This window comes from Xenopus laevis, chromosome 1L (genome assembly GCF_017654675.1).
Source record: "Xenopus laevis strain J_2021 chromosome 1L, Xenopus_laevis_v10.1, whole genome shotgun sequence".
Taxonomy (NCBI): domain Eukaryota; kingdom Metazoa; phylum Chordata; class Amphibia; order Anura; family Pipidae; genus Xenopus; species Xenopus laevis.
In genome coordinates this window covers 217,654,913-217,796,990 of record NC_054371.1, presented here as the reverse complement: position 1 = coordinate 217,796,990, position 142,078 = coordinate 217,654,913, and the positions used below count along the sequence as shown (strand labels likewise).

General features: G+C 38.4%; 1 protein-coding gene across 4 annotated transcripts; it reads right to left on the bottom strand.

Moving 5' to 3' along the window:
- Positions 1 to 63,932: 63,932 nt before the first annotated feature.
- npr3.L (natriuretic peptide receptor 3 L homeolog) lies at positions 63,933 to 122,846 on the bottom strand. 4 transcript variants are annotated; one of them, XM_018243315.2, is made up of 8 exons: positions 120,980 to 122,846; positions 109,704 to 109,826; positions 99,615 to 99,781; positions 78,473 to 78,608; positions 72,337 to 72,431; positions 70,613 to 70,745; positions 67,011 to 67,098; positions 63,933 to 65,523 (listed from the first exon to the last, which is right to left on the bottom strand). In XM_018243315.2, exons 1-8 carry the CDS (start codon positions 121,650 to 121,652, stop codon positions 65,412 to 65,414), a joined length of 1,527 nt encoding a protein of 508 aa, XP_018098804.1. In that variant the 5' UTR covers positions 121,653 to 122,846; the 3' UTR covers positions 63,933 to 65,411.
- Positions 122,847 to 142,078: the final 19,232 nt, after the last annotated feature.

Below are 142,078 nucleotides of genomic sequence, written 5' to 3'. Positions count from 1 at the left end.
TTTAAAAAAAACTTCGACCCCCTACTTCGGCAGCTAAAAGCTACCGAAGTCAATGTTAGCTTATAGGGAAGGTCCCCATAGGCTTGCCTGTGATTTTTTGATCGAAGGATTTTCCTTCGATCGTTGGATTAAAATCCTTCGAATCGTTCGATTCGAAGGATTTAATCGTTCGATCGAACGGAAAATCCTTCGATCGATCGATCGCAGGATTAGCGCTAAATCCTTCGACTTCGATATTCGAAGTCGAAGGATTTCAATCCGAGGGTCGAATTTCGAAGTATTTTTAACTTCGAAATTCGACCCTTAGTGAATCGGCCCCTTAATATATTTCCCCCATTATATATTACAAGACTCTGTCCTTTGAAGGATCAACCTGCAGTTCTTCATCTGTTGGTAATGTTAGATGCATCTTCCAATCAAGCAGTTGTAATATACAGGTTAGACTTCCCAGGACTATGAAGATGGGCTTCTTTTCTACAAGGCTCATTTTAGCGTTTTGAAATCACGAATAAACTCATCTTCCTCTAAAACCACAATTGCGATGTAATTTAATAAGAGATCCTAATACATAAATAAAAGTACGAAAAAATGAAATGCTGAAAAATGCGCTGTCATCTTGGCGTTCCATGACCTGTATAAAACACATAGGGGTGTATTTATAACTCTCCATTAATTTCTATGGGATTTTGAAAGGCATATTTATCAAAAACTTTCACCCAGTGATAAATACTCTTTAAAAAAATCGAATTGAAATGAATGGAGAGTGGCGGAATCTCATTCTAGAACACTATGTCGAACTTTTTGATAAATATACCCCTTAGTCTTTGGCCTAGTGATTTTATATGGTCATGGAACTCCTTGGTAACTTATAATATCCTTATATTTTTCAAGAGGGGGTACATTATTCAATATATATATCTATCTATATATCTATATATATATATATATAGATAGATAGATAGATAGATAGATAGATAGATAGATATAGATATATATATATATATTTTTTTTAAATGTATTTATTTTTTCAAGAAGAACCAGCAACACCGGATTATTTTTAGTAGTGAAAAAATATATTTAGTAAGGCATGCATTGCCTTATTAAATATATTTTTTCACTACTAAATATAACTCGGTGTTGCTGATTCTTCTTGAAATGATACTAAATATGAACTGTGCAACTGGGTGAAGTCTAGAAGCAGAGTGACACCCATTTCACAATATATATATATATATATTTCAATACTTGTTAAACCAGCAATGCAAATAAACTACAAAAGGTTAACTAGTACCAGCACTGCTGACAGATCATCTGAACTGAGATAACTTCCAGATGTGACACTGAGAGCCTGAATATGTTGCCAAAAAGTAAATAAATCTGCAATGCAAATTGTGTGTGCTTAGAGATGGCGTAACAGTGGCAATAAACCCCCTGCTTTATTCACTCCCATACTTCTCAATTTGACATTTATTTACTTTACTTTGCTTACTCTACCTACAAGCAGAGCTCTTATTTGGACAAGTGAGGGATCTCATGGGAAGAGCAATGACTGCACATAACTTTAAAGCATGGAAGGTCTCCATATTTCCACTCATTGTCAAACCCCACACAGGATCCCGTGTAGCCATAACGTCTATGCTTTTACATTCTAAAGCAGGACATACCTGATCCAATATTGGCACCTCTAGACCAAGTCAGCAGCTTATTGGCTCATGTACCAGACATCTGATGCCATGTGTGGTCAATATCTAGCCAAAAATTGGATAGTTATTTTTTTGCAGTTTGACAAGGACAAGATTTGCTCATATCTGTAGAAATAAGTTAAATCAACTGGACTTGCTGTGGTTTTCTTGAAGATGTTTCACCAGTCATCCAAATGGGTTTCTCAATTCTGAAATTAAGAAAGACAGTTGGATGACTGGTGAAACGTCTTTAAGAAAAACACAGCAAGTCCAGTTGATTTGACTTATTTCTATAGATATACCATGACCTGGATGAATGAGAATCTTCACAAACAACATTTGCTCATCATTGAGGTCCTTGATCAATGGGTCTTCATAAGCTCCTGCACTTCCATATTATGTGCTTGGCATCACTCAGACTCCTTGTCTTCCATTCCGAATTAAACGAAGGAGACACTGCTACCTTCAGACCAGGGATCCCTCAACATTCAGTTGCATGTGCCCTATGATCTTGCCAAACAAGCAGGTCTCATGGCCAGCTTAACTAGTAGTAGAGTGATCAAAACTTGGGGGCAGATTAATTAAGGTTTGAATGGTAAATCCAAATATGAATTTTTGATTTTTTTTTGGTCAAAACTCACTAATTCGAATTTTAAATCACCAATTTGAATTTGATTTAGAATGTGAAATTTATCACACCTCGACCCTGAAAACCGTTCTACTTTGAATATTTGCCACCTAAAAGCTGCTGAGTTAATTTATAGTCAGTGGCAGAGTTCAGTTGAACCATTTGAAGATGTTAATTGCCTTCCTGACATTCGAGTTTTTTTTCGGAGGAAAACTTGATTCGAATTTTCAGGTCGTTCGTATTCAATCGAATATTAGGGGGCCGATTCACTAAGCTCGAGTGAAGGATTCGAATGAAAAAAATTCGAATTTCGAAGTATTTTTTTGGTACTTCGACCATCGAAATGGTTAAATTCGTTCGAATTCGAACGAAATCGAACGAATCGAACGAAAAATCGTTCGACTATTCGACCATTCGATAGTCGAAGTACTTTCCCTTTAAAAAAAACTTCGACCCCCTACTTCGGCAGGTAAAACCTACCGAAGTCAATGTTAGCCTATGGGGAAGGTCCCCATAGGCTTGCCTGTGATTTTTTGATCGAAGGATTTTCCTTCGATCGTTGGATTAAAATCCTTCGAATCGTTCGATTCGAAGGATTTAATCGTTCGATCGAACGGAAAAACCTTCGATCGATCGATCGCAGGATTAGCGCTAAATCCTTCGACTTCGATATTCGAAGTCGAAGGATTTCAATTCGAGGGTCGAATTTCGAAGTATTTTTAACTTCGAAATTCGACCCTTAATGAATCTGCCCCTAGATGTTCGAGTTTTTTCATAAATAACCTGCCATTCGAGTTCAAATTAGAGTTATTACAGTTAAAAAATATTCACATAACTTCAAAATTCGACCTTGGATAAATATGCCCCTAATTGTTGACAGGTTGCTATTGGCAACAGCACTTGTGCAATTTAGCACCTATATTTGTAACTGAGTCCTTGTATCTCATTTGTAAAGGCTTGAGCTCGGGCTTACATTACTCTTGAATTAGTTGCATTTTGGTCTTTTAATTCATTCTCACTAGCCAGTAGCAGGCGGAAGCAGTGGAGTCTGCACTTTAGAAAGTCCGTGTTTTTGGGGTTATGTTGGTAAAAACTGTGTTTTCCTACATGGAAAGAAGATGATGTATTTGCTGGGAAGGCCAGAGGAAAGTCATAGTGAAAAATTATGCCACAACCACTTAAGGTGAGCCTATTTTTATAGACCCACCTTCAAAAGGTTTTAAGAGAAAACAAGACAGCAGGAGCAACATTAGCTCAATATCTAATAACACACAATGAATGGATATTAATTATTTTACCATCAGTAAATTTTAACTTGGATCATTCCATTCAATAAGAGTAGTGGGTCCTGCACCCTATGCACACTAAGAAGTAGTGCAAATACAATACAATCTGACGAAGGGGCACGCCCCCGAAACGCAATAAACACGCAGGGCTTTGCAGACAGTAGATACTGACACCTAAAGCACGTCCTTCAAAAGTGAATCAGTAGGTTCTGGTACCTTTAAGCACTTAATATACAGTGAGAGACAAGTGTTGGACTGGGGCACCAAGGGCCCACCAGAGAAACTGATACCAAGGGGCCACCAGCTGGAGCCCTCAAGCCTTTTTTCTTGCTGAGAAATACCCTGGCAATGAGGCCTAGAAGCCATTGTTATTTGCCCACAAGATGTAAGTTCACTGAAATGTATAAGAAACATTTTATACATAGAAATATCACAGCAACCATAGTGGTTGCTTCCAAGACATTCAGACAAGGCCCCCCCCAGTCACCACTTCCCTTGTGAAACTCACCACCAGTAGTAATGGGCGAATAAATTCACCTGGCACAAATTTGTGGCGAATTCCAACATTTAATAAATTTGTGAATCTCCCGTGAAAATTTGCTGCCGAAAATTTGCCGATGTCAATTTCCGATTTTCACTATTTTTTTGTGAAATCGTTCTAAATGCTCGATTTTTTCGTGAAAAGGTTCGAATTGCTCGATTTTTTTTCATGAAAACATTCAAATTGCTCGATTTTTTTGTGAAAACTTTCGATTTGCTCTATTTTTCCGTGAAAACGTTCCAAATTCACAAATTTTTCGGGAAAACTTTGAATTTCACGATTTTTTTGTGAACTTTCAGATTTCACGATTTTTCGAGAATTTTTCGCTGCGGTACAAATCAGGATCCAGGAGAATAGTCGAAATACAGGCAGGAGTCAGGACAGGCAGCAATCAGGACAAGAATCAGGGTCAGGCAAGGTCACACACGGAACAAACAACTATAATTAGCACCCAGGAACTATCAAAATAGACCTACAATAAATATTTGAATTTTCGCACAATGCACGATGACATCAGACACATGCCACTTCAAAACCCGGAAGTGGTAGATGCATCTAGAGAAGTCGCGCATTGTCACGTGATGAGATCGGCGGGCGTCCCTGCTGGAGGCGCGCTGAGCTTCCCCGACAGCCCCCGCTAGACCTTCAGGGGTGAGTTTGTGCCCAATACAAATTCGACTGCACCCCATTTCATCCAATGCAGGTAACACTGAGGTTACAAAGTTGTGTGATGATGGCCCAAGGGTTGGAAACATGGCACCTGGTTAACATTTTGGAAAATGCTTTTATTTGTGTTGAGTCTTGTCCTCTGCTGAGCCTTCATTGCAGTAAGTAACACAACTGTGAAGTTCACCAAAAGGTTTTCAAGGCAACAGATATTTGTAATCACCCAATATAAATCTTCTAAAACTTACAAGAAGGACAAAATCACAGTAATTTATGATTTGTGCCAATTCTGTGCCGCCATCATTTCACAGATGGTTTAACAATGAAAGCTTGTTCTTGGTTATTTACAGGCTGTACAGCAGAAATGAAAAATGTCCACTTGATTACATTAAAAAAAAAGTGGGATTCTATCTATATGGCATTAGTGAATTGTATAATAGCACCAGCAGTCTATATGCAAATGGAGAAATAAAATATGTTTAGCTTGTTATAAGAGACCTGCTTATTTATTCCTAATAACATGAGGTGCGGGCGATAGTAAAACTATTGATTTCAATTTTTATGTAAATGTTTAATCAGCACAAGTCAGTAGAAGTGTCTCCATAAAACAATATATATACAGGTATGAGACCTGTTATCCAGAATGCTCTGGACCTGGGGTTTTCAAGATAAGGGGTCTTTCCATAATTTGTATCTTCATACCTTAAGGAGTAGAGTAGTTATCAAAATGTGAGTTTAGAGCTTAATAAGTAAAAAGTCATCCATGTTCTATTTATTCCTATGGGATTTTTTGAATTGTATTTATCAATGGGTGCAAGTTAGAATCCATCATTAGTGATGGGCGTATAAATTTGCCAGACGTGAATTTGCTCCAAATTTCCACATTGCGCCGCTGGCTAATAAATTTGCAAAACTGCTGTGGAAAAACTGACGCTGTCTTCATAATTCGCGTTTCGTGAATTTTTCGCCGTTTTGTGAATTTTGTGGGAAATTCACACATTTTTCAGCGAAACGGGACAAATTTGCCCAACACTACTCATTATTTGATAAACGTGGTTCTAAAAATAGGTATGAATAAAATGTGGGTGAGTCTTTATTTATTACTCACGTTTGGATAAATCTGCCTCGGACGCTACTAAAAGATCATTTCAATATGAATTATATCAAATAAGATGGTTTTGCTTCCAATTAGGATTAATTATATCTTAGTTGGGATCAAGTTACTGTTTTATTATTACAGAGAAAAATTGTAAAAAATTTGTTACATTTTCATGTAAATAAATAAATGTGTTTTTGATATATTTCTCCACTGGATTACGTATGAATAATAAAAATGTAGAATTTTATAAATTGTAATTATACATTTTTTAAATAGGGTTTAGTCACGCCATTATAAAAGTGGAATTGCACAAAAAAATGCAGGTACTGCAGAAAACTACAGTCGTCCTACATTTTTCGAAAACTAAAATACAGTTACTGTATATACTCGAGTATAAGCCGAGTTTTTCAGCCCCCAAAATATGCTGAAAAACTCTACCTCGGCTTATATCCGGGTCAAGCGCATAAACCGTCGCTGGCACCTAAGAATAGTCACCGGCACCTAAGAATAGTCGCCGGCGTCCAAGAATAGTTGCCGGCGTCCAAGAATAGTTGCCGGCGTCCAAGAATAGTCTCCAAGAATTTTCGCACAGTCACCTCCAATGGGAGCAGAAACCCTCAATTTTTTGATTGAAACTTACCAGAAGCTGCTGCATTTCTCACCCTCGGCTTATACTCGAGTCAATAAGCTTTCAGTTTTTGGAGGTAAAATTAGGTACCTCGGCTTATACTCGGGACGGCTTATACTCGAGTATATACGGTACAATTTTTTTTTTTGAACATTTGAAATTACAGGGTAGAAACATTTAGGGGCCAATTTACTAACAATCTAATTCCGTTTATTTCCACAAAAATTCATGGTTTTGACAGTTTTCGTTATTTTTTTAAAAGCTCCAAAAATTCAAGATTTATTAAAACCACGAAAACCACTTATACAAAAGCAACTTTGCCAGGTAAAAGTTGTTGAGGTCCTGTAGAAGTCAATGGGAGCTGCGCTGATCCTACTGAACCGTTTTATATCAATTCAGACTTTTAGAGGTTTTCTGATTTTTTATTTGCTAGGAAATGTCTGAGAAACTCTAACTTCACATTTTAGTGTACCTTTCAGCATTATTTTGCACTCATACTTTTTTATTCAGATATTTTCATAAATGTCATGACATTCGTGGTTTTAGAGAAAGTGGGGCTCATTTATTAAAGCAGCGCAGCGCATAAGTGGACGCAAAAGGTTGTCTGCGCCATCACAAGCGTGATCGCTAATATATTTGCGTGATATTGCGCATAACACAGAGCTTTTGCGATGGTTTTGTTTATGCGCATTGCGCAAAAGATTGGGCATTTATGTCGCAAACGATGCTGTGGTTGTTAGGGGCGTGGCTGTGGGCGTGGCTACAATGCGCTTGCACTGCGGCCGTCGCAGATTTGCGTCTGTATATGTGCAAAACTGCACCCGGGCAACAGCACCACAATTTTTACGCCTGCCTCTTCGTGGCGTAATAGTAACGCTCTTCAAAATGCGCATTCCTGCCCAGCTGCGCTAGTATATTCAAGATGAACAACCCTTGTAAAGTGCATATTAACCACGCCTTCCACCCAACATGTTTATATTGACCAAGGTTCCTTTAAGGGTATCAGGTAGGCTAAACACCTTTGCAACCAAACAAATATTAGCACAGAAACAAATGCAGATGCGTCTAAGTGAACGCAATATGCGCAATATGTGACGCAACTAATTAAAGCAGTGCATTCATACATGAGCACAACTAATCCTTACCTTTGCGGTATCTTCCTGTGCGCACAATTTATTATAAGCACTGCGACAGCTGATACGCAGTTTCACACGTCGCACCTGTCTTGTGTCTACATTAGCGCACAAATCGCACTGTTAAGGTATCGTGCGCTACATTATTAAATACTCGCATGCGCTGGGCAAATGTCTGGCCACTGCGCTCTTTTTAGCGCTGCGCTGCGTTAATAAATGAGCCCCAGTGAGTTTAGTCTTAGGGACAGATTTATCAAGGGTCAAAGTGAATTAGAGGGAATTTTCGAAGTAATTTTTTGAATACTTCGACCATCGAATAGGATACTACGACTTCGAATTTACTTTTACTTCGATTTGAAGTACAATTCATTCAACTATTCCACCATTCGATAATCGAAGTATTGTCTCTTTAAAAAAATTTCGACTTCAATACTTCGCCAACTTAAACCTGCCGAAGTGTTATGTTAGAATATGGGGACCTTCCAGAGCAATTTTCTACGTTTTTTATATTAGAAGGAAAATCGTACGATAAAATCGGTTGAATCGTACTATTCGAAGTACGATCGGAGTACGATCGTACTATGAATAAAATCCTCCGATTTCAAATTCGAATGTCGGAGGATTCTATTCGATGGTCGAATTTCAAAGTATTTTCCACTTCGAAATTCGACCCTTGATAAATCTGCACCTATGTTTCAAAAACCTCTAAAATGAGACTGTTGATAAAAAGACATTAAAGTCAATAAAAAATATATAAATTTAAAAATTGCAACATGATTTAATTCTAGGAATATGTAAATATGAATTTGTATAAGATAAATATATGATTAAAGGGGTTGTTCACCTTTATATTAACTTTTAGTATGATGTAGAGAGTGATATTCTGAGACAATTTGCCTTCGGTTTTAATTTTTTATTATTTCTTTTTATTCAACAGCTAGTTTGCTATTACAGCAATCTCGTTGCTAGGGTCTTAATTACCCCAGCAACAATGCGCTGATTTAAAGAAGAGACTGGAATATAAATAGGAGTGGCCTGAATAAAAAGTAGCAATAACAATACATTTGTAGCTTTACAGAGCATTTGTTTTTAGATGGGGTCAGTGACCCCCATTTGAAAGCAAATCATTTAAAAACTATAAAAAATAAATAATGAAGACCAATTGAAAAGTTGCTTAAACGTAACTGAAAGGTGAACCACCCTTTTAAGTCGATCTCTCCACATTTTTAAATACATATTTTACTAATTAGCCTTTATGGCTGACAGTTAAACTGCAGGAAAGTTGTAAAAAGCATATCATGTTTGATGTCTCAAGTCTGGCTATATACTTTATTGGCTATTGGGGAATTGGAAACCCCAGGTTAAAAGAAAAATATAAAGCATTCTGACCCGAGTACATGACACAGCGTGTGCCTACACATGGATTCGATACTGAAACGTATCCTCCCTGCGGTGATCTGAATGGTGTAATTTGCGTTCGCAGATCTTGGATATATTTCAGCTGACTAACGTGTTGCCTTTATCGGTGGGTGGCCTGTTAGAATGCATTCCTAGTACACTATAAAGTCTTCAGGCAACTTTATTGATAAACACAGACACACTATCCGCCAATATATTTTCTTTACAATGTACTACGGCTATTTAGCCTGCCTCCCGATCTCCCTTATAATTGACTTTCTTGTTTTCATCTTGTGAAAGCCTAAAAGAGATCTGCAAGAGATTTATGATTATGACGTTTGTTATGAACCAACAGGAAACCGCTGCTTATAAACCTATTAAATGGTTTCTGAAGCTGAACTATGCGCTCCTGGTAACATTCGCAAAAATATACATCAACAAAAAAAACAACGGTTTCCATGAAATAAGATAAATGTGTTGATTTGTATACAAGGGGGTGGAATTTCACCTGCAACTTTCCCTTAAGTGATCAGTGCAAGAGACAATTACATACCCAATGAGACCTCTCTACTTCTATATTTCACAAAAACGTGCTTTGCTTTTTTGATTCATGTGCTGACAGAGGGCAGAAAAGATGTGACATTTTCCAGAGACCTGCCATTTTGCTGGGCAATATGCTTGTCCATATATTGCAATATATTTAAACTGGCCAACTACGTCAAAGTCATCCCATATCTGGCCAGTCTTACTCTTAGGGACAGATTTATGAAAGGTCGAGACAAATTTTTGAATTAAAAAAATTCAAATTAGAGCTATTTTTGTGTACCTCGAATAGGGAATAGTCCAAATTCGATTTGAATTTGAAAAAAATGTGAATGTACTGTCTCTTAAAAAAATTCGACTTCGACCTTGCGACATCTAAAACCTGCCAAATTGCTGTTCTAGACTTTTGGGGACCTCCTAGAACCTATTTGGAGTCAATTGGGGAACTTTGACATCTCAAAGTTTTTTCCAAACAAATTCAAACTGACCTATTCGGCCAAAAAAACTTCGACTTAATTTCTGTTGGTCTTTTTGAATTAGAATTTCCAAGTTTTTTATATTCGACCCTTGATAAATATGCCCCTTAATTTTCATCTGATTCTTTAAGAATTCTGTTGCTTCATTTACATTTTACAAAGGGACTAAGTTTTACCTGCAACTTACTTGCTGCTTTCAAAGTAAAACTCCCAAACTTGGCTGCCCTTTTATTAGACACCAGTGGGATCACCTGACTATAGCTGGGAAGGGTGGGAGCTACAACATGGAGCTGGTCGCTGCTCCTGTATAAACTATAACAAACAAGGGAAAGTTGTGCTCACAACTATTTTTAAAACATTAAGCAGGGGTGCAATGAGGCTGTGACCACAAAATACATATAGTCAAATACAAGAGTCCTCTGCACTCTGCAAGAGGACCTCTTGTATTTGTCTATATGTATTTAGACTTAATGGTTTTAAAAATTAGTGGTGAGCAGAACTTTCCCTAGTTTGTTATAATCTATATATACATATATTTTTAAAATGCATTCTCTCTCTATGGTTGTATCAGTTGCCCTCATCTCCTATAAGAAAAAAACACCATTTTAGTAACGAACACTCACCCTGATGGTCTAGTGGGCCAGCGGGGACGCCCGAATCACCTCTGACGAGAACGCCCGCCGTGTGGTGCTCCTTCTTCTAATTGCCGGTATAGACGGGCAAATAAATTTGAATTTGCGGCAAATTTCCGCATGTCGCCACCAGCGAATAAATTCACGAATCTCCTGCGAAAATTCACCGGCGAAAATTCGCCTGCGTCAAAGATTTTTGGACACGCCTGTGTCAAAATTGTTGTGCGTCAACATTATTCGGATGACCATTGACTTTAACGCCAGTGTCAAAATTTATGTGAACGACTTTTCGGACAGACGTACAATTTTAGACGTGGGCGTCAATTTCAATTTCCACAGATTTTTCAGGAATTTTTTCGCAGATTCACAAATTTTTGGCGAAATTCTCAAATTTTTCTGTGAAATGGGAGATATTGACGTCATCATGAAGAGTGCCACGAAATTTGAATATTTAAAGGGGCTCTGAGCTCAAACTCATTGCCCGTTGTTAGGTCTAACTTGTTAGTATCCTGGGTGTGATTCCTGTCTGGTTTGATTCCTGTTTTGATCCTTGCCTGCCTGACTATTCTGAATTCTACCGGCAGGGTCGGACTGGGGGGCCCGGGCCCACCGGGACCGCTGTCCAGGGCCCCCCTCTGGTCTCCGTGCCTGCCCCCTGCAGTGATGCGTCGCTCTATGCACACACTTGTAGGAGCACTCAGGGTGCACGCATGAAGGTGCGCTCGGCGCATGCGCAGATGGCGTATCGATGAAAATGGTTTTTTTTTGGTCGAATCCCAATTTGGGGAGAGGGGGCCTGTATAATAAGCTTTGCAGGGGTAACTGGGAATGGGTAAAAAAGGAAAAGGGTCCAGTGTAACAAAAAATGTAGGTAGTAAGGTAAACTTACCAATACTATTAGGGGGTCCAGTTGCTCAAGCCCCAGACCTTCAGCTCGGGGATAGTGATGGACGAATTTATTCACCAGGCGCAAATTCGCCGGCGTCAAAAAAACGGGCGCTGTTTCGCAAATTTTTAGCCGTTTTGCGAATTTCGTGCGAAACGGCGCAAATTCGCCCATCACTACTCGGGGAGGCAGTGTTAGACATGTAGATTTCAATGGTAGACTGGCACAAAAACTGGACTTCACTCCAAAAATAGATGCAAATTAAAAAAAGTTTTATTTATACAAAAAAGAACATCTCAGAGGGGGCCTGGACCGGCGGGGACCCATGAAGGTCGGGGCCCATCGGGTTTTTTCCCGGTTTCCCGCTGGTCCAGTCCGACACTGTCTACTGGTATTGACCCATGCCTGCCTGACTATCCTTGAACTCCGTCTGAACCGACCTCTGTCTGTCTGACACTACTCGAACTCGACCAGACCTGTTTGACTACGCTTTTCGTCTATTCCCTGAACTGTTCAAAGTCAAAGTCTTTGACTTTGAACATGCACCACAGCACAAAAGTATGTAGGGAGCTTCATATGCATGGGACTTATAGGTTCCACAAAATTATATATTAATTAGGATGTATAACCTAAAAAAAAGAACGTGTTGTAATCCGATAACTGCTGAACAAGTGTAAAGAATTTACTGATAGTTTCCTCTTTTATATCGTTATTTTAACAAATATGCTTTGATCCAACAGCTAAAGGAAGAGAATTTTCACCTGGTTAAAATGATACTGAGTTGCAGTTCCACTGATAGGAATAAGAGAAGCCAGGCTAGCGGGTGGTCGATCCTAATCAAATTTGCTTATCATGGGTAAGACACATGGATTCCATTTACACCTAAGACTTTTATACTATTTTTATATCTGCTCTGAATTGTTAGAGGATTCTTCAGCAGTATATACTCAGATTGTCCCTGTTATTTTACCTTCGTCAACCAGGTCAGGTAAAACATTCTGATCATGTCTCCAGATGAAAAAATAGCATCTGTATTCCAACTTCCAGTGATGAGATGGATATAGATGAACAACAGTATTTCATAGCTTCTAGATTCCAAGAGATTGGGTTATATCAAAATATTTAAGTGGTGGATTGAATCACTTGACACACATTTATGGTTCTCATTACTGGAGATGAATATCCCAGGTGGTCCAATAGCAAAGATCAAACTACACATAAAGCAAGATTATTTTAAATAAAGATAAAAAAAAAAGAAACTCACTGGTGTCCAATAGTTTAAAAAATGATGTGGGTCTTTAGAAACAAGTTTAAAGGGACAGGTGTTTTTAAACTTTCAACCGCTCAACTAAAAACATGAAAAGTAAAGCAAAAAGAATGCCAGGTTCTTCTACTTTTCTCCCTCCCACAGAACGGGGACCACAACAAAGTACATTTTGTACACAATTGTGCTTAGAAGAAGTGGAAATGTATAGAAATTTGGGTTTATGGTACCTCTTTGTGTAGTCTATAAAGGTTTCTTACATATAGGGGCAGATTTATTAAGGATCGAAATGAAAATTTTAATTTTCAAATTCAAATTTTCAAGTGGAATTTGACGAGGTTGTAGTTAAAATTCGATTCAAGTTTTTAAAAAAATTCTAATTCGATTTTTGAAATTTTCCATGTACTGGCCCTTTAAGAACTCGACTATTCACCACCTTAAACCTGCAGAATTGCTGTTTTAACCTATGGGGATGTCCTGGGATCATTTTGGAGTTGTTTGCAGCCTTCCTGAAAATTTTGTTTGTTTTTTTAAAAAAAAAACTAGAATCGTATTCATATTCTATTCGAATTTGATTCGAGTTTGTGGCTCGATCCCATTCACCGAGATTAAAAAATTAGAATTTTTTGATACATTTTGATTGGTCATTTTTTTTCTTCAAATCTCAAGTTCATGGGAGTTTATCGGAGTTTTTGCAAACTCCAATAAACTCTAAATTTGACCCTTGATAAATCTGCCCTTTGGTGTCCAAGCCTTCAGTTACATTTTTTCTTTAGCCATCTTCCTTTGCTAGTCTGAGACAAAGGCAACCTATGTAAGACTTATTGGGTTATTTACTAAAACTCGAATTAATCTAAATTTTTTCATCAAAACAAAGTTGGCCAAACTCCCTTCCACAAATTGAACTCATTTATAAATAATCTTTCTCGAAAATGTCAGAGTGAATAAACGTCGCAACAAAATCAAGCATCAATTCATATTGTGCAATTGTTTTTCACAAAAACTCAACTTTATCGAATTGTCACTGCGATTTTTGGATTATCGTACAAATACCCAGTCTTTATCGAATTATCCAGCGCAGATCAAAATGTCAAAAAACAACTGCAGGGACATCTGCCATTCACTTCTACATGACCTCGACAGGATTAAGATGGAGTATCTTCGGATTCAGATTTTTAGCAGCTTTGGGGTATAATAAATCTCTTAAAAAAAAAATTTCCCCACAAAAAATGTGAATTTTCCCCTTAAAAAGCTTGACCAGTTAAACTTGAGGTTTAATAAATTTGTGTTATTTTATTTCTCTAAAACTCCCATAATTCAAACTTTATGAAGTGTAAAAACCACCAAACACTCTAATAGTAAAAGCATTCAAGGTCCTGTAGAAGTCCACTATAGAAGTGGGCGCTGAGCTGATCCTATTGGACTTTTTAACAATTTGGACTGATTTTTTTTTCACTAGTGATTATCCTAATAACTTACATTTTAGAGTTTTTTGTATTTTTTAGTGCATTGTTCAAGTTTCTTTTTTGTTCATGCGTTTTATATTTGAATATTTGAATAAATGACATGGAATTCATGGTTTTAGAGAAAATGAGTTTATTTGTGGTTTATAAAACCTCTAAAACCACTAAAATTAAAATGTTGATGGGCAGATTTATTAAAGGTTGGAAAACACAAGTGTAACTGTAGATCTTGACATCACCATTTCCATAATATCCAAGGCTATACTGATTAGGGATTCACCGAATCCAGGATTTGTTTCGGGATTCAGCTGAATCCAAGCCTTTTTAAGCAGGATTTAGCAAATCCAAGCACTTGGAAAAACCGAATCTGAAAAAGAGAGGAACATTTGCATATTTGGTATACCGTATATACCCGAGTATAAGCCGAGGTACCTAATTTTACCTACGAAAACTGGGAAAACTTATTGACTCTAGTATAAGCCTAGACAGAACTACAGCCCTGTCTCCCAGCAGCGCACATTCTGCCAAAGCGACCCCCCCAGCGATCAACCGGACTTCTATGCAAAGTTGATGGTGACAGAGAATTGCCAAACGGATTACTGTGTGCATTGTCCCACTGTCCCACTACCATGTGCAGAGGGTGCTGTTTGATATTGCCATCACTGTTAATCCTTCATATAACCAACAGAGGGCGCTGTGTGATATTGCAGTCACTGTTATTCTTTCATATAACCAACAGAGGGCACTGTGTGATATTGCAGTCACTGTTATTCTTTCATACAACCAACAGATGGAGCTGTGTGATATTGCAGTTACTGTTAATCTTTCATATAACCAACAGAGGGCGCTGTGATATTGCAGTCACTGTTATTCTTTCATACAACCAACAGATGGCGCTGTGTGATATTGCAGTCACTGTTATTCTTTCATACAACCAACAGATGGCGCTGTGTGATATTGCAGTCACTGTTATTCTTTCATACAACCAACAGATGGCGCTGTGTGATGTTGCAGTGACTGTTATTCTTTCATATAACCAACAGATGGCGCACTGTTATTCTTTCATATAACCAACAGAGGGCATTGTGGGATATTGCAGTCTCTCCCCAAGTGTACTGTTGGTATAGGAATGATTAAAAGTTACTGCAATCTCAGCTACTTGGGTCGGGTACAGCTGACCCGAGTATAAGCCGAGGTAGACTTTTTCAGCACATTTTGGATGCTGAAAAACTCGGCTTATACATGGGTATATACGGTATTCAATAAAAAGTGAAAATTATGCAAGAATATTTAAAATAGAATTTGAGTTTGGTTTGTGATTTTTGATTTGGCTGAATCCTACGTGAAGGATTTGGAATTCGTCTAAATTCCAAAACTATACATTGGTGCTTCCCTAGTCAATATCTGTGGATGGATTATTATAGGTATATATATTTTTATATACAGGTATGGGACCTGTTATCCAGAATTTTCAGGACCTGGGGGTTTCTGGATAATGGATCTTTCCCTAATTTGGATCTTCATACCTTAAGTCTACTAGAAAATCATGTAAACATTAAATAAACCCAAGAGGCTGGTTTTGCCTCCAATAAGGATTAATTATTATTTATTTAAATTTATTATTACAGAGAAAAATAAAATAATTCTTTAAAATTTGGATTAAATGTGAGACAACCTTTCTGTAGTTCAGAGCTTTCTGGATAACAGATCCCATACCTGTATATGAGTGAATTGATAGGTCTGTATAGGTATTGCTGGGATTTGAGCCAGGGACCTTTGGGCTTCTGGCTCGATATCTTAACCATTTGGCCAGGTGAGCAGCCTGTAGGGCTGCTCCCTATATGTTACCTGGCCTCTGCAGCCCCAGCCCAGCTGCCGCTTGATTAGCTGCAATCAGCCAATCAGGGCTGACTCTGCCCTATTTAAGGTCAGCCCTCCAAACACACCTGGCCAGAGCATCGTTTCCTAGACTAGCAGTGAGGCATTGTCCCTAGCTAAGGGTTTTTTAGTAGTGATGGGCGAATTTATTCGCTAGGCGCGAATTTGCTGCGAATTTGCGCGATTCGCGTCCAGCGAATAAATTCGCGAAACGCCTGCGAAAATTCGCCGAAAACGGCGTCAAAAACGGGCGCCGGCGTCGAAAAAACGGGCGCCGGCGTCGAAAAAAACGGGCGCCGGCGTCAAAAACGAGACGCCGGCGCCGTTTTGCGAATTTTTCGCCGTTTCGCAAATTTCGCGCGAAATTCATGAATTTTCCGGCGAAATGAAACTACGCAAATTCGCCCATCACTATTTTTTAGCGTTTGCCTTGTTCTGTCCTACCTTGAACCTTTCCTCCTTATCCTTCCTTGTTCTGTTCCTGTCTAGTCTTTCCCTCCCAGTTCTGCTCCAGTTCTACCATTCACCTTGCCTTAACCTATGTCAGCCTTGACCTGACCCCTGCCTTCCCTGTTCCTGATTTCTGCTTCCTGTTCTACTTTGTACCTTTCCCTGACTTCACCTTGTACTGACCTTGCCTCGCCTGTTCCTGATTCTTGCTTCCTGACCCTGCCTTGTACTTTGTATCCTATCATCTCGCTTTGCATCTTACATAGTTACATAGTTAAATTGGGTTCAAAAAAGTCCATCAAGTTCAACCCCTCCAAATGAAAACCCAGCATCCATACACACACACCCCTCTCTACTTTGACATAAATTCTATATACCCATATCTATACTAACTATAGAGTTTAGTATCACAATAGCTTTTGATATTATGTCTGTCCAAAAAATCATCCAAGCCATTCTTAAAGGCATTAGCTGAATCGGCATCACAACATCACCCGGCAGTGCATTCCACAACCTCACTGTCCTGACTGTGAAGAACCCCATACATCCAGTCCTCTCCTGTTATCCTGCTCTCCAGTCCTTTCCTGCTATCTGCTCTAGTCTCCTTCTGCACTATGTCCCCAGTTTTATCTGATCTACGCCTGCACTATCCCATCCAGTCTGTTCCTGTTCCACTCCTGCTCCATTCAGTCTGTTCCTGTCCTGAGTCATTGCCCTCTTACTCGTGCCTAGTCCAGTCCTGATCTTCACCCTCTTCATCCTGTTCTGCTCTGCACCTGATCCAGTCTGACTCTTCGCCCACATCAACCTGTTCCTGCCTTCCCTTTATGTGTTCCCTAGGCACATACAGTTCCTGCCTCAAGGACTCACCCTTTCCCCATCAGTTTCCAAAGCATCCCCTACCTAATCCTTGACAGTGTGTATTTATGTGCTGGGGGTCATCAAGGTTGAACTTGACTTTTTTCAACCCAAATTTAACTAGGTAAGTGGCCCACATTTGGGTTGTCAAATAATGTTTATGATTTTTTCCATAATGCAAAGATGTTTGCTGGGAAAATATTTACTGGACTTTATCGGCTTACATTGTCATTAATTTCCCATGGTGTAAAAAAACATTTCATGGTCAAAAGAATTAGAGCAAACTTGGAGGTTTTTGGCCTACTATGTAGAGAACAAAAGAGCAGGCACTTCCGAAAACCAATCCTCCAGGCAGACTTGTCAAATCATAAGTAGTTTATTTCAGTACACAAGGATACAGCCTTACGCGTTTCATATCATTCAGAAACGTAATCATAGGCTGAGCCTATGGCTGTGGTCCGTTTCCTCAGCTGAAGGTTCAGGGTGGTGCACCTAGATCTCTTCTCACAATTGGTCTTACTTTCTGAGACCTGAGAACTTTATACAGTATATATTACTACTATCAACTAGTGTTTACTGTTCAATTTGGTTTTTGACCTACGAGAAACATTTTCACGAGAAACATTATTTTTTAATCTGGAGAAAAGTCATACCATTTTTCATCCAGTAACAAAATTGTTCAGAAACGGACAAATTAATATAATGAATAGGTATTTGAACCTCTACATACTGTATAAGCCTTATAATGGTTTGGAGTACATTTGAAAAGTACCTTAAATGTAGAAACACACACAAGGTCAATATCAAGTATTCTCTAACTGTTGTATCAACCCAAAGATGGTGGCAATGGTAAAATCCTATCTATTGAGACAGAAAGGGAATTTCACCAGTTGGAAATGTTTCCATATGGTAACAGCAGTTATGGAATTCCTTAATGTAGGAAGTGGAGATGAGTGATTAAATGTCTGGGTGCATTTTAAGCAGTAAAGGGCGTCTGCAGTTGCCATTATTGAATAAAATACAGAGTGACTGATCCATAGAGTCATCTGAATTCCTAAATAAAATTCATGGAATGCCCCACCCACACACATGGTATGGTGTTGCCGCATATCTTATGTATACCTAAAATAGCAACATCACTTAGATTCTATGTTTAAGAAGGATAGGGAGATATATAATTTTTTAACTAAGAGAATGATTCTGTACTCTGTCTATGAGACTCCAAAAGGGTGGAGTGCATTTTAGCAGTCACTGTGGCTCACTAAGTGATTTACAAGGTTCTTCATTTTGAAGTTTGTTCATTCCACACTTACATTTTTCCAATACCTGAACAAACAAAGAGCAAAGAATCACAAATGCAAGTATTTCTCTGCTTCTTTAACAGCTCAAATTAAAAACAGAATCAAAAACATAATTAATGCCACAGCCGAAACCTAAATACATAAAAATATATCTATGACAAATGGGAAAATCTACACAATCATTTGTTTTTATATGTTCAATATTGTCTACCCTGATACAGCAATAAAGTGGTTATGATCTAGAAAATAAAGATATAAATAAAACCAGGTCCTTTTGTTGTGGATTTAAAGTTCCCATTAGTAACGCTGATAGCTTCAGTAAGCCAAGGGCTTTGTGTATAATAACATCGCTCGTCTTAAACTCCTGCTCTTTGTTACAAGGTGATGATTTCTGGATTAATCCAATAAAAACACATTGGGTTTTGTCAAAGAGCTTCAAAACAACCAAGATTTGTTCTTCAGATGTGCCATTAGCAACTGGAAAACTGTGGTCAATATGAACTCATGTGTCATGAGTGCACTTTATGAACTTACTTGTTTTATCCAACACTTGCACAGCAAGAGCAATGTGCCAAACGATCTATATCCTTCCCTGCCCAAAATGTTTGAAATGTTACATTACTACATAGCAATACATCCATACAATACCTTCCTATGCATGGACATTTAATTTGGATTTAAGGCTTTCTCCTGTTCAAGAAAGCATTCAGCTTGTTTGACAAGCTTGGCAAGTTCTTCTGTAGCTAACATAAACCTTAAGAAGACATTGTGTATGGAGAACACCTGTGTTCGTGAATACAATGCTGCTGAATACAGGGATTTCTGTATTTCTAGGTGAGCACAGGCTCTTCTGCTCCATTTTTGGGAAAAGATCAGAGTCCTATATGACCTCAAGCATGGTGAAGGGTGCAAAGTGTGAAAAACATGGCAGTTTTCACCTGTTTTTGTACTGTGCCTCTGCACTGTGCCTGATAAATGATGTCTAGTAAGTTTTTTGATGGGTTGAAGATATTACAAAAAAAGATCCAACCAATAAAAAAACAGTATCCCAGTATCACAGTACTATCACCTCCTCTTTGAAGCTTTCAATAGTTTGGCTCCGTATCTAACTATTTATTCTGTTGTAAAGCTGATGGTAATGGGAATACCTCCTATAAGCTTGATTTCAATGAGAGAAGATGGGGGGGGATGCAATAGTTTTGTAGCATATTGATTAGCTTAGTACTTTAAGGAGTGGTTCACCTTAAATTTAACTTTTAGTATGTTATAGAATGGTCAATTTTAAGCAACTTTTCCATTGGCTGTCATTATTTATTTTGTACAGTTTTTGAATTATTTGCCTTCTTCTTCTGACTCTTTCCAGCTTTGAAATGGGGGTCACTGACCCCATCTAAAAACAAATGCTCTGTAAGGCTACACATTTATTGTTATTGCTACATTTATTACTCATCTTTCTCTTCATTCCATTAAAGGCATATTGTCATGGGAAAAAAACATTTTTTCAAAATGAATCAGTTAATAGTGCTGCTCCAGCAGAATTCTGCACTGAATCTATTTCTCAAAAGAGCAAACAGGTTTTTTTATATTCAATTTTGAAATCTGACATGGGGCAAGACATATTGTCAATTTCCCAGCTGCCCCAAGTCATGTGACTTGTGCTCTGATAAACTTCAATCACTCTTTACTGCTGTACTGCAAGTTGGAGTGATATCACCCCTCCCTCCCCCCCCCTCAGCAGCCAAACAAAAGAACAATGGGTAGGTGACCAGATAGCAGCTCCCTAACACAAGATAACAGCTGCCTGGCAGAACTAAGAACAACACTCAATAGTATGAGTATGACACATTCAGTTACATTGAGAAGGAAAAACAGCAGCCTGCCAGAAAGCATTTCTCTCCTAAAGTGCAGGCACAAGTCACATGACCAGGGGCAGCTGGGAAATTGACAAAATGTCTAGCCCCATGTCAGATTTCAAAATTGAATATAAAAAAATCTGTTTGCTCTTTTGAGAAATGGATTTCAGTGCAGAAGTCTGCTGGAGTAGCACTATTAACTGGTGCGTTATGAAAAAAACATGTTTTCCATGACAGTATCACTTTAAGTAAACAACCCCGTTAACATTTAAAAAGGATAAAACAACTTATTTTGTGTTGTCCAAAATCCTCAGCAAAATAACAAAATCTAGCAAAATTGGACTCAATTATTCCCAAGTTATATAAGAAAAATAGTTTGGAATGACTGGGGTGGTTCAGTAAATCCTATAATAATAATAAATCTTATTCTACTGAATAGTATATGCCAGTCATGGTAAAAGTCCATAGTATTTAATAATAATGTTAGACAAGAATATAACTTTACTTTCCTAGTTTCTAAACTCTTGAGTGATCCATCACTATGCCAAGCTAAACTGCCAACCAATTGCACCCACAAACGGAAGCAATAAGTACATGAAATGAATAGTCAGAGTTTCTGCTGATCTTTAAGGCCAATGTGAAATAGGTTAATAATAATAATAATAATTAGAAGAAGGGATAATAAAGCAGAAAGTCTGACAGCTATGCAAGTGATGTACAAAGTCAGTCATCATTGCCTTTCTCCTGTTAATATAGCCTTGGAATTGGAGTTATATCTTTCTCTGAGACACCCTCCAGAAAAAGTACTCAAAAGGATTTCTCTTCTATAACTTATGAATAAGCGAGATTTGTTGTCCAAATTGGAGTTTTACATCACACAAGTTGTCCTTTTTTACATTTTAATCCAAGCTTATTTGCTAAGTGTCCTTTTTTTCTACTTTTTGCAACATTAAAATGACATTTATGACACTGGGATCATCAGTGTAATAAACGATGATGTAAAATGAATACATTCAGGTCTGGTATTAAGGTTAAAGATTCCTAAATATATATTGACACATATACAGTATGACAAAGGGCAGACAGTCATTGATCTCTTAATCTGATCAAATCCATTCTGACTTTATCACACATGGGCACTTGCTGGGCAGTGTGGCTGAAACCTAGCTAAATAATAATAATAATAATAATAAATAACTCAAGTCAACCTTTTCTGTCTGGAAATATCATATGAAGAACTCAAGGTCCATAGGTTCCGATAACCGTGATGTTGTAATGTCACTTATCACTTCCACTTAAGAATAAATATAAACAACATTCAGCACCTTGGACAGCCATGAGAATGCACCCACCACTGCCCTCCACTCCTCTCTCAAATCCAAAATCCCATTTCACCCACTCACAAAGCAGAATAGAACAAGAAGAACAAAGCTCTCACTATCATTCCTCTTTAGAACATACAGTAAAGCTATAGGACTGAGCACATTCTAACAGAAATGCCATTATCATATTGAGAAATTGCTAATTCTTCATTTTCAAATGAAATTAACTTGAAACTGGGTTTGCCCCATTGAGTTAAATGATTCAACTGGTTCTAAAATTCTACAAGACAATTAATGTCATTAACTATTACAGTTTTGGGGGGCCAAAAGCTCAATAAAAAGCTTGATCAGACATTATGGACTCATTACACAATCCCATCAGTAGACACATATTTCCACTATGAGCTGCTACCACAGAAAACATAGAGACACGGGTATATACTGTCTACATATCTATGGGCAGAGACCATGGTGATATATTGGAAGGGTTACTCTGCTTTCCTTTCCCCTTTAGAAACAGGGACTGGAATTGGAAGGGAACAGAGACAAGAAGAGAACGTTGGAAGGGTTACTACCCATTATGTTTTAATTTCCTTACATAAAAAGTGATTTGCAGCAAAATATAAGTGCCTACTACAGTATATACTCTCAACAAATATTTATTCATAATAATTGCTGATTCTAGGAAGAATTATAAAGACTATTTATATAGCTGTCCCGTTGGATCTTACAATTCCTATTGTGCATACAACGGCCAATTTTACAATGAGCCATCAAACCCGGAGGAAACCGAGTCAAGCACAGGGAGGACCTAAGACTTCAGCATGGCATGGCAGCAATGCTTAGGTAAATAATGCATGACAGTGACCTCAATTCATTACATACATCCTTTATTTATTGTTTTCTAAATCTCTAATTGGCCAATTTAATGCCCTTAAAGAGACATTTTTGGATGAAGGCAAAATGTGAAGAAAATGTTGGCCAATAACAACATATAGGATGCTTTCTTTATTCAGTGTGTCTTTCTGTGTCAGATTTCTGGCACTCGGTGCAGCAAGTTGGGCAGCTGAAGAGCAGCTGTTGATTCGGCACACAGTTAACACATTTTCTAAAAAAGAAAAAAAATCTGAATTATAACAAACAGGAGACTTTTATTCGTCCATTTCGTGGCTCCCGTTATTGAAATTCAAAGCCCCTGCATACTGCTTTTTGCCTTACGAGCAGCTGATCGGAAACAAAAAGTCAAATTAATTCTCTAAGGAAGCTTTAAGGACATTTCTTCGTTGCATGTTCAATTACCGTTATTGGTCTCAGCGGATTTCAACCTCTCAAAGTCTGAAAGCAAAAAATACATGAAAGAGAAGAAAAATACCACAGTAGGAAGTAGGTGGATCGGAATAGTTATTGCACTCAGAACAACAGGATAACAGCGCACTGGGCACAGACGGCTTTAATGGAATCCTTTTTTTTAAAAAAAATAAATAATGCCGTTTTATGATTTTTCCAGTCAAAGTCGCCACCTGCTAGAAAATGATGTTTGTGAAAAGCTTATGTAATGCTCTTAGAAAAACATTATCATGAGGTTTAAAGAGACAAAGAAAAGATCTTAATCGACTCTCGGATTACCAAAGAATGTTGTTGAAGAAAGAGTTAAAATGTTGAAAAGGAAAGAAACCCCTAAATGAGAATAGGGTTCCCTTTGTCACTACGTATAATTCTAACTCATGGCGAATAAAGTCCATAGTACATAAACATTGGAACATTATGCAAAAAGATGAGGAGTTGGGCAAATTGTTTGATAACACACCACTCTTTTCATATAGGAGATCAAGGAATGTGGGCGATTCTTTAATGAAAGCGGATCTGCTGCAGCCCAAAACCAGACAACTAACATTCTTCTGTAATCTGAGAGTTGGTACCTTCCCATGCTTATCCTGTGTTTGCTGCAATAGCATTATTAAAGGGGATAGCTTTAATCACCCCTCTAAGGGATATAACATCAAATTGCATGGTTTTGCCACATGCACTACCACTGGGGTCATCTACATGTTGAAATGCCCCTGCGGAAACTCATATGTGGGTAAAACTAAGCGTGACGAAGATAGGTGAGCACAAAAGGGAAATCACCAATCGTGAATTGGAGAAGCAGAAATCTGTTACCCCAGTTAGCAGGCATTTTCGGATGCAGGGCCATAACAGCGATCAATTGAGATGGTTAGTTCTACAAATAGTGAGGATACCCCCTAGAGGAGGGGAATATAATCACATATTATTGCAAAAGGAAATAATGTGGATTGATAAATTAAACACCATGGCCCCTATGGGTTTAAATGAACATTTGAACTACTCTTGCTTTTTCTGACTTAGTCTTTAAGTAATTTGGGTTTATAGTGACTTGTATTGACCCCTAGTGGTGATAATTTAGTAAATTCATTTTGTTCCTTCTACTTTTTTTCACAGCAAAAAGAAAAAGTCACGCAAATGCATTGATTTTATGGACAATCCACTTTTATTACTACTGTTTTGTCACGATTGATAAACACTACTTGTCACTACACAGGTATTATAATTATGCAATATTGTACACAGTATCTCTTACTGATATATTTTTGCTTGTATACACACTTTGTGATGTCACTTAATTGGAAAGGAGGAGAATTCCTCCAGAGCAACTTTATATACCTAAGAGAGCACTTGAGAAAGGAGGTTGTACCTCCGAAACGTTGTGTGTGGATCTCAATAAACTACAAGTTTTTTTTGCACATTTGCCAGAGTGTGTGCCATCTGATTTTCTACTACAGGTATAGGATCCCTTATCCGGAAACCCGATATCCAGAAAGCTCCGAATTACGGAATGGCTGTCTCCCATAGACTCCATTTTATCCACATAATCCAAATTTTTAAAAATGATTTCCTTTTTTCTCTGTAATAATAAAACAATACCTTGTACTTGATCCCAACTAAGATATAATTAATCCTTATTGGAAGCAAAACCAGTCTATTGGGTTTATTTAATGTTTAAATGAATTTCTAGTAGACTTAAGGCATGAAGACCCAAATTACAAAAAGATCTGTTATCCGGAAACCCCCAAGCATTGGGATAACAGGTCCCATACCTGTATATAAAGAAAAGAGGTGGTTATGTTGTTTTTTCTAATCCACACCAAATTACCAGCAGACTGCTTGGATTTATTTTGTAACTTGCATTTTTTATTGATTTTAGAACAGAGCAGTGCTTTGGATATGGCCAATTAGTCTCAGTAGTAATACAGGTAGACTGTAATCATAGCACTGAGAAGTGTATCCACTTAGATAATGATAATTCTGCATATAACAAAGATGAAAACAAGAGAAATAGAGGAAAAAAGAAAAAAACTAGGACCAACAAAAGAAAAGAAATATCCTAAACAATACAATTATAGAATGGATGTGAGTGCCCATTCAGGCACAAAACGTGTTAGGCTTATGTATATCCTATTAAAGTCTTAACTTTATAAAACTTGGGCTAATGCTTTACTAGTAATGGGTCTCACCCCATCTTGAATCCTGCATATTGAAAAAGTATTTGGCAACCCTTGCCCTGGGGGGCTGTCCTTGTGAGAGACCATTTTACAATTTACTATTTCCTCTTCTTTTATTTTTCTTTATCTTGGATTTTTCTGTTTAAAGGCCACAGACCATTGCTTATGTGTTTATTTATAGAATAGAATGGATGTGCTTGCAGAAGACCGTGACATTTGGCGGTAAAAAGTATAGATGGGACCTGTTTGACCCACCGTAGGTACATGGCGGAGGCTATTTTGCAGCTGGGTGTCTCATACTGAAGAAGTGGTTGACGGTTTGGTTAGTCCTTGTAGTTCTCATAGGTCCCATATTTTAAGGTAGTGTGGTATATTATTGTGGACAGTTGCAATTCCAAGTTCAAATATCCTGTGGGTATTTACCCGTTCTAATATTCCCGGCAAAGTGGGTGCATTAAGGTTTTTCCATTAAGATGCTATTGCCAACTGGGAAGCTGTGAGTATTTGATTAATTAGCGTTTGGCCACTTTGCACAATCTTGGGAAAGGTTTAAAATGTGTGGGTTTTTAAGACCCGCAGGGCTCATTTACTAATGGCAGGACAGGGAGCAAAAAAACAGGTACAAACAGTATGCAATTTGCTCCCTGCCCTGCAGGTTTTACCCTTAGGAGCAGCTCATTTCACTACCGGATAGACCTGTGCCTTTACTGTGCATACAACACTTGTGGTCAAGATGCATTTATGGTGACAGACTTGGAGTGGTATGTGGGCATCGCCTTGGGCACAAGATTGTGTATAATTCAGACTTGGAAGCACCAATGGGAGCAAGTTGATTGGGACCACCATACTTATCCCTGGTCTATGGCTCTTGCATCCAAGAGGGCAGTGATCTACACCTTGAACCATTAATTGATGGATCCCAATAAGAGCAGTTTCATAACCCTTAGGGTTAATGCACTTGCACAAACCCTCATTTATTAATGCAAGTGCCATGTGCTTAAACCAATGAAAATTGACATTTTTTAATGATAATGCAGCTGCAAGCAGTTTAGAACCCACGTTCATCCAAAATTTAATCTGAAGGTTGTTCAAGTGACTGTTCATGCCCTTAATGAGGTGGGTGCAAAAACCAGAATGTACGGAGGAACTGTATTTCAATATATGGAGCTTTGTTTTGCACTTTAATTTTTCTTTTTGTCTCTCTTGTTGGTTTCCCATGAAGGTACTCTAATTTCAAAGAGATGAATGTTTTTGAATCCATTATCCAGAAAGCTCTGAATTATGAGAAGGATATCCACTTTAACCATATAATTAAATTTATTTTTATTTAATAATAATCTTGTACTTGATCCCAACTAAAATGTAATTAATCCTTATTGGAAGCAAAACCAGCCTATTGGGTTTATTTAATGTTTAAGCCATTTTAAGCAGACTGAAGGTATAGAGACCTAAATTACAGAAAGATCCCATAGCCGTAAAAACCCCAGGTTCCATACATTATGGATAACAGGTCCAATACCTGTATACAATTTTATATCCCTGCAGGAGTTATGTTGCCTCTACATCACTAGTGGGGCCTATCTTTCCACACAAACTACCCTGCAAGGGTCCACCTCATGCTGCTTAAGGGGGAAAATACTGGGAATATATGAAGCAGAGGGAAGGCAAGGTGACTTATAGAATGTGCAGATAATATGTCTTCAACTTGTATATCAATTTGTAGGTATAAGTCGGAGTGTATATGTCCTCCCTCTTTTGAGAATTAAAGGGCAAATCTGCATTCAACTGCCCTTTGGAAAATCCTAGCCACACTACAATACTGGTCCCATAAGCACCCTGCAATAGTGTAAAAATGTTAAATGTTACAATTAAATGTTCACAGTATATGAAACGTGTTAAGGAAGCTTCTCCCTCTGAATGCACTGAATGCAGGAAGAGAGAAGTGAGGAAGATTCTTACACCTTGTCATCTCTAGCCTCTTAAACAAAGGAAAAAAAAGGGGGGAAGAAGAACTTCCATTTTCACTGGCCCTTGTTCCTACCCACAAATTTCCTTGCATCTTGCTATTTACCCTGATAATTTTTTGTTCTGAACACCACTGTACCCTGTTACTACAAGTGTATAATGTCAAAGGCAGGTTATTGAAATCTAGGACAATGTGAGAAATGGACAAACTCATTAAGGCTTTTTTGCATTTTGATTGAAAGCAAATTATAGGGCTTATTTACAAACACAGCAGCAAGTGCAGTGGCACTAAAATACCACTTTAAAGGTACTTGCGTCCCAACATGCACATTGTATTTCCGTATAGTTGCACCATTGCTTGTGACCTGCCTTTTCTACTGAATCATTCTCTGCCTAATGACACTGTGGAACCTGGAGCTACTGCCACCCTGAACATGATGGGAATTCCAGGGTCCCCAAAGAAGCTTTAAACTTGTGCCAAATCAACATAATTTTATAGTTCAGTACTGTTCAACTACATTCATTTTGAAGCATCAGGCACAATTTGCAGGCATCCCCCTGCCTGAACCGCTGCAATTATACTGCAAATATACAAACACATTGCATTATGGGTAAAAAAATATGGTGGTTTGCATCCAAAAATGCACTTCAGTCATAAATGAGTCCTAATAGGTCTCTTTGTCTTTGTCCTTGTCTCTTTATGCATACTGAAAAGTAGATGGTATAATGATATGTAATTTACAATTCAGATCAGATGGGAGCATGGGAGGCAAGGTGCCTCAGGGGCCCACTGTGAGTGTTGTCCAACTCCTGTTGTCCAACCTCACATTGCTCTCCCCCCTTGGCAAGCAAACAGTGGTGTGGACTTCCCTCCTACCCTGTCATTTGGTCCAGCTTGGAGAGAGGAGGGGGGACAGTCCCGGTGGTGGAGCAGGTCTGGGCCGGTGGTGGAGCAGGTCTGGGCCGGGGGTGGAGCAGGTCTGGGCCGGGGGTGGAGCAGGTCTGGGCCGTTGGGCCCTATGATGACTGGGGCCCATCAAGTTTTTTCCGGGTGTGCAGCTGGCCCAGTCCGACACTGATGGGAGGAGAAAATGTGTGAGAAGACTAAAGTAAAAGATCAGAAGTGGAAAGAAGGGAATGGTAAAGGGACTATTTTGAAAAAAAAGAGCCGAGATATAAGGAAGAGCTATATTGCAGAAGGCTTCTTATGTAGAATTTTACATGTAGATCTGGAAGGTGCCAGTGGAGAAGCAGAGCAGTATCAAATTCTACAATCTAAAATAAAAAACATTTTTATGAGTCAGATGAGATATTCACAATCATTAGCTCATGGAACCTGCTATGGCTCCTTTACTTTACTTTCTAAACGTAGCACTATACAGCTAAATAAATGTCCACAAGAGCAGTGACCCACTTGAGTTTATCTCTAAATTGCACCTAAAAGCACATACTGTACAATGCATTCTTTGGATTATTGTGTAGTTGTGCTTTGTGCTGCTCAGCCCTTCTTGTCTGCTTTTCCAAATCAGGCACCCTACATAGACCCCCCCCCCCCCACTGTCCTCACTGTGAGGAACCATCTACGTTGCTTCAAATGAAAGTTCTGTTCCTCTAGTTCAATGCTGTCCAACTTCTGTGGTACCGAGGGCTGGGATTTTTATGGTCTACTTGGTGAAGGGCCGATAATGGAAGCCAGTGTTAACTACTCCTTTTTAAACCACGCCCATGTTACCGCAAGAACTTGAGAAAGAAAGAAAGCACTGGTGAACTGAGCAACACAAAAAGACCTGGAAGTCCACGGAAGACAACAGTGGTGAATGATTGCAGAATCTTTTCATGGTGAAGAGAAACCCCTTCACAACAGCCAAACAAGTGAACAACACTCTACATGAGGTAGGCGTATCGATATTCAAGTGGACCATAAATAGAAGACTGCATGAAAGTAAATACAGAGGGTGCACTGCAAGGTGCGAGCCACTCATAAACATCAAGAATAGAAAGGCTAGATTGGACTTTGCTAAAAAAAACATCCAAAAAAGCCAACTGTTTTTACAGCACAGTTCTGTAAAAACATTCTTTGGACAGATGAAACCAAGATCAACCTCTACTAGATGGATGACAAGAAAAAAAGTATGGAGAAGGTGTGGAACAGCTCATGATCCAAAGCATAGCACATCATTTATAAAACATGCAGTGTGATGGCTTGGGCGTGCATGGCTGCAAGTGGCACTGGGACATTAGTGTTTATCCATCATGTGACACAGGACAGAAGCAGCCAAATGAATTCTGCTCAAATCCAGCTAAATGCAGTCACATTGATTGGGAGGCGTTTCATAATACAGATGGACAATGACCCAAAACATACAGCCAAAGCAACCCAGGAGTTTATTAAAGCAAAGAAGTGGAATATTGTTGAATGGCCAAGTCAGTCACCTGATCTGAACCCAATTGAGCAGCATTTCACTTGTTGAAGACTAAACTTTGGACAGAAAGGCCCACAAACAAACAGCAACTGAAAGCCGCTGCAGTAAAGGCCTGGCAGAGCATTAAAAAGGAGGAATCCCAGAATCTGGTGATGTCCATTAGTTCAAGACTTCAGGCTGTCATTGCCAGCAAAGGTTTTCAACCATTTTTTTTCAGTTTTTTAATTTGTCTAATTACTTTTCAGCCCCTGAAATGAAGTGATTGTGTTAAAAAAAAAAGCTTTAGTTCCTCACATTTATATACAATCTTATTGTTCAACCCACTGAATTAACGCTGAAAGTCTGCAGTTCAACTGCATCTGAGTTGAAAAAAGTTGTCTCTGTTTAAATATTTATGGACCTAACTGTATATACGTCACTTGCACAGTGAACACCAGAAATTACGCCAGGCAAACGTTGAAAATATTTGGTGCAAGGGATTGTGCCCTAATATGGCCAAAAGGAACATCTGCTTGTCAATCATCCCTTTCCAAAAATGAAAAATATTAATATGAAGTTGATCCTCTCAAAAACTTGTATAAAATATTTTTTATTAAAAATGTGAAGAAACAACTCAAATATGGTGAAATCACATTCTACTTTTTGTGGCAGATTTATCAAAAGTTGAGTTTTAGTTTTTTCACAATTCAAGAAAAAATGGGAACGTGAATGTACTGGAGAATATTCTTTGGAACCTCAAATGAATTATAATTATTTATGAATAGATAAAACTACGAAAAGTCACCAGAAAAAGCTCAGCAAGTAAAAGCTGGTGAGATTCAAGAGGAGTCAATGAAAATTCTCATTATATAATTATAAATTTATTTTCACAGTTCATTAAAACCTTTAAGTTTTTTAGCCTCATTGAAAATGAATGGAATAATGTGATTCTTGCTGCTGTGTAACTTTTCTTGAGAAAAAAAAAAACCAGGTGCAGGAATATTCTGGTGCAGTTTTTCTTAAATAAGCTAGAGTTTGAGAAAAAAAAAAGTTGCCTTTTTTGATGCTGTGCTTTTTCCTCTCAAAAATTGGTATATAGGCCCACATTTTTAATAAGTGCAAAATTTCAACTCAAATTTTTAAATAGCTTGAAATTTTCCCATTGACTTGTATGGATACTTGTCAGCTTTTAGATATTTCGGTTTTCAGAAATTCTAATTCAGAAATAGTCAAAAATAATATCCTTACCATGAAAAACTCCAGCGTTGGAGTAAATAAATTAATAACATTTTTGACATTAACATTTTTGCAGTAATTGAATATTTACACACCATAAGCTTATGATAGATGGAAAGAATAACTTTTATATGTCCGTGAATTATTTGCTTGGTTTAGTAACTGGTTCTGCTGGTGAGCAAAAATTAGAACAGAAATTTTCTGCGTCATTTTTTGTAAATTATTTGTATACTAATATAATAGTCTATTTGTTTTTTATTAAAAAATATTAGATAGAACTGTGGCATTCAGTTTATTTCAGGTTATTTTACCAAAAAATAAAAATATTTATACTAAAATTTATATTTTGGGGCCATCTTTAAATATGGAAGAATTTCAAAGTTCCAAAAACAAAAATAAACCCTCTTATATAACTGATGGTTTATGATTTGTAATTTGTATAGTCTTTCTCTTTACAGATTCTTGAAGAAAAATCACAAAATGTCTTTGGTTTAGACTTGGCGCCCTATTGCATTTTATTGGAGTTTGCGGTAAGTTCAATTGGGAAGAATGCCACCAATTTGCGTAAATGGAAGCGTATTTAGCATATTTTACTGAATAACATTACACAGACGAGCCACTTTTACTTTCCAATTTCATTAACAAAAGGTCACAGTTAGGGGAAAAAAACAAGCTAATTTTCTGATGTCCCTGCATTTATTTTCTAAATTAGACTTGAATAATTTAGGTGATTTATAGAAAACGTGGAATAGTCTTTATTTTTACAAGCTATAATGCAATTTCCAAAAAGTACAATTACAATTTATTTTTGAATGAATTACCATAACACTATAAAACGTTTTTTATTATGCCTTAAAATGGTTTAATTTGGCATAGTGATAAACTCTTGGTATGTTTACACAACTGTTTAAGGAAATTCTTTTTGTTTTATTGTTATCGCTTTTACAATTGTGCTAAAAGAGCAAAAATATCTAAATGGCAGACAGAATCCTTACTAAATTAACACTTCACCCATATCCAAACCTAATAAGATATGTTCTGGAAATAGTAGGAACTAAAAGCTTATTTCCATTGATGACAGAAAGCCTGCACATCATCGCAAGTGTAGGCTTCATTACCTTCATTCCATTTGTAGATGTAGTTCTGAGTGTAAGGTTATCGATATAGTACATAATAAAAAAATGAAAAAAAAATCCATTTTGCCATACAGAGGGTTAGGAAAGTCTGAATTTGTGAATTTTAGGGGGCCATTTACTAATAATCAAATTTAGTTTTTTCCCACAAACCTCTAAAAAACTGTGTTTTTTAAAAAACTTTTTAAAAAAAGCTCTAAATATTTGAGATTTATGGAGTGTAGATACCACGAAAACCTCTAATACAAAATTTTGCAGGTAAAAGTTACTGAGGTGCTATAGAAGTCAATGGGAGCTGGATGGCAATAGAACAATTCGGACTTTAGAGGTTTTTGTATTTTTTTCTCGAGGTTTTCCAGATATTCATATTCTTAAGAGCAGAGCTCAGAGTAATTTTCCATTTGTACTTTTTGGATTTTTTAAAATAAATCTCACAATATTTGTAGTTTTAGAGTTTGTGAGTTTAGTTATGGTTTCAAAAACTTCTAAAAAAACACTAAAATTTGACCTTTGAGAAATAGGCCTCCACAAGTTGAATAATCTCTTAATGGGACTGCACTAGGTAAATCCATAATGAAAAATTACCTTGGAGTCCTTGTAGCAAGCAATGCCAGTCAGCAGCATCAAGGGCACATAAGGTCTTGAGCTGTATTAAAAGGGGAATAGAGTCACGGGAGGAGGGGGTCATTCTTCACTTTATAGAGCACTGGTAAGGCCCCATCTAGAATATGCCGAACAGTTTTGGTCTCCATCACTCAAACAGGACATTATTGTATTAGAGAGGGTACAGAGAAGGGCAACTAAGCTGGTAAAAGGTATTGAAAATCTTAGCTATGAGGAAAGACTGGCCAAATTGGGGATGTTCACACTGGAGAAGAGGCGCTTAAGGGGTGATATGATAACTATGTATAAATATATAAGGGGATCATATAATAATCTCTCTAATGCTTTATTTACCAGTAGGTCTTTCCATCTGACACAAGGTCACCCATTCCGATTAGGAGAAAAGAGTTTCCGCCTAAATATTCGGTTGGGGTTTGTTACAGTGAGAGCTGTGAAGGTGTGGAATTGTCTCCCTGAATCAGTGGTACAGGCTGATACATTAGATAGATTTAAGAAGGGGTTGGATGGTGTTTAGCAAGTGAGGGAATACAGGGTTATTGGAGATAGCTCATAGCCAAGTTGATCCAGGGACTGGTCCGATTGCCATTTTGGAGTCAGGAACGAATTTTTTCCCTTTCTGAGGCAAATTGGAGAGGCTTCAAATAGGGTTTTTTGCCTTTCCTCTGGATCAACTAGTAGGTAGGCAGATTAAAATGGAGTTAAAAGGTTGAACTTGATGGACGTGTGTCTTTTTTTTTAACTTAACTATGTTACTTACTATGTTACTATGTTACTATAACCTCATATTTTACCAAATTCATTTTTGTTTATTTAATGTAAAATGTCAAAAAACTTGATCAAATAAAACCATAAAGAAAAAAAAACGTGAATGCATAAAGTTTGTATTATACGCATCATTTTCATTGGGTATATAAACTCAAAAAAGATTGAGAAAGTTTGAAAAATTCAAATTGAAAAAAAAAACCTTACATTTTGCCTAGGACAGCCCCATTGATTTTTACATGAACTTGCAAGCTTTTAGATGCTGAAGATTTACATTTTTACATTTAATATCTTTCTAATTGTTTACATTTAATAAATATCGTATATTTTAATTTTGAAAACCCTAATTCAACTTCATTGTTTTATGAAATATTAAAATTGTAAAAAAAATGTCAACTTGATGAATCAGCCCCTTAATATTATTACGGTAGGTATTTCATGCACATTCCCTTCTGATATTCCTCTTCACAAACACATTCACAAGATTCAAATTTGTTTAGTTTTAGAGGGTTATTTATTAAGTTTGAATTTATCTCAATATTTTCTGCTACAAACCCCGATCAAATCCGCTGGTTTTTTTAAGCTTATTTATTATGACATTTTCCTGAAAATTTGCTTTGCACTAAAAAAAAATGTTCACGATTTTTTCATCCAATTTTCATGATTTTTTCCAGAATTTTCACCCGAAAACTTTGTGGTATTGCACGAAACCCAGGGCACAACAAAAAATCATTGGGACTTCTCCCAGTGACTTACTTGCAACCTCCACAAGTCTGAGATGCCGGATTTTTAGACTCTGACTTTTCCATTCTCAGGGTTTAGTAAATTCCAATATATTAGTGATTTTTTAAAAGTCTGATTTTATAGAAATTAATTTTTCGTGATTTTTGCATTCGCAGTTTAGTAAATAACCACCCAAGAGTTATTTTCAACCATGATTAAACTCACATTTAAAAAAAGCCCAAATGTTTACATATTTATTAAAAGATCTGAATATAAAAATGTGTAATGAATAAGGATACAAAAACCTTGACATGCCCATTTACTACTAATTATTTTGTTTGTTTAAAAGCTAAAAAAACTAAAAAAATATCTAAGGGCGTTATGTATCAAAGTCTGAATTTATCTCAATATTTTCTGCTACAATCTCTTATTTATTATTACATTTTCCTGAAAATTTGCTTTATGGGAAAAAAATCAGATTTTTGTGTTTTTTTTCATCCGATTTTCACGAATGTCCCGATTTTTTCGGAATTTCCACCCGAAAACTCAGGGTATTGCACGAAACCCGGCGCACATCAAAAAATCATTGGGATTTCTCCCATTGACTTATATGCAACTTTGACAGGTCTGAGATGCCGGATTTTCTGACTTTTCCATCCTCAGGGTTTAATAAATTCCAAAAAATTCTGATTTTAAAAAAGTCTTATTTTATATTAAAAAATAAATCACAATTTTTTCGTGATTTTTGCATTCGGAGTTTAGTAAATAACCCCCTAAAACTTTGAAGCAATAAAATATTTAAAAAAATATTGCCTTCAACATGACCTTGGCAGCTTGTAGATGGCATAGTTGTCCATGTTTTTTTACGTTTAATAAATAGCAAATGATTTTTAGCTCTATAAAATTCTAATTGTGAAAAAAAACTAACCTTCATAAATAAGTCCCTTAGGGGATTATTTATTACAATTTGTATTTGTGTAATTCTATAGCTTTTTTCTACCTTCAAATAAACTCATGATTTGCAAACTCTAAAAAATGCGAAAACCTTGAGTTAGAAATAAAAAGATACGAACGTTGATAAACCAGCCCCTTAGCAGGAGATTCATCAAAGTATAAAATTAGAGCTTGTCACAGAAAAACTCACCCACTTTCTATTCATTCCTATGGGATTATTAGAAGCATATTTATCAAGTGCCTCAGAAAAAAAATTATAAAAATCCCACTGGAATGAATAGAGGGTAGCAAAAATGTACTGTGGTGAGTTCTAATCTCACACTAATCTGCCACATAGACTGATTTGCTAATTTTTGAGGTTAATATTCAATTTTGAAATCTGACATGGGGCTAGACATTTTGTCAATTTCCCAGCTGCCCCTGGTCATGTGACTTGTGCTCTGATAAACTTCAATCACTCTTTACTGCCGTACTGCAAGTTGGAGTGATATCACCCCCTCCTTCCCCCCCCCAGAAGCCATACAAAAGAACAATGATAACAGCTCCCTAAACAGCTGCCTGGTAGATCTAAGAACAACACTCAATAGTAAAAACCCATGTCTCACTGAGACACATTCAGTTACATTGAGAAGGAAAAACAGCAGCCTGCCAGAAAGCATTTCTCTCCTAAAGTGCAGGCACAAGTCACATGACCAGGGGCAGCTGGGAAACTGACAATATGTCTAGCCCCATGTCAGATTTCAAAATTGAATATAAAAAAAACTGTTTGGTCTTTTGAGAAATGGATTTCAGTGCCAAATTCTGCAGGAGCAGCACTATTAACTGATGCGTTTTGAAAAAAAAACAAGTTTTCCGATGACAGGATCCCTTTAAGAAATAAACCTGTAAAAAAAGGCAAAACTCGTGTAACTTTTTTTATGCAATCATTTTTTTCCATTGGGTACTGGCTTAAGAAAGAACTAAAAAGAAATAGTCATGCACACCTTTTATCACGAAAAAAAAGTAGCAAGGCATTGAATATGACAGTGCCTCATTCACTTTCGACAAGCCTGGAAATCTAAAAAAAAGACTGGTAAAATAAAAAAAAAAATAGTTTGAGACAGAACCTCTGTAAATTCAGATGTCACCCCTTTGAAGCGTTACAATGTGCCATTGTGATTGGATTAGTGGAAGAGTTTATATGCTGAGAACTTCCCACACCAGTCAGTTGTACTGAAGAAGCCGCTCGGATGAGTAGTGAAACGTCTTCATTGATTACTCAGCAAGTCCAGTTGTTTTTAGATTTACCTATACTAGATATACCATGACCTGGATGAATGAAAATCTTCATAGTCAACATGCCAGCTTTTAGTTGCTGGGGTTTTTCTGGCAACTTTTAAAGGGTTTAATACATCCTGACTATCTGAGATTTCACAAAACACTAACAGATTTACTAAAATTCACATTTATTAGACATTCAAAAGCCAGCTTTAAAGATCTCTAGTTTTTCTCAATTGCCAGCATATTTACAAAAAATAAAACTCGATTATAAAAATTTTTGACATTAAAAGTACTTGAATCCTTTAATTTGTATAGGAGCTCACCAGCTTTTGGTGGCCTGATTTTTACATTTGAGTTTTCAAGATTTTCTCAATTGATAAATCTCAAAAATTTGAAATGTGAAATGGTAGTTGAATAATCTTTTTATACATGATTTGAATATTTGAATTGCATTAAGAACAAATATCCAAGTGTTAATAAAGTTGGGTAAAATATACTGAATTCTACCACAATAAGTAGAAGCTACACCATGGGGGTTATTTATCGTAGTCCGAATTTACTGTATCTCAATATTTTCTGCTACAAACTGCAATCAAATCTGCTCGAATTTTTTTTATTGTTACATTTTCACGAAAATTAGCTTTGTGGGAAAATCAGATTTTCACGATTTTTTTTTCCGGATTTTTCATCCGAAAACTCAGAAAACTTCGGGGTATTGCACGAAACCCAGTGCACATCAAAAAATCATTGGGACTTCTCCCATTGACTTATATGCAACCTCTACAGGTCTGAAATGCCGGATTTTCTGACTCAGACTTTTCCATCCTCAGGGTTTAATAAATTCCGAAAAATTTGTGATTTTTTAAAAGTCAGATTTTATAAAAAAAAAATCACAAATATTTTGTGATTTTTGCTTTCGGAATTTAGTAAATAACCCGCATGTGAACCTACATTTATTTATAAAACTGTGTGATGATTTTATTCATATGTCTAGCCAAATTTAAAATTCTGGCATAAAAGGTGTTAGCTTAATATAAGCTTCGTAAAAGTTAGCTATGAGTGCTGCCTCTTTTTAAACCATAATTCACACCGGAAATTCTTTGCTGCCTGTGCTTGTCCCATTAACTTCAATGAGTTGCACCAGGTCTAAGGTGGTGTATAAATGATGTGCTATAAATGTCTTTATGAATCCCACCATTAGCGAATGGACGATTTCTGTGATCACGATCCATGGTGTTAATTCACCCATAAGGACTGCAATACAGCTTTATAAAGACAGCCTTTATTTTTCATCACTTTTTATGTATGTTTATAGGTTCAGAACATTTTACACAGCATAAATATGTTATTAAATTGCATAACTTTATCCTACACTCTGTGAAATGGCAATTCTAGGAGGGTGAGACCTCCAGGTCTTCATTTGGAACCTCTAATTTTCTACATACCTGAATTATTTGCTTTTGACTACCAAAAATCAATTGCATAATAAAGGGTGAATATTTTTTTATATTGAGGTTTGTCTTAAATATAAGTTCATAATACTCTTTTATATTTTGAGCTTTGCTATGAAAATATATTTCTGCTTTGGAAGAAAGTTTAACGCTAAATATGAAGCGTTTATTATGTACACAACCTTTGTTCTCCTAAAAAGTAGAGAAGCACTGAATCCAGGATTCGGTACGGTATTCAGCCAGGATTCGGCCATTTTCAGCAGGATTCAGATTCGGCCGAATCCTTGCACCTGGCAGAACCGATTCCGAATCCTTAAAACCCTGTGACTTTTCATCACAAAACAAGGAAGTAAAAACATCACAACATTACCCTACTCTGCTTCACATGAAAGTTTCCTCCCCCTCAATAAGGGTTCAGATTCGGTTTGGTATTTGGCCGAATCCAAAATAGTTGGTTCAGTGCATCCTTAATAATAAGGAATCATACTTAAAAGGGTTGTTCACCTTTAAATTAATGTTTAGGGATTTTTGTGAGGTTTTTTTTACCTCGAATAAACTCACAAGTTGAATGTTTGCTTATATATGAAAAAACTTGAATGAATGCAATTGGGGGGAAAACCTTGAATACTCAAATTGATCGAGTTATCAGTGAATTAAAACCCAAATAGTTTGAATTGATCAAGTATTCGAGTACAAACCACCGAAAAACCCCCGAAAAGCATGAAGGTTAAAAACATCTTCAAACGGTTCACGAGACCTCTGCCATTGACTTCTACATGACCTTGACAGGTTTTAGCTGGAGTATTTTCAGATTCAAACAGCTTCATGGCATAATAAACCCGAAAATTCGAGTTTTTACTGAAACTACCCTCGAAAACTACCTACTATAGAAATTTGTAAAAATAAAAACAAAATATATGTATAGTTAAGTCAAACCAACTGAAATGGTTATATTTTCTTTTTTCTTGATTACTAGTAAAGAGCAACAGTTTTTGCTGAATTTCTCCACGAAAATGCCACCCATAGACTCTAGCTTCACAAAAATTGACGCCCATAGATAGGGGCAAATTCACTAAAGCGCAAAGCGCCTAACACCAGCGTGACGTAATTTAGTTACTTTGCCGATTTACTAACGGGTACTGGGGTAAATTCGCTAGCGAAGTTGACCTACTCTAGCCCTTACGCCAGGCGAAGTTGCACTATGGCGAAGGGACGTAACTACGTTAATTCACTAACTTACGCATTTTACTGAACGTTACCTCTTGCGCCAGACTTGCCTTCGCCACCTCAGACCAGGAGAAGTGCAATAAAGTAGATAAGGATTGCTTCAAAAGAAGTTGAAATTTTTTCTAAGTCCCAAAAAACGCTGGCGTCTTTTCCTTTTTTAAGGGTGATAGGCTGAAAAAGATCGTTAATTTTTTTGGGGGTACCCTCCTTCCCCCCTACATTTCCTAACATATGGCACCTAAACTATACAGTGGGCACATGTATAGGGCAATATAACAACTCTATTTTATGAAGCTTTCCCAGGCTTGTGTAGTGTAATGTATTTGCTGCTACATATACGTCCATTATACTTTAACTTGGCGCCGTATGCAAATTAGAAATCACTAGAGTAACTTCACTTTCCTTGACGAATTAACGCTAGCGCAACTTCGCTACCATTCGCCCCCCTGAGCGCAACTTCGGATTTTAGTGAATTAGAGGCGCCCTGGTGAAACTTTGCCTGGCAAAGTGTTGTGAAGGCTGCGCTAGCGCAACTCCACAGGTTAGTGAATTTGCCCCATAGACGGGTATAAAAATATGTTGTGCGGCACAAATGCTTGATTTGTCATGCGTCAAAAAAATATTGTCGGCCATAGACTTCAATGCATTTCGCCAATATTTTTGTCGTTTGGCGCATTTTCGGTGAAGTAAAATGGGTCAGATTCACCCATCGCTATAAATGAAGACCTTTCGCTAGTCATCTGACTTTCTCAATTCAGAATTATGTGTTTAAATATCATGCTTGGTCTCTGACTTACCTCTTCCTTTCTGACTTAACGAAGCTTGTAATAATGTGTCTTTTAGAAAAGAGATTCCCTGACTCTTTTAAAGGCTGATATGAGATAACACATGCTTTAGCACCTGAAATTTCATCTGTCAATACATGAACACAATACCACTTGACTTATACAGTATTTTTTTTTGGATGTTTTTAAATCAGACTCAGAACATATCTGTCCACCCCATCTTTTTAAGTACAATTAGAACCATCTGTTTTAGTAATGTATTAAGAGGATAGGGGAAAAAATATTATTATTATAATATTTACACATACTTTGAGATTTGAAAAAAAAAAAGATGCTGTTTGCTGAGTTTCTGCGGCAACAGACTTCAATTTTCTTGAATTTTCAATTTTCTTTGTCTTAAATTTGAATAAATGTGCCCCTTGTGATATTGTCCTGGAACACAGGCGTTGCAAGAGTAAGGCAAAAGATACAGTCAGTTATAATCATTACTCACAGTGGGCCTTTGGATGGAAATGATAAAACTCTTCACACACACCTTCATCATCAGATGAGACTATTACTGCTAGTAACCCTTAGTAATCAATCAGCAGGTAGCATTTTCTAGTCAGCTGTTTTAAAAAAAAAACCAGCTGATTGGTTGCTACGGGATACTAGACCTGGCCAAGCATTTTATCTTTTTTTTACATTACACTAGTACAGCCAAACTACAGGTATGGGATCTGGAAACTCGTTATCCATAAAGCTCTGAATTACAGGAAGGCCATCTCCCATAGATTTCATTTTATACAAATAATCCAAATTTTTCTCTGTAATAATAAAATGGTACCCGGTACTTGATCCCAACTAAGATATAATTAATCCTTATTGGAAGCAAAACCAGCCTATTGGGTTTATTTATGTTTACATGATTTTATAGTAGGCTTAAGGTATGAAGAGCCAAGTTATGGAAAGATCTGTTATCTGAAAACCCCAGGTTCTAAGCATTCTAAATAACAAGTCCAGGGTCGGTCTGAGGGTCCCGAGGCCCACTGGGGCTGGTGCCTCAGGGCCCCCCTCCCTGTGCCATCCATATGCACGTGCTCATATGTCCAAATGCACTCTGTGTTCTTCATGCCCGATGCCGACCCCGGCAACCGCCTCAGGGCCCCTCTCCGGCCCTCTCGCTCCATCTGTGTGCACGTGTGCGTACTTCAGCACACTAAGGGGCCGATTCACCAAGGGTCGAATATGAACGGTTAATTAACCCTCGATAATCGACTGGGAATTAAAATTCTTCGACTTCGAATATCGAAGTCGAAGGATTTTAGCGCAAATAGTTCTTTTGAACGATCGAAGGAATAATCCTTCGATCGAACGATTAAATCCTTCGTATCGAACGAAGGATTTTAATCCAACGATCGAAGGATTATCCTTCGACCAAAAAAAACTTAGGAAAGCCTATGGGGACCTTCCTTCGGTAGCTTTTAGATGGCGAACTAGGCGGTCGAAGTTTTTTCTTAAAGAGACAGTACTTCGACTATCGAATAGTCGAACGATTTTTAGTTTGAATCCTTCGATTCGAAGTCGAAGTCGTAGTGGAAGGTCAAAGTAACCCATTCGATGGTCGAAGTAGTCCATAAAACACTTCGAAATTCGAAGTTTTTTTACTTCTAATCCTTCACTCGAAGTTAGTGAATCGGCCCCTATGTGTTCTTCGGGCCCTTCTTCCGGCCGGTGGCAGAAATGCAGGGGGGGTAGGGTGCGAATCAGTCCGACCCTGAACAGGTCCCACTCCTGTATTTGTACCAGATGTGGTGGCAATTCCAGTCATCTTCAAACTGCAGTATTCTTGAACCCTTTTGCTTTATGGGATTATTGGTATAACTGCTGTCTGTAATGGTTTTGTAACAGAGCGTGAAGGCTGAATTGATAGGTGTGTAACATTAGTTTGTGCATGCACTTTATAGCCTAACCCAGGATTCCTCTTTTCTGCATCATTTAAATACCCACAAAAATGCTGCGGTTGCCAAATCCCAATCATGTACATTATCTAGTGTGTCCATGCCGTGTAATTATGCCCCCTACTTTGCCAGGGTTTGTATTAGTGGTTAGCTGTCTAGTGAGGAGAGGAAACTGAATGGAAATGTGACGCACTCCAGATGAGCTTTTGGTTGGGGAGGGGGCACTTTCATTCACACAGACTCTTGTTATTTTCATGGAAGAATGATGCAAGGTGGTCAAAAGCTACAAAACCATTCTTGGCACGTAAAGCTTATGCAGGAATGCTGCATGGTCATCAGTATTGAAGAGACAGCGGACAAACAGAGCAGAAAAAGTCCAGATTATTTATGGAAAATAGCAATATCACAAATGAACCCACTTTCATTTTTTTTTAAATACTCCAGTTACTACAACTGAAGGGCTGAACATGGAGAGGTGTTTTATTACAAAAATGAAGCGATACAGACGTCAGAACCTGCAGCTGCCAGTGGGCTCTAGAGTATAGAAGGTGTCAATGGAACTCTGACTCGTGCAATTTCTTTATCGGCTGGCAAAACAAATCAACTTTTTTTAGTGGTGGAATTTTAAGCTTATAAGGTAGTGCAACACAGAATGAAACGGACAAGGCTGTATGTACACAAATGGGAAACTATTTTATGCTTTACTATGCCTGTCTACTTGGATTTCTATGAGTGCCTGCTTATCATCAAAGTTTCTGGTTTACCATCCTTTGCTGAAGGTCTGGGGCATTCACCTGGACTTTTATTTTACATCTGATGAGTATTAAAATACATTGACCATCATAATGCCTCTACTTTCGCGTTTATGTGGAACTTACACAATATAAATAAATATAATATGTATATACTGTGAAGCTTTACTAAAGTGTGTATATGAATATTCTCATTTATCCAGGTCATGATATATAGTAGAATTAAGTCAAAGGCAACTGAACATTATAGAGTTTTTCTTGAAAACGTTTCACCACTCATCCAGGTGGCTCATTCAGTAGAACTGAGTGGTAGGGAATTCCTCTGCATGTGAACCCTTGAGGGTAGTAAAAACACAGACATCCAATCACATGGCTCCATTGAACTTCAGTGAGGTTCAATGGAGCCATATTCTGTTCAGGGATGGTTTCTCCACTTTGGCATTAATGGCCTTTTTCACACCTCTTTCAATTCATCTGTCCTCTCTATCCAAAATGTGCACATTGTTGTCCTCAAAGAAGTGTCTCTTTTCCTTGAGATGTAGATAGACTGCTGAGTCTAGTCCTGAGGGGTTAGCCCTATGTTGATGTGCCTGCTATGCTCTTCCTCTCTGTTATTTGGTTTGGTCTTTTTGCTTGGCTTTGATTTTGTTTTGATAAAGGCCCAGTCTGGGTATCCACAAGTTTTCAGAGCACCTCTTAGTGATTCCTAAACTGTGGGGTCCTGCTAGGAGATTTAGAGCAGTGGGAAAGGGGCATCCTGAATTAAAGTGAGATTCTGACTGCCTATGTACACCTACTGTAGGTTAGGATCAGTAGGATAGATTATAAGATGGTCACATATACACTAAGGGGTAGTGATGGGCGAATTCACTGTGAATTCCCGCGATTTACTGCCGGCGAATGAATTCACGAAACCACCGCGAAAATACGACGGCGTCAAAAAAAGGACGCCGGTGTAAAAGAAATGGACGCTGGCGGCAAAAATGAACGGCGGCATCAAAAATGAGACCCAAATCCGCCCATCACTACTAAGGGGGCATATATATATATATTATTTTCAGATTTCTATTTCCACAAATCATATTTCTAAAAAAAATCTTTCGTTTTTTTTAAATTTCTCTAAAACTGAAGATTTATTAAGTGTAAAATCCAGGAAAAGCTCTAATACAAAACATTGCCAACTAAAAGCAGTTTGAGGTCCATGTAGGTCCGTTGATCCTGTTGGACCTTTTCTAACCATTCAGACTTTTAGAGGTTTTTGGCTTTTTTCACTAATAATTTTCTGAAATACTCAAAATTTTTAGCGGTTTTAGTAATTGTTCAGCTTTTTTTCTGTCCCTACTTTTTATATTCAGATCTTTTAATACCTTTCATGGCTTTCGTGGTTGTAGAAAAGCAGACTTTAATCGTGGTTTCAAAAACCTCTAAAACCATTACAATTTGACCTTTAATAAATAGGCCTCCAACCTATATATAGAGAGATGTGCACAACAAGCAATTTATCCATTTAAAAGATCTGAAGTATTCCATATGTACCCTTAAGGGTACACATGCCACAAACTGACAAAATAGACAGTAGGCAGTAGATGTACTGGCTTGTTTTGAAATTCCAATGAATTTACATGCTGTCATATGCCCTTTGAAGTTGTTGTTCCAGAGGGCATACGTGAGAAATAAAAGCTAGCCGTCACTTTAGAAATTTGAGAAACAAAGACAAAGACTGTTAGAGTTTGATTGACTCTTTAGAAAAGTGGGTTCAATGTCATTGTTAATGCGAGGGGGGATAAAGTAAACCACCAGGGAGGTGAAAGAACAAGATTTGAACATATTTTGAGCTGCTTCTAAATCTATTTGCTCTTTATAGTCACTGGAACAATCCCATTGGGCTAATATTCTTGAAATTAACAAACTCTCTAAGAAGCATTGTCTGTAGCATATCATGGAACCCAAATAATAAGTGAAGAGAATCTGTGGCAAGACAACCTGTTAGTTATCTGATAGCTGTCACGACTGGAGCTTACCCAGACTAAATTAAAACAAGAAAGCTACCAGTTGTCATACTAGAGGAGCAATAGTAGGGTTGGATCCATATCTTGATAGGAACAAGAATAACCATAAAACAGTCAACAATCTAAAAAACACTTCTATGCACATCCTTCATTATTAGGATTAATCAGGTGGTCTAGTGTTTGTAGGTCCTGGGTGTATGTGTTCTGTTTGCATTCTGCCTAACCTTGTCTGTGTGCTGTCTTCACTAACTTTTGCCTGTTCTTGACAAAGCCTTTGCTTGAAGACTCTGTACTTTGATCTAGATAGACCTGCCTTGCTTGACATCAAGTTCTCTCATCCTTCCATCCCAAATTCAGATTCCTAGATTGCCCATTAGCTGCATAATGAGCCTGACACAGTTAGGACCTGGTGTCCCATGGAGTAGCAGATGACGTGTATATCAAATTAGGGGATGGAACTCTTAAATTCAAAGGTGCTTTGGAATTTTCAAAGGATGTATGCTTTTATGGAAAACACAGGTCATACCAATCTCACGGTATAGATAATTACTTTTGGGACAAAACCATAGAGCTACCATAAAATGCCTGTATCCTGTCCATCAATACCACAACACACCAACAACACACCTACCTGTTCAATATTCTCTCTTTTAAAGGAGAACTAAAGTGTAACTAAAGAAGTAGCTAGAAATGTTGTACATTTCAAAACATATGTTTTGGGCTTTTGTACCAGCCCAAGGCAACCAAAGCCCTTTAGCAGTACATCTTCAAATTGGGATAGGGACATCTGCCATTGACTTATACATGACCTCAACAGGTCGGAGATGCCGGATTTTCAGATTTTTGCCTTTTTGCAGTCTCGGGGGTATAATAAATCTTGAAAAATATGAGATTTTATTTTTAAGAAAAATTTGAGTTTTTGTCCCAAAAAGTCTGACCAGATAAATTTTGAGTTTTAGTAAATAACCACCTAAGTCTAGTAAAACATGATTTAAAACTTAAATAAACCCTCTAGGCTGGTTTTGCTTTCAATAAGGATTAATTATATCTTAGTTTGGATCAAGTACAAGCGACTGTTTTATTATTACAGACAAAAAGTAAATAATTTTTAAAAATTTGAATTACTTTACAAAAATGTAGACTATGGGAGATGGCCTTCCTGTAATTCTGAGCTTTCTGGATAACGGGTTTCCAGATAAGGGATCCCATACCTGCATGTGTAAAATTTAAATCTGAGAGTGGAAGAGGTAAGCATTGTAACATACATAAATAAATGAAATCTGAGTGATTATGTGATAACAGTATCCCTTTAAAGCACAGAGAGTTCATTCCCAATGCAATGTATATATAAGTCTAGACTCTGGCTATGGATGTACAGTATGCATGGGATTTTACTCACATTCCTCATGAATCTACAAGATTTATGACATATATGTGGAGAACTAAGAAAACACTCAAAATTGCTCTTATGCACACAGAACATTCAGCAACAGGTAACATATTTAGGAAGTGCCGAACCCAAGTGATATTCTGTATTGGCATGTTAGGTCAATTTGTCTGGCCTGCTATACAAAAATATTTGCTGACGTGTGGGAGGACATAAAAGTCAAGTCTATTTATGTGCGTGAGAATCCATCCAGCGATTCGCTCAAATCCTCCTCATTAACTGCATTAACTCGCAATAGATGGTGGTATGTCAATAGGCGGGTATGGGAACATTTTAAAAAGCCGCCTCTGCAAGAAGGATATGAAAATGTTTCTGAAACAATCTATATATTTATTAAACTGAAATGAAATTGGGGAATTATTTGGATTTGATTTAAATTTAAGGTGAAAAAAAAGTTGCAATTATTAATTACTCTCTCTTAAAGCTGTCACTTTACATTAGGTACAGATTACTTGTTGCTTAACATTATACACAACTACTAAAATGATTTGAAATAACACAGACATACCAGAAAGCACACACATACAAATAGTTACATAGTTAATTTGGGTTGAAATATGACAAATGCCCATCAAGTTCAACCCTTCCATATGACCCCCAAGTAAATATTATCTATCTATCTATCTATCTATCTATCTATCTATCTATCTATCATCTATCTATCTATCTATCTATCTATCTATACATACATAGAAACTATATGTACAACATAGAAACTATATATATATATATATATATATATATATATATATATATATATATATATATATATATATATATATATATATATATATATATATCTATATTTATGTGCAAAGCTTTAATGGTCCTGCACAGAGGACCTTCATCAAGACAGGTCCTCTGTGCAGGACCGAAAGTCGACTTACACCATTAAAGCTTTGCACATAAATTAAGCCCCATGAGTACTTTGTGTTCTTTATACTGATATTACTTTTTGCGGCAGCACCTGGGCTTTTTTGCCTTTTTCTAGGGGTGAGTGCGCTGCTCTACAGACTCTGTATATATATATATATATATATATATATATATATCTATATATATATATATATATAGATATATATAGATATATAGATATATATATATATATCAGGGCCATCAGGGGGCACAGTGGGTACAACTGTACCGGGCCTAAAGGGGGGCTCGGCTGTGCTGCAGTTTTTTAAATAGTCGGGCCAGCCTTGGCAGTGCCGAACTCGTGCCCTATCTTCGGAAGTCCTGAACCGCCGAAAAGCTCCCGAAGCCGTGAAAAGACCCAAAGTGATGAAAAGAGCCAAACTTGAAGTCCTGAAGCCATGAGTTCAATTCTACTGAATCCAATGTGTGTTTTTTTAATCTTTTTAAAGCCCTAGCCACCAATATATTATTTTAATATTTTACAGGCCCCTGTCACCAATGTTTTTTTTTACTCTCTGAGGCCCCAATGTTTTTTTTAACTTGTAAGGGGGGCCCTGGTGCCAACATTTTTTTTAACTCATGGGGGGCCCTGACCACCAATGATTTTAAAAAACTCTTATGGGGGGCCCTGGCACCATAGTTTTTTTCTAACTTAAAAGAGGGCCCTGACCATCAATGACTTTTTATAACTTGTGTGCGGGGTTTACCGTTTTTATCGCTGTGTGGCTTAACTGTGGTGTGGGGTGAGCAGGATCTGGGGGGGGCTTGGGGGCTGGGGCTTGAGGGGGGTTTGTGGCCCTGATATATAGGCCCTGAAACCACAAAAAGATCTGATGGTAGGATCAATTAGCAATTGTGTAAACATTACATTATGTTGAAATAGTCATTACATATATTTTCAATTAACAGGGTGCTTTAAACCTTTAAATGCACATTCATTCCAATTAGACATGGCCAAGTCCCATACCTGTATATGTTTGGTTGGATTGTTCTAGATCAGGAGTCCCCAACCTTTCTAACCCATGAGCCATATTCAAATTTAATATGGGGAGCAACACAATCATGAAAAAGTCCATGGAGATGCCAAATAAGGGCTGTGATTGGCTTTCTGATAGCCCCTATGTGAACTGACAGCCTACAGGAGGCTCTGCTTGGTAGTACATGTGGGTTTTATACAACCAAAGCTTCCAACTCCAAGCCTGGCCTGGAATTCAAAAATAAGCACCTGCTTTGGGGCCACTGGGATCAACATCCAAGGGGTTGGAAAGCAACAAGTTGCTCATAAGCCATTGGTTGGGGATCACTATTGTAGATGATGGATGTTACAAATATATTTGTTTAATAAGTTATTTTGGCACTCAAACATTAAGGGGGCTATTTGCTAAAATCTGAATGTATCTCATAATTGAAATAAAAAAAGATCAATTCCCATCCCTGATTTTGCCTTATTTATTTATAAAATAACTCGAATAAATGGGATCGGGAAAAAAACACGATAAAATTTAGCAAAAAACATGATTTCTTCCAGACTTTTTTCCCAAAATGCTTGATTTTTTAAGTTTTGTACCCCAAAACCCCAAATTTGTTTGGTTATCAGGCTAAACCCAGCAAAAACCACAATATCTTCAAATTGGGATAGGGACATCTCCCATTGACTTATAAATGACCTTGACAGGTCTGAGATGGCGGATTTTTGGATTCTGGCTTTTTGCAGCATTATAGGATAATAAATCTTGAAAAGATTGAGTTTATGCTCCAAAAAGCCTGACCAGTTACATTTGAGTGTTAGTAAATAACCCCCTTAACCTCATTTTGAAATACAAAACACACATAAGAGAAGATGAACACTTACCAAAAATGAAAAATAGATTCTGTTTTGAAGGCTGGTGAAGGTTCTTTTCAGCTGGTTTGGTGTACACTATATATTGATGATATAGAGGATATGCTTTAGAGTGCTAGTTGAAATTTTGAAAATTCCTTCAATTAAATGTGAGGCTGAAGTTGTTTTTTGAACAAAGTTAAGTTAACATTGTCTTGTGGGTTGTTAGAATGCACATGGGTGTATGTTTTTCAAGACCAAACGTACCTGGAATAAGGGACTTGGAGCACACAAGCACCTGCAGCCAACGCAGTCACAGAAAAAATGATATATGATCTCCCTGGAAGGCTGGAGAAGGTCCTTTTCGGCCTGTATGGGGTATACAGTTCTATACTATAGGATGATAGATGATATGATTAAAGGATAAGTAAACCTTAAAAATAAGTGAACATAAAATTGATAAGGGTGCGAGTCTCAGTACTTTTGCAATGTGCATTCATTATTTATTTTTTTTAATTCCAAGATATTAAAGGATACATGTGCTGTTAATATGAATGAATTTTGTTACAACAGCGCCACCTGCTGGTCATTTTCCCACCAGCCTGACCACCAAGTAGTCAAGGAAGTTGTCAGGAGAAACAAAGAGGCTGCTCTGATGTTCTTCTGCTTAGGAAAGATTTGAGAAAGGTTTCTAATTTTTTTTAGCAAAAAAGTTAGTTTATTGGAACAAAAACATCACAGCAAGGGCTCTATGACGAAGTGCCCCATGGCACGAAACGCGTACGGCTCTTGCTGTGATATTTTTGTTCCAATAAACTAACTTTTTTACTACATCTATTCTTGGAGTGTGATCCAGTTTGTGCCAGCCCATCACTATTTTCCTATTTGCAATTTCAGCAGTCTGGTTGGAAGGGTCCAAATTCCCCTAGCAACCATGCACTGATTTGATTAAGAGTCTGGAATATGAATAGAAGAGGCCTGTACAGAAAGAGGAAAAATAAAAAGTAGCAATAACAATACATTTGTAGCCTCAAAGCATATGTTTTTTTAGATGGGGTCAGTGACCCCCATTTGAAAGCTGGGAAGAGTCAGAAGAAGAAGGCAAATAATTCAAAAACAATAAAAAAGAAAAAATGAATGCCAATTGAAAAGTTGCTTAGAATTAGCTTTTCTATAGCAAACTAAAGGTTAACTTAAAGGGATTCTGTCATGATTTTTATGATGTAGTTTTTATTTCAAAATTACACTGTTTACACTGCAAATAATTCACTCTACAATATAAAATGTAATTCCTGAACCAGCAAGTGTATTTTTTTTTAGTTGTAATATTGGTGTGTAGGTGCATCTCAGGTCATTTTGCCTGGTCATGTGTTTTCAGAAAGAGCCAGCACTTTAGGATGGAACTGCTTTCTGGCAGGCTGTTGCGTCTCCTACTCAATGTAACTGAAAGGGAGGGTGTGATATCAAACCAACTTGCAGTACAGTAGTAAAAAGTGACTGAAGTTTATCAGAGCACAAGTCACATGACTGGGGGCAGCTGGAAAACTCACAATATGTCCAGACCCATGTCAGATTTAAAAATTAAATATAAAAAAATCTGTTTGCTCTTTTGAGAAATGGATTTCAGTGCAGAATTCTGCTGGGGAAGCACTATTAACGGATGCCTTTTTAAACAAATTTTTTTTCCCCTTTAAAGGTGAACCACCCCTTGATGATTGCGTAAGTATGTGTGATAATGTGATCAAGTCTGTGCCTTTGTGTGTGTATCTACATGAACAGGTGAATGTGCGCGTGTGAGTATGTAAGTACATGTTTATTTGCACTATATCAAGAGTTTGTATATCTGTACGACTGCCATTAAAACCGACCAAGGCCATAGATTTATTTCCCCAGCCTCTGTATTTATGTGCAGTTGAAATTCTATAGACCCGACGGGACACACTAATTAAACAGAGACTTACTTATCTCTATATTCCTCCATGAAGCACACACCACAAAAAAATAAAAAAAAAACCCCAAACCATTCGGACTTGATATGCTTTTAAATATACAGAGAATGCAGGTTCCTAACACACCTGTTGCAACAAACGTCTCATTCAGTGTAAAGCTAAAGGCTGTTTCTAATCCAAAGTAAATGAAGGAACGTTTTGAGGTGTCAGCGGCATGTGAAAAATGCAGTAAAGCCTAAAGGTCTAAAGAAAGCAGGACTTTTTTTTTTTTTTAGCAATATTCAAAAGCCTTTTTCAGTTTTGAAGAAATGGATAATTCAAAATATAGGTGTCTAGCGAGCAGCGGCCCAACAGCTGAAAGGTCATTCATTTCTTGGACAGCGTTAAGTGTAGGACACCTGCGAAAGGCCAGCATGTGGGAATGCACGATGGCTGCATAAATATATAGGTGTACGCCACAAAATCTGTCAGTTAAAGGTTAGCATAACCTATTAATGTCATTATTTTCCAAGCTGGAATCCTTCTTATATAAGGTGAAATGTCAGGGAAAAAAATTCTCACTGATGAATAAATTCTGCACAAATAACATTTATAGTGAATTTTACATAATACATTCAATTGTGCAAATAAAATTGTGTTTCAGTTTATACATTCGGGGGCTGATTTACTAAAACTCGCATTTATAAAATTTTTGGATGAAAACAAAGTCGACCTAACTCCCTTCCACTCATTTATCAATAATTTATCTAAAAAAAATTGGAGCAACTAGATGTTGCAACAAAATCAAGCATCAATTCGCATCATACGACTGACACTCCAAAAACTAGGTTTTATCCAATTTTAGATGCAAAAACTCGACTTTTTTTGACTATCCAGCGCAGATTATAATATTGAGCTTCATGGACATCTGCCATTGACTTCTACATGACCTCGACAGGTTTGAGATGGAGTATTTTTTAATTTTTAGCAGCTTTGGGGTATGATAAATCTCAAAAAAGTTTTTTTTCCATGAAAAATTTGAGTTTTCCCCCTAAAAATTTTGACCAGAAAAAAATCGAGGTTTAATAAATGGCCACTTAAGCCTAGCACAGTCGAATTAGAAATTAAAATAAGATTAATAAAAAAAATATACAGGTATGGGAACTGTTATCCAGAATGCTTGGGACCTGGGGTTTTCTGAATGAGGACTCTTTTCTGTAATCTGGATTTACCAACCTTAAATCTATTTAAAAAAACCCTTTAAAACACGAGTTAAAACCAATAGGATTGTTTTGCCAATAAGGATTAATTATATCTTAGTTGGGATCAAGTACAAGGAACTGTTTTATTATTACAGAAAAAGGAAATAATTAAAAAAAATTTGAATTATTTCATTAAAATAGAGTCTATGGGAGTTTTTTTTTGTAATGGAAGCTTTCTGGATAACGGGTTTTCATATAATGGATCCCATTCCTGTATATTGCATAGGAATCTTTCTTAAAAATATTACAAAAAAAAATGATTGTATAAGTACCAATTCACAGTAAATTACTGAGATATCAAAATAATATTTACAATCTTTACTAATAATAAAAATATATTGCATAGGGATCAATTCACATCAATTGTTGATTGATCAAAATAATGGTTATCTTTACTGAAATTATAACAAAAACAATTATTGCACAAGAACTAATTCACAATAAATGACAGATATCAAAATAATATTTTTGATATTTACTAATAATATTAAAAAGAATCATGGGAACCAAGTCACAATAAATTGTTGAATGATCAAAATAATGGCTTTCTTTAATGAAATACTGTAAATATTGCATTTGTAGAGATATCAACATCATTTCTATTTTTCCTGAAAATATATATAAAAAAATTTGCATGGTAATAAATTCACAATAAATTGCAGAGATATCAATATAAAAATTATATCTTTCCTTAAAAAAAACAAAGGGGAATTCCTGGCGTATTCTGGCAAATGTTAAACATAGCAGGAATATGTCAGGTATTTGTATTCTTTCTGTTGATTAAGGGCACACGATAAGATTCAGGGAGATTTAGTTACCCGGCGGCAAAGCACCTCTTCTTCGGGTGAATAATCTCCCTGAAAAGCCTTCCCACGGGTTTGAATCTAAATCGACGGTGGGATGGCACACGGAACGATTAGTTTTCCAAAGTCGCCCGAAGGTGCCTCACGAGGAAACTTTGGGCGACTTTGGAAAACAAAGTGCTCTGAGTTCCATCCCGTCGGCGATTTACATTCTAGCCAACGGGAAGACCTTTCAGGGAGATTAGTCGCCCGAAGAAGAGGTGATTTGTCGCTGAGAGACTAAATCTCCCCAAATCTAAGCTGTGTGTCTCTGCCCTTATTGGTTGTGCTACTGCCTAGTGAGTCAGTTCCAGGAGAGTGATTAATACAATGAAAAAATATGTCCTTTATTAATTGGAATTCATATTTTGTATAAAAACTGAGATGCCATGGTTTCAACTCCAACGCCTGCTCAGCAGTATGTGAGATCCTAACCCATTGTTCTACTATCGAAGCAATGAGAGTTTTTTTTAAGCACAGAAGCCCCACCTTCTTCTACCTTTGATCTGTGAACTAGGGTGCAAGATTGTAATTTTAAGTTCTGCAGTTTTGCACCTATCAGATGGCACATTTTATCAATACAAGCAAACAATGTGCAACTTTTTGTAGACAGTGTCATGTGACGTGGGTGGGGTATACTTTTACCCACATTTTATTTAAGCATTAATCTGGTGGGGCAAAAGGGCATGCTTTTCCTGAATTGGTGGGCGAAGAAAATTGTTGAGTACTAGGTTGCCTTAACTCACAATAAGAGACACATTTATTAAAGGTCGAATTTTAGAGGTATTATGGCTTTTTGAAACCACAATTAAACTCTATTTCTCTAAAATCACAGTTGCCATGAAAGTTATTAAAATATACCAACATAACCCAAGTACAAACAGAAAAAAGTGCTGAAAAAATACAAATATCTCTAAAACCTTTAAAAAGACAATTGGGGTCCTATTAACAAAGGTCAGATTGTAGTAGTTTAGAGGTTTTTGAAACCATGACTAAACTCACAAACTGTAAAACTACAAATGTCTTGACATTTATTTAAAAATACAAATAAAAAAATATGAATGGAATTGAACGATGCGCTAAAAAATGAGAATACCTTTAAAACCTCTAAAATGTTGAGTTTTTCAGACAATTCCTAGCAAAATAAATAGGATCAGAACAGCTCCCTTTGACTTCTATAGGACCTTAACAACTTTTACCTGGTGAAGATTTGTATTAGAGATTATCATGGTTTTTAAACTTAATAAATCTCGAATTCGTAGAGCTTTTTTTAAAAAAAAAATTAGAAAACCACACATTTTTTGAGATTCGTGGAAAAAAATGTAAATTTGATAGTTAGTAAATGGACCCCTTTCTAGCAGAAATAAATCCATAAAAGTCTGAATGGCTAAAAAAAAGTCCAAAAGGATTAACGCAACATCCCTATCTAAGGGGCTAGGGACCTCAACTGATTTTACTTGGAGAAGTTTTGCATTGGAGATTTTTATTGTTTTTACGTGAAATTTGCATGTTATATGGAAAAAATATTTGCCCTGTTTGTGAGAATTAATGCTCACTGGCAAAAATGAATACTGGTGCAAACATACATTAGTTTGGCAGAATAATGTTGAAATTGCTAACTAAATTTAGAAGTTAAGTCTAAGAGCAATAATGTTCAACCAATTTTAGTTTTGGGGCTGTATACAATCTTCCCGTTGAGTGTCTTGTTCTTGGTATTTCTTGCTCAGGGTTATAACAACCATATGCATCTCTGCTGGTCAGGTTTGCTCAAGGCTTCATCTGTCACCTGTGAGGCTTTTACATTTAACAGATCCTTTCACTTGAGAGATGAGTAGACCCTTGGGTCTGGTCTGTCTGTGGTCATGTTATGTACAAGGCAAATAGTTCTGGCAAATATCACACTAAAGTGGTCCTAATGACGTAGCTTTCCACTTACAATGATAAAAAAAAACTCCTTAAATTCACAAAAGGGATAATCACCTAGGTAGGCACGCTTAAAATCTGTTTTATTAGTTACAGATTTGGGGATGTTACAATCTGCCATTACTTTTCCAAAATAATTTCTGTTTGCACATGGTAAAAATCAGCTCATAGCTTTTTAAAAATGTTACCCTCTAACCATTAATAAAATGGCTTCTGCTTATTTTCTTGTGGAATCGGCATTATGGAAATCCAACCAGTCCATAAGATCTTTTTCACCTTTTGTTGTTTGAGTCATTTAATCAATAAATGGTACAGGTATAGGATCCCTTATCCGGAAACCCGATATCCAGAAAGCTCCGAATTACGGAATGGCTGTCTCCCATAGACTCCATTTTATCCAAATAGTCCAAATTTTTAAAAATGATTTCTCAATTTTTTCTCTGTAATAATAAAACAGTAGCTTGTACTTGATCCCAACTAAGATATAATTAATCCTTATTGGAAAAAAAACAGCCTATTGGGTTTATTTAATGTTTAAATGAATTTCTAGTAGACTTAAGGCATGAAGACCCAAATTACTGAAAGATCCATTATCCAGAAAACCCCAGGTCCCGAGCATTCTGGATAACAGGTCCCATACCTTCATTGTCAAAAAAGTAAGAATTTGAACCTGGACAAAGTTTAATGTTAACTAGAGAAATCTTGGTTAAATATAAATTACATTTAATAGTGAAAAGTGTTATAGGGGACCCAAAAGGTTAATTTCCCTCACTGCTCAGGAAGTTCTAGTTATGTTACCTGTGCCTTTTGGGAGGGAAGGTTCCTCAGCTGGGCAATTCCTATCCATAGTCTATTTAATGGGCAGGAGCACATGGTTTTCTTCTTCCTTGATTCCACTCTAGCAGGAGGTGGATCTGTCCAGAGGGCCTGAGGTCAAGGCCTCAGTAAAGGAATTTAAGACAAGCCCCAAGGTCACTATTTCTTAGGCTGAAGGTACCGCACAAACAAGCATCACAAAGTGACAGCCTAGTTTCCTGTCATAGTACATCACAGGTGTAAGATAGTCAAACCAGCTATCAAGAACAGTCCTGTGCTCCACCAAGGAGAAGCAGTGGGGTTAGTATTTCCATTAGGTGGAACCCATCTAGTGAAGGGACCACAGTCTGAAGAGGGACTAAATTTATCCCAAAGAGGCTTCCACTAGAAGGGATCTATTACATGGAGTTCTTCCTGCATAATGATGCTAAATCCCATCCTCTCCAACCAAGCTGCGTGTTTGAGTACATCATTTTTCTGTCCATAATTATTTACTTATCAGCCATTACTGTACAAATGAAGTACCTTTTGTGTTCAATAAATCTTCAGTTCAGTGAGGCCCATTTCTTTTATTCTTTATACCGTCACAACACGAAAAGTTCAGACACCAGAAATGTGGTAGCCTATTTATAAACAGTCTCATTTTTGTGGTTAGTGATTTTTGAAACCACCACCAAACTCACAAACTTAAAAATTACCCTCAATTCTTTTATAAAAATCCATATACCTCAAAAACCACAATTCCTAGCCCTAGGGGGTGCTATGACTGGTTCCACAGAAATTCCAGTGCTGGTAATGGTCAATTATTTGACAGACTTACTGTATGCCTTAGTTCCTCGACTCATTGGATGGTTCTGATTCTTGTTACCCAAACTTCTCTCTTAACCTCTCATTGCTTCTTTCTATTCCCAACTGTAAGAATTCTCTCTGCCTCTCTCCCTGCCACAACTATTCCATTACCTCCAAATCTCCAAATACTGCCTAAAGACCCATCTGTTTAGAGAAGCCTATACAATGCACCCTGGTGGATTAGATGCTAATAGTATTGAACTGGGACACCAAGGGCCCACGAGAGAACCTGATATTAAGGGTACACCAGGCAGAGCCCTACAATCTTTTCTTGTTATTGATAAAAACCCAGGACATATCTAGCCCTGTGCTGATTACAGCTCAGACTATATGGTTGTTTGAGGAATTTATTAGCTCTTGGTCTCATTTATACTGTGCAAATTTTTTCTTAGGAACTCCCCATGCCAGAGCTGTATAATTAACAGCCTCCCTGGATTCTCCTGTTTATGTGACAATAAATTTGGCCTCGGTCATTTCACTGGCCCCTTCTCAAACTCTTAAACTAAAGGAGGCCATACAAAGCCAGAATAAAGCTGCCAATATCGGTCATTTATACCTATTTGGCATTGTATCTGCCCATATATGGTGATTTCTGACGGGTCTCTCCAAAAATCGTCCAGTTATTGATCAGGCAGGTTTGATTTTTTTGGCAATCAAGGACCGCCTCAGTTAGTTGATGTGGTCCTCGTCCATTTCCTCGCCCATTTCCTTCATTGTAATCCAATCATTTTGCCCTAGAGCCAAACAATTGGATTTAACCCAATATCGCCCCTTGGCAAACTAGCAGATTTTATCGTGTATGGCCACCTTAACTTTCTTACTGCTGGGAATAAATAAAACACAAGTAAACTTGGAAAACATAAAAAAGTTGATGTTTTTTGCTCCAGAAATGTCAAAGGGCCCAGTAAGGCCAGGACTTTAACTTGTAAGTCTCATATTTAATATATGGGGTACATAGGTATTTGGTGATTTAAACTCTCCCCAATACCATCCTCCAGAACAAAAAAAACCCATGCATTGAAACTCCAACCTTTTTTAAAGTACACAAAATTTGGAAAAAATGCACACAGCACTAGCTTTATTTCTATTTAATTGGAACGTATCATTGCATCTAGATATGTAAAAATGCTTACAAAGACATGTACACACAAGTGAAAGGATATTATACAAAGCACATGGGACAAAGTCATTACTTTTACAGAATCATTATTACACAAAACATAGAACATATCCACATGATGAATATGTGCACGCTACAAAATAAACAATAAATAAATCACATTATATGCAGACAGTCCTACTTACATCAGTACAATAAAATATTAGAGCTTGTGAACATTCTTTAAGTGAATAAAACCCAAGAAAATAAACAGGGATACTCAACAATTTCTTTAAAAAAAAATAAGCAATAACTTAAGATGACAAAGTTGAGCTCAATCATTAAATAAAAGTGTGCAGTATTGGTTACATCCCCGCTTCCATCTAGTGAACTCCATGCTAGTGAGGGCAACAATCAGTTGGTGTACTGTAGGTATCAATCAGTATATAGGAAAAGGTAGGTACTGACTGGACCACATAGTAAAAAAAATGCATTTATTTAGGCATTACATATCTCATAAGGATAGCCTTAAGTGTTTTGTGCCTTAAATGGGCACTCAAGAGTAGGATGTCTATGAAAGGCACAAAACGCGTAAGGTCATCCGTATATACAATATAATTCCTAAATACCTGCTTTCTGTATTCTTATACAATGTGGTCCAGCCCGTGGCTGCTTTTTTCTGTTTTCTGATTGATATCTGCTCCCTATGCTGAAACGTCTAGAGCATGAGCACCTGGATCATCACTAGTCAACAGGTAATTATTGAAAATCCTTACTGCTTGAGCTGGTTTCAACTGGGGGTATACCTGAAATCTCAGAATGCCATTAAAGTCAACAGCATGTTCCTGTGCCAGATGCATCGTACTTTAGTGGGTATCTTTCTGGTAACCAAAATGGGTTGGTATATCTCCCATTTTTTATCAGCTGGTTGATAGCAGATGATTGTAAATGGAACAAACTACATATCTGAGGTTGAGACAATATTGCAGCTTTCTATCTGTTTAAAATAGCAAATCCCCAAACCTATAGAAAGTTGTAATTTGGAAGGATGACAACTGTTAAGGTCTGCTCATTATATTGGGGGCAGATTTATTAAGTTATTAGTTCATTTCTATGTCAATGGCAGAGGTACGTTGAACTATTTGAATATGTTAATTGCCTTCCTGACATTGAAGTGTTTTTTTTTTCGGAGAAAAACTTGAATTGAATTTGATTTGAATTTTTGGGTTTTTCGCATTCGACTGAATATTAGACGTTCAATTTTTTTCATAAATAACCTCCCATTTGAGTTATGAGTAAATTCAAATTTATTAGAGTTAAAAAAAAACTTTGAAATTCGACCTTCGATAAATCTGCCCCTAGGAGGCTTATTTATATATATATAGTGGAGTGAAGCATTACCGGTGATGTTGTACAGAGCATCCAATCAGCAATTCGATTTCAATAGTTAAGGCTCCCATTCACGGGCCGATAAAAGCATACCGACAGACCAAGTCAGCGGCTTATTGACCCGTGTGTGGGGCCATCCAACGGGCGTCCATGATCGATATCTGGCCTAGGGCCTGCAATCGGATCAGCCCAATATCGCCCACCTCAGATCCGCTCGTTTGGCAACATCGGCAAACGAGCGGATCTCCCTGTGTATGGGCACCTTAAGAAAACAAACACAAATATCACCAGTAATTCTTCATTCCACTTTTAACACAGCATAATAATTAATGTTTCAGAAGAGTTATTGGAACTGACTTCACTTGCTGGAAAAGAGGAGTCATACACTTTTTAAAATGGTTTCTTATTACCGGCATAAGTTGTTCCTTATTCTAAATGCATGGTCTTAAATAATCCTGAGTAGCTTTTTTAATTGGTGGGTCAAATTCCCTTTAATTGCATGACAATTACACACTACATCGTCTCTAAAAAGTTGTTAGCATTATAGTTGATTAAAAAATGGATTCTCGTATGAATTCTGTTCCCTCTATCTTAACATCAGATACATTCTACATATGAGAATAATTTCAATATCACACACGAAAAAAGGGAGAGACGCACTGCAACATTTCTCCTGTGTGCATCCACCTCTAAGGCATCAGTAAATGGCACTTAATTTGCTCAACAAGAGCAAAAACATGAGTTGTCCAAAGAGATGTTCAGCATACCTATATGTGTTTTATGTTCCACTAGAAGTCACTGAGTGTACCACTGTGGGGTTTTAATATCTTAAATATTTACAAAGAGGAAAAGAGATCTAGAAGTAAGGTGACTACAGGTAAGGCCAGACATGGGATGACAGATTTATCTAAATTCTAACTTTTGTAAAATTATGAAAACACACAAATCTTAAATGTGAACTTAATTACAAAAAATAACTAAAATACTAAAATACTTTACTGCTTTAAAAATGCAACAAGAACACATTCCACCCTTTCAATTTCAAATTAATACTTAAATTGAAAAAGAGCTTGAATTTTCGAAGATACAACTCCCACTAACTTTGACCTTAACTACAACACAAATAACATTTTTGCTAAACCTGCCTCTAAGGGTAACAATTGACAGAGGTTGTAAACTCAGTTCTGTTCATATTTTGTGAGTAGTGACAGTTTAAATTTTAGTTCAAATGTTTCCTGTATTTATTTATTCCTACTAATCTTTTCTAGCATTTTTCCTGGGAGTGAGAAGATATGAACATTGTGACTTGGCTGCAGTACTTTTCATTGTGATAAATTTCTTACAGTATGACCTTTCACTTTTGGAACTAAATTCTTGGTCCATAGGACAAACTGGACAAAAACTTTAATGCTGGAGAACACTTTATGGAGAATCATCTTCAGAATATAGGGAAAAGTTTCAAAATTTCCTAAAAATTTAAAACTTTTTACCAGCAGGATAATCAAGTCTAAAACATATGACCTTAAAGGAGAACCAAACCCTTATTAATAAAAACCCCTAACCTACAACCCTACTTGGACCCCCCTGTCCCCCTAGCCTAGGTGTAATCTTCGGTCTCTTTGCGGATTAAGCACACCGGAGCTCACAGGTGCCATCTTCCAGCTCTTTGGTAATCTACGGGTTGTCTTCCGGCAATTCGGCAATTTCCGTCACTTTCGGGGCATTACTGTGCATGTGCTGATACCGAGCCTGTGAGCTCTGCTGCGCTGAATCTGCAAAGAGAGGTGAGTAAAGACTTAGGGCTAATTACCTAGGCTGGGGGGGGAGCAGGGGTTTGTAGGGTTGGGGGGGGTTAGGGGTTTTAATTAATAAGGGTTTGGTTCTCCTTTAATATCAAATGATCTGCACTTTAATGAGCTGTAGGTATAAAGGATAGTTCATAAGTATACAGATATCCTGGAAATCTGCACAAGCCCTTTCCCAGTTTTAGTTTTCTAAAATTCAAATATTACATTTCTCATTTGTAGAAAAAAAGATGTTGATTAAAACAGATTACATTATATTCGCTGGCAGTATAATAAAAATAATAGTGGTACAGGAAGTTATTTTATTTATAAGTAACCAAATGTGAACCACTCTTAGAGTTTATTCGGTAATGGGCAAAATGTATCCCAGTCCAATAAACACATATTCACCAGTGCCCAGGGTTTACTTTGTAGCATAAGATATTCTCTTATTCTTCTTAAAAAATCCTTTTAAAAAATCCTTCACAAACTGTTCCGTTTAATGTTCTTCACTTTCAAGTAATACAACATTCTTGTTGCATTATCTTGGCTACATCTGTACCTGAATACCTCAAACTTGCAATATCCTCAAATCTAGAGTGGTTTCAAAATGTTTTTAAAAATATTTGGAAACATGAAATAGCTGCTTAACTGCAGAATATTTGGTTATATTTAAATATTTGGCTTTAATTTGAAACTACAGTGGGCAGAAAAGAACAGTCAAAACATTTTCAAACAATCCATCAAAACATCTACAGTTGGAGAAGTGTTGGAGAATATTTCTATTTGTCACAAACGGAGCAAATTAATCAAAGATGCAGAAGCAAATCAGTTTTCTAAGGGTTAATTTTCTAAAACACCCAAATGAAACTAATTAAGCAAAAACTAATCCAGGAAACAAGATTTATTAATTTAAGAGGAACTGGGTTCTATGTCTAATTCACTTGAAAATCAAATCACTTAGGGGCAGATTTATCAAGGGTCGAAGTAAAAAAATTTGAATTTCAAGCTATTTTTGTGTACCAAAATTTGATTCGAATTTGAAAAAGTTCAACAATTCCAATATCGAAACTTATCTTGTACTGTCTCTTCAAAATATCGACTTTGACCATTCGCCATCTAAAACCTGCTGAATTGCTGTTTTAGCCTATGGGGGACCTCCTAAAACCTATTTGGAGAAGGGTTTTTTGGAAAAGCTTTGAATTGAAGTAGATTAAATACGATCTTACTTCGATTCGAATGATTCGAGTACAGCCTATTCACCCACAGAAAAAAAACATTGATTTTTTTTAATAAATTTCGGTTCGTCTTTTTTTCTTTCGAATTTAAAATTATGGGAGTTCAAAAAAACTCCCATCACTTTGAAATTCGACCCTTGATAAATCTGCCCCTTAATATTGTGAAAAAGCAACTTGACCACGGCGAATTTGCATCGTGCTCTTAATTTTCAATGAGTTTGCCAAATTTCGAATGAGTCTGAACTTAAGATCTGCTCCACACTGTGGCATCAAATGAAGGAGAAAGTAATTTCCTTGGCAATTATTTGAGCATCATGCTTAAGGCAAAATTTAAAATTGTTTGACCACAAACCCTTCAATGTGTTTCCAGTTTTATCTTGGATTAATACAGTTCAACCCTTCACTACTTGTCTACTACAACAATGAGGTTTTCATTATTATAAAAGATGTGTATAAAAAAGGATTAAATATGAACACTTAGCCAAAGACCAAGGTTTCCAGAAAATTATGTATTCTGTAAATATCTGTATAACATGTTGTTTAATTTGATGAAATATAACAAAATTACTCAGAAATTAAGCATCTGTCCAACTTCAACTTAATTTAAAAAGCCAAAAGCTTTGATGAATTCAGGCCATACATTAAAAGCTCAGTTTTTTTCAATAGTTTAATAATAAATCATTTATTATATTGTTCAAAATGCACGGCAATGACTGCTAAAGGTCAAAAATGGATTTTACAGCTTTAACTTGTCTCCCATTCTTTAAATACCTATGCTAAATAACTTACCGATAATATTTCCCCCACCAAAAGCTCAAAGAAATATGAAATGTCTCATCATTAAACATGAGCAATTTCTTTGTAAACTGGGAATTTCTTAGTTAGTGAAGTCCATTTAAAACTATAAAAAAATATATACAGTCTTATTCATGAAATTAATTTTTACAATTAGCAGAGGTGCTCATTTTTGATGTTAAAGCAGTCATTTTAGGAAGGAAAACAAATATATATGATTAGGTGTTTGTTTGGCAGGTTCCTGTGCACATTCTAATATTTGTTATCACGGATACCAAGCAATTGTATGCTTTGTTGAATTTTACCATAAATTGGCTTTGATTATGACACTTGGGGGCAGATTTATCAAGGGTCGAGTTTCGAAGTAGAAAAAGCTTCGAAATTCGACCTTTGAATTGGAATACTTCGACTTCGATTATCGAAGTCAACGTTTTTTTACATCGAATTTGGCCATTTGCGGTCGAAGTAAAATCGTTCGATCTAAGGATTTCATCCATCGAACGAACGATTTTTCTTCAACTTCAAAAAACTTAGAAAAATGCTCTAGAAGGTCCCCATAGCCTAACATAGCACTTCGGCAGGTTTAATTTGGCGAAGTATTGAAGTCGAAGTTTTTTAAAGAGACAGTACTTCGATTATCGAATGGTCGAATAGTCTAAGTATTTTTACTTCGAATCAAATTCGAAGTCGTAGTAGCCTATTCGATGGTCAAAGTATCAAAAAATTACTTCGAATTTCGAATGTTTTTACTTCGAAAATTCCCTTGAATTCACTTCGACCCTTGATAAATCTGCCCCTTGGCATCTTATATGAAGATGATGATGAAAACCAACCCGTTATTGGCAAAACATACATGAACACTGGGGCGTTAAGAGTACAGAGGATAGTACTAACAGTAGTGAACTATTACTATATAAATGCCAACTTCCTGCTTAAGATAAGATCTGAGATTTCTATTTACAGTGAAAAATGATCAAAAATAATTCTACTTAGTTAACGTCAGAATGTTTCGCTCTCTCTCTTTTCCATAACCATAATTAGAAAATTTGTTTTAAATGCAGCGTAAAAATACAAAATGGTTTACATGGAATGTTCTAAAAAAAAAAAAGTTAACTGTACAACATTTTATGATAATTCTATATTTACAATTACATTTTTTATAAAACTATTTTTTTTTCATTTGTCCGCCAAATATTTTGTGCATATAAAAAAAAAAAATGAATATAATACTGATATTTAATTGATAACTTTCTAAAATTGAAGCTAGGATTTACGCTAATACTGGTAAATTGCGGTGAACTTCAAATTCAAGGAATTCTTTTAAAAAAAATCTACAAATGATCAGTCAATTCCAATTTGTGTCATTTGAACAGTACCAGTAGCTATATACGTTTGAGAAATGTAAGCATTTTACACACGTAGACGTTTCTCTGAAACTTTGCACCCGTAGGCCACAGGGCTCTGTTTATTTAAAATTTAGAATTTAAAAACTGACCTATTTACTTTAGTGACCTATTTGTTAGATTGATTTTCTCATATTACGAAACTGAACCCAGAAAGCATTTATCATTGAAAGATCAAATTCTACAGGAGTAAACGGCAAGAAGGAATTACTATATAATGCAATTTCAATATTAAATAACATCTAGACACTATAAATCTCGTGATAGATTGTGCAGCAGAACTGTTCTAAAATCATTCTAAGCTAAAGCATTTACATTTCCACAGGATTACAGTCAATGCCTGGGTTCACTCAACTTTGACCTCTAAACATACAAAGCTGTATCAAGATTGAGCAAACCAGAAAAATTCAACAAGATGGACAGATTCATTTGCATCAATGCTTCATTGTGTTTGCTTTCAGCTCGCCAGAGTCAACATGAACTCTTCAGTGTACTTTGGCAAAAACAGGTATTTTTAACCCATCGACCTGGAGAATTTCTAGCAGAAATAAGATACATGAATGATATATTCCGTGCAGAAATTTTAAGTTTAATAGTCCTGCAACTATGCGGCGATAGTATTCCCACTTAAAACTCTTTCTCACACTGTCTACTGTATGTGAATTGAATAAACATGAGCCTGTCCTGCTTTTGGTACCAACAATGGCTATGCAGTTTGTAATACATGAAAAAAGGTAATTTATGTTTCAAGAAAATCAAAATTGCATTTATGTTACAAAAACATTTTAACAACCTTCCTTCACAAAAATAATTTCAGTGTTAACTATGTGTGCCAATTTTGGATTTGTTGTTTCGTTTCCCATGAAGCTCTGGACAAACATGTCAACAAGGAACGTTATTTTTAAAAGTGCCTATTGCCGTCCACCGTATACGTTTAACGAGCCCACCCGCCGATTTCTACGCATAAACCTTGTTGAACAGTGCCCCAGTTTTTCACCAGATGAAAGGCCACATGGCATAATGCAATTAATCAATCATTCCTGAGTTTCTGAAAACAATATGAGAATGAAAATAAGATTCTACTGCCTTAAAAAATAGTTTCTGCAAGAACCCCATCACACATAAGGATGTCTTTGGTTGCATCTTCCTAAAGATTTCTTTTTTCTGTTCTTTATGCTGCAGAAAAATGAGATCTTATGGAATCTTCCCGCAGCTGTCTGTGTTTTCCTAGGTTACAGTCATCTTGCTGATTCCGTCTTTCGATGGTAATTCTGTATTTCTTTCTGCAATAGGAAAAAAAACTCTCAGTGGTGACATATAACTATTTACTATTAGAGAACAGAAAATGGTTGGAAATATAACACTTATTTTCCATATGTTTGTAAACAGTCAAAGGAAAAACACATGAGGATTGAGACTGAGTCTTACTTTTGGTTTCATGGGAGGGTCCAGTAAGAATTTCAAAAAGGAGTGTTAAGGTGGCCATACACGGAGAGATCCGCTCATATGGCGATGTCGCAAAACGAGTGGAACTCTCTCCCATATGCCCACCTTGAGGTGGGCAATATTGGGCTGATCTGATGGTGGGCCCTAGGGCCCAACGATCGGATCCTAACGAATGTGAAGGGGCGGTGGGATCGCGGGACCGCATCAACGAACAGATGCAGCCACGATCCGGCCAGATCTCAATCGGGGAAGCCCGTCGGGGGGCCAATAAGCTGCCGACTTGGTCTGTCGGCAGCTTTTATCGGCCCACCTTAACTCTGTCTACCCAACAAGTTAGATGCTTGGTTTTCAGACCTTTGAGGGTAAAGCTTACCTTTTCTCATCAAACATTTGGTGGGGCCTCATTTATATTGTAATAATGTTAAATATATACATGAAACAGCAACCAAAGGTGGCCATACATAGGCTGATAAAAGCTGCCGACAGACCGAGTAGGAAGTTTATTGGCCCGCGTGTGGGGCCATCCAATGGGTTTCCCCTGATCGATATCTGGCCCAAATTTAAAAATCCTGTCGATCCCGCGTTCCGACCACCTATATTGCCTGAATTATGACCTGATCGTTGGGCCCTAGGGGCATATCGGGGAGAGATCCGCTCGTTTGTCAACAATGCCACACAAACAGATCTCTATGTGTATGGCCACCTTTAGCATTCACCATAAAATTTCATCCAAAGTGACCATTAGGTTGGAGCACCCTCCTTTAGCTTTGAGACCCTTAGGTGGATCTGTTTCATAGTTTGGGAACCATGGCACCAGATTGCTGCAGAGACTAATATATTTTTGGCCTAATTAAAAGACGGGTCAGATAGGAAAGTAGTTTTTCCAGCCAGAACAGTAGCAGAAGATGGATAGACAGTGCTGCATGCTCACTTGCAAATTGTCACTACAACACTGCATGTCAGCTAAACTGTCAGGTACTCTGGACAATATAATGATAATAATATCAGCTTTTTGTACCCCTCTGGTGCCAAGAGACAGGAAGTACAGCATGCCAGAAAAAAAAAAGTGTAGGTATGGAATCCATTATCCGGAAAACTGTTATCCAGAAAGCTCTGAATTAACATTACCTTGTACTTGATCCCATATAAGAAATAAGAAATTGTTATTGGAAACAAAACCACCCTACTGGGTTTAATTCATGTTTTTAGTAGACTTACTAAAAAATAAGAGATCCAAAAAGACCCCATTATCTGGAAAACCCCATGTCCCAAGCATTCCGAATAACAGGCCCCATACCTGTAGTAATGCTTTTTCTTAACGTACCTGAAAAAGTAGAAAGCCATTAACAGTCCAGTTCCTAAAAAGGCTCCGACAACAATTCCTGTGACTGCAGATTCCCCAAGGCCACCTGCTTAAAAAACATGACAAGAAATATCGGTGGTAAGTTATAGACCTTATAAGTTAAGGCCCTTATTTGTGTTATCAATAGCAACATGTATGTGGCTTTGTTATGGAGTTATATACTGTTAATAATAATAATAATAATTTCATAGTGTTAAAATACAAAGCAAAATGTTTTATACTGAAAAGGCACAGGTCTATTACAGTAAATTAATATCAATTATAAGTTTATCATTAATCTGAGAGGGCAATATCCCAAAGACGCAATGAGATCTTTAACTCCAAACTTGGAGTAATTCTGAAAAATGTTTTGGGGTTGGGGAGGTCGTTAAAACATGCTCTGTGGTCCTGTCCGAGATTCTCCCTTGTATACATTGCAGGGATCTCATCCAGACCCTCCTGTAAGTTATGAAATTGTTAGGTTTATACTCATATATTATGGGGTTCATGTAAAAACCACTTATTATGGGGTTCATGACAAACCACATGTTATTGAAAAACGATATGTTGTCCAATAATTTTCAGGAAGGAAATGAGTCTACCTTAACCCTATCATGACTAAAGATAATTGCGGTTACTTACTTATAGACTATAATTAAGCACAATAAGGTTGAACATCAGTAAGTTTAACATCATGTGGTACAATGGTACTTTAATGCATTTTTAAAGGCTGTTTAGTATATAAACCAATGCAAAGACCACAAAATATTTTTGCTAAGGGAAAACTATGTCAAGCAACACAAGAAGTAAATCCTTTTATATTTGTATGTATTCTGTGAGCCAGAAGTACAATCGTAAAACCAAGGATTGTCTAATGGGCCGATTTATTAAACCACATCTTTTTTAGATCTGGCTTTTTGGGAAAAAAGAGTGACTTTTTCAGGATTTATTATACGACAAAACTGTGACAATAAGAAAATACTCCTGTCAAAAACATATAAAAACCAATGGCAGATGTCACTTTCTTTAATTCATAGTTTTAGAGGTTTTCAGTGTTTTTGAGTTTCGTGCGACAATATGAAAAAGTCGTAGTTATTGTGCGACAACTCGAAAAAATTGCAGTTTTCACTACTTTTCCCGTTCGTGCTTTTTCGGTTCTGATTTTTTAATAAATTTCACGCCATTCGTGGTTTTAGAGAAAGTGAGTTTAGTCGTTGTTTCAAAAACCTGTAAAAACATGAAATTGGGACTCTTGATAAATAGGCGTCCATGAATATATTATCAAAATACAATTTACCCGGCTATGAATTTCTACATTTTATTTTTCTCCTATTTAATACAAACACTTTTCATGAGTATTTTTATTGAGTTTTTTTAAACAATTTCTAATAAAATAAATTAAAATGTTGCTATTTTAAACATTTTAATTAGAGCTCGTTCTTTTTAATTTTAAAGTTATATGTATGAGTTATGGATGAAAACATTAAAGAAAGAGTATTTGTTTTTCTTGTTCAGTAATAAAATGGGAGATTTAGACATCAAAAGCAATATTTGCTAAAAGCAAGCGATTTTTCATGTCTGTGTACCAATGTGGGGAAATGAATGGAAAACCATTTGATTTACATTAATTAATGAACGAGTTAATTAAACTGGTATAACCTTGGCTTTGCATGACTTTGCAACCACGGCTTTGCCGTCTTATGTGATTAAAGAAGAAGTGCGGATTTTCTGCAGAGGCTTTAATTTTAATTAAAGGTAAATGACTTTGGAAACAGTGGACAAGTGGGTGTGAAATCTCCTCCATCCATTCTTATTTTTTCAAGAGGGGATTTGTCTCCCTTGCCAAAAATAGCACTGGAAATGAAACTTACAATCTGTGCTTTTGGCAGATGGGATTATTGTTACCAGACCTCCATGGAATTGAATGAGTTCTTGGCGGCTTAAAAGAATGAAAAGATTGCAGGGTGACCATCGCAATCCTTTTATACATCCAGTAAATACAGCTGGTTACTCCAACGTTCCACTCCTTTTTTGTGTGCAGCTCATTCATTTACATAAGACAGAGGCTCCAGTCTAAGGGGATCAAAGCTCTTGAGCATGGCACACATATTTTTAGGCTTACTCAGCCCATCAGACATATTTACCAGGGGGTCTGTTCAAATTTGAGACCTGGTCATGTTCTATGTACCTCATTACATACTGTTTAATCAGTAGTTTATCTCTATATGATTTTAGAGTTCATCCATTAGTTCTTCTATTTTATAATGAATAATGTCCCTCCTATTGTAAAATATAAGCAGATTGTAAGTTCAATGACCATATAAAGGCATGAGGCTAATGTCCGAGTGCTTTTATAGAGGTCATGGAACCTCAAGGTGACATATAATATCCTCATATTGGGTAAACTAAGACAAGTGATATCTCTAATAGAATATAAATAATAATAATGTAATTATAATCAGTTATTTTGGTTATGAAATTGTTCCTTAACTTCAACTCTGATACTCTTCCAGTCAGAATTCTCTAACAGTAAAGAAAGATACCACATTCAGGGCCAGATTCAATTCCATGAGGAAAGAGGTTTATCAACTTAAGATGCAATTCAATTCAGAAAAACTTATCTCAATGTTTATGATGTGAAAACTCTATTAACGTCTATGGGGGAAAAAGGGGAGTGAAAGTTTTTTTTCTCCTCGGATTGAATGTCGTCTATATAACAGGAGATAACTTTCTCATTGAATTGAATCTGGTCCATAATTGCTTTAGAGCCATATTCACATAGTTTTAGGGGCATATACTGTCTACATCACACCAAAGGGTCTACAGCCTAAATACGCCAGAAATAAGCTAATATGGGAAACACATACAAGGCTACTAACAATTAGTTGTTGCTCCTATTTAGCCTTCTTAATAAATGCCACTTAAAACTCACAATCTATCTTTAGTTGACAGAGACATGGGGAGATTAAAAAGACTTTCCTAAGACTCCAAGGATGGGACACAGTAATGGAATCCAGATTTCCATGAATCACATTCCATTGGCTTGGATAATTTTTGATGGGAATTAGCCAGAGTGAAACCATTCACTATTACCACTTTCTGGTATTTTCAGAGAATGTGGTTATAGTACTCCACAAGCTCATCTGGACATCCACCCAGTCCCACCCCAGTTGCCAAAATGATGTACCTACAACTTGGTTCTAACCAGAGAAAAACAAAATCCAAAAGGGTAACAATGGTTACTAAAGCATCAAGTGTGACCCCACAGTTGTTTATACTGAATAAAAAACAATCCATATTTTTCAAAAAATACTCTAGCCTCCCAATTGGAAAAAGAATATGGAGAAAGTAAAAGCAAGCAAATTATCTGTTATGTATGTGATAAACAAGACAAATTTTATATTACCATTTTGTTATGGAAAACGATCAAGCTCACCCTGAGAATATTTTGTATCAACTGAGAAATATATCTTAAGCATTTGCCTCTTCTCATGAACTCTTTTTACTTTAGTTATCCGTTTTCAAATAAACACATTTTTGAAACCATTTTCTAGGGTAAGCAATTACAAAGTTCTTCTACTTACATGACTTACAAGGAGTTGTATTTGTATGTTCTACAAATCTGTCGTTGATTAGCAGCCTTCCAGGCCCCCAAGGAAGCTTTACATTTGGCCGAATTTCAAAATGTCCTTGAATTCCATAATAATCGCCAATAACCTGCACAATGAAAAAGTCTCATATTCAGAATACATTCACAGAGAGTAATTAGAAAATTAAGTTAGAGATCAATTGTATGCATTTTGTCCGAGGTCATGGATAATTACCCTATATTGTCCCTGATGGTTTAGATCACTACAAAACTGGGAGGCCTTATTATCTTGCCTTGAAGATTTAACATCCTTGGGGCTCTAACACTAGCATAGCATCTATTGAAGTAGACTATACTTTGTTAACACAGTAAACAATCACAGTGAACTTACAGTCTAATATTGATGATTCCTTAGTACCAGTGAGATAACGGATAATAGGCCAATTTCTCACCACTAAACCAGTTCTCCTTCTACAGCAGTGATCGTCAACCAGAGGCGCGTGAACAACATGTTGCTCACCAAAGCCTTGGATTTTGCTCCCAGTGGCCTCAAAGCAGGTGCTTATTTTTGAATTTCAGGCTTGGAGGCAAGTTTTGGTTGTATAATAACTAGATGTACTGCCAAACAGAGCCTCCTGTAGGCTGCCAGTCCACATAGTGCCTACCATATAGCCAATCACATTCATTATTTGGAATGCCCAAGTTACTTTTTTCATGCTTGTATGATTCCTCAAGTTATTTTACAATTGAATGTGGCTCACGGGTAAAAAAGGTTGGGGACCCCTGTTCTACAGTGTACATTGCCATGTCGTTTGAACTCATATTTAATTTGATTTACTTGTAAAAAACTATTCGGTTCATCTTACACCTAAATATTTAGAGGTTTTACTTGCTAAAGGCAATTAAAAAAAGAACGTCTCAAATGACAGCCAGTAGGTGTCCCCACAAATTCATCATTTAACTTGGATATTTATCACAGACCATTTGAAAGAATTTTGGAGTTTCAAAACAGCAGCAACAGCCTTGAAAATCATAGCTTGTGTTTACCATTTGGCACAACAAAGTGTCCAGGGGAAAAAAACTGTATAGGATTAAATATAAATTATATTCCAGAAATTCATATAAGTGCAAAGGGGTCATCTACGAAGACCGTGGGCAGGGTCTGGCTGCACTCTGTATTATGGGGCAGATAAAAAATGTGCTCAAAATGCAGAAGGCAGAGTTGGAGAGTGCAGGACCCTGATGTGGCTGGTGATCCCAAAGTTACGACGTGCAAGTCTCCCACAGCTCACCACAGCACTGTTTTCCTGGGGGGTCAACTGCAGGTATCTGTGCTCTGAAACAGAGAAATACCGAGTGCAAAGTGGAAAAAACATGGTAGACTGTGAAGTGTTGGACTAGGAAACCAGGGGCCCACCAGAAAACTTTAGACCATGGGCCCACTCTCCAAACTATTTTTCCTTCTCACCTCACTCAACCTTTTTCATGGTCTTTGGTCTCTTATTTTCTTTGTTCCAATACATGAACATGAACCAAGCCAAATGGTCAGAGGCAAAAGGACACCTAGGCTGCATCTTCCCATTCCATCTATTCAGCTGCAGCACTTTTACATATATGGAAAAAGATGGCGACCAATATGATTTATTTATGGTCCTTTATTTCCAGTTGCAATTACTGAAGCCCAGTTTAGAGATTTGAGTGAACGAAATGTGGCCTTACCTCTTGGGTACCTGTTTCTTTGTCCGTCATGGCAATCACAGAGAAATCCCCGTATCTGTCTCCGTTGGCATCGATCGACACCTGCCCGGCAATGCCTGTGCCCATGGCATGCAAGGAATTAGAAAATTAATTAGTTCAAATAGCTCCCGCTCCAAGTAAAATAAAACAGTGAGTTGACAGATTTTTACAGGCCACTACAACAGGAAATCTCATCAGGCTCCAACATTTTTGTTGGCATTCCAAAAGAAATTGTAATTTCATCTAAGTGTCTGCATTCCTGCAAAATCTGAACATTGCTCCGCTTTTTTTTTCTTTTTCCTTAAAGTATGTGACCTCTGTAATAGGGATATGACAAGAACGATTTAGGACGTTTGGAATACAGTGTGCAAATATACAATTGCTCCGAATGTGCGTGATAATATGGCAGTGGCGCAGCTGCAAAAACAATGCATTAGGAACAAGGAGGACATGCACTGCTTCTTACGTTGTACCATATTGGTAAATTTATCTTTTATATTAACTGGTGATGATGTACACAATACTAGGCTAAAGTTATTTGCAATCTGTCTTCATTATCAACCATGATATTGAATGTGGATTTTTATCTGGTGGCCAGGCATCAGTCAAGATATCCTAGAAAACAACTTGGAAGTCAGTATGAAAGATGAATAGGCAACAGTCTGAATAGAAAGATAACCAAAACAAAGTGAGAATAAAGATAAAATTGAAGCCTTGCACAATCTTATTTTTGGTTGCCAGGGGCAGTGCCCTAGACAACCACACAGCATTCTCAGTTGCAGATGGGAAGAAGAAAAATAGGATGGCTAATGTAAAAAACAAACAATTTAAAATTGAAGACTAAGGGGCACATTTACTTAGGGTCAAATATCGAGGGTTAATTAACCCTCGATATTCGACTGTCGAAGTTAAATCCTTTGACTTTGAATATCGAAGTCGAAGGATTTAGCGCTATTCGTTCGATCGAACAATTAAATCCTTCGATACAAATGATTCGAACGATTTTCCTTCGATCACAAATTGGCTAGAAAGCCTATGGGGACCTTCCCCATAGGCTAACATTGAGGTTCGGTAGGTTTTAGGTGGCGAAGTAGGTGGTCGAAGTTTTTTTTATAGAGACAGTACTTTGACTATCGAATGGTTGAAAAGTCGAACGATTTTTCGTTCGAATCGTTCGATTCGAAGTCGAAGGTCAAAGTAGCCAATTCGATTGGTCGATGTAGCCAAAAAATACTTTGAAATTCAAAGTATTTTTTATTATATTCCTTCACTCGAGCTAAGTAAATGTGCCCCAAAGTGTTTGGTCCATCTTTAATATTAAGTTAATTTATAGGTGGATTTTCCATTTTAGCATTTTTGATACCACCAACTTTTAGGCACCATGGCACCATGGACATTTTCTAACATAGATAATTTAATAGTATAATGTTATAATGAATGTTATATACTGAATTTTCAGATTCAGGGAATGGGCTGGACTGGGTCCCCAATGGGCCCTGGCCTTTATGGGTTCTGCTTCCCCAGGCCCTCTTCATGTCCAGAATCTGGAATGCGGTGGGAATGGTTTCTGGCGCCGCAAGAGGTGATATGTGGTGGGGGGAGGTGACAGAAGGGGTGGGTTGCCTCCCAGGCTGGGGTAGTGAGTAGTGATTGGTGAATTTGTCCCATTTCGCCTCGCCAAAAAATTTGTGAAATGCACTGAAGTCTATAGGCACCAAAATTATTTCGACGCCCACGACAATTTTTATACGTGCGCCTATTTTGTCCAAATTCATTAAAATCAATGGGCGTCCGAATAAATTTGACACAAGACAATTTTTATGCGCGCCACTATTCAGACACATGGACAAATATTTTTGCGGAGGCGGATTTTTCGCCTCAGTTTCACGAATTTATTCACCGGCTGCCGAAAATGCAGAAATTTGCCGCAAATTCATGCCTGGATGAATTTATTATAACTAGTGGTGAGCCCTTGGGTGATAGCCCTCAGTGTACTCCAAACACCTCTGTCCTATAACAGCCAATATACAGGCCTTCAAAGCTACAGGGATCATCGTCAGAGGCTAGAGGGCTATGGTTGCCTTGGGCTGGTACAGAAGCCCAAAACTTAATCTGTAGCCTACTGTATATAGTTGTAATTCTCCTTTAAATGTAATTTACGTATATAAAATGTATAATAAATAAGAGAAAAAACTGGTTAATATAGGATTGAAGAATTTACATGGGCAAAGTTTGATGTGTCAAACAGCAGTTGTGGTAGAATTTGATATGAAAGCCAACCCTGCTATTCCCATTATATCCCCGGTTGGTTTTTTATTTGTTCAGCCTTCTCTGAAACCTTTGTCTGTTCAACTTATATGTTACAATGATTTCAGCATAGAAGGAATGTTTGGCTTGTTAACCATAAATACCCACATATTATAAGATTTCTTCCTCCCACCATCATAATTCAGCATTTAAGACTTAACTCTTAGTGGGCTAATTACTATGGCTTCTTGCCATCTTCCCACTTGCTCAGAAACTACATTGGCAGGGAAAAATATACCATATTTCTATAACAGGATTGACATATCATATAAGGGTCCTATGATTTCTATACACTGAGACCCCCTGCAAACAGAACATTATGAAGGTTAAAAACAGACACATATTCACCACCCTTGGTGTGTCCCCAGCATGCAGAAGTGATGTCACATGCACTACTACACTACTACGCATGACACCACTTCCTGTTACATGTGACATCATTCTATCCACTACCCGCTACAGTTCACCTCATACCCCCTCACTCCTGCAGCTGGGCTGGGGAGATTTTTACAAAAAATGGAATCTATTATATAGGCACCAGAGAACCACCCTTCCCAAAGCCCTAGACATGGGCCCTTGCGTGTCTATATATAAATATGACTCTGTTCAACTCTGACACTTAGCATTTGAAATACATAGATTGAGTGATGCAAAACAAAAAAAGGAATATAAACTAAAAACATAAATAATGAAAGCTAATGGCAAAGTATGTACAAATTGCAGTGTATAGTATAGTACAAGTTATGTTTAAGGTAAACTACCCCTTTAACAGATATTTATGTCTCACATTCATGCCTATACAAATACGGTGTTTCAGAACTGCTTTGAATAAAGAGGTGATTTACCAATAACAATTTAGAGGGAAAAAGAGAGGTATTTTGGGTTCTTTGGGCAGCAGAGGGCACCATTAGAGCAACTATTTCTGTTACCTCTTCTGTGAGTAAATATAAATAGGTTTCCTGCGCAGAACAGAATGTGTTTTGCAGAACGAATATAAGAAATAAAAGAACTGATACCCCTATTACATATAGCAAATATATTCACTTTTATCACATTCAGTGCTTAAATCCCAGGGAACTCATTTATTAACAGTGGACAAATTTGAGCAAGGGCTGTAACTAATCACTGATGATGAAGATGTCGTGGTCTGCACTGGGTTTAACCCAATAATCCAAAAAAATTGGGGTTTTCAAGCAATAACCCCCAAGGGATTCGAGAGAAAAGCCCAAAAAATTCGTAAGATTCGGGTTTTCGCTTGATTTTATCAAGTTTTTCCAAGATCCAATTTATTTGAGTTATTTTAATAATAAATAAGGTAAAATAATTCCAATTTTGAAGAATGATTTCCTTTTTTTTAATAATAAAACAGTAGCTTGTACTTGATCCAGACTAATATATAATTAATCCTTATTAGAGGCAAAACCAGCCTATTGGGTTTATTTAAGTTTTAAATTATGTTTTAGTAGACTTTGGTGGATATTTACTAAAACTCAAGTTTATCTGGTCAGGCTTTTTGTGGCAAAAACTCAAATTTGTCATGAAAAAAATAATTTCAAATTTTTCGAGATTTGTTATACCCCGATGCTGCAAAAATCCGGCATCTCAGACCTGTTGAGGTCATGTATAAGTCAATTGCAGATGTCCCTATCCCAATTTGAAGATGTTGTGGTCTGTGCTGGGTTTGGCCCGATAATCTGAAAAATGTTGGGGTTTCAGGCAAGAATCCCAAAAAAATTGTATAGTAAAAAAAAATTGTACGATTCGGGTTGTTGCTTGATTTTATTACGTTTTTACACGATCCAATTTATTTGAGTTATTTTAATAATAAACAAGGTAAAATCACAGGTGAGAGTTTGGTCAAGCTTTATTTAATAAAAAAATGAGATAAATTGGATTTTAGTGAATAACCCCTTTAAAGTATGGGGATCCAAACTATGAAAAGACCCCTTATCCCAAAAACCCCAGGCCCTGAGCATTCTGGATAACAGGTCCCATAATTGTACTTCAGTATCTAGTCAATAAACCTTAAAATCCATTCAAGCTCCTTATCTGCAAATAAAAAAAAAAACATTGCTTCCTTTGCCATGGACTCTTTTCATTAAACACAATAGCCCTATGAAAATGGACGATTAGATGGAACAATACAGGAGTCCAACAAATCCTCGTTTGTTTAAAAAACAGAGATTACATGAAAGGCTCGTCTTGAGTGATGTCACGGCATTCTTAGATAAGCACGTGCCTACTACAACAGCAATGGGGAGAGCAAAATGGCGGCTATGAAAACACGGCTGGCAGTTGGTATTTTATCAGGCCCTGATTTAAACAATAACACATTTTGTAATGGAGAAGATTAGAATTCGTCCAATAAGGAAAACCTCATGTACTTTTGCAATGCTTTGTTTATTGCACAAAACAGAATGAGAGCATTTCTTCCTTCTGTGCCTATTGTTATACTTGGCTCCTTCCTTTGGGTTCTACTGCAGAACCACATGGGGATCGTTGGCTAGAGTGAAGTAGAGTCTAATGGTACCTGCATCCTATTAACTTATTCACAAGTATGGGACCTCTTATACACAATGCTCAGGACCTGAGGTTTTCTAGATTATGGATCTTTCCATAATTTGGATCTTCATACCTTATGTCTAACTAAAAAATCATGTAAATATTAAATAAACCCAACAGGCTGGTTTTGCTTCCAATAAGGATTCATTATATCTTAGTTTGGATCAAGTACAAGTTACTGTTTTATTATTACAGAGAAAAAGGAAATCATTTTTATTTGTTTATTAATTTTTAATTTTTTTTTACATTTTTAATTATTTGGATAAAATGGAGTCTATGGGAGAAGGTCTTTCCATAATTCAGAGCTTTCTGGATCTGCAGGTTAAAGGGCACCTGTTGCCATAAAATATTTTCCCCCCTAATAGGCCTAATAGAGTCTGCACTCCGGTTGGGGGTAACAGTGGTTTCTTTTTTAAAAAATTGGCACAGCAAATTGGCACAGCCAGCAGTAGAACACCCACACTGGGAGGGAGCTCCTGGTGCGAGCGTCCATGTTGTGCAATGAGTGGCTGACGTCACACATAATGAGCAAGTTGCGGCATTCTGCACATGCGTGTGCCCCAGCATGGCCACTCGAACCGGGAGTTCCCGATCGGTGTAAGTGTCTTAATGCTGACGGGAGGCAAATTCTTTTTAAAAAACTACTGTTACTCCGAACCAGAGTACTGGCTCTATTAGGCCGCACCTTTGGTGGGGCCTAATAACAGGTTCCCTTTACGATCAGGTCACACGGCAGATTCGCCCGGCAACAAATCTCTTCATCCGGGCGACTAATCTCCCCCAACTGCCTCCCTTGCCTTCCCGTGGGCGAAAGTGTAAATTTGATTTCCGAAATCGCCGAGTGCCCTCCCGCAGTCGATTTACATTTTAGCTGGCGGGAAGGCAGGGGAGGCAGTAAAATGTACATTTTTTTCCGAAGTCGCCCATAGTTTCCTCTTGAGGCAACTTCGGGTGACTTTGGAAAATGAATTGCGCCGAGTGCCATCCCGCTGGCGATTACATTTTAGCCGGCAGGAAGGCAGTTTGGGGAGATTAGTCACCCGAAGAAGAGGAGATTTGTCGCCGGGCGACTTATCTTTCCGAATCTGAGCGTGTTCCCTGACCCTTTACCAAACGATTACAGGCATTTGACTGGTTGCCACGGGTTAATGGCCCAGTGTTTATAAATGACCCCCAGTGTCCTCTAAACTGGTGACCATCGTACTGAGCATTAACAAACACAGCAACAGCAGCATGGAACGACTGGTACCTTCATATGTCCTGTTCCACATCTGTTGTACAAGTTTTTCCCCATCCTTTTGGCTGAAACCATTCTTGAGAAGCTCATGCAGCGCTAGAGCATAAAGAATAATCGCGTCATGAAATCCTTCCACAAACATGTTCACCTGCAATAGAAGGGGAGTAAAAAGTAATTATTAGGAATTTTAGACAAGTCCAACATCTTTGAAAAGACCAAGTTATTTGTCTATATATTCTCGAATGGTTTTATTCACAGGGCCCCCGGGAATTGGCTGAGTATTATGATATCTGGACATGATCAAACATTTATTATTAAGCAGAATAATCATTCTGACCCACTAATAGGTTTATACAATGCAATGTCATAGGCAACGGAATAGTTTATCAGCAGTACTGCAGAACAGGAGGATCATAATGGAAAAGATGATGAAATGACAATAAAGTACATTAAAATTAGGGATGCGCCGAATCCACTATTTTGAATTCGGCCAAAACCCCCGAATCCTTTGCAAAAGATTCGGCTGAATACTGAACCAAATCCTAAAATACTTTAGTTTGGATCACCTTGATTTAGATTTAGAAGGGTTATGGTTGCAGCCCCTCATCATATTTACGAGAGCATATCATGCTATGTCCAAACATACTATACAGGTATAGGACCTGTTATCCAGAATGCTTAGGACCTGGGGTTTTCTGGATAAGGGACCTTTCCGTAATTTGGATCTTCATACCTTAAATCTATTGAAAAATCTTTTAAACATTTAATAAACCCAATAGGCTGGTTCTGCTTCCAATGAAGATTAATCTTAGTTGGTATCAAGTACAAGCTACTGTTTTATTATTACAAAGAATAAGGAAATCAATAATACAAAAGTCAAATACAGTAAGTAATCAGATACATGGGCATCCACCCAGCAACTAGAGTGATAAGGAAGTGCAGAGATTTAAATCCATAGGGACATACCAAATCTATAGGTCCCTACACTTATATTAAATTTCAATTTTCATGATAATTCTCCTTTAAATATTCCAATAAAGCACAAGGTTAACAGTCTGCTGCGTGGAAACTAAACCAACACTACGGATAATTGTGATCAATAACACTCAGCAGTATCTGATTATGTTTGGAGTTCACAGTTAATATGTGTACCTAAATTATTAAACTGATACAGATAATCCCCGTATTTAAAATATCACCTACACTATGAGTGAAAAAAAAGGGTTGGGTCAAACTTTCCCATGTGAAAAGTGGAGCTGCAAAAACATTGAAGGGGCCATTCTTTATTCCCAGCAGGACCCGAGTGCTAGAACCAGCCAAGCACCCAATGAGCACCCAATGAGCACTTGTGTCCCGGGAAATGCTGCACTCTACGACTTGCGCCGATATATGTGAAACACACGCAGTGGATATCGGTGCTGAAATGCATTTTCCTGCCAATATTCTCTCCATGTGGCGATGTGGGTAACAAGAAGGAGCAGAACATCAGCTTGACTCCAGCTATGGAGCCCAATTTGCCTTTGGAATGTTTTTGTCTAAAGAATAATCAAGACTAGTCAACTGAAAGTAACCTGTGGAAATTCTATAGGGGTCATTTACAAATGCCCTTGCTGCAGGAATTATTATTATTAACATGTATTTATAGAGTGCCAACATATTGCCAACATATTGCGCAGTGCTGTAGAATGTGGAATGAGGAATCCTTAGGGGCATAAAGACATGCTCCATACTAATTGGGGTGGACTCGCAGTAATGTTAAGTTGAGGACTAAAGGATTGTGCAGTGCCAGGTGGTTGCCTTCATTGCCTTCATTGTAGGCTCTCAAGTTTGTGAAATGATTTATTTTTGCTTATGCCGGAAGGCAACTGGGGCATTGGGCATACATTTCTGATTGAACAATACTTACCACCTACTACCATTATTTGTATGGGAATCTTTTTTTGAAATCCCTAACAGTACCCAGGTACTTAATTAAAGGGCGTGTAAAGGCAAAAAAAATAAAATCCCATTTTTACTTTCTTTAATGAAAAAGAAACCTATCTCCAATATTCTTTAATTAAAAAATGTGTACCATTTTTATAAGAACCCTGACTGTATGCAGTGAAATTCTCCCTTCATTTACTGCTGTGGATAGGAATTGTCAGACGGTCCCTAACTGCTGAGCAGGGAAACAATCATACTTATGAACAGCAGGGGGAGCCCCCGCCTTACTTCCCAGCCATGCAGAACTCAAGCAGCTTTGTTAATGACGATCCCTTAGCAGCCCAGATCACACTGAGCATGTGCACAGTCTTAGTCTTGCAAAGATGTACAACAAAGTTACAAGATGGTGACCCCCTGTAGCCAACTTTGAAAGCATAAATTATTTGTTTGATTAGGCTTGTGGTGCAGTAAGTTCATGTTTATATTTAGTATACAAAATACAGCATTTCTAGCCTTATTCTATTTTAGACTTTACATGCCCTTTAAATATGTCATTATCTTTACCTTTAGTGAAACAAATGGATTGATGCTACACCTAATATATTGCTGCTATGCCCAGTTTTTTTAATATGTATGTGTATTTTAAATTTAAAATAAATAAAGTATGTTTTACCTAATATATTCCCAGTAGTGAGACCCCCCGTTTAATGAATTCTCCGCTATACGGATTCTTTTCTTAAATCCATACTAATCATTCAAGTTGGACTTGCGGTACAGACGATGTCCTTATGGCCAGCCATAGGCTCAGGCAATTCAGTTATATGTGGATCGGTTAAGGAACAGAATCAGTCCATGGTTTCCTTGTTGACAGGGCATGTTTATTAGTCAAGTGTGATCCTAAAATTATTGCTTGGAAAATTCAATAAAACATTTACCTTTCTTTCCACTGAGTTTCAGAGTTTAATCAAGTCTATGGATTGTTCATTTTACCATAGCACCTCACCTGACATTCTACCACCTAAAGGTTTCACCTTTAAAGGGGTGATTCACCTTTAAGTTAACTTTTAGTATGTTATAGAATGGCTAATTCTGAGCAACTTTGCAATTGGCCCTAATTTTTTCTTTTTTTACAGTTTTTTAATTATTTGCCTTCTTCTGACTCTTTCCAGCTTTCAAATGGGGGTCACTGACCTCATCTAAAAAAACACATTCTCTGTAAGGCTTCAAATGTATTGTTATTGCTACTTTTGCTACTTTATTACTCATCCTTCTATTCAGTTCATCACCTGTTTATTTTCCAGTCTCTTATTCAAATCAGTGCATGGTTGCTCAGGTAATTCAGACCTTAGCAACCAGATTGCTGAAATTGCAAACTGGAGAGCTGCTGAATAAAAAGCTAAATAACTCAAAAACCACAAATAATAACAAATTAAATCCAATTGCAAATTGACTCACAATATCACTCTCTACATCATACTAAAAGCTCATTTAAAGGTGAACAACCCTTTTGATATATCTGGCAAATATATACATATAAGAACAGGATTCTTTAGGCAATGCACATCTTAACCAATAAACATCAATGATGTGTTTTTACATAATAAACAAGAACTGTCCTGCTGGCTTTCTTGATCCTATATCTGCCCAATTCTTTAAGGGCAGATTAGTCGCCTGGCAACAAATTGCATCTTCTTCGGGCGAATAATCTCCCCAAACTTCCGCTCTGCCGGCTAGAATCTAAATCACCGGTGGGATGCGGAGTGCTTTGTTTTCTGAAGTCGCCCAAAGCTTCCTCGTGAGGCGACTTCGGACGCCTTCGGAAAACAAAGCACTTTGAGTGCCATCTCGCCGGCGATTTCGATTCTAGCTGGCAAGGAGGCAGTTTGGGGGTCGCCCGAAGAAGAGGCGATTTGTCGTCGGGTTACTAATCTCCCCAAAAGGTGAGATCTGCGGGCTGCTGCAGCCTGAGGCAGCAACCCCGATTCCGACCCCCTCTCCCACTCTGCGCTTAAAAGTTTAGCGTTGGAGCAGGTCAAAAAAGGGCTGCATCGCTAGTGCAAAAGCACGCACTGCAAATTTCCTGTTTAAAAACTGGAAATTCGGCTCTTAAAGTTACAGGAGGCGTTTTTTTGCTGCCCCTTGTAACTGGCCGTTCACTGCCGCCTGAGGCAAGGTGCTCATGCTCCCCGAATATCGACATGTGTCTCTGCCCTTACAGTTAGACATTCAGTAACCAAAGAGACATTCCGTGATGATTGCAATCAAGAACAGGACTAAATCGTTTGCAGCAATATTTTCCCACGGTCCTGATTGGACTCTCATTAGGCAAATATCACATTTAAATATTCCACTGTGCATTGTTCTCTCGCACAAGCTTCCTTTTCAGAGAGCCGGTTCATGTGCCGTAAATGTTGGTGATTTTGGCTAATGGCTACAAAATATGTTGTGTGTGTTTTAATCAAGAATGCAAAGAATGTCACATTGTTCCAGTTCTTGTAAGGCTATTTAATATATAACACCAGAAGTCCCTGTATAACTAAATGTGACAATCACCAGCTATGTAGAGGACTCAGCTTCAAAATCTACTTTATTACAGTCAATGTTCCCTCTATAATAAACCTCTCACTCAATGTTTGTTGGTTTCAACTGCGCACACACACACACACACACACACACACAGCACAGGTACAGGTATACGTTTTCGTTGTGTGTGTACAATTCTATTAGGAATTAAACCTTGTTTTTGATACAAATTGTAATGCTTGTAGGCGGTGGTGTGCTGCCTGTACTTTCAGGCATAATAATTACAACAGACCTTACTATTGTTCAGGCATGGGATCCGTTATCCAGAAACCCATTAATCAGAAAGCTTTGATTTAGAGGAAGGCTGTTCCTATAGACTCCATTTCAATCAAATAATTCGATTTTTTTTTAAAAAAAATGAAATAATAAAAAAGTACTTGATCCCAACTAGGATATAATTAATCCTCATTGGAAGCAAAATAATCCTATTGGGTTTAATTAATGCTAAAATCATTTTTTAGTAGACTTAAAGGGGTGTTCACCTTTAAGGTAACTTTTAGTAGGCTATAGAACAGCCAATTCTAAGTAACTTTTCATTTGATTTTCATTAGTTATTTTTTATAGTTTTATAGTTATTTGCCTTTTTCTTCTGACTCAATGTATGGTTGCTAGGGGAATTTGCACCCTAGCAACCAGATTGCCTAAAATGCAAATTGATGAGCTGCTGAATAAAAAGCTAAATAACTCAAAAACCTTGAATAATAAAAAAATGAAAACCAATTGCAAATTGTCTCAGAATATCACTCTCTACATCATACTAAAATGTATCATCTCAAAGGTGAACCCCCTTTAAGGCATGGAGATCCAAATTATGGAAAGATCCTTTATCTGGTAAACCCCAGTCCCAAGCATTCTGGATAACAGGTCCCATACCTGTATTATATGGAAGAATCAAAATAGTAGACAAATGAAACTTAAATCAACACCCTCTCCTTGACCTGTGACCTTCCAGAGAAGGGGCAACAAAAATGTTTTTTTTTTATTTTGATCATTTATTTATATTGCCTCTTCAATCTGGGGATGTTGAGAATAGAGACAACTGTTGGGGTGGCTCAACTTTAACTGAAATCTTAGTATGCTATAGAATGGCTAATTCCAAACAACTTTTCCATTGGTCACCATTTTTTTCTATTTTGAATTATTTTCCTTCTTTTTGCGACTCTTTTCAGCTTTCAAAAGGGGGTAACTGACCCCATCTAAAAGAAACAAATGTTCCGTAAAGCTACAAATGTATTGTTATTGCTACTTTTTATTAGTCATCTTTCTATTCAGGCCTCTCCTATTCATATTCCAGTCTCCTATTCATAGCAATGCATGGTTGCTGGGGTACTTTGCACCCTAGCAACCAGATTGCTGAAATTACAAACTGGAGAGCTGCAGAATAAAAAGATAAATAACTCAAAAATCACAAATAATAAAAAATGAAAACCAATTGCAAATTGTCTCAGAATATCACTCTCTAAAAAGTTAATGTAAAGTTACTAAAAGAAAGGTGAACAACCCCATTAATTTAAGTCTTATTTGCCTGATGATTTTCAAAAGTTTACATAAAAAAATCCCCCAAAAAACAATGCCAAACCGTGGGAATGCATTTTAAAGCCTTGGTACATATGAGACTCCTTATTCCAAGCACATTTTAATAACGTTATAGATTGCTACTGTCGTGCAGGCGTATTTGGCATCAAAATCTCATTAAAATTACTCACTGATAAATTGAACTAAACCACACCACACATACAGCAAATATTTCCCTTGGCCGGTGTCCAGGGAGCAGCATAAGATAAGAAAGGAATATGCTCTGTTCCTAATATTTTTACGACCTTGTCAACAGCAAAACATTATGCAGTTCACTTCCAGCAAGGAATACGTGCTTCAGTTTTAAACTGTTTATATTAGGCAGCTGTTAATTGCGCTCCTGCATTCTAACAAGAGCCAGCCAATAGAAGCTAATTGCTGATTGGTTACATTTTACACGATAGGGTCTAAAGAAACATAAATCCCTTTAATTCTCAGGAATATAAATGTGCTGTTTTTATATGGACAGGTATGGGACCTGTTATCCAGAATACTCAGGACCTGGGGGGCTTCAGATAAAGGATCTTTCTGTAATTTGGATCTTCATACCTTAAATCTACTAGACTAAAAACATTAAGGGGGTTATTTATCAAAGTCTGAATTTATCTCAATAGTTTCTGCTAAATCCGCTCGGGTTTTTTACACTTATTTATTATTACATTTTCCTGAAAATTAGCTTTGCGGGAAAAAAATGATTTTCACGATTTTTTCCTATTTTTTAATTTGATTTTCACGAATTTCATGATTTTTCCAGAATTTTCATTTGAAAACTCCAAAAACTTCGGGGTATTGCACGAAACCCAGCGCACATCAAAAAATCATTGGGAATTCTCCCATTGAATTATATGCAGCTCTGAGATGCTGGATTTTCAGATTCTGACTTTGCCATCCTAAGAGTTTAATACATTTCGAAAAATTTGTGATTTGCATCTGGAGTTTAGTAAATAACCCCCTAAATAAACCCAATAATATGGTTTTGCTTCCAATAACGATTAATTATATCTTAGTTGGGATCAAGTACAAGTTATTGTTTTACATGAATGAATTTTGTTACAACAGCGCCACCTGCTGGTCATTTCCCACCAGTCTGACCACCAAGTAGTCAAGGAAGTTGTCAGGAGAAAGAAAGAGGCTGCTCTGATGTTCTTCTGCTTAGGAAAAGAATTAGAAACCTTTCTCAAATCTTTCCTAAGCAGAAGAACATCAGAGCAGCCTCTTTCTTTCTCCTGACAACTTCCTTGACTACTTGGTGGTCAGACTGGTGGGAAATGACCAGCAGGTGGCGCTGTTGTAACAAAATTCATTCATGTTAACAGTACATGTATCCTTTAATATCTTGGGATTAAAAATAAATAAATAATGAATGTACATTGCAAAAGTGCTTAGAATAGCACCCTCATCAATTTAACATTCACTTATTTTTAAGGTTTATTTATACTTTAATATCTGTTATCTAGCTATGGAATTCAGTAGGATATTCTTTATTTACCAAGCCCACATAACTTTTCAGCCCACATTTCAGTGGCTGCTGCTGCCGCATGATCGAGAGCTGAGAGATAAGACGTGTCTGTTCAGTACAGCTGTGTATTGCTATCTCTGGACTACAGCTTTTCCTCATCAAAAAAATGTGCATATCATGCGGGTTTCCTCGACTTACTGATAGATCTGGTACGCAGCCAGTTGGAAGGATGGATGTTGGGCTCCACGGAGCATTCTTAAAAATGTGGTGATGAAAACAGAAAATTTAAGGGCATTCCACAAAGCCAAGGAAGAGCAGTTTGTAGCAGAGGTACAAAGGATATGATACTAACCAATGGAGGGTTTGAAAAAACATTTTAATTAAAACAGATGCACTCTAATATCTTACTGGTGCTTTGCTTGAAGTTATTGCTTGGTAAAAGCTAAGAAAGGGATCTAGTATTTTGGTAAACCTTTTTTTTATGAATTTCATCATTAAGAATTTTCTACTTTACTTAATGGGGTGGTTCACCATTCATTTAACTTTTAGTATGTTATCGAACTACTAATTCTAAGCAACTTTTCAATTGGCCTTCATTTTTTCTTTATTTTTTTTTTATAGTTTTTGAATTATTTTCTGACTCTTTCCAGCTTTCAAATGGGGTTCACTGACCCCATCTAAAAAAAAACAAATGTATTGTTATTGCTACTTTTAATTGCTTATCTTTCTATTCAGGCCTCTACTAATCATATTCCAGTCTATGCATTGTTGCTAGGGGAATGTTGACCCTACCAACCAGATTGTTGTAATTGCAAACAAAATAAAAAGCTAAATAACTCAAAAACCACAAATAATAAAAAATAAAAACCAAGAGCAAATTATCTCAGAATATCAGTCTCTACGTTATACTAAAAGTTAATTCAAAGGTGAACAACCCCTTTAATTTGTAAACGTTCTCCTTTTTTACTATAAAATCTGAATGTGTAGTGGGAATGCCAAGGTTGTACTGTATATACTGTAAGTCTATGTATTGTATAAGTCAAGTTTATTTTTATAAAAAATCACAAATTTTTCGGAATTGATTAAACCCTGAGGATGGAAAAGTCTGAATCTGAAAATCCGGCATCTCAGACCTGTCGAGGTTGCATATAAGTCAATCGGAGAAGTTCCAATGATTTTCTGATGAGCGCTGATTTTCGTGCAATACCCAGAAGTTTTCAGGTGAAACTTCAAAAAAAATCGTGAAAATCGTATTTTTCCCGCAAAGCAAATTTTCAGGAAAATGTAATAATAAATAAGCGTAAAAAACCAGAGCGGATTTGATCGGTTTGTAGCAGAAAATATTGAGATAAATTTGGACTTTGATAAATAACCCCCCCATGTGTCCTGAGTTGGGTAAACTTCCTATTCATACTCTCATCTTATAGACTACCAGTCAAACCATTGCTTTGTTGCTAGGATAACTGATCCCACTAAAGAGCCAGCAGCTCCAATTTCTGAGACATTGGAAGTCAAACATAAAAAAACAATACATAGAGGCTAAATAGAAATTATCTTTGAATTCCACCAACTAAATCAACTTAAAACTTGAAAAACAGATCATCTTAATAGCTTGAAAAATGAAAATAAAGCGCAAAATTACCCCGATCTTCTAGTCTCGCTTGTCGGCTTGTTTTTGTTCCTGCCCAGGGTCATCCAGTCGTTGATGGACTGTAATAGCCCCACTATATCGTTGCTACGCAATCCTTTATTTTTTAAAGCTGTCTCTCTGTCCTGGTGCTGGTGGAAGCCAATTTGTGGTTGCTTTTATACTATCAAAGACAATTAGCAAAGTACTCCGGCTACTGAATGGACCTTTTCATTTCAGCAAATTATTCCCTAGCTGAGCGTAAAAAAAAAAAAGCCAAAATCTCCTCCATTCTGTAGCAGACAGGGCAGACACAAAGCCGGGCCTGTCATTAATCCTGCTCGCTGGCTCTGATGATCTGAGGTTGGGAACACAACCCTGACTGTGTCACGTTACGACATTTTCTTAATTAATTTTACTGGAACTGCCTTTCAGTCATTACACGACTAAATACTGAAAAACCATAAATTTATATAGGTGGGCGAGGTGGCTGGAGAAACAAGTTTTGGCTCAAGGCCCTGGTTACACTGATAAACCCAACTGTTATGGTAGATCTCCCTTCTGATCCATTGTAGGAATTTGGTGAAAAAAAGTTAAGACACAACCTTTCAGTACTGAATACAGGAACATTAACATGGCCCATTAAACCCCTGATTTACTGGATTAAGGTAACCGAGCTCTGCTTAATGCACCTAAAGTAATTTGTATAATTCAATGGCAACCGTAGTAAATTAAAGGTACGGCTGTACAATTTCTATAGCTTGAATGAATGCCTGAATATGTTCTTTAGCCCATTTTTAGGACTGGTTTGGGTTAAAACAAACCATTGTGTGGATCGTATCACTTCATTTAATACTATAAAATAGGTTTAATACATTATAATAGACATTCCACTGCACACTGTGGCAGCAGATAAACACATTGGCACATGAAAGCAGTTATTAGAAAAAGCAGTTGTACGGCACTCTGGACTGATGAAACTAGCTGGCCTTTGTTGGCAAATTTAGCCTACCGAATGTGATGCCAACTGGTGACATCAATTGTTTGTAGTCTATAATAGAAAGAATACACACAATGCTTGGCAAATACCACGGAGAACTGCAGAGATGTCTGCCTCTCAGGACAGCAATCTGTACAGGTTTTTGGCCATACCTATAACACATCAGGAACATGCCAGGTGGTACGGTATGTCGGGAACATAGACAGTTAACCCGAACATTCTTCTTCCTAGAGACAACAGATTTTGAAAGTCTGAGTAGAGAGATACCATGAATCTGTAGGTCAGTGATCACCAACCAGTGGCTCGCGAGATATTGTTGCTCCCAGTGGCCTCAAAGCAGGTGCTTATTTTTGAATTCCAGGATTGGGGACTAGTTTTGATTGCATAAAAAATAGTTTAATACCAAACAGAGTCTCCTGTCGGCTGCCAGTCCACATCTTGCCAACCAAATAGCCAATCACAGCCCTTATTTGGCACCCCAGGAACTCTTTCCATGTTGGTGTTGCTCCCCAATAGTGATGGGCGAATTTGGGGCATTTTGCTTCGCTGAAAAATTTGCGAAATTCGCGAAATGGTGCCAGCGTCTCGTTTTTGATGCCGGCAGAAAATTCGCTGGCGAAAATGCACCGGCGTCCATTTTTTTATTGATGCCGACGGTTTCGTGAATTTATTCGCAGGAATTCACTACTAATTCGCGCCTAGCAAATAAAATCGCCCATCACTACTCCCCAAATCTTTACAATTGAATGTGGCTCATGGGTAGAAAAAAAAAGTTATGGACCCCCGCTATAGGTAATTCCCAAAGCTAAGTACAATTCTGATGGAATATTTGACTGCACGGTGAGTGTCCCCTTAAAGATGAAGCTTGCACGTAGCTGTTTTATGAAGACAGCGAGTAAATACTATGGGTGGTCAGTAAACTACAAATGGGTACATGTTCAACCTAAAATATCATTCCATTTCAGAATTCTGATCAAGAAATGAAAACAGCATTTACTGAATTCTCTTCATGCCAGGAACAGAGGTCGCATTAAGGAACGCGAAACCCGAGTTGAAGCTCGGCTCAAAAAGTCCAGTGAACCGAGCGCTCAGGAATCATTTTATAGAAATAGCCTGCACATATAGCGTAAACCCGAAACACTGCTGACTGTATTTCTAGAAATATTTCCCACAATATCTGGAACCATTCTGACATAAAGGAATGCTGTTTGGATCCCAGTGTTTGAGGTTCAATGCCGTGTTCCCCCGTGCTGCCTGATGCAATATTTCAAAGTTGTTATGTTGTTTTAACATTCAGTATATCACTTTGGGAACGGGACTTTTGAGGACATCTGTATCTGGAACATACAGTAATATCCTTGTTGCAGGGTTAAAGTATAAATGATTTCAGTAGGGAGATCAGGCTCTTGAGAACTTGCAGGAAAGACATTAGAAGGAAAAGCTAATGACTGCTGTGAGGGTTTTCATTGTTTATAGGCATCAGAGATTCCAATGGGAAGGGCATTGATGATGCTCACCAGAAAAATGTTAAAACGCTGAAAAAATGTCAAAGAATTATATAATAATACAGGTAGAAACAATAATGTATCCTGCCCTAGTAAACCATAGCAAGCAAACGGGGAGTTGGCCTTGACTAGTCTCATGTATACAGAATGATGAAAGCATGTGTTTGATTTGCTTCTTTGGGGCAAAGGTTGGCCATATTACTCCATGATCATTCAACAAACAATAAATAGTTATTGTAAGCTAGTATGGCAGGGGCTGAAAATGCACCTGGCCTTTCAATTTCAATTAACCTTTAAATTAACTTTTAGTACGATGTAGAGAGTGATATTCGGAGACAATTTGGTGTATGAGATATTTAGCTTTTTATTCTGCAGCTCTCCAGTTTCCAATTTCTGCAATCTGGTAGCTAGAATGCAAATTACCCTAGCAACCACGCATTGATTTGTATGAGAAACTGGAATATGAATAGGAATGGATCTGAAAAGAAAGATAAGTAATAAAAAGTAGCAATAACAATAAATCTGCAGCTTCACACAGCAACGATTTTTAACAGGGTGAGTTACCCCCGTTGGAAAGCTGGAAGGAGTCAGAAGAAAAAGGCAAATAGTTAAAAAAAAATGTAAACGTTGTTAAGAATTAGCCATTCTACTAGACATACTAAAAGTTAATTTAAAGGTGAACGACCCCTATAAGGAGCCCCTCAAAAGGTGAAAAAACTGCAGAGTGATGGGGTACCTTAACAGATAGGCAGATACAAGTGTTTGGGGGTGATGAGGAAAAGGAGAGCCACTTCCATATTATCAGCATTTAAATTCTCTAGAGCAGGAGTCCCCAACCAGTGGCTCATGAGCAACATGTTACTCACCAACTCCTTGGATGTTGCTCCCAGTGGCCTCAAAGCAGGAGCTTATTTTTGAATTCCAGGCTTGGAGGCAAGTTTTGTTTGCATAAAAACTAAATATAGTGTCAAGTAGAGTCTCCTGTAGGCTGCCAGTTCACATAGGGGCTACCAAATAGCCATTCACAGCCCTTTTTATCATCTACAGGAACTTTTTAATGCTTGTGTTGCTCCCCAACTCTTTTTGCATTTGAATGTGGCTCACAGGTTGGGGACCCCTGCTCTAGAGGAACAACATACACTGCTTGCCTATCTACAGCAATGGGAACTGGGAGATTAGATTTTGATCAGCAACAACCAAGAATAACTAGAAAAACACTCTTTGCAAGGTTACCCAATGGGTGTCTGAGCCAACAACTCTTTGGCTGTAGCCACAGGGAAAACGTATGCTGCACCTTCATAGATATTCTGGTACAATAGTTTTAATACAACACTACCCCCCATAACAAAGCTCATGTTGGAGAGGTTGGTTATAATCTATTTAGCAGCAAATTGTTTTAAATTCAGTGTGCAATAAATGTAGTACAGGTATGGGACCTTTTATCTAGAATGCTTGGGGACCTGGGGTTTTCCGGAGAAGGCATCTTTTGGTATTAGGAGTGCCATCCCTTAAATCTACTAGAAAATCATGTAAACATTAAATAAACCCAATAAGCTGGTTTTGCTTCCAATAAGGCTTAATTATATATTAGTTTGGATCAAATACAAGGCACATTTCTATTATTACAGGGGAAAAAGGAAATCGTTTTTAAAAAATTGGATTATTTGGATAAAATGGAGTCTATGGGAGATAACCTTCTCGTATGGATAATGGGTTTCTGAATAACAGATCCTTTACCTGTATATATATATATATATATATATATATACATATACTGTATGTTGAATGTTCTCCAGGAGCTGATAAAAGAGTCCAGTTTCAGTGTCACATAAGACACATGGCTCATAGTTAGGATTTCCAGACTATATTTTGAACAGGCAGGTATTTTCCAAACTTTTTCTTGGCATTCCAGCATTCTTGCCATGGATATGTGCTTTACAGCAACCACTTGCTACAGTGCTAAAGCCCTCAGTTCAGCTACAGAGCAAAAGGTGACTTTCTGAAAGACTAGAAAACAACCCAGTCCCCCCTTACTTTGCCCTTGACCTCAATATGCGCAGTGCAATGCACCATGAAGTTCACAGCCTTTCTCTCACATCTCAGCTGCCTTTGAACACTCATGAACATGACGGCTGCTCCATAGAGCAATGCTGGAATACAAAATGCTCTCTTTGTGCAAACAGCAGCAGTGTTGTAAAACAGGTCAGGGGAATAAAACACAAAGAAAACAGACTTTTTCTGGTATTAAATCCAGAGCACCACTACGCTGTCAAGCCGTAAATCTCAGGTTACATTCAGGTTCATAGGCAACACAGATGTTTTTATCTATGGCTTATCTATGGTTTATCTATGGTTACGACACGTTTTTGCATTACTGTAATTTTATTAAGGGCAAACCCATTTACATGACAATAAAATGAACCTTTGATGTTGAAGAAAAGTATGGGAAAACCCATACAAAGCCATAATTCACAGAGTTCTTTGTGAGATTTGTTAAAGAGATCTTATCATCAGCATTCACAATGTCTTATGTAGAGTGCATAGTGCAAGAAAAAAGGCTATGATTGGCCTTTCTTTTGCACTTTGCTCCATTTTGGAGAACAGAGACCTGTGGAATGAAGTCTGAATGTAGTGTGCCCACGCTAGATTCAAAAGGGAAGGGTGGGAGGCATATACTGTAGGTGCAGGTATGGAGAGCCAGGATGAGTGGGCTGCAAAAGGGCCCTGTCCTTACTGCCTGCTTAAAGGCAAGCAGCATGGATAGGGCTGTAGTGGGCCTCCTGATGCTGCTCTTTGGTCTGGTGCTCTGTGCAAAAAGCAGTGCACTACTGGGTGCAAGTGGTCTTAGAACGAACACTAAGGCATTCACTCTTGTGAAGAGCACAGCAACAGCTATCCCTGTTCTCACCATCTACCTTTAGGCAGGTGGAAACGATAGGACCCTGATGTGGTCCCTGTGGGGCATTGCGTATGTGCCCTTTTATCTCTTAACATCAAATAAACTTGAACTAATTTCCCCACTTTACCTGTCAAACTTACAGGCCTATAATTACCAGGCTGAGACTGCAAACCCTTTTCAAATACAGGTAATATAAATGCTTTTTTAAATATCTCCATTTGCTTTTTAGTTCACAATGTATATATTATTATTAACATGTATTTTTAGAGCGCCAACGTATTGTGCAGTATGTATAACTTTATTTGTAAAGCACTGGTAAGGAGCCGCAGCACTGTACAATGCATGTACAATATAAATAAAAGTACAATACTGTATATAAAAGTACATGCAGGGAGGACAAGTCAGACAGTAAATATAATAAATATACACAGTACATAGAGCTCATATAAAGACACAGAGCTTAAGTGCTATGTGGTAAGAGACACAATAGGAATGAGGTTCCCTGCCCCGTAGAGCTTACAGTCTAAGTGGGTTGGTGGCTAACATACTGGCACAAATTGAGAGAAAAATGCACAAGGTAAAGGCATTGTAAAATAGGTGCCAGGACTAGACTAATGTTCTAATGCTCCAAAGGGTATTTTTTTTCCTAAAGAGATTAAGAGAGCACTCCTTACAGAGGAATTCAGGGATGGAATTCCACAGGTAAGGAGTAGCAAGATAGAAAGGTTTGAGATTAGAGTTGGCAGTGGATGGTGTGAAAAGAAAGTGGCTCTGTGAGGAGCAGAGAAGATGAATGTACAGTGAGACAAGTGAAGAGATGTAGTGAGGAGCAGAGGCGTGAGGGGCTTTGAATGTTAGCAGAAAAGTTTTATATGCTATCCTTTGCTTTTATTTGGGGTTGGACAGGTTCCTTCTTAGGAGAGAGCAGGAGGATCCTAGTAGCAGAGTTTAAAATGGATTGAAGGGGAGAGAGATGGGAGTTAGGAAGACTGGTTATTGCAATAGTCTAAACGGGATAGGATAAGGGCATGGATTAGTGTTTTGGCTGTCATTTCTGAAAAAAGGTTGTATCTTGGCTATATTGCAAAGGAAGAAATGGCAGGTTTTGGCAGTAGTATTAATATGATTAAAGAAGGAGAGAGACTGGTCGAGATAACCCCCAAGCAAGGTGCTGAATTAGCAGGGTTAATGATCATGCAATTAATAGTAATGGTGAAAGGAAGAGAAGGGCCAGGTTTGGGAGGGAAAATAAATGACAACAGACAGAATTACAGGACAATCAGTTTTGTACATGATCACATGTGCCATTGGATAGAATCTATGACCACGGAATGCACTCTCATAAAGATTAAATCTCAATTATAAAGCAAGACAGCTTTGAAGTATGTTGCAAGAATGATTTATGAAAGATATGTTCTTATACTGAAAGGTCTAAAAACAGCACAAAAGATCCCTATTTATATGCTGTATTTGCTATCCTATTATTCACACATATCTGTAAATGCCATAACATGTCTTTTCTGTGTCTGACATGTTTGTTTTGATAAATGACTATTTCTATTATAGGTGCTAATTCCCTTCAACATTCTTCTCTCCTGAGCCAGTTATGGAATTTAGTCGTTTGCAGTTTATGTGACCAAATAGCTATTAAATATTAATTAACCTTAAAGGGAAAACAAATGGTTGAAACCCCTACCGTGGGTAAATATTGATTATAATTTGTACCCACTGGCAGAAACACCTTTTGTATCCAGAAGCAAACTAGCCCATATATATATATATATATATATATATATATATATATATATATATATATATATATATAATATTAATGAATAAAAGAATGTATTTTTCAAGATAGATTTTGTACCAACTGGGTCGGACATGAGATAATGGAACCACAATTATACATAAGATTAAAATAAATAAATATATCTGTTTAACCCATAGTATAGACAACTAATGGAATGACAAATCTCTTTGTGATGGAGAAATCTACAAGCAAATTCACCAAAATGTGAAAAAAATATTTCCTATATAACAAGACAATGTTGATTCGTTTATGGTTAATAGATCATTTTAAAAAAAACCTGGAACACGTCTGACCAATGTTGCCGGACTGCACTGTCTGCAAACTAGTTGGATTCTTTTCCAGCACAGCAAAAAAAAATTCACGGCCAAATTTCAACCCCAATGGATTCAGATGGGCAGCCCCACAGTTTGGGGACAGAAGCCTTAAAGGAGAAAGAAGTTGTTTACCACTTGGGGGTGCCAAATGTTAGGCACACCCAAGTGAATGTATTTACTTACCTGAAACCCCGGCCAGTGCTCCTATCAGCAGAACACTGCACCAGCTCAGGGTTATTCCAGTGAGCATCATGGAGCACTTCTCTTCCAGCTTCTTCTTTCATCTTGCGGCTGCGCATGCACATTAGAGTGAAAAGCTGAATTTTAACTAAAAAGTCGGCTTTTCCATTCTACTGCGCATGCGTCTGCCCCAGGAAATTTGAAGAAAGAAGAAGTCGGAAGAGGATCGATCCGTGGTGCTCACTGGAATAACCCGGGCCGGTGCAGTTTTCTTCTGATAGGAGCACCAGCCCAGGGTTTCAGGTAAGTAAATACATTCACTTGGGGGTGCTTAACATTTGGCACCCCCAAGTGGTAAACGACTTTCCTTTTCCTTTAAGATGGCCATAGATGTACTGATAATATTATACTAACAGAAGATTTAAATGGTAACCATACAATGTATGGTATCTTATACAGTATTCATTTGTTCCCCCATAGAGATCAGCATGGTATGCCCCCCTTTCATTTCTAAATCAGAGGCTTTCAGGCTTTTTGGAGTCAAGCATTCCCTATGTAAACAACATATGGTCACAAAAAAGATTTTTGGAACAAGACTACAAATATTGATAACAAGTAGTAATGGGCGAATCTGACCCATTTCGCTTTCGCCAAAAATGAGCAAAACATCGAAAATTCGCCAAAATACAATGATGTTTATGGGCGACAAAATTTTGTTTGAGACACAACTAGTTTTTTTCACCCATTGGAGTCTATCAGCATAATTTTTGAGGCAACACTTGGAGAAAAAATGTTGCTCATTATTAATATTAACAAGGTCTTATAAGTGGTCCTGCTATGACTGAAGACATCTAAAGAGAGCAAATAAACATTGACCCTAAACTTCCCTCTAGTCTAAAATATATCCCAGAACATTTACCACACAATTAAAATTCCCTTCAAACTCCCTCTACATGGCATTTAAACTGGGCCCCAAAACCACTCTCTCAGTCACCCCAGTGGAGGCCATATCCATAATTTGGGATCCTTTACCTCCCACAACTTTTTCCTGCTATGTGCTCCCTGGGGGGAACCCCAACATTTTTGTTGAATTCTGTGCAATGCATCTCACATCAATCATTATTCAGAAAAGTTAGTGATAAAGAATGTCCTACTACCATAACACTGAAATCTACACAATATTCATATCAACTCTAAAGGACCTCTTCACTTCCACAACTGGGAAAAAAGAAATTATGTTCATGGCTAAACATTTAAGCCTTATGAGGTATTAGTTTACATGAACTACCAAAAAAAAAAAAAAATCCAAAAAGCTCAATTTACATTTTAATAAAATATAGGAACAGGGTCTAATAAACTCTGTGTACTCAGTGTAAACTTTTGGACAAGGTCAAAGCACTTAGATTTATTATGATTTTCATAAAGTTTAATGACTCCAGTGAGTTGTGCAAGAGATAAGTTTTTGTTTGTCTTTTCATTGTAACAATATACAGAGCAAGAGGTTCCTTTTAGAAGGCCAGTCGCAGGGAAATTGTCCTTTTCTGGGCATTCTTTTTGTGAACAACAGTTCATGTTATCTAAAACCACGGGAGCCTGACTGATGTTCGTGAGAAGACCATGTATTTGTCAGACCTGTCCTTTTATCCAAAGAAAGGAACAAAAAAATTAACTGGGAACAAAAGTCAGACAAAAATGTGGGGTTTAAGCTGTTTCTCCTATTGTTTTTTTTTATAGTAGAAAGAATCAATGTTAGTCGGCAATAAACCATTGTTGTCAAGGGCAAAGGTCCTTTAGTTTTGTTATTGTTCATATATTTTCCAATGCAAACCTATTTGACATCTGAATTACTGGAGGCACAGATTATAGATACTGAAATACAGAGCCTTGTATCCGTACAGCCCCTTCAACTTGCAATACCCTCATCTGGTGCTTTTAAAAAAAACTCCTACTTCTCCACCTAAAACCTACCGAACCTCAATGTTAGCCCAAAGGCTTTCTAAGGTTTTTTTGGTCGTAGAAAAATCGTTCGATCGATGGATTAAAATCCTTTGAATCGGGAGGCCTATTTATCAAAGGTCAGATTTTAGTGGCTTTTAAAACTAAGACTAAACGCACAAACTCTAAGGGGCCCATTTACTAAGCTTGAGTGAAGGATTAGAATAAAAAAAACTTCGAATTTCGAAGGTTTTTTTTGGCTACTTCGACCATCGAATTGGCTACTTCGACATTCGACTACGACTTCGAATCAAACGTTTCGAACTAAAAATGGTTTGAATATTCGACCATTCGATAGTCGAAGTACTGTCTCTTTAAAAAAAACTCCTACTTCTCCACCTAAAACCTACCGAACCTCAATGTTAGCCCAAAGGCTTTCTAAGGTTTTTTTGGTCGTAGAAAAATCGTTCTTCGATTCAAAGGATTTAATCATTCAATCAAAGGATTTTTCTTTCGATCGAACGATTTTTCGTTCGATCAAACTAATTGCGGTAAATCCTCCGACTTCGATATTCAAGTTGAAAGATTTACATTCGGCAGTCGACTATCGAGTGTTAATTAACCTTCGATATTCGACCATATGTAAATCTGCCCCTAAAACTACAAATGTCATGACATGTAATAAAAGATCCTAATAAAAAATGTATGAATGGAAAATGACATTCAACGATTTGAAAAAAAAAATACGAACACCTCTACAACCTTTAAAAAGTCAAGTTTTTCAGACAATTCCTAGCGAAAAAAATTGCGAAAAACTTCTGATATAGGATCTGCGCAGCTCCCATTGACTTCTATAGGACCTTGACAACTTTTACCCGTTTTATTTTGTATTAGATGTTTTCCTGGTTTTTACATTTAATAAATCTTGAATTTTTAAAGCTTTTAAAAAAACAGGAACTTTTTAGAGATTCGTGTTAGTAAATGGGCTCCTTATGAGCTATATATCCCCAAATTTCCATTTTCAAAATCATGATGTTTTGACTACACTCCCAACTCATACCAAAAGTCACCAGACTTTTTGGGTTCAGATCTTCATTTTTAGCCAAACATTTAAATGGCTGCTCATAACAAGATTTATGGAAATATAGTCATAGTCATAGTTGCAGCAATATCCATACATTTTACAGCATTTGGGCATAAGGCTTCCCCTTCCTTTTACTTTTCTGGACCCTTATTATAGAAACCATCCCTCTGTGTCAGTGATCTCCAACCAGGGGCTCGAGAGCAACATGTTGCTCACCAACCTCTTGGATGGTGCTACCAATGGCCAAAAAGCAGGTGCTTATTTTTGAATTCCGGGCTTGGAGGAAAGTTTTGGTTGCATAAAAACCAAGAGTACCTTACTCCTTAGAAGACTACATAACTGGATATCCATTTCCCTTTTTTAATCCCTTTTTTTATTATAACTAATATATGAAACCTCCTGTAGGCTACCAATAAACATTGGGCTACCAAAAAGCCAATCTCAACCCTTATATGGTACCCCCAGGAACTTTTTTCATGCTTGTGTTTACATTTGAATGTGGCTCACAAGTAAAAAAATGTTGGGGACCCCCCACTAAAGGTGGCCATACATGGAGATCTCCCTCCGATATGCCCACCTTGAGGTGGGCAATATCGGGCTGATCCGATCGTGGGCCCTAGGGCCCAACGATCGGATCCTATCGAACGGGCGGTCGGATCGCGGAACCGCATTAAAGAACAGATGCGGCCGCGATCCGACGGGATTTTTAGTCCCACCCGATCGAGATCTGGCCGACTTTTGGCCAGATCTCGATCGGGGAAGTCGGCAGCTTTTATCGGCCCGTGTATGGCCACCTTAAGTCATGCCTCTAATTAGAACCTAATGATGCTTTGTCCATTGTTTGGTCTGATCAAAATGGGTTAGCTGCAGGGAGTGATTTAAAACTGCAATTTAACCAATGTGGCTGGCATGACAATGAAGGTGTGGCTTACATTTGAAGGAGCTTTATATGTTTTTAGGTATTAGTAGTAATATTAGGTTTCTAGAATTCAGACTGCTCTAGGTCTTTACTTGTTAAACCCCTGAAGAGCACTAAGGCACCAATCACAACACACCAACTAGCTTATCAACACCTAATTTTTCTGTCTGTATAGGGATCATAATAGGCCAAAATAAATGTATGTTTGTTAGCCTTGATTTATGGAAACAAAGCCAGCCTTTGTGAGTTATGCAGGACAGAGTATTTTGTCACCTTTGATTAAATTATGAGGTTGTTTACAGACAGTTAAAGCATTAGGCTTGCGAGCAAGGACTTACGTAATCATCATCATTGAGTCCCAGCTTCTGAACAGAACTTTTCACCTCCATGGAAAACTTCTCAAACTCAGGTTTCACTGTCCTGAGTAGTGTGACTGTTTGGAGGGATGAGTATGCTTGCTTGGCTTCAAGATCGTACTTGTCTCCTCTCTTCCAGGAGCCATTTCCTAGGGGAAAAATCAAAATATTTACAATCCCAGCCAGCTGCCATAAAGAAGCAGTTTCTCGTTTTTTCGACTGCGGCAATCCATGCATCCAGTGTTCGGCAAACAGATATGTTTGTAAATAACAGTAAAGTCTATTGTTTGTTATTTTTGAGCGTTCCAGTCAAGTGGAACAAAAATGGTTGGAATGTGTCCTGGGAGCTCTGAAGCTCATTTTTGTTTACAATTTCTTTCCCCTGCTGAAAATGCTCCATAAGACTTTACAGCTCCTCAATGTTCAGAGACTATGGGAATTATTGTATGAAGAAAACCCAATGGCAACAGACCAGGTACCATACATGGTGGCTATTAATTTCCTTGTATGTAGTTTGTACAGACTTGCATTGTGAGAAACCTGACATAAGGCATCAGGGCACTGAGTGAATTTTTCCATCTACAGTTAGTGGGATTCGAATGGCATGCCTGAAGCCAAAGGGGAGAGGCTTACAAAAGAAAAAAATGTAATATCACTGAAATGGTACAATTTGTATAAATATAAAATAAGGTTATTCCTAAGATTTACATTATTCTAAGTTAATTTATTGATATAATTTACTGAAATGGTTTAGGATGCTGTGAATTCAATAAGTACAGCAAATAATGTAACTAATAGCAGTGGCACCCTTAGAGTATCTACGTCATCAAAGAAAGGGACGATGGGCTCCTCTCTACCCTCTCTTGTCTACACCCTGACAAGCATGGCTTCAGCATATCAGCATACACCTAAGGTGGATTTCAGAGTTAAAATTCAAAGTTTAGCATTTCAGTGCAATGGGGGAGATTGGCCTTTTTCTGTTGAATTTCTAGACCAGTAAAGAAAATGGTGCGTGTACTACTGACCTAAATGCCGCAGAGCTTTTATGAAATGAACTGAAAAGGGACAATGCAATCAGGATAACATTTTTGGATATTGAAAACAACAGGTGAGGTTTAGAGAGTAGATACTGTAGCTGTTGATAATATTACTAAATAAAATTGGATAAACATGGTGTATTATTGTTCATTCATTATTATGGGGCTAGGTACCCCTATCCAATTCCCACATGCAACTTGATGTTCTTACAAAAATTAACAAGCTTCCAAAGGGCGAGTGCTTTTATACAGGTCATGGAACTCCGAGGTTACTTCTAATAGCTTCATATTTTCCAACAAGGGGTACTTTATTTATTATAATACACAAGTTTCAGTGAGTCATGTGACAAAAGTGACCTCACTAAGCTCCGTTTATGACTGATGAGCTGTTTATAAGGATATAACTCACAGGATATTTATGGTTTTGTGTATTATATATATATATATATATATATATATATATATATATATATATATATATATATATATATATATATAACACACAAGGGAAAGTTGTGCTCACCACTATTTTTAAAACCATTTAGGTTGGGGGTGCAATGAGGGTGTGACCACAAAATACATATAGTCAAATACAAGAGTCCTCTGCACTCAACCCATTATCAATATATTTAAGACAGAGACATTTTGTGCATACTGCTACTAAAAAATGCCTTACCCTTTAAACAACACAGGGATTGTTTGTCCATATGGCCAACTACGTCAAAGTCATCCCATATCTGGCCAGTCCTACGCTTAATTTTCATCCGATTCATTAAGAATTCAATTGCTTAATTATACATTTTACAAAGGGACTAGTTGCAGGTAAAACTTAGTCCCTTTGTAAAATGTATAATTAAGCAATTGAATTCTTAATGAATCGGATGAAAATTAAGCGTAGGACTGGCCAGATATGGGATGACTTTGACGTAGTTGGCCATCTTAAATATATTGCAATATATGGACAAACAATCCCTGTGTTGTTTAAAGGGTAAGGCATTTTTCAGTAGCAGTATGCACAAAATGTCTCTGTCTTAAATATATTGATAATGGGTTGAGTGCAGAGGACCTCTTGTATTTGACTATATATATATATATATATATATATATATATATATATATATATATATATATACAGTATATCTCCTGCAAAGCTTGTCAGTGCTTATAGGCAGGGGGATTATAAAGATTTAGGGAGATTTAGTCTCCCCAAAAACAAACCAACTGCTATTATTTCCAGAGGAAAGCCTTTTTGATAACCTCTTCAAACAAAAAATTCACCCTATTCCCATTCCAGTGCTGCAGACATATGGGTGGGAGGTAAAGGGACATAGGGATCCCCTGCAATTTTTTGGCCCCTTGCTGTTCTTGTATGTTGATCTGGAGCAAAGGTGTCTGTCAAAAAGGAGTATCCGTGCCATTGTTAATTAAAGTTGATAACACAGTTAGCATTTTTTTTAAAAGAGCCAAAAAGCAATGTAATGTGAATGAAAGGGGAATATAAAGTGATGATGGCATCCTTTTTATTAAAAGGTATAGTGAGAGACATGTATTGGGCTTATTTTGAACCTTGGGGAAGCTTTAGGGTTTTGTGTTTGTCTTCTAGCATTTATATTTGAGCTTCCCAAAATGTGGTGCTGGTTGCAAAAGAGGCTTTTAGGTTTATTTTTTGTTGAATTGTTCTTTTTTTTCTCCTAGATAAATTTTGGAAAATAACTTTTTTAATAATGCGCATATGACCTTGTATGAGCTAGAGATAAGGGTGGTCTAACCTATTGTTAGACAGCAAAAAAGGGAAGAAAGTCGGAAGATGTTTATATCATATACTGTACTACATGTGCATCCCATTGCCCCAACAGCAATTTACAAATTGCAAGACAACCCTTTGAGTTATTAAGCAAATGTCAGATATTTGCAGTTTCACTATCTTCTAAGAGGTTTCCAAAAAACTCTGTGTACCCTGGGTTCTCCTAGTTTTGGATCTGACCTATAGTGTGAGGCTGGACATCATTATGTGATTTTGAGATCATTAAAACTACATTTAAACATATTTAAATAACAAATAGTCCCAGGACAACAATAAAAATCTAAATTCTGCTAAATAAACTATTCTGCATCAAGAAATGCTTTTATGCCCATCCAGTCTCTGTTCTCTGTAACATAAATGTTAACAACTTCTTTCAGTTTAATTAATGTGTCTGCGATGAAACTGGGCACTGTTCTACCTGGCACACAACCTAGGGACATTGTGTATCTTTCTTAATTGAAATTAAACAGAGAACCAAAGCTGAACCAAAGTAAAAAGGCAGTATAGTATGAGTGCCTGAAAACAAAGTTTAGCAAAACGAATGTATAGTGCTTAAATGCTTAAGGATATAGACCAGCATGTAACGGAGCAATACATATTGATGCCAAGCTTCACCATTGATCTGGATATTTATAAGTTCACAAGTAGTGATGAGCGAAATTCTTTGCCAAGTTTCGCTGCAAAAATTACGCTAATGGGTGAAAGAATTTGTTGAGCGTCAAAACTTTGTCGAGCAATTTTTGCAGAAGCAAAACGTGTCAGATTTGCCCATTACTATATACGGTATAAGATCTCAGTATTAACATGTAATTACTCATTTCAGGTCTAATGCTGGCCATAGACTCAAAGATCCGCTCATTTGGCGACATCGCCAAACGAGCAGACCTTTCCCCGATATGCCACTAACGGCGAATCTAATTATGATACGCCAAGGGGCTCCGACGGGTCGTTGGTTAAAAATCAAACCTTCCCGATCGATATCGTGGGCAGATATCGATCGGGAAGACCCGTCGGAAGTCCCCATACACGGGCAGATAAGTGTCAAATTGGTCCAAACGACCGATATCTGCAGCTTTATCTGCCCGTGGATGGCCACCTTAAGGAACACCTTGCAGTTGTGGAGGCAGAGCAATGAAGCTTAGTGACTTGGTTGGGGTCCCAGCCTAAAGGCAAGTTAAGATGAGATTTGAGTAGAATGCCTATGTTCTTTTGAAGAACCTCCTGATATCTCATCTGGTAATAGGTGATGTGGGATTAGGGCTTATCTGCAGTACTAGATCATTTTGGAACAATGGCTGATGTAGGAAAGTTGTCACATGTTGTCAACTTGTTGCCATGGGGGACCCTGGCCAAATATTGGGCCTCAAAAATGGTAATTTAACAAACACTTTGAAAGCCAGAACAAAGGTGGCCATAGATGTTACAATTAAGATATTTCCTGGAAAAGATATTTCCTGGAAAAGATCGTTTGTTTCAATACACAAGTGTAGAACTGCATCGTCAGATATACAGAGAGAAACAATAGAATTCTACCTGTATCTGACAATTCAACAGTAACAATGGCCAATGTTCAGGTGCCTTCAACGGCACCTGTTCAAAATTTTCTGGCAGGCCGATCGACGAGCCGACTGATAGCCAAGTCTTATGCCGATATTGGTCGGTTAGTTTCCCCACCATACATGCACTGAATATCAATGAAAATCCATTTTTTACGATATTATTATTATTTATATTTTCAATTCTAATCAATCTAATTGCATCAAATTTTGATATCTAGGATTGTTTGATGGAAATGGTCAAACACACTTCCAACCAAACAACCTGCAGGCAAGCGGCGTTATAGAATATATTATAGAAGCAAATAAAATATATTAAATTGAAATCCTTGCGCCAGCAACCTCCTCAGCTGCAGTGGTGGCACCATATATCATACAGTTTGTCTCTTTACATTAATGGAATTTAAGGGGCAGATTTATCAAAGTTCAAATTTGTATGTATACCATGATTCATATTTTTGGTTTTCTAAAACACACAAATTTTGAATCTGAGTTTCTGAAACTCAAATGTGTGAGATTTACTGATCGCAAGAAAAACTGAAAAACCCAAATGTAAATATTCGCTATCTAAAAGCTGGTGAGTTTGTGTAGAAGTCAGTGGAAGTTTTTTGTAAAGTTGGTAGACTAAATTATGAAAATGATAAGTACAATGCGATTTTGGTTGGTTTGAGGACATTCCAATATGGTGAGTCGATTAAAAAAAACCTTAAAAATCAGATTTTTTTATAAATATGCCTCCAATTGTTCAGATCCTGTTGCTAATATTAATGCTAATATTATTGTTCATCCTGCTTAACTGGGTGCACTTGTTAGGCCAAATGGCAAAGACTTTGCTAAGTATAAAGTATGCAGAGCAACATATTCAGCCGTGTTCATTTACATGAACATGTACATTGTCCTACAGTAGTAAAGAGAAACGGTTACTATACTCTGTTATTGCACAGAAATTCGAGCAGAGCAAATGTATTGATGCATCTGGTGCGCACACTTATTTTCATTGGCTAAAATAGTATTTTCTGTGGGTGCTTCTTCCAACTGTAAGTGAAGTTCCAGTGGTACGTTTATGAAGGCTTTCATTTACTAGGGGCATTAATGATGATCAAATTGCCCAGGGTAAAATGATCTTAAATGCAAAAATAAACACCTCGTTCATCCTAAAAAATCACTGTGTGGCACAAATGTGTAAAACTGATTATGCAGACATTGCTCCCATACATATGTGGATAGGGCAATTTAATGTGTCAGCCGGATGTCAACAATAGCGAGAGAACAAACACCATTCTAAAAAAGTAAATAGCTGGAGCAGCACCCAGACGACAAAAGCAAAACAAACAAAGCATCAAACAGAAGCAGCAATGCTGATACGTAGGTGTCGATGGGAGTCTGTCCATTGAAGGGTAGGGGGTTATTTGTGTCGAGCCTTTTCTCATTGCCATTAATAAAATGATCAACAGAAACAATAGGAAGATGGCCATACCATATGTGGCTCCTCATACACTATCTTTCTGTTCAGCCAATGGGGCAGAGAGCTTAATGTTCATAGGTTTTCAGTGCTACCTAAGAAAATATTTGTCTAATGTAACCATGCGATTGGAAGAAAGAGTTGTGCCAGCGTAGTAAACCAGCACACATCTTCCAATAGACTCATGTGCTCTTTATACTTGCCCCATGCACACTAATGATAAGCCTTCAGTCGTAGGGGGTACATGTCCTGCACTTATCACAGTTTAGAAGAACATATGGCAATATGCTTGCAAACAGGCCACATGGAAATGTATTTGCAAAAGACCCTTCCCGCAGCAAGGGATCAACCATGATTTTGAAAGTATCAGCAGGCAGCCTTTTTTTATGTCCTCAATCTCTCCCATAAAAGGGCCCTTTTTGGGAGCCTGTTTGAGAGTGGAGCAACGGCATAACGCAGAGAGCTGACTTAATTGTGTCATGTCAGGGGTCAAAGGGGAACATGCTGATTTGTGTAATACCACTGTGGCTTCAGCAAAACTGAAGAAAGAGTTGATGTTGGTCAGGGTTGAAGAAGCCTAAAAACAGCTCATATAAGAAAAAATAAGGGTCTGTTCATAGAGGCAGTCTAAGTGCACCTGGGATGTGCTGTAAAGCAGGACACAATTAAATGCTCTACATGAACTAATTCTCCTTTGCTGCTCTGCTCCCAGTTCAGAACCATCAATGGTGGGAACAGCAGCTACCTATTTCCCCCGTGCTAAGGTAGGCAATACATAATACTGTTCCACAAAGCCAGCTGGGCTTCTCACGGAGGCCCTTTTTAAATGTATGCACAATGGAAAGGGATCTGTCATCTGCTAATATTTAAGATAGCTGAAATACTCCACTAAAAGGAAAACTGGCATTCCAATAGAGAGTTTGCTGTGCAACCCCCGGTGACCACAAACAGGCACTCAAGATTCACTCCATGACATGAAGCTCCATAGGTTTCATAGGGATCAAAGGACTTCATGCTGAGCAGATACACTGAGCTCTGTTGTAGAAATCTATGGAGACACACTCCCCTCTGAAGAATGAGAACGACCGTCTCTACCTCCCACTGAAAAGAATCATGGTAGCTATGCCCTTTGGTGGCTGTGACAGTTCTGCTCTCGAGGTCTAGATGGATCAGTTTCCAAGAAAACAAGCTAGTCAGATAATCTGTAATAATACATTAAGAATAAAACATCTAAAAACTCCAATTCTGCTTTTACTGGATAAAATCTCTCCAGTACCTAACCATAAAGCTTTCTCTGGAGAGACTAATGATTTGAAATGTTATTTGCTCTGAAAAGGCAACTGTGTTTACTGAAGACAAACAAACCTTAACAGTGCATTCTTTGCACCCGAGCATCTTTACTAATAAAAAGCCAAAAAACCCATTATTATCAGCTGGCATTGTACAAGGTTAATGACTGGGAAAACACAACTCACTTTTACTTCTCACAAGATGATTGTGAAGGCTAGCAACAGCACAAGCAACATCTGGATCTTAAAAGGGTTTGGAACATGTTTACAGATCACTGTCAGGTCACAGGCTATAGTTGCCCCGGAGTGTTGCCACGCTGAGATTGTGACCACAGTGCAAAATGTGTTTGAGACTCCTGTGAAGGACATGTATGGACTACAGAAGTCATATGATCAAAAAGAATCCATGGATTTTACTTGCTGCGTCCCAGCACATTTAGAGCCAATCACAACCACATTTTTAATATCTAGGGGACAAGGCTCCAGAACAACCCTAATACCACCTCGCATTTCTAGATGACAAACACAGATCTCAAGTTCCTTGTGGCACTTTTTCTAACCCAAAGGAAGCAAAGACTGTCAATCGTCCTAGTCCAATTGTCACTTGTAGCGTCATACATATATCGCTTATCATGGCCATACACAGGCAGATTTAAGATGCTGGTTTGTCCTCTTCAGACCAAGTCAGCAGCATATCTGCCTGGGTATGGGCCCACCAACAGGCTGCCTTTCAGATCTCAGGCCAAAAACTGGGCAGCTTTGAAAATCCTGATGGACGAGAAGTGCATTGGCACGTTGATGTGGTCCTTGTCCAACGGGTCTCAGTAGGTCCCAATTGGTGATCCGATCATTAGTTGAATCAGGCCAATTAGGTCGAGAACATGGGTGGCCAAAATAGTCCATGATATGCTTGTTTGGTTAGGTAATTTGCCTATGTATGGCCATTTTAATGGGCTAATTTATTATTTTTCACATGTTGGGTTCAGGTAATATGATGTAAAGAAATATATCATCCAAACCCAACCTATAATTGATAATTTACTTTTTACACTGAAACCTCAATTTTACATCCCATGATTTAAATTTTCCCTGCATTTTACACTGTGTATTTTTAATCCCACCAATATATAATGCATAACGCATTTCCCTGGTTTTTACATTTTCCTGAATTTACACCATGTAAAACAAAAGATGGGTGTTCTACTGGATGCAGTATAAGCAAGGGGTGCAATAAATTCAAGATCTAGCCAAATCCCATCCAATTTGAACCTTTAAAATGATGTGACTTTTGGAAATAATTTTACGTATAACGTGGATGTAATTTTTCAAAAAATGTTCTCAAATTTACATATTCAGAAAAGGGTTCAGATTCTGATTATGAATTCAACCAAATCCTTTATGGAGGATTTAGGGGCAGAGTTATCTAAGAAAAACTCACCCACTTTCTATTCATTCCTACGGATTTTTATAAACTTATTTATCAAATGGTGAAGTCTAACTATCACCCATTGATGACAGATAATCTCTGTATTAATATGTTGTCACAAAACACCAAAGAATAAATAAACAAGATAGATCTTCAATATAATTCATTTTTGCATTAAATAATTATTCTCTTACTTAACAGCCAAAGTTTCAAGCTGCCTTACACAAAGTTATTTCCAACATAATTGATACTACATCCAGCCAACATGATTTCTTTGACGCCGGCCTGTTAAAATATGATCCGTATTTGCTTTATTAATGTACATGCTGAAAAGCCCTGCACCTGTATAATACTGATCCTTTTGTTTGCTCAAGCCAGTGATGAGTGACAAGATAGGCAATTCAAATTAGCAGCCATCTATTTTCTTTTCAGGGTGTATTATCTCAAACTGTTTAAAGAAAGTATTACATAATCAAGTGGAAGACATATAGCGGGTTATGAGCTGGCTTAAGCAAACAACCGGGCTTCATTAAGTGCAACGCAAGGCAAGTGTGAGTCTAGAGGTTAAGGTTTCTGCAGCTAGTAATTGTTTTTACAGATGCAAACTTGGCGTATGTTGTACGTGAAGGCATATGCACGTTTAATGTTGCTTCAGAGGGGGGTTAACAAAAGTGGAGCTTAAAAAATATATATTTTATGTTGCTCATAGATTTACTGTATCCAAAAAATAATTTCAATCCTTTCATAAAAAACACAAGGGGTCATTCACGAAAGCGGGTGCTCAAACATGGACACACGGAGAGTCCATATCAACCCATTTCGTTGAGGCATTGATGTCATGTCCTGCACTTTCCATTGTGCCTATCCTGATGAATAATGCACAATAGCACCTATTGATGCTGGGGAACCCTGGAGCTACAGTCATCCCGGAGCTACCATCACCTTGGACCTGGTAATTGCTCCAGGGTTCCCACAGTGGATTATGTCAACAGATGCACCAGATTTGTACCTAGTAAATTAGTTAGTTAGTGAATACCATATTGAAACATGTGTTCCAGAAAAAGAAGAACCCCACTCCATGCATCTTGCACCTGATTTGCATTAAAACAGTATGTTTTAGGCAATTGTGGTGGATAGTTCTGGTGGATGGTTGGGAAAATAATTTGCACTATAAGTAAAAAAAACATGGTACCTTGCATCCAAAATTGCATTTTGTAAATAACTCCTGTTGTCAAATAAGATGGTGTGCTAGCTAATACATTAGATAGGTATAAGAAGGGGTTGGATGGCTTTTTAGCAAGTGAGGGAATACATCGTTATGGAAGATAGCTCATAGTACAAGGTGATCCAGGGACTGCTCCCATTGCCATCTTGGAGTCAGGAAGGAATATTTTTCCCCTCTGAGGCAAATTGGGGTTGCTTCAAACAGGGTTGTTTTGCCTTCCTCTGGATAAACTAGCAGTAATACATTGAGGGTAACAAATCAGTCGTGCTTACCATAGGTGGAGCTGTTAAAGAGTTCAATGTTGAAGAAGATGTAATCTCCATTCGTCATTCCTTGCCGATGGGCGGCCAACATGATGTTCCTAACGGTGTCACTGCTAGCACACATTATCACCACTGATAGAGAAAAACAAAAACAGAGAAAGAAGGTTTCAATAACACAGGAACATGGTCAGACAATTCCCTGATGATTCAACAAAGCCAAGTCAGAACAATTGCATTGCAAGAAAACTTGGTTAATGGTATCGCCTGCGTAATGGGACCATCCGAAGTAGACAATGCTCTACACTAAAGTAAACAAAAAAGCTTTTCCAGCTCAAATATCGCATCAGAACTTGTCACCTCTACTGTCAATAAGCACTGAAATGCATACATATGGAAAAAAATAATTGCTCAGGGCAAAGGTTTTGTGGAAGACGGTGGGATTGACCCAAACTGTAGTTATGAATCTGGCAGAAGCTTTGAGATTGTCTCTTGTTAGAAAGAGAAAAGTAGATAAAATGTAATCTCTACATTGATGCCATTGTTCAGTCACTACATATCACCAACGCATTCTTAGCGTTTCAGCAGAAACCTCAATGAAAAATAATATATATTTTGTATGGCTAATTTTGACCATACTGCCCAAAAATCTGGTCATATATACCAGGTTGGGACTGTTGTACAGGTATGGAAAACCTTTATCCAGAAAGCTCCTAATTACAGGAAGCTCATCTCCCATCGACTCCATTTTAATTAAATAATTCAAATTTTCAAAAACGATTCCCTTTTTCTCTCTAATAATAAAACATAACATTGTACTTGGTCCCAATTAAGATGTATGAATCCTTATTGGAGGCAAAACAATCCTATTGGGTTTAATTAACATTTTGATTGATTAGGATTTTTTTAGTAGACTAAAGGTGGCCATACACGGAGAGATCCGCTCATTTGGCGATGTTGCCAAACGAGCGGATCTCTCTCCGATATGCCCACCTTGTATTTATGATAAGAAGTCCTCTGTACTCCATGGATATCTTCCCATTTACGTAACTGACTGATACTGCATTAGATATTATTGATTGAAAAATATCTTGGTATTATTAAGGATAGGCGATCCTTAGCGGGCCCTGTGATGGCAATGAAAATGTGCCATGCATTAGTCATATGAGTTTCTAATGCCCCATAACCTGGAAAGTATAGTTTAGGGAGATAAAAGCCATCGCTGTACGTTGCCACGTCTCCAAAAATGATCAGTAATGAATTAAAATGTATAGTCAAGTCTCATAAATTCTGTAATGTACTTTTAACATTGAGTTGTGGTTGTAATGACATATCTACAATTTAACATGATATGTGTGTGTGTATTGTATAGGCACAGTTCTCATGTGTAACATTAAATAAGAACACTAAATAAAAACAAACAAGGATTTATAAGAAAATGAAAACATTTAGTGGACACTCAATTCTTTATCCCTGGAAAATCAGCTCTTATAGATGTTAATGCCGCAGGGGTAATTCCCCACTATAAATTGTACCATTGTTCTCTTGGCTATGAAAAACAGATTGTTCCCGTGGCTAAAGCCGAGCCATTATTAAAGGACCCTGCTTACTACAGAGCTTGGCCCCAGGCAGTTGGGGAACTTTCTCATGAATAGGGTCAACAGAAGTTTTAATTAAAGAATGCTGATCAAATGTATATAAGGCTAAGAAAATACTTTAAGGCTTTGTTTGTAACTTATCTATGAGCCAGAGACTTCCTGTGGTGGTTAACCCCTCGGCATGTAGATGACTGTACACAAAGCAGAGGCTTATTGTGACTTTACACAAAATAATTTCATGGCTCCCACACCTTCATGCAATTAAACTTGCCCTTACTATAATAGGAGTGTGGCTCATGAACAGCCATTAAGCTTCTGCCCCAAGGGCAGCTCGTTTGCGGTAATTAACAGTCATCTGAAATTGGACAATCAAGCACCTAAATGTAATTGTAGATACTTGTTTATGAACATATCTCTCTGTCATGTTCATTGTCTCATTAGTCCTGTGCTCATTTATCGTCAGGGAGAATGAGTAGCTGCGTCCAATGTAGTGGCTAATCCCTTTGAGACTATACAAGACCCAGAACCTATGTTGGTGTTGGAAGTGTGTCCAACCCATTGCAGTTTCCTTTCATCACAATAGTGGATAACTGATCAAATGACATAAGGTTTACAAACCCATTTGGGTCTTTAATACATGAATGGGGGGGTTCACAAGTCTTATTTCACGTCCCCAAGGCAAGGCATTGGCTGCCATTGAAATATCTTACCTTAGGAAGGCATTAAATATAGAGCTCCCTGGATCTCTTGCCATTGTGCGGACACCAGTGGCATAACTAGAGGTTGCTGTGCCCCACAATATAATACAATTTAGAGCCCCAAAACATTGGTAATGAACTTTCTTTTAAATATATGTTGAAATTGCATGCTAATTAGGGCTCCACTGTGCCCTCTACACTCCTGCCCCCCCTTCTTATGATTGCAGGGTATGCTTCCCCAATAGTTAAGCCCCTGGTGGGCGCTCAAGCTGAGGTTGTGTCATTGGGTGTCCTTGTGCCATTGACTTTCAACCCTCCTTTTGTGCATTGTTGAAGAACGAAGGGAATGTTGCATATTAAGAGAGTTGTACAACTCCTTGTGTTCCATTTTGATGGTGTGAAAAGTAGTGCCTATAGGTGTTACATGCAAATTCGCTGCATTTTGCACCTACTTAATAAAAGAGCCTGCATGATCTTGGCTGTTAATATGTTTATATTATACTGAGTTTAGCTATTTGACTTCTAGGCTGGAAGTACAAGAGCAGGAACGGCCTGACAGCAGCAGAAAACCAGACAGCAAATAGGGGCAACCCTATTTGCACCAGCAAGATTCATATATATTGTATAGTAATTCTCAAAATATGCATAGCATCTGATGAGACAAATCTGACAAAGCTCCCAAATATCACTGTACACGGAGGCAGGAGATTTAACAGTGTGCAGACAGGCATTTAAAGTGGCATCTGGAGTTGAGATGGAACAGCAGACTGGCACATCCACATCAAAAGTAATGGTAGCCGAAAAATCTTGCTCGGTGATGCGTCAGGCAAGAAGTGACGGCATAGGAAAGGGTTTCACGTAGTTTGTCTCTGCAACTTCATATGCAAGATTTCTGCAGGATAATCATTCATCTACCCAGCACATGGGGAATTCACTATGGCTGGGGTTTATGTGCCTACTGTGATTTCTCTTTTGCATGGGTGTAATCATCCTTTCTTATGTCAGAAAAAAAAAATTTGAAGGCCTAAGCCAACCTATAACCAATCAGAACCCCAGAACGGAATATCAGGACAGAGCATATGTCTACTAAGAACATACATACTACCATGCACACCTATAGTAAATCATAACATTACAGTAGAGTCATTACATTTAGTGCAGTAATTATAATTAAAACATATCTACAGTATGAGCACGAACATATACTGTACAATGAAACATACAGGTTATATACAAATACTGACCAATACAGGAGCATAAGAGAGCTCAGTGTAGTTCTCAGTACAGTCATAAATTATTAATTCATTATTAGGCCATTTGCAAAATTAACTCGAAATCTGTCATATGATTGATGCCAACCTTGATGCCGACCTAGCACCTAAATATAATAAAAGGATGTTGACCCTGTATTTTAGGCAAGGAAATTATTCTTTACTTATTGGATGACTGACATACTTCCTAGCTGATAGGGCAAAGCATGGAAGCTTTGGTTAGGGTTAGTGAAAATGATGCACCATACATGTTATGTGAGATGTCTATGAACGTTTTCATTCATCCAGGTCATGGTATATTTAGTAGAAGTACATCTAGAGCAACAGGACTTGCTGAATAATCATTGAAGACGTTTTAACTAATATGGGAAGCCCTTTAAACTTGAATAAAACCCTTATAAATAGCAAAACTATAGGGCTCATTAGTGAATGCAGTTGCACTATTTATTAAAATTTTTTACATGCAAACACACTCCTTAAACGTATGTTTAGTTGTGCTTAGCACCAGTGCACCCATCCCAGGTCTTTTGCTAAATCATGTGCAAGTTTGTCTATTTACCCTCTAGATCCCTTTCCCACCAGCCTAAATGTGGAAGTAATTCCATGGTTCCCACAGTGGGTTGCATCAATTGAGGCGGCAAACTTGTGCCAAAAGAACATCTAATGAATGAGCGGTAGCAGGTCTAAATAAGCCCAGGCGTCAGCAGAGACGGAACTAGGGGTAGGCAGAGTGGGCACATGCCTAAGGCGCAAAAGCTGGGGGCGCCAGGCACATACCTCCTCGGTAGCCTACCCCCATGTCTGTTCCCCTCTCTCCGATGTTTGTTCTTCTTGGCCGTGTACTTGGACTTATGTGCATATGCGCCATGAGCGGCATTTTGCTCCTGCGCATGAGATCGGTGGTTTGCGCGACCGGCCAGGTTGCCTAGGGCCGGTTACCCTGGCGCTGGGTGTCAGGGTCGGACTGGGCCTGCAGGACAACAGGAAAAAGCCCGGTAGGCCTGCTAGCCCAGACCTGGTTCACCTGGCTGCCTGAAACGATATGCTTCTTGACAGACAGGCAGAGGGGTGGTTGCGCCTGGGATTGGTGGGGCCTGTGGAGTTGGCAGAGGGGGATCAGGGGTCCGGGTGTGGGTGCATGGGCCCCTGATGCAGCATTTCATGTACACAGCCCCCCATCAGCCCACTAGTCTATGGCATCTTACAGTTGCCCCTCTGGCATTTGCAAGAACCCACAGATTGCCAGTCTGGACCTGAACCTTAGGGCAGAGAGACATGGTCAGATTCGGGGAGTCGCTTGGCAACAAATCTCTTCTTCAGACCGATTGATCTCACGGAACTGCCACAGAACTGCCTTCCCGCCTGCAAAATGTAAATCGCCGACGGGATGGCACTCGGAGCACTTTGTTTTCCGAAGTCACTCGAAGTTTCCTCGTGAGGCAACTTTGGAAAACAAAGCGCTCCGAGTGCCATCCCGTCAGCGATTTACATTCTGCCAGTGGGAAGTTGGCCCCGAAGAAGGGGAGATTTGTCGTCGGACAACTAATCTCCTCAAATCTAACTGTGTGTCTCTGCCCTTTTTTTCTTGCTTGTCCCTATCCTAGGACGATTGTTTTTTAGGAAGATTAATGGAAAATAGCAGGAGCACAATGACTTTCCTAGAACTTTGCCTCACAACTACTGTCATAAATACCCCAACCAGTCAAACAGGGACAAGTGAAAGTGCAATAAAAGTGTCTTACAAAGGATTTCTCTCTGTTTCTTCCCAATCCATGGAAAAGCCGCTCTAGGGCTGCAGAAACGATTCCATACTTAAAACAACAAAAGAACAAATTGATCTAAATATTTTCCCTTCGTATTTATCTGCCCAGTAATGCCCGGGTTGGGGGTAGGGGGGTAAATCATTTCAGGGAAGTCTGCAAACATGACTAATTTAATTTCATCCTGGTCCACAGGGAGAGATCACAGGCTATAAGGAGGGCAAGACAAGTAAAGCGATCGCTAGATTAGTCAATGAAACGATCCAACTCCCGCTGGACCCAGTCCAGATGCAAAGTAACTCAAGCACAAATTAAATAACTTCCCATGAAATAATGTAAATTGGATGTGATTTAATCCTTTCATTGCTTCCGGCACATTTAGAAAATTAAGATGAACTTTATTCTGTTTGATGGACATAGGCCTGTTTATATACATGCCTGCAAATATCCTGTGCTTAAAGAGAAAAACATGTTGGCTTTACGCTCTTGCTTTATTTTGTGCGCAGGCTGTTTTTTCTTTCAGTCCTCCCTCCTCTGGTGCATCTGGCGTCACATTGGTATCAAGGTAAATAGGATACAGTCATGTTTGCCTTTTATGTTTATTGTCACAGACCACTAGAAAAGGCAAATGTATTCTTGTCTGAAATCTTCTTTGCTGCCCAGTCCAATGACACTACAGCATTTTCAGAGGCTGCCCCACTGTGTTATTGAGGTGTTGCCATCTTGGTGCTGGGGGAAATGGTATAATGTGGCTTAATAATCAGGCAAAAATGACCAAGAGCCATTGGTAGGTGATACCATAAACGAAATACTAACAAAAAAAATGTCAGGCCCATCATCTACAGCAGGGGTCCATAACTTTTTTTCTTTATACCAATGAGCCACATTCAAAGTCGGACTTGGGAGTCTGGGGCCCACCAGGGCTGTTGTCTCAGGGCCACCCCCACCCCTGCCGCAAATAGGGTTGCCACCTTTTTTGGAAAGAAGTACCGGCCTTCCTATATATTTATCTTTTTTCCCTATTAATAACATTGGAATCAACCACCATTTTTACCGGCCAGGCCAGTAAAATACCGGCCAGGTGGCAACCCTAGCTGCAAAGAAGTGTTGCCACCTGGCCGATATTTTACCGGCCTGGTCGGTAAAAATCCTGCTTGATGCCAATGTTATTTATAGAAAAACCCGGTAAGAGTATAGGAAGCCCGGTATTTTTTTCAGAAAAGGTGGCCCTACCCTACCGCAAAGCCCCCTCCGGATCCCTGCTGCAGCCGCAACCCCCCTTGTGTGCACGCACATGCCCGTACGATCGTTTGCCACAGAGAGGGTGGTAGGGGCCAGAAACAGCAGGGAGTGGGTCTGGGCTGACGGGGCCCACAAGAGCCAGTGCCCACAGGTTTTTTTCCCGGTGTCCAACGGCCCTGTCCAAGCCTGACCACATTCAAATGTAAAAAAAGTTGGAGAGCAACATCAGCACGCAAAAAGTTAATGGGGTGTCAAATAAGTGCTGGGATTGGCAATATTTACCCCCTATTTGGACTGGTAGACTATAGGAGACTCTGTTTGGCAGTACACCTGGCTTTTATACAACCAAAACTTGCCTCCAAACCTGGAATTCAAAAATAAGCACCTGCCTTTAGTTCATTGGGAGCAACATCCAAGGGGTTAATGAGCAACATTTTGCTCCCGAGACACTGGTTGAGGATCACTGATCTAAATAATGTCCTAGCCTAGAGCTGAGTATTAGGATGGAGGTGTACAAGTGTCGGTTGGGGCAGTCAGAACTGCAAAACACTTGATGGCAGTGATCAAGCGCTGTCTCAAATTCTTGTCTGACCCCTTTGTAAAGAAAATGTATTAAAATGTTATAGGATAACCTTCACTATATGAGCTACAAATCCTCAATCATTGTATGTATTCAACTACTTAGAGTAAGGGCACACCTGGAGATTCAGGGAGATTTAGTCGCCCGGCGACTAATCGCCTCTTCTTTGGGGTGACTAATCTCCCCGAATGGCTTCCCCCTGTCTTCCGCCTGGTAGAATGAAAAATGGCATTCGCGGCGCATTGTTTTCCGAAGTTGCCTCACAAGTAAACTTCCCGCAGTCGATTTTTTATTTTAGCAGACGGAAGGCAGTTCGGGATTGTAGCCCCGGAGAAGAGGCGATTAGTCGTCAGGCGTCTAAATCTCCCCGAATCTGCCCACGTGCCCTTGCCCTTAGGCTGCATATCTAGCTCCAGGGTATATCTTGGTACCTTGGCTGCAATATCACCTTCTGGATCAATATTACTGATTGCAGATTAGCAACAATAAGTACATTTTATATTAACATTTTGATAGTGGCTCCTCGAAAACCCGTTTAATTTCTACCTGAGCAAACTCATAGAAATACAAGCAATATCAGTGAGAAGTAGCAAGCTTCTGCAGCAGGAATGTTGAACAGTACATTGCCCTGATGACGCCTCTATTGCTGAGAAGGGATGGAATATTCCCCTGCATATAAACATAAGATAAGTATGTCATTCAATGCGTATCGGCCAAAGTGATGGTCTGCATGAGTGACAACATTTAGGTTGATTGGGAGCCAAATTGGGGCACTGGTGGGATGTTGGGTCTTTTTGACACGTCTGCTGTAATCTCTTCCACCTCTACATGTGTTCCTATGCAATACAATTGCAGCAATCAATGAGCAATTATCTTTGAGTAAATTTGAAAGGAAATATGATTGGTTTTAATAGGAAACTGCATTTATTTAGCAAACGTGTTCACAAACTAGCCCCAAAGAACATCCATGATTGACCAAATTGCCTTCTAATATATATATATATATATATATATATATATATATATATATATATATATATATATATATATATATATATATATATTATATATATATATATATATATATATATATATATATATATATATATATATATATATATATATATATATATATATATATATATATATATATATATATATATATATATATATATATGTGTATAGGATCCGTTATCCGGAAACCCATTATCCAGAAAATTCAGAATTACAGAATGGCCATCTCCCATAGACTCCGTTTTATCCAAATAATCCAGATTTTTTTAAATGATTTTTTCTCAGTAATAATAAAACACTTGCTCGTACTTGATCCCAACTAAGATATAATTAATCCTTATTGAAAGCAAAACCAGCCTATTGGGTTTATTTAATGTGTACATCATTTTCTAGTAGAAGATGAAGTATACAAATTACGGAAAGATCCAGTATCCAGAAAACCTCAGTTCCTAAGCATTCTGGATAAAGGGTCCCATACCTTTATATATTTTATCAGTTTGAACTGATTTCTTTGGTGCTTATGTCTCTATATTGATCGGCTACTCAAACAGTTTCCAGAGAAAAACATTAACTGGCTGAAACATGGTCCTTTGGACTATACAGTGGACTGGGGACAGAGCTGAACTAAACAACATACAGTAAGTGGTGCCACTGATTATCACTAATGACCTATGTGCATGTATGGCACAACGTAGTTAATTCAGGGCTGTTTTTCGTTGGCGTGGGGCATGGGGAAACAGACGCAGAATCACATTATATAAATATAGTAGGTATGTCAACCAATGGTGTAGCTACAATTGACGTTGCACTACAACTCTCTTTACTCCTGGAAGTTGCACTAACATAGAGATAAAGTATTACTTTTGCCACCTTGCCTTGTGAAACCACCGTGATCTACCATCTTCCTCCTGCCTTACCCTAAAGTATTACTCATGCCCTACCCATTCATCCTACCTACATCTTCTGCTTTGCAGGTCCTCGGTATCGCCTTATTGCACCCTACAGTCTCTGCTCTACATATAGTTTCTATAATGTATTCTCAACGCTAATAATATACCCCCCCGGCATTGAAAGCCCCTCACCTGCCACCCATTGTGCTGTGAAACCAGGAGCTGTTAGAAACTACAGCCAAAGTGCAGGAATGTGTCTGTAAAGTATTTATGACACAACAATAGGCAGAGATATGATGGAATAATATTATTAGTGATGTGAATGGAAACAGATAACAATGGCATGCAATTATAGGCACGGTATCTATTATCCGGAAAGCCATTATCTGCTCCAAATTTTACCCTAGTGTCCAACTTAAACAAACAAATGTCCTTTTTTTTGTCTAATCAGATTTTTTTTCTTTGTAATAATAAAACTTGATTAGCAGCATGAATCCTATGGGTGCTAGATAATCCTATTGGGTTTTTAGAATGTATAATGATTTAAAGCAGGTTAATCCACATTAAGGAAAGACTCCTTATATGCAAAACCCCAGGTCCCCAAGCTTTCCGAATAACATATCTCCTACCTGGGCTCATTAGCACACAATACATTGTATAATGCAAACAGAAACTGAACTAGAATATCAGCAAAACAATAGGAAATATTTGGGGATTCCATGGACTGTATTGCTCACTTCTGCTGCACAGTTGGGAAAGACAGGTAATCTCTTATCTGCTTATCAGCTCATTTTATTTAGCTTTCTGCAGTTATGCTAGGCAATAGTCGGACACTGGGTTTGCTATGTACTATCCCTATTACGAAATGTATTATTCCTCATCCATCTTCCAAACCTGGCACAAAGCAATTCTGCACACATCACTAAAGTATATCTTTGCTCCTGAGAGCAGCGAATTACCAGGGATAGTAACGCTTTATCAGTGTTGTGCAAAATGAAGCTGAAAGCTGTAGTTATCAGGGGTGGTGGGAGTTGTAGTTCTGCAACAGCCAAAGGTTGGACGGGACTCCTTTATACAAATAATGAAGCACTGCAAGAATCTGTTTGGTCCTCAGGCTGCACCCCAGTTAAGCAAAGCCATGAAAGAGTTCATGTATCCGATCCGATTTCTTAAATTTGATTGAACCCCTTGTATTTGCCAGCAACTTAAAGGAACACAACACTAGTCCTAACTTCAAATATATTTGGAAACCAACCCCTCCCCCTCCATTACCTATTTATTAATAAATGTAAGGCAGGTGCACGCTTCTGTGGAGAATACGGTACCTATCCTTAGGGTGCTCCCGGCACCAGAAATGTTCTGCCCTATTGCCATAACACAAAATCAGCTTGAGGCTGACTTACATAATCTCCCGTCTTCTCATCGATACCATTATCCCTTTTTCCTTTATATGCAATATAATGAGGGAATACAGGGTTACCGAATGGGACTGATCCCATTGCCATTTTGGAGTCAGGAAGGAATTATTCCCCCTCTGAGGCAAATTTGGAGAGGCTTCAAATGGGGTTTTTAGGCAGGTTATATATAGACTTAAAAGGTTGAACTTGATGGACATATGTCTTTTTTTCAACCTAATTTACTATGTTACTCTGTAACTCAAATTAGGGCAGGATGAAATGGGTTCAACTCCCCAGTTATGGGACATTGATTTATTGATCCAGTGGCTGCCGCTCCTCTGGAAGCTGCGGACAAATTATCAAAGCAAAGGACTGAACTTGACTGATGGGTGTTTTTTTGTCAACCTCAGCTGCAGTGTTACCTTGTTAAACCACCGAAGCTCCCAGATGGAGGTTTATACTGTTTTCTTTTAACTGCCTTCCAATCCTGGTTGAATCAAACTCTGGAATGGGTTCGGAATTAAAGTGCTGATTCAGTGCTTCTTAAATGAAACAGTTTTCACCCCGAGAGGTGACAATTGCAGGGTACCTTGTACCTTATAAAAGGGGTCTAAATGAACAGAAAATGAAAGCCGTGCCTTGTTTCCCATCAGCTTTGCCCTCATTTTTCTCTGCGGAACCCTCTCTACTGCCACACACTGATACAAACACACTTTGTTGCTCTGCACACAAGTGACAGTCTAAAGCCCTGTGTCCCGGGAGAGAGAAAGGGGCTTTGTGCCGTGCATCCCCCCCACCTCCCCTGCCAGTAAAACCCCCATCAGACGTTCGCACTCACCTCTCTCCTTATTCTGAATGGCGTGCACGATTTCCTCCGCGTCCACATGTTTTGTCTCGTCAAAGTTGTGGATCGACATGGCATAACCTTCCTCCTTAAAGGCAAGGTGGACCCCTTCCAAGGTGAAAAAGCAGTTCCTCTGCAGAGTGTCGTCAGTGTAGAGGAGAAAAGCCTTGGTCCACTTGTGATAGCGGAACATGGCCAGGAACATCTCGCCCATCTTGGAGTAGACGGGCGACACTCTGGTGAGGTGCGAGTACTCGCTGGACTTCTGCATGAAGCCAACTGCCAGTGCCCCAGAGGAGAGCATGGGGACGTTCCAGTGGGAGGCAAGTCTAGCCACGGAGGCTGCCGCATACTCACACACAGGACCCAGAATCACGTCAGGTTTCTGCAGCTGCATGGCTATGTCTATCAGGCTGAAGAGTGCCTGGTTGCCACAGTCAGAGTCATTGTAAATGACGTTAAAGTGCACGCCGGGCAAGAGGGTCTGGTTCTCCTGAATGGAACTCAAGGCATGGTCAATAGCAGGTTTCACCCTATCCATGGAAAACATATAGGAGTTATCCTTAGGTAAAAGCACTAGCATGTTCACTGTGTCTTCATCCATGGGGTTGCTTTTGGCTAAAATAACCAAAGTCACCATCAGGCTAAACAAGAGCATAGAGGACATCCTTCCAAAGGAAAAAAAAAAAAAGTGCAAAACCACCACCACCAAAAAAATAAAATGTGCACCTAGTCCCCTAGGGATGGCTGGCTCTATATAAGCATTAATAAGAGAGAGAATCAAAACTCTTTCCAGTTCACTCTGAACTATTATTATTTTCTTAATTTTCTTTCTATTTTCTTTTTTTAAGATTTCAGCCTGAAAATAGATTTTTCAAGTCAGTAATTGCTTTTTTTTTTTTGCATGGGGTTCTCTAAGGTGACTGCCTGTGTTCTCACTGATAGAGCATCCCCTGTTTGATCCTATTCATTCTCCTTGTTCCTTAGTATACCCTCTGTTTAAATAGTGTGGCAGCCAAGCCTGTTACCACACATGGTGCACTGAGGAAGACTTTTTTTTTTTTTCAAGTTACTCATTAACATTCCTGCGTCATTTCTCAGTCATCCGCCTCTTTCTTAAAGCTATACACACACACTCTCTCCCCAGGCAGCAGCAGGGTATTGTTTAAGTCAGGGAGAGAGATTCTAGTGAATTATCCTAGGCAGGAGCTTGCATTTATTTATTGCTGCTCATTATGCCCTGATAGCAGGTTTGCATGCAAAAAAATGGCTATTGGGAGTTTGTGAAAATTATCATTCAACGAGTTTTATATGTATAGAAGGAAATGAATCGGCATGATCTTTGCTTTACAGAGGATTCATTATCTTGTTTGATGTTTCAAACAAGTGATTTTATATTGCTTTGATGAAAGACAAGGTGAAGTTTATGATCATGTTGCTTGCCATTTATTTCTCAACGTCAGCCCAATAAGGCATGGTTTTTTTTTTGGTTTTTTTTAAAGACAGCATTTTAATCAATACTTCTTATTGATCTGCACAAATGTTTTTGGAAATTCAGTGAATTTACTCACTGGCCGGGCTCGGACTCCCTGCAGTTCCTGGTATGTTTCAGAAAGCTGGGTGGAAAAAAATTCCATGGGAACACTTTCCACTCTCTTGTCTAAAGGAGCTGGTATGAAGAAATCACTTTAGATCCCTCTGTCACTAGGTTAGGGAAAAAAAGTCAACCCTCAACCCTTTGGACCTCCAAAAATGTTGCAAAATAGGCAGCAGAAAAAAAAAACAACAACAGCACAATCAGCCCAAACAAGCAGTTGGCTTTGTTTCCAGTGGAATCCCTATAAAAAGGTGAATGTTAGCTGCGTATGAATAATCATATAGGGGAGTGCAGTGGAGCTGACTGAAAGGCTTGTTCACAGATGAACTTCACTGGAGGGGCAGAGGAGGAGTCCGACTACAGAGTGAGCAGTCATTTGGAAAAGTCCGGCTGCCTTTCACTCTCAGACAGCAACTTCATGGGCTGCTGCTGCGGAATAATGACATGCCTTCTGGCTGCCTGGGGGTTCATTTCAATGAAAATGTTTTTTTTTAATGTTGATTGCAAAAATAAAAAGAGGACTTGGTGTTGTTCTGTAAGTACAAGGAGGAGTAAGGAGAATTGTGGTTTATAATTATATTAGCAAGGGGCTGATGATATTTCAGTTTATAGCTGCAGCATTTTCTATAATATGAAGGACAGACAGACCCATGTAGGGGTCCGTGTATTTGGTTAGAAGGTGCGGCAAATACCAATCTCTCTCACCATGTAGGGGTCCCCCTTTCCAATCCCACCCTCCCTAAGGGCAGAGACACACGTGGAAATTCGGGGAGATTAGTCACCCAGCGACAAGTCTTCTCTTTTTCGGGCGACTAATCTCCCTGCCATGCCTTCCCGCTGGCGAGAATATAAATCGCTGCCGATGGCACTCGGAGCGATTCGTTTTTCAAAGTCGTCCTTGTGAGGCAACTTCGGGCGACTTCAGAAAACAAAGAGCTCCGAGAGCCATCCCGCCGGTGATTTAGATTCTAGCCAGCGGGAAAGCAGTTGGAGGAGATTAATCTCCCAGAATCTCCACGGGTGTCTCTGCCCTTACTACCAAGCACAATCTCATTATTAATCCGGATTAAAACGATTGATTTTCTGATCTTTCTTCTTAACCGATACAGGGGAAAGAACCAGCCATTCATTTCGCTCATGTCAACGAGGAGGCAAAGTTTATTTGGTGGGATTTTCGAACCCCCCCTTTATTGGGAGATATTATTGCACTTTTTTTTTTTTTTTACTCCCCATTGCATGTTGTAAAATGCGTATCAGGAGGGAGATGTTTGCTGACACATGGTCCCAAAGAAATTCTGAAGTTTCTTATTTTTTTCCCTTTTGGAAAGATGGGAGAATTGTAAATGGGCATTGCCATCTACTGGCCGCCGAAAGAATTTAGCAAAAATTTAATTTGGTAGAAGCTGCGAATGATATTTAGAAGCAATGTTCCTTCTAATTCCTTCTCGGCTATGTGCGCACATTTTAAATTTATGTACGTAATTTTTAAACGTTGTGCTCAGGTCAGGATTAATACAAAATTTTGTGTTTTCATACAAAATTCTTGGTGTGAACCAGAATTTGTTGTATGTGATGGCCTCAAAATTTACACCTTAGAGGGGACATTGTTCAGAAGGAAAAAAAGACAATAGAGACTTATTTATTAAAAGAAAAAACTTAAATTCAATATTTAATTCAGTATGATGCAGGGAGTGATATTCTGAGACAAATTGCAGTTGGCTTTCATTTTTTTATTATTTGTGGTTTTTGGGTTATTTATCTTTTTAATCAGCAGCTCTCCAGTTTGCAGTTTCAGCAGTCTAGTTGCTAGGGTCCAAATTCCCCTAGCAACCATGCATTGATCTGAATAAAAGACTGGAATATTAATAGGAGAGGCCTGAATAGAAAGATGAGTAATAAAAAGTAGCAATAACAATACATTTGTAGCCTTACAGAGCATTTGTTTTTTAGATGGGGTCAGTGACCCCCATTTGAAAGCTTGAAAGAGTCAGAAGAAAACGGCTAATAAATAGTTCAAAAATGATAAAAAAAAAGAAATAAATGAAGGCCAATTGAAAAGTTGCTTAGAACTAGCCATTTTATAACATATTAAAAGTTAATTTAAAGGTGAACCACCAAGATCCTGAGATGATACAAGACTCGCCTTACTAACAGCGGCCACAAAAATGGCTCCTGCCTGCTTGCGATAATTGTGAATTCCCAGACGAGATTCAAATAATTTATACAGTGTAATTAAAGTTTATTTTGCTTGACTAATATGATAAAATTAGGATGTGGAATAATTTGTTTTTAGGCGACGGGTCCCCTTTAAGGTGCTCCACATTATTAAAAGATCCCATATGCAGAAAACCCCAGGTTCCAAACATTCTGGATAATCTTATACCCGGACTTGTCAAACATTACGTAGATGATGAAAGAATGGAACAATCTCCTCTTGCTCTGCCAAATCTGCCTTTGCACAAACCCTTGGGAAATCTGAGACACTTCCGATTCCTCTGTAGAGCTCGATTATCAGAACATACCGAATACGAGTTAGGAAACCTGGCCCGTTTTGCTTCGGACTATGTCACTTGTGTGTCAGCAGAGACAATCCTGCAGCCGAGAGACTGGGGCTTAACTGTCTGCCATGAAATCACGGTGATTCTGACTGACAGATGTTAATAAATGACGTATGGAAAACAGCGCCGCGGCCTGATTGTTCCTCGACATTTCATTTTCTTCCTTTTCCCAAATGAGTGGAGATTGCTATCGGATGATTTTCCTAAGTTATTAGTACAAACACAACGATTCGCTTCTTCTCAGTTTGACATAAAAAAAAGGAAATTGCAAAATACAGGAGAGGTCGATGTGAGATACCTATCTGTCTTATTAACTGGAAATGGGATTATGTTATCCATATCCTTCCACTCCCGGCCAGAATGTCACGTAGCAATCCTCATGTGTCATGTGTTACATTCGGAACATTTGCGGACATTACTTTGTATAGCGTTCTGTTCACTGGTTACAGTCTAAGTAAAAAATAAGTGAATGTAAAATGAATGAGGGTGATAATCTAAGCACTTTTGCCATGTACATTCATTATTTGTTTTTTTTTAATTCCAAGATATTAAAGGATAATTGTACTGTTAACATGAATGAATTTTGTTACCCTCCCCCCCCCAAGTGTTACCCCGGGCAAATGCCCCAAATGTTTTACTTACCCCTCGGTGCAGATTCAGGCATCGGAGTTCACGGGCGCCATCTTCAGCCGCTTCGGTAATCTTGAAATGAGACCGTCACTTTGGCAATTTTCGTGAGTTTCGGCGGATGCACAGTTGTCGTGAAATGGGAAATTGCTCCAAATGCGCATGTGCCGCCACGCCGGTCTCATTCCGAAGATATCTGAAGAGAAGACAATGCACCGAATCCACTCTTCTGGATTCGGCCGAACCCCCGAATCCTTGGTGAAGGATTCGGCCGAATACCGAACCGAATCCGAACCCTAATTTGCATATGTAAATTCGGGGTGGGAAGGGGAAAACATTTTTTACTTCCTAGTTTCGTGACAAAAAGTCACGTGATTTCCCTCCCCACCCCTAATTTGCATATGTAAATGAGGGTTTGGATTTGGTTCGGCCGGGCAGAAGGATTCGGCCAAATCCGAATCCTGCTGAAAAAGGCCGAATCCTGAACCGAATCCTGGATTCGGTGCATCCCTAGAAGACAATGGCGCCCGTGAACTCCGATGCCTGAATCTGCACCGAGGGGTAAATAAAACATTAGGGGCATTTGCCCGGGGTAACACTTAGACAGGGGGAAGGCGGGTCTATGTAGGTTAGGGTTTTTTTAACGTTAACGTTCTCCTTTAAATAGTGACAATTGTATCTTTGCTTATCTTAAATTGTTACAAATGTATCCAAGTGCAGTTGCTGGTGTTCTGGGCTCTCTGCCAAAAAGGCTCTTATTTTTAATTAAGTTTCAGAAACTTTGTATCTTTTTCTCGAGTCCGTGCAGGAGATCAAAGAGAAAGTTGGGACATTTCAAAGAAACCCGGTACTGTGGGGCTGAGCTGTCAAAATCGGGACTGTCCTGCGGAAAATGGGACAGTTGGGAGATATGCAACACAGTGATGTGCGGGTCGACTAAAATTTGATCTGCATCCAACCCTAACCCAATCTGGCAACACTCATGCCCGATCCTAACCCGTTGCGCTCTTTATACACCCACACCTGCCCTGGCCCGCTGTGACATCACCGAAGGGGCAGGATGAGGCTGTGCATAGAGGCAGAAGTGGGGCAAAAGGCTGCTAAAGTTCAGGTCAAACCACCCATGGCCCGAGGAAATTGTGTGCAAACCGGGCTGCAGGCTTTGGGCCAGCCCACACATCCCTGGCACAGCACAACTGTGCTTTGTCAGTGGAAGAACAATTTAAGTAAAAGTGAGATCAGAGTGTCTCTGAGGGAGTCCAGGTGTGTAAAGTACAGAAGTGTGAAACAAAGTTCAGTTCAGGTGTGTCTGGAATGTAGAGGGAAGGCAGGCAGTGAGTTGAGGAGTCTGATCGCTTGTGGAAAAGCTTTTGCGCAGCCTGGTTGATTGGGCTTTAATGCTGCGAAAGCGTCTGCCGATGCAGGGCCGCCATTAGAAATCACAGGGCCCCGTACAACAAAATTGTCGGGGCCCCCCACCCATCCTGGCGCCCAAGCCCACCCCAGATCCCACCCACTCCACATCACAGTTAAAAGACCACACAGACATCAGCGCTAAAAAAGTAACCCCCCCACACACACAAGTTATAAAAAGCTATTAATGGTCAGGGCCCCTTTATAAGTTAAAAAAAAACATTGGCGCCAGGGCCCCCCATAAAAGTTTTTTTTTAAAAAAAGCATTGGTGCCAGGGCTCCTCTTACAAGTAAAAAAAATTGGGGCCCCCAAAGAATATTTTTTTAAAAAAAAAAAACATTGGTGCCAGGGGCCTATAGAGTATTAAAATAATACTTTGGTGGCCAGGGGATTAAAAAAAACACACATTGGTGTTCAGTAGAATTGAACTCGCCGCTTCAGGACTTAAATTTCGGCTGTTTTTGTGACTTCAGGTCTTTTCGTTGTTTCGGGAGTTCGGCTTCGGCTATTTTCGTGGCTTCGGGTCTTTTTGCCTCTTCATGAGTTCAGCTTTGGCTATTTTCGTGGCTTCGGGTCTTTTCACCGCTTCGGGAATTCGGCTTCGGCTGTTTTCACTACTTCGGGTCTTTTTGGCACTTCGGGACTTTGGCACTTCTGCATTTTGGCTGTTCAGTACTTCAAAAATGTCCGCAAATCTTCAGCGCTTTCAAGGGGGCAGCACTGCCGGGCCCCCCTTCATGCCTGGGCCCGGGCCACTTGTCCCCCCTGTCCCCCCCTGATGGCGGCCCTGGCCGGATGGGAGCAGCGTGAACAGTCCGTGTGAGGGGAGTGTGGAGTCCATGCAATGCAGGAGGCCTTTTTGCAACAGCACTTGTGGAAAATGTCCTGCGGTGATGGAAGAGCCACTACAATGATGTTGCCAGATACTCTGACAGTCCGCTGTAGACTTTTCATGTTAACATGAATCAATTCCTTATTCAGGAGACTCTAAAGCCAAAGCCATTCTTATTACCTCCCATAGTCCTTCTACTTTCCTGACATATGAGAATAAGTACGGGGATGTGTGGTTGCGGCACGATACCTCTGTGAGTGTAACGGCATTAGGGGCAACACTCTGTGCTTTCTTATTGTCTACAGGTGTGAGACTTGTTATCCAGAATGCTCGGGATCTGGAGTTTTCCAGATAACAGTCTACTAGAAAATCATGTAACATTAAATAAACCCAATAGGCTGGTTTTGCTTCCAATAAGCATTAATTATATCTTAGTTTGGATCAAGTACAAGTTACTGTTTTATTATTACAGAGAAGGGTTTCTGGATAATTGATCCCATACCTTTACCTTAATTATAGGGTATTGGGGCAGTTCTTTAAGCTTTGCTGAATTTTCAGTCAACTCAGTTGCCATAAATGGAATGGTAAGTATCCCGTACATATTTAGTGGTGCTCCATTCGGTGTTCTGGTATACTGGTTGTAGCACCAATGTGTGAGCATGTTCTACCCCTCTTCTCTGCTGGACATCACCAGCTAAATATCTTGTACCTCACACATTTGGTCTATTCCTTATACAGACGGCATGAGGCTACTGCCACCTGCTGTCCATAATGGCTACCATCCGTAGAGTAGGCAGTGGTTGCAGGTATGGGACCTGTTATCCAGAATGCTCAGGACCTGGGGTTTTCCAGATAAGGGGTCTTTGGATCTCTATACTTTAAATTGACTAAAAAAATCATACATACCCAATAGACTGGTTTTGCTTCCAATAAGGATTAATTATATCTTAGTTGGGATCAAGTACAAAGTACTGTTTTATTATTACACAGAAAAAGGGAAATCATTTTTAAAATTTTAAATTACTTGATTAAAATTGAGTCTATGGGAGACGGCCTTCCCATAATTTTGAACTCTCTGAATAACTGGTTTACAGATAATGCATCCCATACCTGCACTGGAATATGAGGGCATAGTGATGCAGCAGCTTTGTGCCATTCTAATTAGATGAATGCCCACATACTCTGTCATTGTATGATTAATAAAGGTAGCTTAATGCTTTTTTCTGAATCAGAACCTTGATGGATTTCTTTTTCAATGGCTGTTAGCATGGAAGGCTGATGTGGCTGTTCAATAGAATGTGGTTAAACAGTGCCCTCCGATGTTATTTTAAGGCATTGCAGCTGCTGAGAATCTTTTTATCACCCCAGTTACTTTACTTTACTATTAAAGGTTCCCTAAGCCTACACGTTGCTCAAGAAATATTCTCAGGCGGTTTCACAGTCATGTCAAAGCAAATACATTTTCTGTTCCCAATTTACCTTTAAAGGGGTGTTAACGTTTAGTAGGTTACAGAATGTCTAATTCTAAGCAACTTTTCAATTGGCCTTCATTTTTTCTTTTTTATAGTTTTTGAATTATTTTCCTTCTTCTTCTGACTCGTTTACAGCTTTTAAATGTGGGTCACTGACCCCATCTAAAAAACCAAATGCTTTGTAAGGCTACACATATATTGTTATTATTTTTATTACTCATCTTTCCATTCAAGCCCTCTTCTATTCATATCCCAGTCAATGCATAATTACTAGGGTCAGCTGGACCCTAGCAACCAGATGGCTGAAATTGAAAACTGGAGAGCAGCTGCATAAAAAGCTAAATAACTCAAAAACCACAAATAATAAAAAATGAAAACCAATTGCAAATTGTCTCACAACATCACTCCCTATATCATACTAAAAGTTAATTTAAAGGTGAACAACCCCTTTAAAGGACAAGTCAACCCCAAAATAAAAATTTGCTTAATAAAAGAAAACATAATTCTAAGCAACTTTGCAATATACATTCATTACAAATTATCTATGGTTATCTTGTATATGTATTGCTATAGAAATCAGTGCTTGTCTGTCCCTGTCTATTATCTGTCCTGGTGGTTTAGACTGTTGATAAAGGGGCAGATTTATCAAGGGTCGAAGTGAAAATTCTAATTGTGGTCTGCGCTGAAATTAGCCCAAAAATCTATTTCAGTCTTTTCGGTAAAAATCCCAAAAATTTGGGCATTTTGGGAAAAAAGCCAAAAAAATTTAGTGATTCGGAAAAAACTCAGGAAAAAATCGTATAATCTGGGTTTCTGCTTGATTTTATCGAGTTTGTCCACGATCCAATTACATAATGCTTTTTTAATAATAAATCAAAATATGCTAATAGCAAAAACGTACAAAGTCTCTGGAGCTTTCCTTTTGATCCGACCAAAATACTTGTTTTTTAATAATAAATAAGGTCACGTTGTGTATTTTAGTTTGGTCTGACTTTTTTAATTTAAATACTCAGAAAAGTAATTTAAATACTCAGAAAAAACTGATTTTTTGATAAAAAGTCCCTTAGAGGCCCTTTTATCAAAGGTCAAATTTCGAATTCATGTTTATTATTTTTAATTCGAATATACTCACAATTCGACTGAGAGATTATTTGAGAAAAAATTTCAATGTCTAATATTCAATCAAATAATTCAATCGAATAGTTCCGACCCGAAAATCCGAATTGTATTCGATTTGTACGAATCGAGTTTTTCTCCAAAAAAAAAAAACTTTGAATGTCAGGAAGGCTATTAACATCTCCAAATGCCTCAGCGAACCTCTGCCATTGATTTGTACATGAACTCGGCAGGTTTTAGATGGCGAATATTTGAATTAAGACTGTTTCCATGGTCGAGGTGTGATAAATATCACAACTGAAGTTGCATTCGAATAGGGGGATTAAAATTCGAATGGATGAATTTTGAAACTCAAAAATTCTAATTCAAATTTACTATTCGACCCTTGATAAATCTGCCCCTAAATGCTGTGACACCACTTGTCCACAACGGGAATATGAAGGTATGACAATGTATTCTGACCGCCGGCAGTATGTGGGAGGGTCTTTTAGACTTTAAAGGGGAAGTTAACCACAATCAGTACTCACCACACGAACCACAGTGTAAAAATGAAAACAGAAGATTTTATTCACACAGGACAGCAGAGGGTTCTTTGGACAGGCACACTTTACCCACTCCAGCATTTACTTCTTCAAACACATTCAGTTACAATTATTCAGACGAACCAGTTCTGGGTAAGCATTAGGACCTTGGATTCCACTTAACCGCCTAGTGGTCCGGTATATACTCCACCCGTATCCTCCCACTCTCCAATAGTGGCCCAATACCTTCCAGGTTAGGACCCTTTTCCATCCAAGTCCTGTCCTGAAGGCCAATTGTCCTTCCTACCCGTGCCCGTAGGAAACTAATTCCACTTTCCTCCTTGATGGGGTTACAACTGCTTACTAAGTATCCTCACTATCTCATGCACCTAGTGCTCGCTCACTTAAGATCTTTCCTTCTCTAACTTCTCCTATCTACCTTTGGGGTCTCCACTCACCAGCCAGGTGATGCTCCTTCGACCACACCCTCCCATCAAGACAGCTCACCGTGGGTGATGCCCCTCCTTTTATAGCCCTCTATGTCTCACAGTGCCCTCTGGTGTCTAAGATTGGAAGAACACTTAATCTAAACTAAAACTCTACTACTCTCTACTGGCGATTTCCACAAATTACACCCAAGATTTTTAAACACACATGGGGCAAATTTAGTAAAGGGCGAAGTGACTAACGCTGGTGACAATTCGCAGCATGACATCATTTTGTAACTTAGCTGATTTACTAACGGGCTCAGGTGAAAATTTGCTAGCGAAAGAGACATACACTAGCACTTATTCGCACTCTATCACCAAGTGAATTTTGGCTCTGGCGAATAGACGTAAGTCCGCTAATTCAATAAGATGCGCATTTTACTGTTACCTGTTCCGCCGGACTTGCCTTCACCAGCTCAGACCAGGCGTAGTGCAATGGAGTGTATAGGGCTTCCTCAAATTTTTGTCCCAAAAAACGCCAGTGTCTTTTCCCTTTTTTTCAGGGTGATAAGCTGCAAAAATCTTTTTTGGGTACCCGGGCTCCCCCTACATTTCCTACCATATGGCACATAAACTTTACACTGGGCTCATGAGTAGGGCATTATAACAACTCTATTTTATTTTATTAAGGTTCCCTCGGCTTGTGTAATGTAATGTATTTGCTGCAACATATACGTGCTTTGTACTTTCACTTCCCGCCGTATGCAAATTACCGAACGCTAGCGCAACTTCGCTCTGCTTGCCGAAGTAACGCTAGCGAAAATTCGCCTTCGTTCGACACCCTGGATGCAACTGCGCATTTTAGTAAATTTGCGTTGTCCTAGAGAATTTATGCCTGACGAAGTGTTGCGATGGCTGCGAAGGCCCCATACATTTTACATACATGGACATTTTTTTCATTCAAAAAGATAACATTTCACTTACATAACACTCTCATCACCTTACAAGTAGGGAGCACCTTATATAATATGTGTATATGTTGCTAGCATTTGTCTATGAAAACAGTAAAGAACCCAGAACTATTACAGACAACAATAATTGCTTTAGCTGAATCCCATGCAGAGTTTGGAAAGGTTAGTGGGCATGAGAAGCGTATGAGGATAGGAAAGCTAGGGAAATCCTTTATGAGGACCCAGTGGGAGCATTCATCTGGGCTGACAGCTTGGCACTTGCTCTTTCCTAGAGAAGGCTTTTTGGATAAGCGAGTGGCTTCTTTCTTTAGGAAATTCTCGAGCACAATTCCTGCGCACATTCCTCTGGAACAGAAAAACCCCACTGTGGTTAGTATAAGACGTCTGGAACAGGAGTAGGTGTTTTTCATTAGCGACTCCCAGTTGGCATTGTTCTCTCCAAACTTTGCCGGCTATTAAGGACACAACAAAAACAGCTCATTGGGAAATTAGGATACAAGTTACTTGCTCTAAACTACATTTCAGCAAAGGCACTGATACATCTATATAGGTTCAGTCGAGAAACGAAGAACACTGACAGTGCCTGACGCTGAATTTCTCATATTAATAACGTGTAGGCAAATCAGTTAGAGCAAAGAGACAAAGAAATGATGTTTGAATGAATGACGCATGCGGAGACACAGGCACACAAATACACACACAAATAAATGCAGCATACAACAATATTATTTCCTCTACATTTAATTATCTAACTAGGCGGTTTATCACCAAACCGGCTGCAGATATTTCTAGAACCAATTATAGGTTCCAGCTTTTAAAGGACAAGGAAAGGCAAAAAAATAAAATCCCATTTTTACTTTCTTTAATGAAAAAGAAACCTATCTCCAATATACTTTAATTAAAAAATGTGTACCGTTTTTATAAGAAACCTGACTGTATGCAGTGAAATTCTCCCTTCATTTACTGCTGTGGCTAGGAATTGTCAGATGGTCCCTAACTGCTGAGCAGGGAAACAATCATACTTATGAACAGCAGGGGGAGCCCCCGCCTTACTTCCCAGCCATGCAGAACTCAAGCAGCTTTGTTTATGACGATCCCTAAGCAGCCCAGACCACACTGAGCATGTGCACAGTCTTAGTCTTGCAAAGATGTTTAACAAAGTTACAAGATGGTGACCCCCTGTGGCCAAATTTGAAAGCATAAATTATTTGTTTGATTAGACTTGTGGTGCAGTAAGTTCATGTTTATATTTAGTATACAAAATACAGCATTTCTAGCCTTATTCTATTTTAGACTTTCCTTGTCCTTCAAATGGAAGTCACTAACCCCATCTAAAAAACAAATGTAAGGCTACAAATGTATTGTTATTCATACTTTTATTTACCTATCTTTCTATTCAGGCCTCTCCCATTCATATTCCAGTCTCTTATTCAAATAGTGCATGGTTGTTTGGGTAATTTGGATCCTAGCAACCAAATTGCTGAAATTGCAAACTGGAGAGTTGTTGAATAAAAAACTAAATAACCCAAAAACCACAAATAATAAAAAAAATGAAAGCCAATTGCAAATGTTCTTAAAACCATCCTATCATTGTTCAGGTATCAGATCCGTTATCCAGAAAATTCAGTACAGGTATGGGACCTGTTATCCAGAAAGCTCAAGACCTGAGGCTTTCTGGATAATGGATCTTTCCATAATTTGGATCTTCATGCCTTAAGTCTACTAGAAAATCATTTAAACATTAAATAAACCCAATAGGCTGGTTCTGCTTCCAATAAGGATTCATTTTATCTTAGTTTGGATAAAGTAAAATGTAGTGATGGGCAAATAAATTCGCCAGGCATGGATTCGCGTCAACGTTTTGCCACCAGCAAATATTTTCGCATAACTGTCTGATTTCGCAAATCTGCCTCGACAAAAAACATTTTGTTCAAAATCATTTTGACGCCTATTGACTTCAATGCATTTTGCGAAATTTCACCATTTCACAAATTTTTTGACCATTTCGCTAATTATTCGGCGAAGCGAAATGGCACAGATTCGCCCATCACTAGCACAATCTACCATTTTAAAATTACAGAGAAAGAGGAAATTGTTTAAAAAAATTGGATTATTTGGATAAAATGGAGTCTATGGGAAACAGCCCTTCCGTAATTCGGAGCTTTCTGGATAATGAGTTTCTGGATAATGGATCCCATACCTGTACCTTGTACTTGTTCCCAACTAAGAAATAATTAATCCTTATTGGAAGCAAAACCAGCCTATTGGGTTTAATTAATTTTTACATGATTTTCTAGTAGACTTACGGTATGAAGATCCAAATTACAGAAAGATTCGTTAGGTCCTGAGTATTCTCACAGTTCCCATACCTGTACTACTGTTAATTAAAAGGTGAACAGCCCCTTTAAAGGGCATGTAAAGGCAAAAAAATTGAATCCCATTTTTACTTTCTTTAATGAAAAAGAAACCTATCTGCAATATACTTTAATTAAAAAATGTGTACCATTTTTATAAGAACCCTGACTGTATGCAGTGAAATTCTCCCTTCCTTTACTGCTGTGGATAGGAATTGTCAGACGGTCCCTAACTGCTGAGCAGGGAAACAATCATACTTATGATCAGCAGGGGGAGCCCCCGCCTTACTTCCCAGCCATGCAGTATTCAAGCAGCTTTGTTTATGATGAACCCCTAAGCAGCCCAGACCACACTGAGCATGTGCACAGTCTTAGTCTTGCAAAGATGTTTAACAAAGTTACAAGATGGTGACCCCCTGTAGCCAACTTTGAAAGCATAAATTATTTGTTTGATTAGGCTTGTGGTGCAGTAAGTTCATGTTTATGTTTAGTATACAAAATACAGCATTTCTAGCCTTATGCTATTTTAGACTTTACATGCCCTTTAACATCCCTTAACCTGGTCAGTAGACGTAACAGAACAGAACACTACTTCCTGCTTTGCAGCTCTCTAACTCGGAGTTAGTCAGCGAGTTTAAGGGGGGTCATATGTTTAGTGAGTTTGCAATTGATCCTCAGCATTCAGCTCAGATTCAAAAGAAAACATTTATGACCCATGTGGCCCCCCTTCAAGTCACTGATTGGTTACTGCCTGGTAACCAGTCAGTGGAAACCAAGAAAGCTGCAAAGCAGGAAGAAGTGTTCTGCCTATTATGTTAGACATCCAGTCACTGCATCTATTTACCCAGTTATAATTCCTTCAAGACTGTAAGAGGACCAGATGCATCCTGGCTAATCAATATATTTTTGTGAAACAATTCATTTGCTCTAGGGTTTGGAGTGCCCTCATTTTTTTGTGGTGGGGCCTTCTAGTTATGCCACTGACCAGAAGTGCAAGGTCCCTTGTGTCTGTGTGCACTGGACTTTGCACCTTAAGGTGCATTATCTTAAGACAATTTCAGCACCGGAGCTTTCAGTATGCGATTGTGACATGGACCAACTTGCGTGCGTTGTGTACATCTAGCAGCTACCGGCAAAACAGTAGATGAGGCCCAGTGTGTTAAGTTCCATCCAGCAATAATATTAAAAGCTTGGCTGAATGAAGAGTATCAAATGACTGTTTGTAAAACATGCTAGAAATCAGCGTACAACTGCAAGCCACACATTTTCAATGGAAATTGCTTCTCCCAAGGTGGTCTTTTTATATGATTGTGGTCTAGACAAATGTATTATATATTTACTGCATTGGGCTAAAAATCTAACCAGAGGCCTTTCCAGAATTTCAGTAATTTCTTTTGTGGACAGACATTGTAAAATTACAGAGATGAGAATGCAAAAAACAGAGAGACTGTGCCTCTTCAGCAGATATTATAGAACAGGATTTCTGCACCTGTGACATTGGTACAGGAGGAAAAAGAATTTACAATGAAATACATAGGAACATTATGTAACGCTTTCTTGGCCTATTCTGCCAATTAGGAGTTAAGGGTGACCAGCTAGGTAGTGAGCATGGATTACATTGTGAATCCTCACTCAGGGCAGAGCCTTCGCCAAATGGAAGCTTCCCCTTTAAACTGTAGTTAAACTACAACTCACAGGCATATAAGTGCAAAAATAGAATAATGGACGCCAGGAGGTTCTTAAAAGGTAAAACAGGTGCACAGATTTATTATGCCAGAGGCAAATGACCACAGGTTTACTTACAAAATGTGTAGGACACAGCAGATGGAATCACTTTGGACAATACAAGGCTCACAGTCAGACAGATGCGACTCCCAAAGGATATTGCAGATAGGTGTACATCAATTCCCAGTTTAACCGAGTGAGGGGATCGGGATCGATCAGGTAGGGTACAGGTAGTCCTTTGCTAACCTAGATCCCTATCAACTGAGTTCCCTGCTCTAAAGGCAAACAGGCCTTGTGGGAAGCTACTTCCTCCTACAATCCTCGTTGGAGCGACAACTGCTCTTTCTGCTACATCTCTCTGTCTCACTCTCCTAGAGAGTCTATAACAAGATATTACTATATTAGCTGGTCCTCGTTCACGGGGTTACCTGGTCCCCGACTTAGCACCAAAGGCGTCAGGTCCCTCTTGGGTAAATGCTTACTGGGGCCTATGGTGATCCCAGGCTCAATGGGGATTCACCTAGCAGCAGCACCAGGAGCCAAAGAGGAAGAGGACACTCCCTGCACAACACTATATAGCAGTGTGGCAGGGGAGTGTCATTACACTCTTTGTCCAATAGGTGTGGGTGTTACACTTTACCAGTTAGAAGGGCTTGGCCCAATAACAAGGGAAAAGAGAACTACATACAAAAGGTAGGGAATTAACTCTATAGGGATAGGATATCCTATAGGTCCCTACACAGACCCGGGGGAAAAATCCATTTCGTCCCGACAATGGTGAAATGATATAGACACAATAGTAACAAAGTGAATATATAAGTGCAAACCAAGAATACCATTGAACATCACTCTTCTGGTATCCTCTCCTGAGGAATACCTGGTAACAATGGGTACTGTGGAGAAAAGAACAGTAAAGAGCAAAAGTGCAATACTGTATTGGATAAGTTTCAGTGCAAATAATATCAGTTGCATAACTTTATTACATTCATGAGGTCCTTAAAGGAACACTCAGGCACTTAACTTACGATACTTGAACCATCCATAGTGTATCAGGAGGTCCAGGCACAGGCTTGGCTGAAAAGAAAAATTAGCATAGATTTCTTTTCACACATGAACACTCATTTTCATTGCAGTTGAGTTACATGACCCCACCATAACCAAAAGCTTTATTCCATATCACACCCCCCCTACCCAAGTGTCCAAAGTTTCTGAGTCACTTGGGGAGTAGTAAGGCAAAGAATAAAGGTGCTACTCAGCGAGTAGTTAGAGGTAGAAGAGTTTTTATGGGGGCTCAGCAGTCTTTGTCTCATGAACCAAACTATGTACAAGTTCCAGACAATGTTCAGAAGTCCAGAAATGGAACAATGAGTAAACAAAATAATGAAGAAGGCCCAAAACTTGGGGCATCAGTCTTGAAGAACATCAGGATATGAAGTAGGCCCAAAACTTGGGGCAAATCAAATGACTTCCTCAAGTGTAAACAAAATCATTTCTAAGAGGAATTCTCACTCTTAGAGGGAAACTGAAAAATAACAACACACAGGGTCCAGCCGGAACCACTGTGGACAGATCAAACATTCACCCCATACTTCTCCAGGGTGTGTTCGTAGGACAAATAGTAGGAAGGATGAGGTTTCTCTACCTTCCCTCCATTAGCCAGAGTGGACGACAAGCTGAAGAAGCGGTCCTCTTGAAACTTCCCACAACTTTTGACATGGTGCTTTAAGATGGTACGCCCATACCACCATTCGCTGAGGGTGTCACAGAGGAAAACCATGTCACGCTGCCGCTTCTGTGGATCGCTTTGGAACAATCCCTTGGGTCCCACATCTGTTTTCTTCAAAAGTTCTCCATATAGCCATTCTTCCAAATTCTTCTCCACTTCATCATAAACCCACTCAGGGGCATAGGGCATTGCATAACCCCAACGGTCACGAACTCGGGCATTAATGATGCGTTGCACCCGAGAAACTGTGCATGCCTTCTTAGGGTCGGCCCTTCCCTGAGAGACCCAGAAACCTTGTGCCTCTGGAGACAGCAAGGGTTTAGACAAGCAGGCAACAGGCTGCTGAGAATTTGGATACACTGATGGAACCACTGTGGATGACGTCTCATCTTTCGGTGCAGTGGTTGGCTTTGGAGTAGCAGGCCTAGGCGTGGCAGGCCTAGGAGTAATAGGCCTAGGTGCGACATCTGGGTTCCTACCCATAGTACTCCCCCTCCCTCTGGGTGGAACACGTGGATCCTCACTCTGGGTGGCTGCATCCCCACTAGCGCCTACGCCCTGTGGCTGTGAAATGGACAAAGCTTTCAGAGGAGTGGGTAGGCTTTGGATGGTGGGTGGCCGCACTGAGGAGAGGTGATGAGGATATGTGGGAACAGGTGCAGGAGCAGAGTCTCCTGACACAGAAGACAGTCCATCCGTATCTGTAGCGATGGATTTTGTCTTTTTGCCCTTTTTAGGATCGGCATAGAGCACATAGGGACCTAACCAGCACTCGTGGTAACAATAGGGACACGATGAGTGAAAGTTACAGGTCTCTGTGGATAGTTCACGGGTACAGTGCCCGCAGTAGGTAACAACTATCCTATTAACGTGGACATTTAGTTTTTCTCCATATGTCCCGGCCCAAATATATCTAAGGCCAAAGTCTACATCTTCAATGTCCTCATCCGAGAACAGCGGAGCCCCTGTGAGGGTTTCTTCCACATCCGCCCAACCCTCCCAGGAATGGTCAGCCATAATAACGGAAAAGGGTTTTACTGGAATGAAGAATGTAGTGTAGTCTTCCACTATGCCCGCAGCCGCAGGGCAATGAGTAGTGAAGTCCGGAAGGTCCGCACGTGGAAGGGCCACAGCCGTGGTCCGTGATGGTGCAGCACCTTGAACAGGAGTGATGTAGAAATCTTCCGGTTTGTAGAAATGAGAAGCAGTCGTAGGTAGATACTGCTTGGAGTGAAGAGTGTAAGTGCGGTGAAACTTTCACAAGTAGCCCCCAGAAGTCCACAGGCACAACCAGGTGGAGTAGTGATCACACGTCCTCTCTCTGCAAAGTCTCTTCACAAAATGGAGGCGGGACGTGACGTCAGGGACCGCCTTAATCCCAAAAGCGCGTCTACAATTAATGCGCGGGGAAAAAATGGCGCCAGCGAAATCTCGCGCTCGCGAGACTTGAGCTATGGCGCAGGCTCGTGTATCGGGAATAGAAACTCCAAGCCCGAGCCCTGAGATACTAGGGGGAAAAATACCTAGCAAATTTAGTAGAAAAAGACGTGCAGGCAGCCTTTTGCCAATCAGGTCTGCCGTCTGTCACGAAAATTTAAAGCGACAGTGCACAAAAACACGAAATCACTAAAATACAAAGATATAGCCTGGATTTAGGGGCGTGGCCCCACGTTGGGCGCCAAAATGTAACGCTTTCATGGCCTATTCTGCCAATTAGGAGTTAAGGGTGACCAGCTAGGTAGTGAGCATGGGTTACATTGCAAATCCTCACTCAGGGCAGAGCCTTCGCCAAATGGAAGCTTCCCCTTTAAACTGTAATTGAACTACAACTCACAGGCATATAAGTGCAAAAATAGAATAATGGACACCAGGAGGTTCTTAAAAGGTAAAACAGGTGCACAGATTTATTATGCCAGAGGCAAATGACCACAGGTTTACTTACAAAATGTGTAGGACACAGCAGATGGAATCACTTTGGACAATACAAGGCTCACAGTCAGACAGATGCGACTCCCAAAGGATATTGCAGATAGGTGTACATCAATTCCCAGTTTAACTGACGTTGCCATTGAGGGGATCGGGATCAATCAGGTAGGGTACAGGTAGTCCTTTGCTAACCTAGATGCCTATCAATTGAGTTCCCTGCTCTAAAGGCAAACAGGCCTTGTGGGAAGCTACTTCCTCCTACAATCCTCGTTGGAGTGACAACTGCTCTTTCTGCTACACCTCTCTGTCTCACTCTCCTAGAGAGCCTATAACAAGATCTTACTATATTAGCTGGAGACAAAAAAGACACTGGCATGTTTATATAAAGAAACTGGTAAGTTTTTTTCACTTTATCTTAATTTCATTGATTTCTTTTGTTGGTTTAGTCATCTGTGCTACATCCCCTGGCTTTAAATATACCCTAGGTCACGTTCATTATGTTACTATTGTATGTCTCCTATTATGTCTCCCACCACGATACTTGGTTTCCAATTTAGATAATATATACTAGTAGCCTATCCCCCATGTCCATCAGCACTTGTTTCCCCATGCTGTGAACTATTTCTCCTCCCCTTGTTTTCCCTCCCCCTATATACTTGGCCCAAGGGCATCACTTAGTATCCACACTTTCCCATAATCCGAACAGCTATATACAATAAAATTTGCCTGTCTCTGTGTTTTTTTAGTTGTTTTTGCTCCTGTTCCATATTGCCTGATGAAGCAGGAAATGCCTGCGAAACGCGTTGCAATACTGTTTTGTGAATAAACTATTATTGAAAATTACCACTTTCGTTGGTGTCTGCTTGGAGGAGGTAAGTTCATTACTACCTCCTCTGAATTACCCATTGGGTTTTTAAGTGCTTTTAGCTATTTTTATCCTTTTGGCGCCTCTGCTTTGTCTTATTACTATATTAGCTGGTTCTCGTTCACGGGGTTACCTGGTCCAAAGGTGTCAGGTCCCTCTTGGGTAAATGCTTACTGGGGCCTATGGTGATCCCAGGCTCAATGGGGATTCACCTAGCAGCAGCACCAGGAGCTAAAGAGGAAGAGGACACTCCCTGCACAACACTATATAGCAGTGTTGGAGGGGAGTGTCATTACACTCTTTGTCCAATAGGTGTGGGTGTTACACTTTACCAGTTAGAAGGGCTTGGCCCAATAACAAGGGAAAAGAGAACTACATACAAAAGGTAGGGAATTAACTCTATAGGGATAGGATATCCTATAGGTCCCTACAATTATTTTTGCTAATTTCTAAAGGTTTATTTTGCAAACACATTTACTATTTTGGGCCAATACATTGGACGACCCAATGAACATTTTTCTTCCCCTGGAGGCAAGAGCAGGAGAACTAAGGGATGAAAGAGCACTTACACAACACTTGTGTCCCTGAGGTTGTTGGTCTTTGCACTGAGCACCATCATGCCTCTGGACGCACCCTAACTTTGGCGTGTATGTGACCCGCAGGTTAGGGGAACCCCTTTTAGAGCAAGCTCTGACTAATGCAGCTAGAGATCAATCTACTGGGCAAATTACAGGTCTCAGCTCCAGAAAGGAGCTTGCAAAGTCTTAAAAATGGCGGCCTATTTTATGCACACTGTGTCCTGGATTGTAAATGAGGTCCAGTATACTGTATTTTGTCAGGTTTGTAAATATGCAAAAACTAGGTCACCCTAGACTATGGCGGAAGAAGTCAGCAAGGTGAAACATGCGCCACAGGGTACACAGTTGATAACTGATACGTTCAGAAGAATCACATTGTATGC

Bases quoted from the DNA above. Each gene is read 5' to 3' on its own strand.
- npr3.L (XM_018243315.2), bottom strand. From the start codon at position 121,652: ATGTCCTCTATGCTCTTGTTTAGCCTGATGGTGACTTTGGTTATTTTA. The intron at 109,827-120,979 runs GTGAGTGCGAAC...TTTCTCTATCAG, and splicing joins CATTCAGAATAAGGAGAGAG to TGGTGATAATGTGTGCTAGC. The intron at 72,432-78,472 runs GTACCAGTCGTT...CCATGGGCACAG, and splicing joins GTGGAACAGGACATATGAAG to GCATTGCCGGGCAGGTGTCG.